Source organism: Phoca vitulina, unplaced genomic scaffold (assembly GCF_004348235.1).
Source record: "Phoca vitulina isolate PV1807 unplaced genomic scaffold, GSC_HSeal_1.0 scaffold13, whole genome shotgun sequence".
NCBI lineage: Eukaryota > Metazoa > Chordata > Mammalia > Carnivora > Phocidae > Phoca > Phoca vitulina.
Window position 1 is genome coordinate 42,076,457 of NW_022589716.1, and position 127,367 is coordinate 42,203,823.

Consider the following 127,367-nt stretch of genomic DNA (forward strand, 5'->3'; position numbering starts at 1 on the left):
TCTCTCTCTGTCAAATAAAATCTTTAAAAAAAAAAAAAAAAAAAAGAGTTGAGCTACCACATGGGGAGGGTAAGAGTTGAGCTACCACATGGGGAGGGTAAGAGTTGAGCTACACACAGAGTAGTATTGACTTTGGTATCCAAATGTCCTTATTATGGGAAAGTACAGAGAGTCCAAAGCATGGCCCAGAAGTAGCATTATTCAAAATGATATTTTGCACGCCTGGATGGCACAGTTAATTAAGCATCCAACTCTTGGTTTCGGCTCAGGTTGCGATCTCAGGGTCATGAGATGGAGCCCCACATTGGTTTTGCGGCTCAGCAGGGAGTCTGCCTAGTTTCCCTCTCTCCCTCTCTGCCCCTCCCTCCTGCACTCACACACACGTGCTCTCTCTCTCTCTCAAATTAATAAATCTTAAAAAAAAAAAATATTTTGCAGATCACATTGTTATGGGGAGGGGGGAGAAAAACCATCTTGGTCAAAAGAGGTACAAACGGTGATTTTTCCCCCAACCTAGGCCTTTCTAACCTCCCTTAAATGTTCCACTTTGCCTTTCTTTCTTTAGTTTTCTTCTTCTTTACACTTCCTCACCCCACAGGAAGCCAAATGTTAAGTAAGGAAATGGTCTTTTTGACAAACATCATTAAGTGGTAATCCTGGAGAGTCAGGGAGAATGATTACGGCTTCTCTCTACTAAATGTAAAAGTACTCTCTGGTCTAATAACATGAAAGAAAGCACCATCCATATTTCTTTATAACAGGGACAAAATAGATCATACAGACTCTGTGAGAGCAAAGTCCTGTCTGTACAACTTTGAATTTTGCACAGTTCCTTCAGTCTGTGAAACATGTTGATCCTTTTAGGGCCTGACCTTATGTCAGGTGCTGGGGATACAAAAATGAATAAGACATTGTCCCTGGCCTTCAGGATGTTCTGTAGTGAGATTAATAGACATGTCAAATAAAAAGTACAGTTTGAAATTGCTATCATTGAAGAAAGTACCAAGGGCTGTTGGAGTACACGTGAATGAATAATAAATTCTGCTTGAAGAAGTCAAGGAAAGCCTCACACATAAGGTGACATTTGAATTGGGTCTTGAGGGATGAGTAGGAGCTGGCCCTCACCTATTTTATATGTAAGTAAATACACTTTTCTCTCTTTGCTGAGCTCTTAGATTCTTTCACCTTCCCGGCAAGATCATGCATTAATATTTTTCAATTAAAGAAGTGAACAATTTAATTTTTACTAATAGCCTGTGTACTGCCATGAAATAAAAACCTGAGCAAAGTTGGAGTAGAAAAACCAGACCTTGAGCTTGGTGGAAGGGTGAGGGGGCTTTTACTGAGTGGGCACTAGGACTGGGGGAGAGCAGCAGTGATTCAGTGACGCATCCTTGTCATTTCTCTCTCTGTGTAGCCATCAGGTTCGGGCGGATGCCACAGGCCGAGAAGGAGAAGCTGTTGGCGGAGATCTCCAGTGATATCGACCAGCTGAACCCAGAGTCGGCTGATCTCCGGGCCCTGGCAAAACATTTGTACGACTCATACATAAAGTCCTTCCCGCTGACCAAAGCAAAGGCGAGGGCGATCTTGACAGGAAAGACAACAGACAAATCAGTTAGTTCTCTTCTGTCTTCATTTGGGGTGGCTGGGTTTGTTGTTGTTGTTATTGTTGTTGTTTTGTCTTTGAGAAGATCATTCACCCTGTTACACACATTGCACAGTCGTGTTTAGCTGTTGGCTGTTACATATTACAGACTGAAACACAGGAAAGGAAATGTTTTCAGATAGGATAAGTAAACCTTATTTTGAAAAGGGAAAAAGTCCTTCAGGTTCTCCTAATAAATTCTGTGAGAATAGTATAAAGCCCCCCCCCTCTTCCTGCTGCCCTCCTTCAGGATCCATATCTTTTCTTGACATCAGAATAACTGGCCACAGCTACATGCATTCCAGCAGCTCGGCTTGTCTCTGGGAGGGGCCTGACCTAGGTTTGGAAAAGGTATTCGGTCCCATTATTTTACAGTTCAGGAGAAATGCTAGAGTTACTTACGAAGTTCCATGTGGGGCATAAAAATACATCTAGATATTACATTTCCTTTCTTTCCTTGTGGCTCTGTTGATGGCTCCTGGGCAACTGGAGGCTCAATCCTTTGATTACATATGTGAATTTTATCTTCTGTGAGGCTCTGAGCTGCCTGGGCTACTCCTCCCATAGATTCTCAAACATCTGCAGGCTCATTCATTACAGTTTAGAAAACCCAGAGTAGGTTATAATTGTTACTAAGTCCGAAGCAGAACTCTTCCTAGATAGGAAGCTGAGAAAGCAATGTGAAATCCAATTAAAACAAGACACAACTACACCTGAATTTGAATTTCGGTTCTGCGGTCAGCTTGCAGTGTGACCTGGGTCACATCTCTGCCCCCGTTTTCACAGGCAGAGGTCTGACTTTGATGGTACTATCTGCAGCAGTAGGGTTGTAAGAAGTACAGGACACATTCAGAAGACACCGTCCCAGCCCTTGAAAGTCCTTTTGTGCTATCATTTGTTTTTAAATGTACACCTCCAGGAGAGGCATGCAATTACTTTATAGATATGTGTAACTTTGTCCCCACTCCATTATATTTGGGGGAAAATATCATTAGCCTTTAATGTATTTTGATGACGGTCTCAAAATGTGATTTTTTTTTTCCTTTTAGCTATAAACCATTAGAGTAGTGTCAGCTAATAGAAAAAGAAAACTGTGGGGTATTGCTGTGTAGAGAGCCAAATGCCAAGAAGGACAATGAGTTTTCTGACTGCAAGAGAGGACGCTGATACCTGAACAGTATTATACGTGTATCCCGTTCTTTACAAATTCAAAAAATCTTACACGTTCATTACGTTCAAGACACACAGCCATCTGACAGCTGCTGTTTTATTATCCTGTTTTTAAAGATGAGGAGACTAACAGCCAGAGAGGTTAAACATTTTGCCCTGAGATCACACAGTTAGCATACAGAAGAACCCTGTGATCCAGGCCTACTAACTTCTACCTCAGTGCATTCTGAGCATGATACTCCCTCCTGGAAGCTCCTCTTCCCATCGGCTAGCAATGAGCCAGGTGGACAGATGCACTAGGAAAGCTTCATCCTGGGAAAATGTGCTGCATTATGATTTATTTTTACCAATTTTTAGAATGGCAGGAATCTTCTACCTTGTTCTGCTATCCCAATATATTCACAGCCAGGAAATTTTTGTCTTTTGCTCTTTTATTCTTCCCACATTTTAACCTGTAGGACAACTATCTTCCATAGGGACGGGACTACAGACTCTAGGTCCTAGTAAAGCTGAGTCGAGTCTGTGTATTCATTAAATGCCCCCAAAAAATCGGGGTACAGCAAAACAAAAGCAAGCAAAGACCTCTGTGTAGCTGATGTGACTATGGAAAATCAACTGTGTTTATATGAAGGGAGAGAAAGAAAAGGAAAACTAGTCGCCTGGCTAAAAGGGGTTAAGAGCTGAAGGCAGATTGCTGCCGCTTGCTGAGAGCCAGTGTGGGATAGGGACCTGGAGGCTGGGAGGCCTAGAGCTGGGAAGGGAGCGTTTGACAGGGAAAGAGTCTGAATGCAAACTGTTTACTCCACAGTTTTGCCTAAGGCCATTTAGTTTCCAGGAACTGCTTTCTCACCTTCTCTTTATCTCCTAATCCAGACCTGCAATCCATGCTGGAAATCCTGTCAATTTAACCGTACCTGGAAGATAGGAGGAAGGCATTAAAAAATATTTTTTCCCCCAGTAGTCAAGAATTTAAATGTACACTACCAGTGACTGGCATATTCTCTTATGTGTCACTGAAGGACAGAGAGCCCAGTCCACTGTAAATCACTAAAACCTCATACCAATTGGCAATTTGGCTCGAAATCTTTGAGTTAAAAATAAGATAATTGTAGGCTCTTTGTGGGATAAATAGGTATTAAGGTATTTTAAGAGAAAGAGCTGCAAAATGCTTGATTATAGGCTTCTCCAGTTCAGAGGCCAAATGTTTGTCATGTTTTCCCCTACAGTAACCAAGACTGTGCTTTGCTCATAATAGTTACTCAGAGTGTATTTGTTTAATTGAATTAAAAACTGTTGCCTATGCCCCTTTGAAATTCTGGACTTTGAACGAGAGCCTCTAACTAGCCCAATATTTGCTCACCAACCTGGACATCATTAATGGTCTGAATAGAGGCAGAATTGCCCCTTGTTAGGGTCTGGAAAAGAAAGAGAGACTGGGCCAAATTAAAATAATCCATTCCCTGATTACACAAAAACTGAAATAGAATTGTTTGGCTCTCTCTTTTCTCCTTATCTTGCAAAATCAAATTAAGCACTAGTGGAAAGAAATAGTTCAGAGAGAATATGGGAGAGGGAAAAAAAAATCCAAAATGTGATTTCCAATGAGACTAGAGATTTGTTCTTTATCTGACGTGGTCATGTTATTTATTTGATAGCATCTCTCTCAGGGGTGTTATGTTATCTCTTGGCCAAGACTTATGAAAGTTAAGATTTGCATTGATAGGATAGGTCGTGCCGAAGTATGGACTCTCAAGAGGGTGGGGGATATGGAAAAGTGGCCGTGGCTGGTGCAGTAGGACAGCGTGGGTCTCATTATAGACCCTGCTTGAGATTGATGTCATTCGTGTTGGTTAGGCCAAGCCTGGGGGAGGCTGCTCAGCATAAAGGATGGCCAGTTACCCAGAATCTTTGTAAGAAGAAACAACGCTATTGAAGAGGCCATTCTTCAAATTTATCTTACTGCTCCATTTAACCATTGCCTATTCTCTCTCATTTGGGGATATACCTGCTAATCTGTCCTCTTGGGACCTGTACCAGCATTTGCCTCCAGGCCAAGCAGGGCTTCTCCCTTCTCAACTAAACTTCCGTCTCCTGTATCTTATTTCCGGGTGCCACTCGCACCTTGCAAAACAGATAAATGAGCAGATAACTTCTGCTTCCCTCCTGTCTTTTTAACTTTGACAGCATGTCTTCAGGATATGATGCCCCTACTTTTCATTGCCTTGCTTGAAAGAATAATGCTTAGGAGTTTTAGGCTCAGGGCTAGATAGGATATGGAATCACTGGGTAAAGTTAACCAGAGAAGAAGGTTCACTAGCAGTAAGCCTGTTAGCCAACCTCAAAGGAGAATGGCACTGACTCTTCCCGCACAGTCTCTTTCCCTTTCAGTGGCTTGTAGCAGCCCAGCACCTTCTTTAAGAGATCCTGCTGAACTCTGAAAACCATGAATCTAGAACCAGGGTGCTGTGTTTCATGATGGCAATTTGAGAGCGGAATGGACTTTGAAAGTTCCCAGTGTTTGAATATTACCCTGATGTGATGAACACACTGGGTATATCATTGTCACATGATCCCATGTTTGTGGATGAAAATAAACAGAAAGTGGTTTTCAAAAACCATTTTCAGTGCCATGGTTTGTCATAAAACAATAAATAGAAAAACCCTTGGTGCGCCTGCCAACTTTTCATCCCGTATCTGAGAGATGGTGAGGCCCTGGCTGCGCTCTGTCTGCAAATAAGGAATAAAACTTGTTATCTGTACTGTATTGGACTTTGGGTCCCAAAGCATCACATTGCTTTTGATGGGTACATGTGGAGTCACTGTTTTTACAAATACGAAAGCAAACTGGTGCCATCGTAAAAATGGTTTTTCTAAACAGTGTGTGAAACATGAAACTACCGAATAATAAAACCAATATGGAAATGTAAACTTTTGTGAAGACAGTTCTGTACCCATTCAGATGTTCCCATTCTAAAATTTACAGTGGCCATCAAACTTAGTAACTCTCAAAGCTATTGGAAATATATCTGTTCTTTTCTGTCCTACTTTTACAGCTGAACAAAGGGTGGTTTCTTTCCCCTTCATCTGTGGAAAAACCTGAGTGAGTCGGAATTTGCTCCCCTGAGAAGAAATATCCCAGACAAACTGTCAGAGAAGACAGACTTAGGAGCCCCTATATAAATAAAGAGCATGTTAGTCATGCTGATTTGTTTGGAGGGCTAATGAAGAAGCTGGGCTCCTGGGATCCTTAATCCAGATATTAATGTGAATAAAATAAATTCCTTTATTGTCAGGAATAGCCAAAGATATAACAGATCTGAACCAATAGTGTTCTTTCAGACAATAAATAAAAAAGATAGAATGAAGAAAAGCAAGTGAATTTCCTTTTTTTTTTTTTTTTTTTTTTTTTTGGTAATGATTAGATTCAGTTAACCAATACCCTTGTTTGCCAGCTGAGTAACACTTTGGCTGGCAATGGATGGTTTTTTAAGAGCTGTGGTTATGTGCGAGTTCATTAGAGTATGAATAATTCTTCCCATTAAGCTTTTATTTGTCTTAAATCTCTAAACCATGCGGGAGAACAGAAGTACATTTGAGAGATTGTTCGAACTTCCCTTCAGTCACATCCAGCACTTACCTAGCACTTCTAGGAAATAATAGCTCAAAAGGCACTGTCTCCAAGACCCCACCCTGGAAGAGCTTTGGTTTAAAAGCTGAAATTTCTCCCAGGATAGTCATTTTATTTAAAAAAGGAAAAGTGGAAAGTCATGTAGAAAGCAATAGAAAGGGAAAAGAACTAGTCCTGAGTCAGGAGCTCCAGTTCCAGTTCAGGGTTTGCTGTAAATAGTTATTTGACTTTGGCTTCATTCAGTGTATTCATACCTCGTCAGAGAATGATGATGTAGGTGATTTTTGAAGACCCCTTTGGTTCTGTAAATCCCATGGTTCTCAACAAGAGGAAAATAGAAATGGGCAAAACCAGAAGTTGAAGAAACCTAACCAATGCATTTTGATTAACAGTCACCCACTATAGCTAATCCAGGAGAACCATGTATCTCTAAAAGGATGAAAGCCAGTCAGAAGTATAAAAAAGGAAGAAGGAAACAAAATGAAGAAGATAGGCCCTAAGAATCCAGCTTCTCTTCCTTGAGCCTTTGCTCTAATCTGTCATGAAAACTAAGGATATCAGGAGAGCTTCGTGAGAGGAGGCACACGTTTTTTCAGGCCAGTTTTAACTCTGACGTGGTTACCAAGGGATGGTCTGTGAGGGGGTAGAGTTGTCTGTTACAATAATTCCAGTCTCCCAAATTGAAGCAATCATCAGGACAATCTGTGCTTTATAAGTTGACTTTCTCATTTATCTCCTTTAGCCTGTTACTTTATTATTCAAAAGGAGCTGTAAACTTACAGTGTTCATGCATAATCCCTTTCATAACTTGTATATATATTAAAATGCTGATGTTATGGATTACTAAGTAACACTATTGTTCTGTTTCTCCAGTTAAAAAAGTCAACTTTTATTACCCTACTGTGTTTTCATTATTAAGCCAGCTTCCCCCATGATCGTTGTGTTACACATTAGAGGCATGCAAGAGGCCTGTAACTAACCTTAATAATCTATATAAAACAGTACCTTTAATCCCATCCTGGCTTTGATAGGTGAGCCATTCTTGAAAATCGAAATATATCAGAATTAATTACATTTGATGTATTTCTCCAAAGAAAACTAATTTCCTCTTACAGAGACTGTTTTTGCTTCCCAAGAAAAACATTGTGTTGAAGTGCAGTTTCCTTCATGTCAGTCTCACCTTTTTCTGGTCTGTCCAGCATATGAGAAGTACAGGTATCATAATGGCCAGAGGCAGATTCTCCATGAAGTGAATGAAGCTTAAGTGTCAGGGCTCCTCCCTTGCACAGAGCCCCTTCCAACGCTCTGAGAAGGGTCTGAGCAATTTTGCTCTTATAAGTTGTATTATCGAACCCAACAATTGTCATAGATGTACCCAATGGTTATGTGCATTTCAGGTCCCACAAAACCTGGATCTATCCCTATAGAGTCCCAGATGTATTTAAACATTCTTTCCTGTTAAGAAGAAATGCTTATCTAGCCATTTGGTACAGTGTCTGAAGATAAATACATCGTTAGCTCCAAATTAGAAGTGTAAAATCATTAAGACCAAATTTGAGGATGATATGATTCCTCTTATAATGGTAGATCATCAGATGATACTATACAAGCTAATAGAACACAGAAGGCTTCCCTTTGATTTGTAGAAAATACAGAAATATGGAAGTGAAATTCATTTGCTGTAGAATATTTTACCAGAAGTGTAACATTAAGTTAATGATCCAAGATAAATTACACAGGCCAAATTCCACTTCGTTTTAAGAGGTCAGCTTTCTGTAAATCAGGCAAGTCACTGTCTTTTCCCTGTTCCGGGGGGAGGAGGTCCCAGTGTGAATTGTGTGAGTTAAGTGTTGGCAACCTAAGAATCGGTGAATTGGTGGCAAAGAAGGGCAGATCTCCAGGCAGATCATGTCTGGTGATCACTTTTGCAGTTTGACAGATTTACATGGAAGCCGAAAGTACCTATGCAGACTTCAAAAAAGCAAGGAAAACAGCATAATCTTGGAAAAACAAAAAAATCCACTTGGTATCCATTTGCATGTCAATACCCAGAATACTTTACCAGTTCACCATTTTTTCAAAAATGCTGAAGGGATTTAAAAAAGAAAAAAAACAAAAAACAAAACTGGAATGGTTTGGCATGATGGTGGGGGCTGCTGATTCCTTTCTCTGTCCTTGAGTGTTTACTGCCAGGAAATCCTGACCAACATCGATTGCCAAGGGGTTAAAGTCACATTGTTGTTAAATTGGGAGAGAAAATTAGCAGGATTTTGTGCCCTATGTTCAACTATCACAGAGTTTCAAAAACAGGAACCTGGGGCTTTATATGAGGGGACAGGGGAAGTCAAGGGGAAGAGTCACAGGGTGATTTATCAGGGCATAGTTCCAGATAAATTGCTTACATGGAGGTAGAAGAATTTCATGCATACATTCTGTGCCAAGAAGCCAAATGGTTGAGCAGAAGCTCGTCCCGGAGTTGAAGTGGGCAGCTCTGGGTACAGTCTTTCCATACGTGAAGAGGGGATGATTTATATTCATGTTATTTTGTACTTATGTATGTACAGCTACCTGTATGGTATCGATAGCATCAGATGCCCATGGCGGTAAAGAAAGCCAGTATTCCATTGATAGAAATACAGTATGCTACAGAACTCCTAGAGGACAGAAACCACATTTTCTGTAGGTTCTATAAAAGCAAGTCTTTCTCATGATTAGAATCTGACATTCTGGGGAAACTCAGCACATTTTTAACTGATGTGACTGATTATCTGCTCTTTTTTTCCTCTCTCGTTAATAATATCAATCCTGAAGTAGAAAAAAAGAAAAAAGAAAACAAGCAGAATGTCCAAAAACATAATAAGCATTTTTGTTCCTAATTTACTTGAAGAACTAGTTCGAGCCACCAAACACACTTACTGTTGGGTCCCCGCATCTGCCCTCCTTTGGGGCTGGCTGACCAATACAACTGAAGTGAATTTTTGTTTAGAAAAAGTAAGAATTTCTGGAATAACTCCCGTGAATGGTGTGGAAATAACATGCAAGTTTGGAAATCTCCTCAACATCTAAGAGTCCTTAGTGTTAGTGTTATTCCTTCAGTGTAGACCAGACTTAACAGGTTGGTGAAAATCATAGTCTTGTGTAGAGATTCACAGTTAGAATCTCCAAACCAGTGGGTCTTGAAGGTGCTTACTGCTGCCACTCATTATACTGCTTCCTCTTGCCTATCCAGAGGGAATTCTCAGCATCTCTGCCTAAAAGAAACTTTTGTACATCAAAGACTTCATATTCAATGTACATGCATGCTCACATATATCCACATGTACACCACACACACACACACACACATACACACACACACACACATGCATACACAGCTTCTAAGAAATGCAACTAAAATAACTTCAAGGGAAGAGATGGAAACATCCAATGTAATCCATTCCCCTCAGTTGACAAATTTGAGCCTAGGAAAGATAAATGTTTTTCCTAAAGTCACATTCTTAACCATAGAGCCAAAGCTAGAGCGCAAATACCTTCAACTCTTATTCCGTGCTTTTGGGTATACACTTACTTGAATGGGAGTGGGGTGGTTAACTTCTATAGTTAAGTATTTCCAATGTATATAAAATGATTCCCCTTCTCAGAGCAGCCTGGAGAATTTCACAGTGACCACAACCCTTTGGTCTTTCTATACAAGGAAAGAAAGAGAGAGATCACTTAATGACTAACAACTTACTTTTGAAGGCAGTCTGTTGCAGACTTGAGTAACTGATGCACGTGTTTTATTGATTATTTGACCCTTAAGGACAGATATTTTGAAAATAAGTTCAAAACCCTTTTTTAATTTTGCCACTTTATGCAGTGCTTACCCACAGGCTTTAAACATCTGGCTCTTTCTGAAACAGATTGCTTCCAGAGCATTAAGAAAAGAAATAGACATTTTCTTGGCTCAATATTTCTCATCTGCTTTCAAACCGATTTTTTATAGTTAAGTATATTTTACATGCACACTGCATTTCATTTGAGATCTGAGTAGATTTAATCTAAAACTGCAAGATTACTTTATGTTCAAGTGGGTGTGTTCAACCCTGAGTTGCCGAAATGATTTTTTTTCATTGAATGAAGGTTAAAAACACATTCTCTTGAAAGCCAAGATAAACAACAGATTTTGTATGATTTTACAAGTCAGCAACAAAGACTCTCCAAACAACCCAAACTGGTATTAGCCAGTCATAGGTAAAAGTGTTCCAGTGTAAGTTGAAAGAAAAGAAGACCAAGCTTGGTAAAATATGTTTGGTCCCAGAAGACAATTAGGAGGAATAATCAGGAGATGAGAATATTTTCTCATTACGTATTTTCAACCTTAAAGATTTTAGTTAGCAAAGCAAATGTGTATAAAGAAACTGGAATGGTATTCACCCTGAATTAGAAATCTCCAACTCAGCTTCTTTCCCCCACCCTTTTTTTTTTTTTTTTTTTGCACCCTTTGTTATCTATGACATGAATTCCTTAATGATGGGAGAAGATAAAATCAAGTTCAAACACATCACCCCCTTGCAAGAGCAGAGCAAAGAGGTGGCCATTCGCATCTTTCAGGGGTGTCAGTTCCGCTCAGTGGAAGCTGTGCAAGAGATCACAGAGTATGCCAAAAGTATCCCTGGTTTTGTAAACCTTGACTTGAATGACCAAGTAACTCTCCTAAAATATGGCGTCCATGAGATCATTTACACGATGCTGGCCTCCTTGATGAATAAAGATGGGGTTCTCATATCAGAGGGCCAAGGATTCATGACAAGGGAATTTCTAAAGAGCCTGAGAAAGCCCTTTGGTGACTTTATGGAGCCCAAGTTTGAGTTTGCTGTGAAGTTCAATGCACTGGAATTAGATGACAGCGACTTGGCAATATTTATAGCCGTCATTATTCTCAGTGGAGGTAAGATTCATCTTTCGATCTTCCGTGAAAGAGGGTGGGACGGTGGTGGCATGGCTGGAAGAATTTTTACTTTCCTCAGCATTCGTCCTTTTCTCTGTACTTACTGTACTTTCCTACAGAAAATGCCAGGGGTATGATGCCAGGAGAACGTCACTACACAGGTAAAATACCAGGAGAGAGGATCATAAATTTGCTGTTGGAAGGCTGTGGGCAACCCAGGCATTTCTTCTCTTATCCTTCATAATATTTTTTCCAGTCAAATCCAAACATGAAAAGCAAATGTCCTCTTCTTTTTTTTTTTTTCTTTTCATTTTCTTTTTCCCTATCTTTTCCCTTCCCTTCTCTCTTGCCCTTCCCTTCAGGCCAATCTATTCTTCATGTCATTTAAGGAATGACATGTACAACTTTGCTTAAGTTGGTGCTCACTTGGCATAGAGAAAGTTACTGCCCTTCCATCAGGAAGATATTACTTTGAATTGCTTTCCTAGTATCAGCAATCAAGGAATATTTATCTACTGACTTCTAACTATTCCCTCAGGTAGATTTCTCTGATGGCTTCCCTTAAGGTACCTTTGGGAGGTGGTGGCTATGATTAAGAATACAATCTGAACCAAAGAGCACAGAGCAGAGAAATAAATTGAGTTATTTAGCAATTCATTGTATTTTTGGCCTTGTAAGTACATGATCTAACTAACCGACTCCAAAAGCCAGGTTTTATACTACATGCTACTTTCATTGGCTTCTCCACACATTTCCAGCTTATGTAGAAGAAAGTTTTACTGTCGTCTCTCTTTATAAAAATTGTTTTTAAGCAATGAGTTTTCATTACTGAAATGGACTTCGGGTGAGCTTTCTGTGTGCACTTGGCAGAACATTCTCTGTTGGCGAAAGCTGGTGGGGGGAGGGATGGTGGTCCTCTAGATGTAAACTGTGTCTAACTATACAAGATATTATAAAGAACATGGTGCACTCTGCCCTCCTTTGTTGTCCAGTTACTTGAGAGCAGAATGCTTCTGAAATCAGGTGCATCATGTATTAGTAATAATAATAATAATGCTAGCAAGCACTTGTTAAGTACCTACTGTGTCCTAGGCAGGGTTCTGAGCACGTAGTACACGTTCACTTAATTCTCCAGCCCAGTGAGGGAAGTACCGTTTTGCAGGCGAGGAAACCAGAGCACTGAAGCGTTCAATCACTTGCCCAGGGCTACCCAGCGAACATAAGATGGGGAGCCAGGATGATGAGCTCGGGCACTCTGGCTCCAGGGTCTACAGTAATCCTACCCTTTACGTGACTCGGGTGCAAAGAGCTGGCATACGGGACACGGGTTAACCCTGGAGCCTCTGTGCAGCGTCAAGTTGCCACTCATTTAAAAGTGATGTTTTGGGGGGTTATGTTTAATGTAACAAAAGCTACTATCCAACATGTTTTAATATCTTGACAGACTCTACTTAGATAGATCAACCCTTGATCCTCTGGGACCCATGATTAATTCAGCAAAGAAGAATGAGATTCTAGTTTATTTGAGGTTCATTACGAGAAAAAGCTTAAATTTTGAAAAACCAGATGAGAAAACAAGTTGTTATTGCTTAGCTAATATTTTGAGGCACATTTTATTTTTAATGATGAATAGAAATAGAATTATTAACATTTGATATATTTCTAAGATTTTTCCCAAGCATACTCTAGATTCCATATTTATATTCCTTTTCTCACTTAGTCATTTTCCCCATGTCATTACATACTCTTTGTTAATATTTTTCATTAATTTTTGGAAAATAAAAGTAATACATGGTCATTTCATAATTCAAAGAGTACAGAAAAGTGTAAATGGAAATTAAAGGTCTCTGTCCTCAGAATAAAATGAGATTAACAAAGTCCTATGTCTCCTCCTGAAAAGTTTCTATGCATGTGCTACATATCTATATATACATACTTCCATTTTAAGGACTGTAAAATACTCATTTTTTAAAGGACCATTACATACTGAATTATCTCCTTATTTATGGTTGCTAACTTACTACAAAAAACCTATAGAGGAGAATATAGAAAAATTTTTTTAGAAAATTATTGAAAATGTGTTCTAAATTTGCGTTTTAGTGAACATTTTTAAGTGTAAATTTCTGTTCAAATTCCAAATTATTTTCTCATTCTAAATTACCAGAAGTGGAATGGCTATAAATATGTTTAAGTCTTTTGTTACATCATTGCCAGATTGTTCTCCACAACATTTATACCAGTTTATATTCCCACCATAGATACACTAAGGGAGGCATTTGAAATAAGCTGTTCAAAGATTAATTGCTAGCCAGGGAAGGTTTACACAAGAAACAGTCATAATAATTCTGGACTTTTTGAACTTGAGCAGTGTTGGTTTTTTGGTTTTTGGTTTTCTTTAAAGATTTATTTATTTTAGAGAGTGCGCGCATGCAAGCTGAGGGAGGGGCAGAGGAGAGGGAGAGGGGGAATCCTCAAACAGACTCCCCACTGAGCACGGAGCCCTATGTGGTGCTCTCTCCCAGGACCTGAGATCATGACCTAAGCTGAAATCAGGAGTTGGCCACTTAACTGACTAAGCCACCCAGGGCGCCCCAGTGAGCAATGTTGTTTTATGGGCACATGAGACCACAGGGTGTTTTCATCTAGGAAAAAAAGCCATTACTGCCTATAACTCACAAGCAAGTTTATTTAAAAACCAGCGATTTATTAGGCTTTAAATTTTTCATTAGTTGGTCAAAAAATAACAGTGCATAGTTTGATTCAATTTAACAGATATTGCAGGCTTTGGTTTTTAATTATGAAAATTAAAAGTGGTACATTTTAAATATAGATGCCATATAAATGAGTTCCTTTTGGTCTCATACAGACTGCTTTAACAGTAGCCAATATCCAGATCTTATTGGATCTTCACAACAATGAAAGAAATCTGAAGGTAGCAGCCAGCCATAGATTATTAAAGTCTTATCCCTGTGGTTATTATGAGAAGAAAACCCTGTGAATAATTTTAGACTTCCTTAAAAAAAATAGAATTAACCATTGACTAGTTCCCATATCACAAAAGACAAATCCTTCCTTGATCAAAGTTTGCTTTTGTAGATGAAGTCTACCTACAGGCAGTAGATAAGAATGAATAAACTGGACCCCATGTTTGCTCAACACATAGAAATTTGATTCTCTTCTTTACTCAGAGAAGCCAGTTGGGTATAGGCCAGAGAAGGAACTGCTCAAGTCTTTTCCAGTCCAAAGACTAGACTCCAGTAAAATCAGAATCCCAGTCATCTGTAGATGGTGAAGTCAGTATCCCAGATTGTGGTTTATTAGATTATGACATATAATTTCTCAATGAGTTTTAATTCTTTTCCTATCCTGGGTTTTCCAGAAGGAAAACATTCATGTAAGCAAGAGGCTTTGATCCAGTGAACAAATTTCTGATCCTACTTAATCTTGACAAAGAGTGGTCATTTTCTTTTGTGCCGTTTACATTGAAGTCTATAGATAGCTTTAGTGATTTCAGAAAAAGAGCTTTTGGCAGAGGTCCCATTGACCTCATTCTGAGCTAGGCTTAGAATCACAGAAGAGTGAAGGTACCGTGACCCTAGACTGAAGGAAGGATGGGGAGATGGGCCCCTTGTAAGTGTGGGATGGTAAGGAATTGGGGAGATTAAGGGCAAGGCATCCCCAGAAGACCTAAAGGGGATTTTTTCTTTTCTTTTTTGGATGAAAGTACCTGATTTGACCCAACTAAGTATTTGCTGAGGAAACTGGAGTTGCTTTAGTTAAGATCACTGTCATTCAACTTCAACCCTAGAAACTGCTGATCCGGTGAGATTTGGTGCTTAGATTGGCCTGGTGCTTAGCATCTTTGCTGTTTACTCAGCTCTCAAACCAAGCTAGCTGAGAAAGATGACCTAGTTCTTCTCAAGTTTTTCTCCTCTCTCTCTTTCTCTCCTGAGCTCAAGGCAAGAAAAAAAAAAAGAGAAGATGGGACTACAAAGAACAACAGTCCAGAATCAGACAAAGGACAGCACTTTGTACATTTTTAAAAAGCATTCCATATATGTTCTCTTATTAGATCCTGACAATTCTCCTATATTTTTATTCCCATTTCACAGAAGGAAAAGCGAGGTTCCTAGACTTCAGCAATTTGTCTGAGATCTAACAGCTAGTGAGCAGTGGAACTGGGGCTGAAAACCAGGTGTCCTGTCACCTCAGCGTGCCCTCTCTGCCACATACCCTGTCCCCTGCCACCTGGCTAATGGCTCGTGGTCACCCTCCTCACACTTGTGTTGGTGGCCGGAACCTGTGCTCCCTTCACCGTATCCCCTAAGGTATGGGCCCATAATTCGGAGGTAGTGCTTCCTCAGTAGTCGTGATAAGTAACAGCTTCCCTCGTTCCCTCTAGGATGGGTGGCGTCAAGAGTAATAAAACTGCCTCCAGCAAGGGCAGGTTTGCCTCCGGGGCCACAGTTCCATGCCAGCCACACTAGCAAACTCCCAGAACGACCCAGCAACCTAAGCCAAGTGTAAAGCTCAGTAAAACTGACAAGCCCCAGGACACTCCACTGGACTCTTTGCCTCCTTGAGCATTTGCTGTTCAGTGAAGAAAAGCATAGGAAGGTTCCAGCTGGAACTCTGCAACAGGAAAAAGCTCTTTTTGTTAATTCAAAACAGTTTGGAATCCATTACAGTTCTTCCCAAACTTCCAAGATATGGGGGAGGAAATTCACTGGGTTTTATAATATATTTTTTGAGGCAGATTGCCATCGCCATCTTAATGACAGAGAAGCTGTAAATATTGAAACAATGGCCACAGATGGCAAGTCATCAGCCTCCTCATTTACCCTCTTGAGTCTGGCTTGGTTATGCAAACCACCTCTATAGCAGCTCCTTCGTTTTCCAGCAATCCTAGCCATGTTCTTTTGCTGTGAAGCAGCTTCGGACAGCTGTTCTTGGAGTGATCATGTGTGTTTCTGCTGTTGAGTGGGCAGGGGGCAGGGAGAATAGGGCACAAGAAAGGGGAATTGTTCTCATAGCTGTACATTTGCAGATCCAGGAAGAGTTGATGCTCTTAAGACCATTGGGTTAGTCCTACTTCTATCGGGTCAGTAACCTGAGGCTTCTATTTCTTACCCTTGGTCATGACTCTGTGTATATAGATAGAGATTCTATAGAACAGAATGAAAGCACAGCATCCAGTCCAGAAAATATACTTAATAAATGCTTGTTGAATGCATAATAGTCAAATATTAATAGTAATACTAGCAACTGTTTATCGAATACCTCATTATATGCCAGAATATATACTTGAGCACTTTACATATGTTCATAATCTTTGTTTAACCTTTCCTGCAGCTTTGCAAAGTCTGTTGTTATCCCCCATTTTACAAATGGAGAAAATAGAAGTTTAGAGCTCTAAGATAAAGCAACTTGCCCCAGGTCACAGAGCCACTAATTGGTGAGGCCAAGGTTCAGACCCAGGTCTCTCTGCCCTTCAAACTGATGCCCTACTGTGTACTGGGATGTGGAAGAATCCCAGTTAATTACCTTGGTCCTGGAGTTCTTTGGCAGTTACCAAAAACTACGTATTTCATTTTGCCTCCAAATATTTCAGTCAAGAATTTTCAGGTTGTGGTCTAGATATTACCTAATCAATATCCAAAGGCCTTCTCGAGACACTGTTCTAACCTAACAAAATGGCACGCTAGGTTTGAAAATGGTTGTGGGAAGGAACGGAGCCCAGTATGACACTGAAGACTGGTGCTGTGTTCTTAAACTTGTTCAGGTAGCATGGCCCTCGGAAACAATGGCACTTGTGTGTAGCACTCTTGCAAAAAATAAGTTAACTAAGTGAATACATTCGCACTTCATCAGATACCATCTTACACCAGGTTCTAATAGAGGTGAGTGGTTGCAGAAGAAATTTATGAGAGAAATTTAAAATTGTTAAAATATCATCCAGTAACTTCATTTCTTCCTGCCTGTCAGAAACAACACTCATTGAGCTGTAGCGGCAAATGCGTCACGCCAGCTCTCGGGCACAGAGTGTGAGGACTCTGAGTTTGAGTATTCCATCTCTCTTCCCCATCCCTCAAGGCCCTTCACAATCTCAAGGATGTTTCCAGCTCATGCGTAGTCTTTCCATTGTCTGTGGAACTGTGTCTGCAAGTTAGAATGGACAGCATAGCACTTCTCTAGAACAGAGGGCAGAGTACAGGTGTCTGAGTGGCCTACACTTTTCTTGAGGAAACCCCAGCTTAAGGAGGCCTCTGATTCTGCAGGACCCAGCGGCCCCCACATCTTCTCTGTCTGTTAGCATCATCCGTACTCGTTGACTAGGAGGAGACAAAACCCAGAATAGTTGAAAACGCAGGTATTAAAAACACCATGAACACCAATAGGCCTACTTTCTTCTCCTCTCCTCTGTGAGTGAAATATGCAGCTCTCTTATCCATACAGTTTTTTTGGACAAGACTCAGGCTAGTGCCTAGGTGGTAAAAGTTGTTATTCTAACTTCTTTCTCATGATACTGAGAATAAACAAGGACATCTGATTTCTCATCTGACTAAGCTCTGAGCAGGACAGTGGACGAGTGTTATTACATGGTTCTTGTCCCCCATGTGGGCCGTGATGGAGTCAGAGAGTAATAGCATTCATTTATTAACTGAAAAATCTGTAATGGGCACCTACACTGTCTACATAGCGTACGACACTCTTCTCCTCTGCTCTTCCCACCATGCTGCCATGACCAGTGGGAAAACCCTTGTCAGGTGGCTAGGATGGCTTTGAATAATGACTCAATTAGTGTTATCTAGAAATGTCCCATTAGTTCACTCTTTTAATAACTTCGTGGACTTGGTTTAGACAAAGGTGAGGTCTATCTATGAGTTCTCAACTGGCACGCAAATTCTAAAAACCAGATGGCTGGCGGGGGGATGGGGGGAGAGGGAGAAAATGAAACATACTAGAATCGTCTGAGAAACTTAAAAATACACACACGCTCGGCGGCTTTTGTTGTTTGTAGAACATAGAAGCATCTTTCTCAGTGACTGCTTCAGAAGTAAAATCTCTTCTTCACCCTGGGCCTGGTAGGCCGGGATCATCTCAGTGAGTGAGCGCACGATTGTACTTGACCTCAGAGACAGACATGGGATTGAAAGCCAAACTGCTGAGTCATTCCTATCGCCACACCAGCAGTCTTGGAAAAGGTTCAGTCAGTCAGTCAGTGGGCCGCTTTTTGGAGCACTTTATCATTCTGGGTTCTCACAATGTGTGTTTAAACTCTGGGTGACCCCAGGCAGCCTTCCAGACTGGCACAATCCACCAAGACATTCAGACAGATCATCTGCGAGTGAGGAAGAATGAAACTCAGGACGGGTTCGAGTCGCTCATCACAGAGAGGCCAACACAGGTTGTGAAGGAGCCATGCACTCCCAGGGAAAGTACCTTTCAAGGGTCTTGCCAGATGCACAAAGAAGAAAACCAGAAGAGGTGGGATGGGGGCATTGGAAAGCTCTGGAATCACAGGGACAGCCCTGAGTTCAGACCCCACCCCCCACCACGACTTACTAAATGTGTGATTTCACTCAATTATTTACCTCCCTGGGCCCTAATTTCCTTATCAGTATTGTAAGTAAAAGAAATAACAGTATGTGAAGCCTCTGGCACGATGCCTGGGACATGTGAAGCACACAATAAATGCTAATTTTCCCTTTTCCCCTGTATGATAGAATTTGAAGTAGCTCTACGCAATCTTGCCAGTCAGATTGCTTACAATTCCACCAATAGTCATTCTTAAAATCCCTTATTACAATATAAATACCCCTAGGGAGATATAAGCTCATCCCTTTATCAGCTATCACTTTAAAGGGATTAGTTGTGGATTGAGGAAAAAAAACCCTAAGGGAAAGAGACATGGAGGAAGAGGGAGAGGCCTGACAAGCTAAGGGGAGAACTCTAAGCCTCCTGGCCCCTCAAGGAGATAGAGAAACCAGGAGTGTGGTGAGTTTCCACCCTCCCAAGGTTCTGATAAAGTTTGGGACATTATGTGTTGAGAGGTCATATTTGGAGATTAAGGATCACACCTATGTTTTGAGATCACAGGTTCTTCTCAAAGACATTGGAAAGGAAGACATTGAGCGAAGAGTTGCAGAGAACAAATACTTGGCTATGTTTTATGTTCGGTTATTGGCATTTCTAGAGGTTGAGGAAGCAAGGAAGAGTGTTTGGATTAGGGGGAGGAGTGTGTCAGGCTTGAGGAGAAAGAAGAAATCATTCTCTTTCCTCTCCAGCCTTCTCTACCTCCCACCCACGCCCCATTTCCAGTCCTGCTCAGAGCCAGTGTTGGACATGGAAGGAGCAGAAATTTATCTCTCTCCCTCAGCTCAAGGGAAGAACACTGCTCTCCTGGGCTGACACAGAGAACCCTCAGCAAACCACATGGCTGAGCTTCCATTGAGCAACCTTTAGAACAACAAGGGGACCCCAGCGAGCAGAGTGGCGCAGCGGAAGCGTGCTGGGCCCATAGAACAACAAGGGGACCTTAACCCCCCGGGGTGAAAAGAGACAGGAAAGACAATAACTTCCCAAGGGCAGGACAGAGAGCTTGAGGAAAATTTCCATTCTGAAAGACCTGGAAATAAAACAAGAGCCCAAGCTCATTTCACTCCATTGAGGTACCATTGAGCAATGCAAAGAGCTTTGAAGACAGAAAAGAAGAAAGCACTACTCACCTCATTACAATATCTTTGTGTCCCCTGTTGTAGTTGGGGAGGTGGCTTTTGGGGGTGGCAGTTGGGTGTTTGAGATGAGGGAAGTTGGTGTAGAATGGTTTACTCGATGGGCAGATAAAAGAAAATACTACCTGGGTTGGTTTCATTGTGGTGGTCACCTCCTTTCCCCATCCTGACCACATCCTATGTGTTATTGTTGTAAGGAGTGGTTGTCATTTGGACTTAGACAGAAAAAGCATTCAGAAGGGAAATGTTAGAATGTTAACCCACTCCAGAGTGAAGGACTCTGTCCGACTACATGTGGGTTCACAGCAGAATGTGCTCGTTACAGAAGATCTTTATCTGTTTGATAACACGTTTACAAGACCTCCTGGTTATGTTGTCCCCTTGCCCAGATAGCCACCCATCAACTGCATTTCTCCTAAAATCATCCATCATGCAGTCTTCTGATTAATTTAGGTTTGCCCTGCTAGGATTCCTAATACCAAATCTCCAGCAAGGTGCAGGCCCAGGAGTGGAAAGGGAAAAACATCTGGAAGGGGGAGTGGAGAGATGGCTGAGAAGAAAGGAACAATTACGGGAGAAAGAACAGGAAAGATAGAGACCCAGGAAGATCAGAGAAATGAGAGAAGAAAGGTAGGAAGGAAAAAGATGCGAGTGATAATATAAATAGAAATAGCTACCCACTATGCGTCAGACACTGCTCTGGCACTCACCATCTATTAACTCATTTAATCCTCCCAACAACACTATGAGTTGCATTACTCTTATGACTCCATTTTTTAAATGAGGAAACCAAGGCACAGAAAGGTTAAGGAACTTGCTCAAGGTTACCCAGCAAGTAAGTTTTAAGGCTGGGATTCCAACTGCTTCTCACTAAGCCAGTAGTGCTTACTCTTGGCTGTCCATTAGAATCACCTGGGAGCTTTTAAAAACCTTGAAGGTCATACCCCAGACCAAGTCAATCAGAATCTCTAGAGATGGGACCCAGGTATGCGTTTGCGGGGTTTTAATCTCCCCACGTGATTTCAGTGTGTAGCCAAAGTTGAGAATCACTGCACTCCATCCAGCTCCAATTGAAATTTAACTATGAGAAGAAGAACACATGTGAAACTTTCTTACATTATTTTTTTCCCAAAGGTAGGAATGTGGGAGGGAATTGCTATAGGCCATACCATAGTTTACTAAAGATAAAGTTGGCTGAATTCACAGTTTTGCCTAATGCTCACCATGATTCTGCTTGATCAGAAAAGTACTGCAGAATCCCGAACACCAGCACTTCAGGGAAGAAATGAATTGGGGCCCTGTGGCTTCCTTGTCTTATTATTGCTCTTAGACTGTCTTGCTTTTATGCACTCAACCACAAGAATGAGAACCTGCCCAAACCCCTCAAACATGAGCGTGCATCAGGAATTATTTTCTTGTGCTCCTGAGTCTGTGCTCTTACCAGGATCAGTTCAGAAATCTTCCCTTCCCCACTGTGATGTGCCAGCCCACCCCAGCTTACACTCCTGACCCCGTCCCGGTGGAAACTGCCTTTATTTGAACAAACCGAGAGAATATTAATATCTTACAGGGTTCCTTGACCTAGCTCATCCTCACTGCGACCTTATGAAACACTATTGTCTTAAAAAATTAAACCAAAACCCAGAAAGATTAGAGGACTTGTCCAAAGTCACAAAGAAACTAAGTGGAAGAGAGACAGGACTCAAATCAAGTCTTTGTTTCCAAATCCATTGCTCTTTTTAACACATCTGTGAACTTAGAAAGAATGGAATAAAGGAAATTGGAGAGGAAGTGTTAAAAGGAAGCCCTACCTCCCCTTTGGTTTTCACCGGGCACCTGAACTAAGATCTTTCATTGTCTGTGGATCAATTTACAGCTGCCCAGCTTTCAGACTTTTTTTTTTTCCTAAATCCCCTGGATACAATCCTTTTCAGGTTAGTCTGTATCAGAAAGCCAATAGACAAAGATTGGAAAAGCCTCAACATCAGCCCCTAGAATAGAGACAAAACCATCCCCTTTGGGTTTTCTGGCTCTCCTTCAGGAGACTCCCCTGGGGCCCTCTAGTCCCCCCAGATGCCTCCTGAGAAAATCTGTGCTCGGGAAATGCCTGGCCCAGGGGGCCAGATCCCAGGAGGGTCAAGAGAATTGAAATCTTTAGATACCTCTCCCCATAATGGAGCCAGATCTGGATACTATGGGAGTTTTGTAGGTTTGCTCATAATCAGCCGCCCTCTATAATCAGTTCCAGCACTGTGTGAGTGGGGACCGGAAAGGTTGCTTTCCCAATTCTTTGCAGCCTGGGAGTAAGGAACCAGTAATTGACTCCAGCTTCCTCGAGTGTTGTGTCCTGGAGTATGTGAGTCAACACTCACTTTCCCAAAAGGGCCTTCTAGGCAGCCTAGGCCAGTAAATGGGGTCCTTTGACCCTGATCCAATTCCAGACCTCAACTCTGACCCTCAGTAAGGTGCAGGAAGATCTCAGATGGATCTTCTAAAAGCAGTATCTTAGCAGGCACTGGAGAGTGGAGAGGGAAGGGTGAAGACCCAGGACGGCTCTGGGTGCTTACACAGATTGCTGCGGCACGTTTGTGGTGTCCAGCTGAGCTCAGCAAGGGTTTGAATGCGTGTGGAAGGAGAAAGAGGAGAGGGGAGAGGGAAGGCCTTCCAGCAGGGTAGAAGGTGTGGAGCAACCCGGACAAATCCCTTTTGCCTTTGATTCTAGGGATTGCTTTTAAGACTAAGGGAAGCTTTTTAGTTTTTTAAAGAAGCCAAGTGTTTTAAATTTAAAGTGTAAGCCTGTTAATATACTTTTCTAATTACATTTTGAGTGTATTTCCCCAGTTTAATTATGTGAATTATGTATTTGGAGAATAGAAAATTGAGGCCCAGAGACTTTGATCGGTTTGCCCAGGGTCACAGAGCTGGTTAAACTATGCCACTTTTTCCACTCAACTGCACTCCATTTTGCCTTGACTGAGGCTCAGTAAAGGGGACAGGGACAGATCTGTAAATGATCTAACTTTTCACTAGAGAAAATATAAATCAGTGGCCACAAAATTTCAGCCGTTCAGCCAAACTTCATCTGTCACATAATAAAAAAAATTAACTTGCCAAAGAGGGATTTGAAAATCCAAACCAGATCCTTCTCCACTCCTAAAGGAGCCAGTTCCATTATACTGCACTGAAGCCAAGTGTTTCCAGCAAGCCTGATCAGCTGCATTTTAGGGTTTGGTTGTTTGAGCTGTCACGAAAAATGAAACCTACTAGATTAATGTAATCTCTTCAGCAGAAGTTTTGACTGATGCTGCCCAAGAGGAAGGAAGAAGGAGATAGGGTTCCAAGGAGCCAGTGCCCCAGTGAGCAGAGGTTCTACACAAGGGTGTGGGGTCCCAGCCCATGGAGGAGCCACATTCAACAGTGGCCTTCACACAAAATGCTGCCACTGCAGATGCACATGCATTTGCATAGCTGCGGGCCACTGAAATCTGGAACATTCATCAGGGAGAGGAGCAGCAATCATTAAACCAAAGGCACCAGTCCAAGATCTGTCAGGAGCTAAAGCATCACAGTTTTCATGATTGTATGGCAATTGTGAGAAAGGCGCATGTCCTCCAGGGGCATGATTCTCTAAGCCAGGACTACATCATTTGTTTCATTCTTAGAATCTGAGATTTTTGCTGATGGTTCCAAACTTAAATGCGGGGCCGGGGGCGGGGGGTAGTATACTTATTCCAGTCAATGGAATAAGTAGAAGTTAGAAAAAAGAAATCAGCCCAGTTTCCTTCTGTAATTAAAAAGGAAAAAAAATGAAAAGAAACTTAATTTAAGAGAATGTTTAGAGTTCTGAAAATCCCACCGTGAGACTCTGCTAACATTTCTCTCCTATACCTCACCTCAATGGATAAAGGTTACTAGAGTTTATTACATACAGGAAAACACTGATTTACAGGAGACTTTTTCATTGTGTAGTGATCCTGCCTTTAGGCTTGTTCACCAACCAGGAGAACTGTACTTTTCAATCCAGGACTCTAAGCCAGAACAACCTTCTCGCTCATTAACTTAGCCAACTGAGTACTTCCTGTGTTTCTACCAGAGGCTCAGAGATGATCAAGACATAGTGTGCCCTCTGATACCTCATGACCTGGCAGGGGACATAAAGAAGAAAAATCAGTACTTATAATATGCTTTATAAATACAATATACTTATAATACAGCATTTGAAATTAAACAGACTTAGATTCAAATTTCAGTTCTGCCATTTACTAGGAAGTGGCAGATCTCGGGCAAGATTTAATGCCTTTCTCTAAATCTTCATTTTTCCTTCCATAGAACATTGGCCTCATGGAGTTATTGTAAAGATCAAATGTTCTATTGAGTATAAAGCCTTCAGCACATTGTTTGGAAAATGATAATCATTCAATAAATGTAATCTACTAGTATGGTGGAGATTGAAGTGTTTATAGGGAGCTACAGGGTCCAAAGAAAGGGGGTTGGGAGAACAGGGGAGAGGAATAGATAATGTCAAGGAGGGCTCCCAGAACAAAGTGACAGAGGCCATATTTTGAAGAAAAGGTTGAAGTCATTAAGATGGTTGAAAGGAAAGGAAGACTGTTTCAGGAGGGAGGAACAGAATCTGCCTAAGCACAGTCATGATAGAAAATAGGATGTTTGAGGGACTTAGTATGGTAATAGCTTAATATGGCTGTAAAAAAAGGATGATTTCAGAAAGTGAGGCTAGAGGATGAAAGGTATTAAAATTTAAGTAAGGGTACCTGGCTGGCTCCGTCAGTAGAGCTTGTGACTCTTGATCTTGGGGTCATGAGTTCAAGCCCCACGTTGGGTGTAGAGATTACTTAAAATCATAAAAAAAATTTTTTTTAAGGGAGCCTGGGTGGCTCAGTCAGTTAAGCATCTGCCTTCGGCTCAGGTCATGATCCCAGGGTCCTGGGATGGAGCCCCACATCGTCGGGCTCTCTGCTCAGCAGGGAGCCTGCTTCTCCCTCTCCCTCTGCTGCTCCCCATGCTTGTGGGTGTGGCTCTCTCTCTCTCTGTCAAATAAATAAATAAAATCTTTTAAAAATTATTTTAAATAAATAAAAGGTAAGTAAAAGCCCTTATGCAGTGCCTTAGTTTACAGGGAAGGGGAGAGAGATAAAAATAGAAAACAAGGGTGAATAGCCTTCAAGAGCAAAAATTTGGAATGGTATCAGGTGAGTATCCTGAATGGTGTACAAAAACCCTGCGCCCTAAATGAGCTAGTTAAACTGAGAAATTGGAAAAGAAAACATAGAAGTTAGAAAACAAAAACAAACACCCAGACTTTCCACTTGAAAATTTTAAAACATGATTCTATATAACTCTTAGATTAAAAATGAAATCAAAATAGACTATTTAGGAAAGAGCTATGAACGTACTATTTACCCAAGCCTGCAGGGTGAAACCAAAGTGACACTCAGAAGAAATTTTAGAGTTTTAAAGGCATCTATCAGAAAACAAGAAATACTAAAACTAAATGAATTAAGCATTCAACTCAAGAAGCTAGAAAAAGAGGGGAAAATAGACTTAAAGGAAGTTAAAAGAATAAATTAGTTAAATTGAAAACAAAATAGAATTTTTAAAAAGAGTTGATGAATAAAACCAAAGTTGTGTTTCTTTAAAAAGAAAAAAAAGCCTTCCATTTGCAACGACATGGATAGAACTGGAGGGTGTTATGCTGAGCGAAATAAGTCAATCAGAGAAAGACATGTATCATATGACCTCACTGATATGAGGAATTCTTAATCACAGGAAACAAACTGAGGGTTGCTGGAGTGGTGGGGGGTGGGAGGGATGGGGCGGCTGGGTGATAGACATTGGGGAGGGTATGTGCTATGGTGAATGCTGTGAATTGTGTAAGTCTGTTGAATCACAGATCTGTACCTCTGAAACAAATAATACATGTTAAAAAAAAAAAAAGAAAAGAAGAAGATAGCAGGAGGGGAAGAATGAAGGGGGGAAATCGGAGGGGGAGACGAACCATGAGAGATGATGGACTCTGAAAAACAAACTGAGGGTTCTAGAGGGGAGGGGAGTGGGAGGATGGGTTAGCCTGGTGCTGGGTATTAAAGAGGGCACGTTCTGCATGAAGCACTGGGTGTTATACGCAAACAATGAATCATGGAACACTACATCAAAAACTAATGATGTAATGTATGGTGATTAACATAACATAATAAAAAAAAAAAGAAGAAGCTACCGGAAAGCAGATTTTGCCTCAATAAATGGAGAGAATTTCTAAAAAAAAAAAAAAGGCTTTAGCAAATCAGATTTTTAAATGAGAGAATATACAAAATAAAAAGCATTCAGTTATAAATAAAAATAAGAGATTTCAGATTCTGAGAGAATATATATATATAATTATATATTATATATATTTTAAATATTTATATTTAAAAAATATATATTTATATATATACAATATTATTCCAATATGAATTACAAAATTTTACTTTTATAAAGAGTAAACAGTCTTTACTAAATCTTGACTAAGCTCTTTACTAAAGAGATTAAAAGCTATAGGAGAAAAATTAAAGATAGCCAAAGATTTACCATCAGGATCAGATGGTTCTGCCAATGAATTCCAAGAATCCATAAAGGAACAGATCATTACTACATAGAAACAGAAGGAAAATTTCTCAAATCAGTCTAGAAGGCTAATTAACATTTATTACCAAAACAGACAAAGGATGGCACAAAAAAGACAACTCTGGACAAATCTCACAAATTTTAAAACCCTGAATAAAATGGGAGCAAATGAGTACAATGATATAAGGAAATCTATTAATATAATTTACTAGATTAAGATAACCATTTGATCATTTCTTTAGAAAGAAAAAGCTTAAAGCATTTGATGAAATGTCACAGCATTCCTGACTAAAACAAATTAAAAACTTTATAACTCTTGGAAAGCCAGGAGTAAAATGTATCCACCATAATCTATAGTAAACATCATTCTTGTGGTGAGCCATTAGAAGCAATTTTGTCGTGGTTATGAATAAAACAAGAATACCTCCTACCACTACTACTATTTAATACCACATTCGAGGTATTGGCCAATACACTATGGTAAGAAAAAGAAATGAGAAGTGTAAACACTGGAAAAGAAGAAATAAATGAAACTATCATTATTTGCAGATGTGATAGTCTATCCAAAATAGGAAAATAAGTCCATGATAAAAACTATTTGAATTGACAAGAGTTTAGGAAATTGGAATATATTCAATATACTAAAATCAGTAAATTTTTTGTAAGCACCAGCAGAGATAGATTAGAAAAGATAATGAACACTATAGAATACTATAAAGCAAAAAAATAAAGAAGTAAAGGACACTATAAAGTATTTAGGGATGCATCTTACAAGATCTGCATGAAGAAAAACAAAGCTTAAAGGTAATTTAAGTTCTCCATTTAAGAATTCAGATAAGGAGAGTAAAAAGAAGAAAGTGAAAATTACCTCACCACTCAGAAGAAACTTCTGTTAAAATCTAGGGGCTCTATCCTTCCAAACGTACTCCAGTAAAAACGTACATGCCATGTTAAGGGAAAAAGAAGTCAGTGCTGGTTTTAAAAGCATATCAACAGCTGTGGTGAGAAAGTAAGTAGTAAGCTTATAAAACATAGACTCATGAAGAAGGGGCAGCAGTTGAAAATGAGATTTCTGGTGAGCAGGAACATACTGGCAGAAGAGTCCTCAGTCTGGGGAGGATTGTGTTGCCACTGTGTTATGTCACCTGATCAGGCAGATTTAGCCCCAGCCAGGAAACGATGCCCCTGGAAAGAGCTCCCCGAGAGTCTTGGTTTCAGTCCATCCTCCCTCCCATATGCACTTCTTGCCCACTGTCTACTTACTGTCCCTCCCCGCCTTATTTTATAACCAGAGCAAAACAAGCCAACAAAAAGACGGGTGAGTAATTTAGTTTGGCTGAAAATGCCTCCGATGTGCGGCCAGAGGTGTCTGTCACTGAACCTCCTGTTCTCCTCCTCCCCCAGACCGCCCAGGTTTGCTGAATGTGAAGCCCATTGAGGACATCCAGGACAACCTGCTTCAAGCCTTGGAGCTCCAGCTCAAGCTGAACCACCCTGAGTCCTCTCAGCTCTTTGCCAAGCTGCTCCAGAAAATGACAGACCTCAGACAGATTGTAACAGAACATGTGCAGCTATTGCAAGTCATAAAGAAAACAGAGACAGACATGAGTCTTCACCCGCTCCTACAAGAAATCTACAAGGACTTGTATTAGCAGACAAGTCCGCATTCACTGACAATGTGTTCCTTCTTCCGATTGCACTATTATTTTGAGGGGAAATCTGACACCTAAAAAATTTACTGTGAAAAAGCATTTTAAAAAGAAAAGGTTTTAGAATAATAGATCTATTTTATGCATATTGTTTATAAAGATACATTTACAATTTACTTTTAATATTAAAAATTACCACATTATGAAACTGCTGGTTGTATTTGAAGCCTGAGTCTTATGCATCCCCTACCATACCCCCACCACCAGGCTTTATTTTCTTTTATGTCCCTCCGTCCTTCCTTCCCTTCTTCCTTCCTTCACTTTTCTTCTTTCCTTCCTTTTTTTTTTTTAAGATTTATTTATTTGAGAGAGAGAGAGCATGAGTGGGGGAAGGGACAGACAGAGGGAGAGAACAGACTCTGTGCCTCAACCTACTGAGCCACCCAGGCACCCCCATTGTCTTCTTTCTTACATATTTTTAAAAATGTGAATGGAACTGCTGGTCAACTTTCATTCTCAGTAGATTAATTTTTCACTCAATTCACAACTTCTCTGAACCTTTCATCTGCCTTAACAACCACAACTAAAAAAAGAAGGGAGACCTCAGGACCAAAAACTTTTCAGAGCATGTCTTTCTTACCCTGGATGTGCAAGTCTGGGGCACAGCCTTAGGCCTACCAAGAATCCAGTCTTCTTCCCTTAGACCCAGCCAGGATTTTCGCTCGTCAGGAGCAGCCTGCTGATGGGGTACTGACCCATACGTGATACACCCCGTGGCAGGCACTGCTAGAAGCTGTGGGTAACAGAGGTGTTGGAAGATTTGGTACCAACAATTATGGTTGAATTGAGGGGAAAAGATTCATCTTTCTTAAAAACAGATTATAATACTCAGTATAATCATGTGCCCAATAAATGGCTCTAAGTACTGTAAGGAGTCAAAGGACGTAAGGATTGATGAAGATTGGAACAGTCGAGTGTGACTCTAAGTTCACTGAAGTGGGCCTCAGAGGATGTGTTGGATTTGGGATAGGTAGAGGGTAGGAGAAAAGACATTCCAAGAAAGCAAAACAGGAAGAACAAAGCAACAAGAGGAACCAAAACCAAACATGAATGAGGGAGAAGAACCACTTTCTGGTTCTGATGCACATGGACCAGTTTTGCTAGAATTATTCCTATTGTCCTCCTTGGGACCACCTTGCCCAGAGATCTTTTGCTTTTCCAACCTCAAAGGCTAATTATCTGTATCATTTAGGGGATGCATGGCTCCCTAGCATGCAGATGGTATGTTCCCTAAAAGCGGGGACTTTGTTGGCACATTAATAGGTTCCTTGATTGAAGCCACCAAATTCACTAGCAATTGCTTACCTGTGAACTCATGATACTGTGACTTTGAAGGGTACCTTATAAACACAGTCTCCTGTGTTCTTTCTCCCCAGGATGGTTATGTCCATTGACCTACATTATTTCCCTGCTGCTTCTCCCTTAGTTTATCTTTCCTTCTAATAAGGCTCTGATACTTAGGAAAACCTAACTTCACATTTGAGGCTTTCGGGCCAAAATATCAGGAGAGACCTTTTCATCCTTTACCCCAAAATAGACATCTCCAAAGGGTCAGTTACAGAAGTGAGTCCTGACCACAGCCCTAAAAATGTAAGATCCCTAACCCTTTAGGAGCCACGACTTCCTAGCTCAAAACTTTAGATAACAACCTCAGCATTTTGAGACCAGCGACTGAAGTCGATGTCGAAGTGTTATCAAAACACCAGGAAGAAGAGTAACAAACTCAGTCCATCACATGGCTATTTTTCCCTTGATCTCAAACATCAGGATATTCTGAAACATCCCCATGACTGACTAGAGGCTCCACTACTGTTCCATGTGGAGAGTTTATCATCTGGCAGATCTTGAAGAAAAAAGGAAGAAGAAAAAAAAAAAAAGAACGTGTGAGCAGTAGACGAGGTGAGGATTCCACCTCAGAGGAGATCCCTTGTTTACAAGAGTTCTCAAACAAAAAGTCTTTCAGCATGCTGCCTGCTCTCTGTTCCCACCAGCACCGCGCGCAGCCGGTCCAAACCCTTTCCACATTCTCGGAGCTGTGGCTGCCAATGCGGGGAGGAAGGGAGACGCTCTCAGCTCTTTGGCACTGATGGTTAGCATTAAATAGCTTTTAAACCCTGGCAGCTTGCAAGTTCCCATCTCTCTGACTTCTTCCCTGTGGTTTGGACTATCATTTGCTAAATATTTTACGACACATCTTCTGCAAGCCTCCAAAGCTCCTGCTCCTTTCTCCGGTCTCCCTTTCCCCACAGGATGATTCACAATTTAATCAACAAATGTATCATCAGTTATTCATAGTATTTTCTCCGGACATAAACACACTTAGGGATTTGTGTTAATAAAAATAGGAAGAAAAGTAACTTCGGTCAAGAGTCCAAAAAAGGGAGGGGAGGGGGTTTCAAGGCTCCCAAGAGAGCCCTACGCCCAGCACTGCCCTTGAATCTGGCCTGGCTCCCCCCTCCAACACCCCTCCACCCCAGGTCTCTGCTGTCTGTGGAGCACAGGAACAGTGAGGTACCCATGGGAGAGACCATATCTGCACACCGCGTTGTTCTCTAGCCACCATCAAAAACTGGGCTGATCTGAGTTTCTGACTTCTCTTTTAAAATCTGGGCGAGGAGCAAGAGGATGGGGTTCTTCAGTGGGAACTCCACAAGAGTTGGAAAGCACTAGCTGGTGCCACACTGCAAATTCTGATTGATAACCCAGGGGGCAGAAACCAGGGGGATGGCCACATAAATGCCACTGAAGACAAAAGGGATGAGGGGGAACTAGGCTTCTGTGGTAGGCCTACTTACTTGCTACTGGATTCCAGTGACTTTTCCTCATCTCCCTGGAGGCTACCAAAGGCAAACCCTTTTTGTGGGCAGGCCCTACTTGCTGGATTATCTGCTACTAACTGTGTGGTGCTGATACAGCGGGTCAAGGGGGAGAGGGGGTTGGAAATTGGCCCCCAGATACCTATTCCCTTAAAAATACCCACTGGGGAGCAGGGGTGGAGCCTTCTAAAGAAAGCCAATTTCAGTTCTAAATCCCAAAAGAACCAAAATTCGTGGCCAGCAGGATCATCCCCATTGCTTTCTCTTTCCTCTTTCCCACCCACTCACTGGAACAGTTTGGGGCTATGAGACAGACCAAGACTGTCTTCACTAGGTAGCCGCCTCCGTATTTTTCTCTCTCCTCTCCATGCCCTGGTTCCTGGCCCTGGCTCCTGTTGTCTCTGTTCACATTAGCACTGTTATTATCTGCCTATCAACCCTCACCATGTGAGTGTACATGGAAGGCCCACCATTTTAATGCTTACTGAAATGAACTAAAATAGCAGGATCTTAGCATGGAGCCTGTCAGATGTCATCTAATCCCACCTCGTTCGTTCATCTGCACTCAGCTCCTACTCCAGTCCCCATGACACCATATGAAGAGGCGTGTGACTAGGCCCTGCCCTCAAGGGGCTCATGGTCTGTGGACAAAGTCGATGCATAAATTATAGCTCAGCCAAAGGGATGAATCGCCTAGAGGTGTGAAAAAGGATTCACAGGGGCTGTGGGTGGACTCAGAAATATAAAAGCACATCATGTGTTCAGAAAAGAGCAAGAAGTGAGGCATGGCTCCCATAGCTGAGGTAGTGAGAAGTGAATGTGGCCAAGTCAGCATCAGATTGTAAGAAGCCTCACCGTCCATGGTAAGGAGCTACCTTGGACTATATTCATAAGCAATTGGGATCCAGGGGAAGGGGACAGGCAGAAGAGGGACAAGATGAAGTTTGCACATTGGGAAGTCAGCTCTCTACAGGTCAGATTCCCTCTACAAGGCTTCCAACTGCTGCCCAACCTCTGAACAACTACCTGAAGGGATGGGGAACTCCCTCCCTTTCAAGGCCCCTTGGTGATTTCCATCTGGTAGGACAAGCTCTGCTCCCAGGGTCACACATACCACATGCTTGTTCCTGCACCCGAGAGGTTCTGACTCACCGTGTCCTCTTCAGTGAGGTGGCAGTTTTTGGCTCAGTCTTCCGGCCAGCTGAAGGACCCTACCCCCTCCCTACTTGCTGTCCATTCACTACTGCTCCTAGGAGCTGGGGCCTCACGTCCCCCCAACCCACAACATTCCTCTGCCTTGACAGCAAAGTCACTTCTACCCCCATGTAACAAAACTTTCATGCCCTACACTCATTTCCAGACAAGCCCTGCATTTGTCATAGAATTCTAGAAAATTCGAGCTCAAAGCTAACCCATTCAAATGACAGATGAGAAGCCTGAGGATCAAAGAAGTTAAGTAATATGCCCAAGGCCCTAGGCATCTACTAGGATTAATTTATTCAAAGGTGTTGTATTTCACACGTACTCTTACCAACCCTGGCACAGCCGCTAGTGGGGTCAGCAGTTTTAACAAGAGAGCCTCGAAGTACGTGACAGACTTGAAGCTAGTGCGAGTCTCGGCCCTGGGGAGCAAGGAAGAAGGATGGGGCAAAGTTCTTAGGGGGATTATTGCAATGGTCAAAAGGTTATTATGTGAATCACTCGGGACTGTGTCTGGCACGTAGTGTGTAGACCTGTTATAGAAGACAATATCTTAGTTTGGACTTCAGAGATACACAGGTTTGGGTTAAAATTCTAACTCTACCACTACTTGTCCTATAACCATATGACTTTTGGTCAATCTCTTACCCTCTCTAGGCCTTAATTACCCTCATATGCAAAATGGGACAATAATACCCATCTTATAGGTAATCTTGAGGATTAAACGTAATAGTGGCTATAAAACACTTCACACTGCTCCTTGGCACATCTTTACCGTCAGTCTGTGTTGGCTACAGATAACATTATGGCCGTTGTTATTATTAGAGGGCCCTTCATTCAAGAAGCCATCCTGGGCTCATAGAACAGGCTCTTCCTGTTCAAGTATTCTAGGCCTTACCTGAATAGATTGAAAGCCAGGTAAAAGGGACTGGATTTCAACATTTGGCAGTACAGTAAAAAATACGTTCTCTTAAACGTATTTTGCTTCCAGTCCATACACACTAGGAGAAAATAATTATTTGAAAGACAACTGCCGTGTTCTGATTTAGAAAAAATGCCAGGATGAGGCTAAGAAAACATTTTCTCCAAAGTAGTGGGACTTTTCTCTTGTGACTTAGGCTCCTAATTTTAGACCAATATTACATAGTTTGCATTTCCAGAGGGGTCATAAAGAATAAGAAAATTGCTAATTTGGGTCTGTAGGGAGTGGGTTGGGATATTTCCATCCCCTCTAGAGTTTTGTAAATATGTTCCAGGCCAAAAGTTCCCAGGAGAATAGCATTCCTGGGATCTATTTAGTGCCATGGGCTGTGCTCAAGGAGGATCCAAGTGGCTTTCTGCAGGAGTTAGAAAACCATGATCCTGTGGCCACTTTTGCATAATCCTGGAGGCCATGAAGTGTATGTTAGAGTATCCACTGTCAGCTTGAGGCTTGGCTCTGCCACTTTCTAGATGTGTGGCCTTGAGCAAGTCACCTCCCTCTCTGGGGACAAAGAACCTGGCCTATAGAAAGAAGTCCTTCAGCAAATTACAACTAATTTATTCATCATGAATAAAAGAATGGGTCTCAGTTTCCCTATCTGTAAAATGGGAATAATAGCACCTACCCTGCATGTCTTATAGAATATCATGCGAAGGAAGCAGGGCCGGCTGGCTCACCATTATTCACAGATAAGAAAGTGAGCCCTGGGGCACCTGGGTGGCTCACTTGTTAAGCGTCTGCCTTCGGCTCAGGTCATGGTCCCAGGGTCCTGGGATCGAGCCCCGCATCGGGCTCCCTGCTCAGTGGGAGGCCTGCTTCTCCCTCTGCCCCTCCCCCTGCTTGTGTTCTCTCTCTCGCTGTGTCTCTCTGTCAAATAAATAAGAAAGTGAGCCCTAATGAGGTATAGGAGGTAGCCCAAGTTTGCACAAATAAAAGCTAGAGGCAAAGCCAAGGCTGGAGCTCCGGCTTGCCGAGGCCCACCCTACCGAGGGTTCTTTGCTACCACGCGCTGCTAGATGCAAAGACAGTGTTGCCCGGTTGGCAGAGCACCACCGGCTTACGGCATAAAAGACTTCAGTGGGAATTTTGGCTCGGCCACAAAGTAGCTGTGCAACCTCAGGCAAGCTGCTTCCTGTCTCTGGGCCTCAGCTTCTTCATCTAGTTTGTGATGATCCCAATTCCTACCTTTATAGGGTTGTTGTGAGGACGAGAAGTCACATGTAGGTGATGTGCCTAGAGCCCCTCAACACTTAAAATCTTCTAAAGACAACCTCACACCATCTACTGGGCACTTGATCTGACCTGGGGCCATTGGTGATCGATGTCCTCACCCAGAGAAGAAACCGTGGGACTCCAGCCTGTGAGGAATTGTCCAGTGTTAGCCTGGGTTCTGAAAGCGGTTCGAGGTGGCCCTTGGGAAATTGCTTTTTTGGGGCATCAGTTTCCTCGCCTGAGGCTCTGGCCTGTCAGGGGCTCTGGCCTGTCTTTCCAGCTCTGACACCCCAGGTCCTCGGGAGCCTCTAGGGGGGAGGCTGGAAGGGAGACAGAGTTCTCTGGCTGACCAACAGTGTTCTCTGTTGCCCGAGCGCGTTCTCCCGCAGCGCGGCGGGGGCCTGGACGAGACAACAGCCAGCACTCGTTAGAGGCCTGGAGCCGCTCCAGCCGGAGGGGGTGCTGCCTCCGAGGGGAGGGGAGGGGCCACCGGATGGCTGCTTGGTTCCCACCCAAGCCAAGCTGCTGAGAGAGGGGCGTTGTGCTGAGTCAGCGAGCTGGCGGCTCCGCGCTGGGGCTCCCTGGCCGCCCGAGGCTGCCAGATGCGCTGCAGCCAGGAGGGCCCCCCAGGAGCCCGGCGTGTTACCAATGGTGCTGCCGCGGCGGCCACAGCAGCAGGAACCGTGCCCTGAAAACGCCTGTCCCCGGCCAGGCCTCCCAGGGCTCCGGGGTAGGGAGCGGCCCTTGGTGAAGGAAGACGTTTTTAGGAGCTGCCTCCTTCCGGCAGGATTCTGCCCCGGGGCCGCCTCCACCCTCCCCAGGCTCCCCAGTGGGTCCCCAGTGACAGCCATTATTCGTCTCAAGCACCAAGTACAAGCTTTCCTTATAAACTGCTTCGCAGCCATTTATTTAATCCTCCCCAAACCCAGTGAGGTGGTTTATGGGTCAGGGTCCCACAGAAAACAATGGCACACTCAGAAGGGACCCCTGGGGAGAGCTTAGCGCAGGGGAGGGGGGGATATTTATAAACCTTGGGAGGGTTAAAGGAAACCATTACAGGGTGGCGACACCAGCCCCCAGCCCCAGGCTGGCCAGGGCCCTGAGGTCAGGGGAGGGAAGGTTTTTGGAACCCAAGAGAGCTGTAGCCACAGGAGAGGGCTAAGTAGCAAGAGCTGTGGCCCAAGGAAGTGAGGAATATTCTCACTGCTGTCCTCCAGATGGTAGAGAGCAAACTGGGGGATAAATACCCTTCCTCTCTCTCTTCCCATCCTCCCGCCTGAGTCTCCCATTGGCCAAATCCTACCGAAGGCCAGGGAACAGAGGAACCAATTGATACCATCCATATGATTCAGGCTCCCAGGGCACAGAGCAGGGTAGGGATGGGTGGAGGGCAAATCTGCAGGGCAAGCAGTATATCCAACATGGGTAGGTGCTATCATTAAGCCCCTGATACTGAAAGGAAACAGAGAATTTTAAGTCTGGGTTCCCAGAGCAGTAACTGTCCACTCTAGGATTCAAAGTCAGGTCTGTCTAGCTCCAGAGACATAGTTCTTTACATTGTATTAAACCAGCTGAAGGAGGAGACCCAAGGGACCAGGGCAAGAAGAAGGGAGGGTTGATGCAATCAGCATCTCTTTATACCCCTAGCCAGGGTGGGCCCTGGTAGCTGGGAACCCACACAATTTTATGGGGTACTTCCCACATCTTTCCATCATAGTCCCTGGAGACCTAAGGTGTGTAGCCTAAAGCAGCCCATGTAAGTTTTATCCTAAAAGTTAACATAAACTTTGTAGTTTATGCCAAAAAATTTTTTTATTTTGAATTAATGTTTAAAATATTGCTTAGAAGTTAAATTACTTAATTTATTTCTACTTCCCTGAAAATTTTAAGGAGAAAAAGGTTCTCCAAGGAAGGGTGCAATATATTTTCCATGGCTTTAATAAGTATCCCTAAGAATGGGCCATGTACCCTACTCTGAGGAGAACAGGCCCCAGTATCTTTTAGGGAAAGAATGTACTTGACCAACACCTCATAGCTAATAATCAAACTTGGAGTCCCATGACCCTGCTCCCTGCATGGTTGAAAGAAAGGGAATCTGGCCAACATAGAGCCTGAAAAGGGAAAAAAGTCACTAGTGGTCAGCCTGGGAGGGGTGAGGAGGAAAGGGTTTGAGCTCAATGTCAGCAAATGTTTACTGACATTCTCTGTCCCCAGCTCTGGGGACACTCAGATACACCTGGTATGACTCGGGTCATCTAGGAGCTCACTCTCTCCTAGAGACAGGCATCTAAGCTGGCAAGGCCAACACCACAAGTGGAAGGAAGAAGAAGTTTCGGAGGCAGGCAGGTGGGTTCAAAGCCCCTTCTCTGCCACTTCTTGGGGGTATGACCTTGGGCAAGTATGACCTTGGACTAGAAAGGTTTTCTAATTCCTCTTTTATAACTGGGCGAGGTCATACTTACATCATAAAGTTGCTGTGAAGGAAAGAGAGATGAAGTTTGAAAGCAGGCAGCACTGTGACTTAGAAAATGTGAATTCATCGTCATCTTTGTACCGTGATAAACACTGGGATAGAGGACCATGCATGTCAGGGCTTCGTGGGACCGCCATGCTCTTCCATTCAAAAACTGTACTTGCGATCCAACATCAAAATAGGTTATCACAAATTTCCCAGAGAATCTGAGCTCTGTGGTTTCTGTTGCCGTGCAAGTGCAGCAGAGATTTAACTCTGGATGGGGGTAAGGGAAGGCTTCATGGAGGAGGTGACATTTGAGATGGACTGAGATTTATAAGGGTTGACCAGGCAGACAGGGAAGGGTTGTCCAGGCAAGGAGCTCGTGGGCAAAGGCACACAGCATGTTAGGCAGGATGAGTATTTTGTTGTGGCTGGACAGAAGGGGGCTGGGGGCTGGGGGCAGAAATAATGACTGGAACAGAATGGAATCAAATTAGGCTGGGCTTATACTAATGGACGAAGGGGTTTGGACTTTATCCTAGGGGGAGTAGAGAGCCATGGAAGATTTTAAGCAGGGAGGTGGCAAATCAGATATGGTCACTCTGTCAGCCAGCAAGGAGATGGGGCTGGGTGGGAGGACCTCTGGGAGGCTCTGGCTGTCATGCGGACAAGAGGTGAAGCTGGCGTGAGCGAGGGGAAGGCATCAGCAAGGGGACGGAGGAGGGGGGCAGTGTTGAGGAATAGTCCAGGGCCTGCTTAATGTGGGGGAGAGGGGAGGGGTTGGGAGCACTCCAGGGTGACTCTCAGGGTTTGACCCGGGTGACACGGCAGGACAGGGACATGCTCTTTATTGAGATGGGGGTTTATCTGAGGGAAGGATAACAGGTTGTGTTTTAGAAATACTAAGGGTGGGAACCAAGTGGGCATCCAGGAGGGGGTCTGGTTAGCTGTTAGATAGACGGCTGTCTGCAGCTGAGAGGTGAGGTGGGCCGGAAGGGGACAGTGGGGGTAGTGCAAGAGGGTGAGGACAGTCACAGGACAGCGACAGTCAAGGAGAAGACCAAGAAATATTCAAAAAATTTGCGTTGACTCTCTAAGCCCTGTTTTCCCACCGAGGTCAAAAGGAAGTTTCACTTTCTCTGTTTTCTTTTTATCCATTGGCTGCCTCAATGTTGAGGAGTGCTTTCTACATGCTAGGGGCTGTTGGAGAAATAGGATTCCATTCAACTCCCAGTTCTGCAGAGCCTCCCACAGGCAAGGACATATGTCACCTCATTTCTCCTACACAGTGACCATGAGAGATAAATACTACTCTCTCCATTTCACTATCACCCCCAGGAATCGGGGCTTAGAGACCTGCATAAATGGGGCTCCTGTGGGTGTTTCAGTCCCATCCCTACACACACAGACACACACATACCATTGAAGATGCGTGTCTTGTTCTGACTCCTTCGTAGGACTTTATTCTCTCCCATAACTCAGCAGAAAACTCCCCGGAGCTCCTGTCTCTGCTTTTAGAGTTTTATTATCAGGAAGCAGTGGCCCAGACAGATGGCAGCGCCTGGGGCCAGAGTCCTTTCACTCTCAGATTCTTTTCTCACAGTAGGTGACTGCCTCCAGCTCCCAGCCTAGGAAACACCCCCCCTCCCCTTGCCTCACCCGAACCCCGGGTCCCTGGGCTGCAGCCAGAGCCAAAGGCTAGACTTGCTGTCATTGAAATGCAGTCCCCCAGTCTGACTCTCTGGGTAGTCTTCCTTTCTACTCCCATGTTTCTCAGGCCTGAAACCTTGGGACCTCAGTTTTCTCATCAATAAAGTGGAGGTTATAACCGTTTTTACAGACTTAGCAAGGCTGTTTGGAGGACAGATGAGGCAGTGGGAGGAGAAAGTGCTTCGCAAACACTGTGAACTAGAAAGTCATAGGGGCCGCTGCGTTATTGGTACCTTAACGGAGCTGTTGTCTGCACCTGCCTCCGTGAGTCAGGCCTCAGGGCAGGTACTCCCAAGCCTGAAGCCAAACGCTTCAGTCCCAGACGAGGAAGATAAGCCCAGGGCACTGCAGTTCCACCCTCGGGAATCGGCTTTTCTCCCTGCAGCCATTGGAGGGTCCTGAGCCAGCTCTCTGCCCAGGTTTTATGAGCTCAGAGAGGGTTTACACTATGACTAATATCCCATCCTCTCACTCCCCGGGTCGCCACTACCTGCCGGGCAGGAAGTCCACAGGACTCAACCCCCCTTAATCACCGCCACCTCCCCATGACCCGCCTCAATCAGGTCTCTTTACAGTCGGGCAGAGCCGGCTGGGCCTCCTCAAACTTCCATATCTGCGCCGGGAGATCACTGATACGGCTAATGGCGTTTGCTTGCCTCCACGCCCTGGGCCCAGCATTCCCGGAGTCACGCAACCCCACAGGCCCAGGGCGGAACTGATTCCCACAGCAGCGAGGCCTGAGCCTCGGGAGCCTCCCCACCCCATAAAATACATGAAATGAGCCTTTCTTCATGGCCACCTGGCCGGCCGGCCTCAAAGCTGCGGGGCAGTCTTCCCCCTTCCCAGTGACTGGCCCCCTCCATTCCTCCTGAACCCACCTACATTCTGTCTGGGCTCCCAGGGACCTTCTAATTTCTCCTGCCAGGGAGGAAGAAAGTTGCTAACCTGATAGCCAGTGTTTTCAATCACTCACTCACTCATTCATTCATTCATTCACTCGGTACTCACCAAGCATCTTCTCTGAGCCAGGCACTGTTGCTGACTGCTGGGGACATAAAGATGAATGGGACGGGGTCACTGCCCTCAAGGAGTGTGTCCTTGGGATTGGAAGCGGGAGTGTGGAGGTTGCAGAATACAAGGGTAGGAGTCCACGTGTTCCCCTTGCCCTTCCTGCTTGGGCTCAAGAGGCTCACTCCAGCGGCCAGTCTCTGCGCTGCTTACTGCCTGATTGGATTTGCCAGTCTTAATGCTCTCCAAGAGCAGCCCCCAGTCCAGGACTGATAGGAGTGGGGGACAAACACCCCAGCTCCCTCGCTCCCAGGTCAGATACAATTCTATACTGCCAGAGATGCCCAATGGGATTAGGATCCAGCTTATAAACACACTTCGTTTGGTTGGTGTTCTCCTCACCTCCCCAATAAACTACTTACACTCAGATCCCTGCTTAGGGTCTGCTTGTGGGGAAGCCCAAACTAAGACAGCTGGTTAGTAATGACAATAGCCAGTTAGGACAGTAGCCATTGACCCATTCATACAGCCAGTGAAGACCCCCTGAGCACCGACTGTGTACTAGACCCTGGGTGCTGAGGATGCTGGGAGTGACCCAGTCCTGGGCCCTGCATCTGAGGAACTGTCTAGCGAGGGAGGCAGGCAAGTAAACCAACAGTGACCAGTCAGAGTGATGTGGGCCGTGACAGAATATGGTTCGGGATACCACGTGAACACAGTAGAGAGCCCCTAACTCGGTGCGAAGGATGGAGGAGGCAACAGCTAAGCTGAATCTTAAAAGTGCAGGAGAGTCCATCAGGTGGAGAAAGTGTGGAAGTGTTCCAGGTAAAGGAAAGGTAGAGGTAAAGATACACACATATAACAGAGCCTGACCTGGTTCTGGAAACACTAAGTCGTCCACTGGGGATGGGACATGGCTCCTAGGAAGGAAGAGTGGGAAAAAAGGCAGAATCCAGATCCTAAAGGCCTTTCCTTTTCCGGCATTTGCATTTTTTTAAAGGGAAATCTGAACAGAACAGTGTTTAACCTCAAGAAATGCAGCTCTGATGAGGTTCGGACACCAGAGGAATAGTTGTGCTAAGCAAGGTCCTTCACCTCTCCTTGTCCTGCTTCCCTGATGTTCCAGGCCTGGCTATGACCAGATGGTTGTTTGCAGAGGGTGCTGGGGGCCTCTCTGCAGCGAGGACTCACAAGGCTTTGGAGGACAGATTAGACCAGAAGGACAGCAGCGGGCAGCACGAGCTCCCCCTCTCCAGCCAGCAAAAGCCAGCCATTAAAGCCGCTTCCTGGTGGGATGCCTCCCAGGACCCAGCTCCCTCTCTTCTCAGAGATCTCTGTCTTTTGGAAATACGGGAGAATCGGGTATGGGTTATCATTTATGTGGGTATGGGGGAGGGGTGATTCAGACATTCCTGGGCACGTCAGGTGAGCCAGTAGAAGGGAGTCCCAGAAAGCCAGTCCCTGTGAGCAAGACAAGCCTGTGAGTTGGTGTGGAGAAGCCTGAGCGGCTAACAAAGTCTTCAGTGGGGGAAGGGGCGACTCTGAGCACAGCAGCAGGCTGTCACTTAAATCTCTCCAGCTCCACTGGCCTATCCCAGGAAAGAAGTCCTAGGAAAGAAGAGGCCTCTGGGTAAAGCCTAAAAGCTGGTTTAATAAAATCTCTGTTCCAAGTTCTTTCCATGAATTTTTTTGTTGTTTTATTTAAATTCAAGTTAGTTAACGTATAGTGTATGATTAATTTCAGGGTAGAATTTAGTGATTCATCAGTTGCATATAACACCCAGTGCTCATTACAACACATACCCTCCTTAATGCCCATCACCCAGTTTCCCCATCCCCCCACCCACCTCCGCTCCAGCAGCCCTCAGTTTGTTTCCTCTAGTTAAGAGTCTCTTGTGGTTTGTCTCCCTCTCTGTTTTTGTCTTACTTTATTTTTATGAAGTCTCTGGTTTGGTCTTAAAAGAATCCACTGAGGCACTTGTTAAATTCCCATGCCCCCTTTTAAGAGGCAACTGAAGCACAGAACTGCTGAGTAATTTGCCCAAGAGCACCCAGTTTTTAAGCTGGCAGAGAAAGGAGGGAGCCAATTTCTCACACTGCGCCTCTGCCCAAGGTGAAGCTCTGACACCCCCAGAAGTCCAGTGCGCTCAGGCAGCCCCCAGATCGGGAACGGCTGGTCTTTTCAGGGAGCACCCACCAGAACTTCAGCCTGATTGGACGAGCCCAAGTCACATGACATACCACCTAACCAATCCCTGTGTCCAGAGGGATGCAAAAAGCCAATGAGCTAATCCCTGTGTCCCACCCATCCCAGAAGCAGCTGGGAGGTGAGAACTTTCCCAAACAAAGGTCACGGAAAAGGAAATGGATTCTGGAGGAGCAAACACCTTGCAGCCAACTACAGTTCCGTGAGGGAAACGTGATTTATTCCACCACAACATAAGGCGTGGTGCATAACAGAACTGTCAGGATCCCACCAGGAAATAGCCGGCACACTCAGATTGGGTAATTTGAAGAGAGTTTAATAAAGGGATTATTTACAAAGGAGTAGGCAGAATGTAAAGAAACCACAGGGATTGTGCAGAACCTGGGGCTAGGCACAGTGACAAAGAGCAATCACCAGAACCCGGAGAGAGAGCAAGCTGTGAGAAGAAGGCAGCCTGAGAGAAGCAGTGACCTTGGTCCAAAGAGGTGGCCAGCTCATGGGGACCCCACAGGGAGGGAACCAGGGGAATAAGCCAAAATCCCTCTCTCTTTCCCCTCTGGGCTCCTGCATGTGTCCCCTTGACTGAAGCCAGCCACAAACCAGAGAGTGAGGATGCCTGTTAATGCCAACCATTCAGGGTGCAAAATATCCAGGACAAAGGTGGGCATGACCTGGAGAGGCAGATGGCAGTTGTCCAGCACATCTGAAAACTCAGCAGCTCCTGGAAGCAGAGCACTTGGTCCCCACCCTGGGAAGCTCTACTTCAAACAGCACTCTCAACATGAAGGGTGCTTGAGAATCACCCAGGGAACTTTCGTAATTGCAGTTGCCTGGGACCCACTTCACAGACTCTGATCCGGTATGTCTTAAAATGGGTTCATCTGAGCCCAAGACAGGCCCATGGGTGCAAGTGGTGTCTGGGGGAGGTGACTGCAGGAAGCAGTAATGAGAATGAGGCGAACAAGACAGGGAAGGAGGAAAAGTCAACATAGGTGTGCATTGCTGAGGTCACTGCTCTCTCAGTAAATAAATACTCCAAGAGTATGTGCCAGAAGGACAGTTCCCACCCCCACTGGTCAAGGATTTCCCCCAGGGGCATCCTGACTGTGTTTATATGTGGGCTCCCACAAGCTTGGAGAAAGTCCTAGGCAGGATATGAAAAGATGTGCTGTACATACCGGGCAGGGACACTTGACAGCTCAAGGTGAGGCTGAGCATGCACCGAACCATCACCGCACCTGTGGGTGACATCAGATGGGCCTGCCATGTGGCTTGGGCGCCAGAGGCACATGCATCTGCCAAACAGGTCTCGTGTGAAGTCTGTACTGTAGGCAAACATCCTGGGTGTTCCTGAAAGAGACGGTCAGTAAACCACAGTTGGGAAAACTTCTTTGCAGGACAACACACCACGTTTCAGGCACTAGGGGCTGAGGGTAAGACAGAGTCCCTCAGAAGAGCGAATGAGTGGTTGATTATACTGACATATCATTTTATACTCTTGAGTGTATCAGTTATCTACTGCTGTCTAACAAATTATCCCAAAATCTGATGGCCCAAAACAATGATAATCATTGATTATCTCACAGTGTCTACGGGTCAGAAATTTGGAGGCCACTTAGCTGGAAGGTTTTGGCTCAGAGCGTCTCATGAGGTTGCATCAGATGTCAGCTGGGGCCACCTCATCCGAAGGCTTGATTGGGCTGTGGGATCTGCTTCCAAGATGGCCCACTCACATGATATTGGCAGGAGGCCTCAGTTCCTTGCCAAGTAACTGCCCCAGCCCCCACTTGAGAGCCCTCACGACAAGACAGCTGGTTCCTCCAGAGTGAAATGTGGAATCCACACTGCCCTTTTATGATTTAGGCTTAGAAGTCAAATTTGTCATTTCTATAAGACCCTATTGGTCATACAGCTCAGCTCTATTCACTGTGGGAAGGGACTACACAAAGGTGTGGGTACTAGGAGGCTGGAATCACTGGGGGGCTTCTTGGAGGCTGGTTACCACCCCAATGTTAGCACAGAGGCTGACATGTACAGGTAACTCGGTTAGTGATTGGTGAGTGTTGACTGTGCCCTGGCCCTGTGCCAGGCCTGCCCCTTACCTGAAGAGCTTATATTCTTTTTAGAAAGTTAAAATAGAGATTGAATAAGGAGAGGCCAGCAGAAGCTAGTGCTCAAGAGGACTATAAATTGAATCAGCTCAGAAGGCTAAGAGTGGCCCAGGGGAGTGTCCAGACACCTTAATGGCAGGCAGAGAGCCAGCTGAGTCCCTATTCTGACCCTACAAGGGAAGTTCCTTGTTGCTTGGAAGTTTGGGGCAGGAAGCTCCCACTCTCTGCAGCTTGCCCTGAGCCTCTAGCTGAATGGCTGAGTGACATTGGGCTGATTCTGCCTTCTGTTTCCTGCCGGATGGCTAACACCATCCATGACTCTTACTCCAGTCGGGGACAAGCCTGAAGACTGTGAGAGCTAGAAAGGCCCCAAGAGGCCATCAGGTCTCATGTCCGATGTGAAGAAACTGAAGTCCAGAGAGAAAAGGGGGTTATCTAAGGTCACCGGTAGACATACTCAACACCCATTTGGGGCCAGGCCTTCTGCTGGGACCTTGACACCCATCACGTCCTTTAATCTTTACAGCAACCTTGAACCATAGGAATGATGAATCCCATTTTACGGATGGGATCAGGGAAGGAAAGTGCGCTACAGACAGCCACATAACTAAGAAGCCGTGGAGCCTAGATTTGAAGCCCAGTCTCTCTGACCTTTAAGGCCGTGGTCTTGCAGGCTAGAAGGTGGGCAAACGGAAGAGATGGTGAAGCCAGACATCTGTGCCCCTACCAACAGTGGGCTCTGGGGACCGTGTCTATCTCCAGCCCCCTCCGGCCCTGGCATGAGCTCCCTGAACGGTGCCAGGGACACGGGGCCCTGTTTAGCAATCCCCAAGCAGAACACCCCGCTCTGGGATGGAGCACACAGTGGTGACACCAGCAAGATTTTGGCTGCCTTCACACTCATTGCAGGAAGGGTGGCCGCCATGTGAGCTGGTTATTGCCACAGGCACGGGGCTCAGCATCTTAGGTTAAGGCCATGGGGACTCAGGGGATCTGAGCTCTGGCGCAAAGGCTCATATGATCAGGACCAGTGTTGTGCAATGGTTTGGGTCAAGGGTTTGCCAGTCAGAAGCCCCGACAAATAATGCTGGGCTCCATAGAGACAAACACAACAAGCTTTCTTTGGGTATCTGTTGAGTGGCAGCCACAGGCCAGGGCATGGGTAGACAGTATTTCATATTTGCACAGCATTTCTGGGTCGGGGGGGCGGGTACCATCACTCCCTCGTATAAATCAGGAAACTGAGGCCCAGATAGGGGAAACGGCGCCCAAAGTCAGAGAGTTATGAAGTGCCCGTCGAAATTTGAACCCAGGGCTGTATGACTCTCCGACCCCCGGCCCAGTCTGCCACCTCCGTTCTCTGCGCCGAGGCTCATGGCCGGGTGGGAGTCCATTTCTGTGTGTTCACCACAGGACCCCTGTTGCAGCGAGTGTCTGGGTTGGCAGGGTCACCCAGGGGTTAAAGCTGGAGCTTTAGGTGCCTGACCAGACCTGCATCCAAGTCCTGATCTGCCACTTCAAGTTCTGTGGCTTCGGGGCCAATCCCTTGGCCCGTGTGAGTCTCCATTTTCCAGAACGTCTGCGCTGTTAAGTTGCTCAGGTCAAGGAGCTGATGCCTCTGGGGTGCCTGGGAAGCGCTCAGGAAATACTCATCAACCCACTGGGTGGTTTCTAATCAATTGGGGCTGCTGTCCTAAAAGGCAGATGGGGGATCAGAGACCCCATAGCCAGGACCTTGAGTTTCACAGATGCCTGGGAACCCCATTAAGGGCCAGCCCCCTTCAGGGGAGGTGGCATCATCCTTATCCTTACAGAGAAATGAGCTGAAGCCCAGAGCCGGTAAGGAACTTGCTGAAGGCTGCACAGCTGCGGAGGTGGGACTGGTACTGGGAGCTCATGTTCCTTCCACCAAACCTATCACATTCACCTCTGCTTCCCAGGGCCCGGCATGGCTGGGACCCAACAAATGCCTGCCATTCAGGAGGGGGGTATACTTTGCAGGGGTAGATAAGGGCACTTTTACCAAAGTCTGATGCAAAAGCTACTGTGGGCACGGACAAGGGTTTGATGGGCAGCCTTTGGAATCCAGTCCCTCCCTCCCTCCCTGCCTGCCCAGCCTCATTGCTCAACACAGGCTCCCATGGGGACTGGCCTCGACTCAGCCTCAGCCACCTCCACATCACGCATGTTCCCCCCACCCCAATGTCCTTCTCATTTGTCCCAGGGGGGTGGGGGATGGGGGGCGGGACTCCCTACCTCCCCTTTAAAAATATTTCATTTGTTTCTCTTTACTATACAGTTCATTTTATTACAGGAAAAGGAGTCAATAGAGAATGAAATTTTCTACTCATTTCAAATATTCATTTCAAAGTGAAAAACGAGAAGCTAAGAATCAGCTGCAACCTGACCACTGAGAGACAAGTGGACAAGGGCCGTTAACATCGCCCGAGTTCTGGTCTAAGTAGACACACACGTGCAGACATTTATGTACTTTTTTTTTTTTTTTTACCAAAATGCTGCTTGGAAACCCGCTTCATTGTCTTAAAAACAACATTATGACAAAAATGATTCCTGTTCATCACGGACAAAGTACAAATTGTGAATGGCACAAAGACAAAAGTGAACATGACCACCACGGTCAATATTCGATGGTTATTTCCTCTCGATTGATTTTTTGGTGCCTATAGAATGAGGTATGAAATTGTTTCACGGCATTTGAGTATAAAAGTAAATATATTTTCTTTCTAAATCGAAAGAGTATGTTTTCAGGGTGGGGCAACCTGGAAAGTCGAGGAAGGGCCTCTAGTCCTCAGTCTCTCGTGCCTGCTCCTGCAATCCTCCCTGGCCTCTTAGAGGCAGGCGGCTCCGTCCCTACAGGTCACGCCAGGGTCCCCGGGTCACAGCTCCAGTATCTGCCCCCATGGCCTCCCCAGTGGCACACCCATCAGTGGCTCAGCTGCCTCCAGGCCACCTCCCGGCCCTCCCGCCCAAGTCTCAGTGGACACAGCCCTTCCCTTCCCACTTCTGTTCCCTCTGACCCTTGAACCCCTCTCTGTCCAGAACCATCCAATGCCATCAATTCTGGGAGCACTGGCTTCAGCAAGGGAAAGGCTGGTAAATTCTTGGCGAGAAAGCTGATGTGGAGGGATGGAGATGCTCCCTCTCTTTCTTCCTTGAGTCTCTTACATTCTCAAGGGCAAGTCAGAAATTAATGTGCCAACGAGTTATGCTGCCCAAAGCATACACCTACACTAAACAAAAATGCAAGTGCAGGCCTTTTTGTCATCTTTTCTCTTCCCTCTCTTCATCTTATTTTCTCCGCTACTCAAGCTCTTCTCTTTCTTCTTCTCGGTTCCCTTTCCTAGTCATCCCAGCCCTCAGTGGCCTCACCCTCCTTTGAACTCCTAAGGCTTCGGGTTCATGGATCATCACCCTGGATGGGGTGACTCGGGCCACTGCTGTGTAGCCAGACAGGCCTGGTTTTGGAGCACCGCAAGGTCAGGGTCTGCATCTGCCCGTGGGGGTACCCTGGAGGAAGTGGCTGGGGGCCAAGCAGGAGTGGTTCTTGACTGAGAGTTATGAAATTGGACAGAGGACATCTGTCCCCAATTCTTATCTCCACCAGTGCAACATAGAGGCTCCTCTCGGGATGGGTTTGTAGGGCCAGAGTAGAAAGTGTCGGCCCAAGCTTAGGGGTAAACCTGGTATTTGTGGCGGCCATGGAACGATAGGGAAACCCAGCAGAAGTCTCAGGATCATCTGGAGTATAGGGAGGCCCAAGGCTGGTGGCCGCTTTCCTGGTTCATGGCAAAACATCCGTGCAAGTTGGCCCAAGACCGGGCATAAAGAGGAGGGGGTTCTCGGAGTGTCTGGAAATCAAAGTGGGCGATGGGTGGATGGAGGATGGCTAACCCAGTGACCCCAGTGGCAAAAGAGTGGTGTCCGTTGCCCCAGCCCACCTGTGGCTTCCCCCAGTTGGTCTGGCTTAGCTGGAGCATGGTTCAGGCTGCTCCGGATAGCCAAGGAGGACCCGGAGGGAGGAACTGTTTCTATCACCTTAGTTTGTGTGCGTGCTCATCCTTATTTATTTATGGTAGTGATAAAATGAGCGATTCCCTGCTTTGGCAAACAGGGTGTCCAGACCGTCGGTGAGTTGTTCTCACCGCCGGCGTCGCCAGCAGAACAGCTGCTCTGGAACTATTTGCCCCGAAACAAATGGTCCAGCTGGTGAGCTCCACTGTCCTGTGGTACTTCTCTCTTTGCTGGGGGCTGGCACCTCTCATTAACGTCAGGTTTCAGCCGTGCTCCCTGCTCACCAAAGTAGCACCTGCTCTCTGGCGGCTGAGTTACTACCTTGTTAAAGTGGTCCATATATTTAAGTCTTTTCTAAATTCAACAGGTGCCTCACACATGGCAGGCCATCAGCCCCACACGCTCACTCAGTCAGGGAGCCCAGGGAAGGGCCCCAAAGGAGAGCCCTTTTCCTGTCAACCCTAGTGCAGCCGCCAGCCGATGAGGGTCCCTGGTCCGGTCATGCCCTTGCTCAAACACCTCGAATGGCTCCCTATGACCTACATGATAAAGTTTAAAATCTCCGCCATTCAAGATCCTTACAGTCTGACTTCAGCGGGCTTTTCCAGCCTCCCCTTCTACCTCTCCTTCCCACATCCTAACTTCCAGCCTTCTCCAGCTGTCAACAGTCCATTCATCATTCAAAGCCTGGCTCCCTCCTTAGTTTCTGCCATAGCTCTTTTATTCTAATCTTCATCAAAATGGAACTTAGATGGGCACCTGGGTGGCTCAGTCGGTTAAGCATCTGACTCTTGGTTTCAGCTCAGGTTGTGATCTCCGGGTCCTAGGATTGAGCCCTGCCTCGGCTCCACGCTCAGTGTGCAGTCTGGTTGAGATTCTTTTCCCTCCCTTGCCCTCCCGTTCCCCGCTTGCGCTCACTCTCTCTCTAAAATAAGTAAATAAATAAAATATTCCCCCGAAAAATAGAACTTAGAATGCCATAGGATTTTGTCTCCTGCCACATACACTGGAACTTCTTAGGGTTGGGGATGTTGTTTAGCTCTGTGTCCCTCACACCCTGCACTCAGGAGCAGCTCAGTAAGCCATGCTAGGTGCTTTTTCCAAACAGGCTCTCTAATCACCATGGCAACCTAGCACACTAGGCAGTGTTTTCCCCCAAATGAAATCTCAGGTTAAGCAACTTGCCCGAAGTCAGATAGGCTTCGTCTCAAAGGCAGAACTCTCCTCACGGCGTCTAAAGTGGGTGTAATGTGTGTGTGCTAAAAACAAAAACAAAACAAAAAGCAAAACAGAGACCCCACCCTGCTTCATAGAGGCAGCATTACCCGGACCTAATCCCACCTCTCATGGGACGGAATGTTTTCTGGGAGCTCCCTGCCTGGGCGAACACCGCCCCCCCCCCCCCCCCCCCCCCCCCCGCCCCCCCCCCCCGCCTTCTCTGAAGTTCGGTTTCCTCGGCTGTCATGGGGTATGATGTTCATAGCTTCCTTCTTAGGCTGACAGAGATAAGACACACAAAGCAAGCAGCGCTGGGCTACGTCCCCTTCCTTCCGGGGTGCCCTGCCCCGGCTCGGGAGCAGCTCCGAGGTCTCGTCGGTGGCCGAGGGGCGGTGGCCGGGGCGGGGCAGGGGGCGGAGCCTGGCCCCTCCTGACCGCCCGCCAGAGTCACACATCTGGCCCCTCAGGGTGGGGGTGGGAAGGGAGCCAGGCTCCCTGGACGCTGAGGAAATGTGTCTGTTGTGGGCCTGTTGGGCAATGCTGAAACTGGGGAGGAAGGAACAGCGGCCGCCGCGTCTCCCGGCCGGGGCTGGGGCCCGCGCAGCTTGAGCAACGCCCCCGGCAGTTGCTCCATCGGCCAAGCCGGGCGGTGATGCCCCAGGGTGGGGTGTTGCACCACGTTCTTAGAAAGCTGCCTCTGTACATGCAGTGCCATTTGGGGCCTGGACTGGTTTTGTTTCATCACTGTCTTTTTCACTTCCAAATTTCTGAGGGGAAATTGGGAGACAGTGATGTGGTGAAATGATCATTATTAGCCAACTTTCCCCGAGAACTTACTCCGCGTCCTGCACTGTGCTGAGTGCCTTCATCTAAGTGATCTCGTGGAACGCACACACCAACCCTCTCAGATAGGTGCTCTTCTTCTGCACACGAGCCCGTGAAGAAAGTGAGGCCCAGAGTGGTTGAGCAACTTGCCCATGGTCACACAGCGGATAAATGGGGGAGCCAGGATTTGAGCTCACCCTGCCCGGTTCCGGGACCCTTAACCGCTATTAGCACTGCCTCCCAGGAGTGAAAAGAACCTGACTTTGAAGTCAGGCCTCTCTGGAGTCGAATCTCAGCAATGCTGCTGGCTCACTCCATGTCCTCAGCAGGGCCCTTTCTCTTCTCTGGGCCTCAGCTTCCCCATCGGTAGAGAAAGTGGGTTAGAATAGATGACTGGGGGGCGCCTGGGGGGCTCAGTCGTTAAGTGTCTGCCTTCGGCTCAGGTCATGATCCTGGGGTCCAGGGATCGAGCCCCGCATCCGGCTCCCTGCTCTGCGGGAAGCCTGCTTCTCCCTCTCCCACTCCCTCTGCTTGTGTTCCCTCTCTCGCTGTGTCTCTCTCTGTCAAATAAATAAATAAAATCTTAAAAAAAAAAGAAGAGATGACTGGTTCTCAAATTTTCCTTTAGCTGAATGCTTCAAGCAGGGATTGACTGCAGACAGGCATGAGAGAACCTCACAGGGTGACGGGAACATTCTAAAACTGGATTGTGGTGATGGTTGCACAACATCATAGATTCTCTAAAAAGCCTTGAATTGTACACTGCCAATGGGTGAATTTTATGGTATGTAAATTACACCTCAATAAAACTGTAAAAAACTGGAATAGTTTATAAAACCACAATACTCAGTCCCCAGTACCCCACAGGACTGTTCAAAAACAGTAGGCGGTGTGGATTCTGGATGGCCTCAGACTCTGACCTTCTGCAATCCTGAGTCATTTTTAGCACCTGCTTTGTGTGGATTGCTCTGGTGATGTGTGGACAGGGATTCTGTCCTCTACATTGTCAGCCCGGCCCCAGCACAACACCTGGCCCGCCGGAGGTGCCCAACGAGCATTATTCCATGAATGACAGACTGAGGAGTAACTTGTACATTTTCACAACGGTTGACCAGACTTCAGGCTGCTTGGAGGCAGGAACTGTGTTTTCCTTTCCAAACACCCAATTCCCAGCACAGACCTCATACAAAGTAGGAATTTGGTTGTGGTTTGTTGAATAAATAAATGAGTGAATGAATAAACGACCCAGTCCCTGCTCATGAGACAAACTGAGAAGGCAAGATGTCAATGTATATATACAGTCATCCCCCCTTATCCGCGGTTTCATTCTGCATGATTTCAGTTACCCACGGGTCAAGCGTGCTCCTGAAGCAGATGATGCTCCTTCTGACATATCATCAGATCAGAAGTGGCCTAGCGCTAGGGCACAGCACCTACGTCATTCCCCTGACTTCGTCTCATCACGTGGGCATTTTATCATCTCAAATCATCAAAAGAACAAGGGTGAGTACAGTACAGTAAGGTATTTTGAGAGACACCATCACATAACTTTAATTACAGTATATTGTTGTAATTGTTCTATTTTATTATGGTTGTTGTTAATGTCTTACTGTGCCTAATTTATAAATTAAACTTTCTCATAGGTATGTTTGTTTAGGAAAAAAAACACAGCATGTGTAGGGTTTCAGGCATCTACTGAGGGTCTTGGAACATATGCACCATGGATAAGCGGGCTACTGTGTGCACACTGTGTATGACTGAGGATGCCTCAGTTGTAAGTTACAACTGTAACTTTAGGGCGAATGAAATTGACTGGGAAGGTATGGGGATGAGAGCCCGCAGATCACACCGTGGAAAGGATGGGTCGAAAGCAGTTCCATGGGTCCATGCAGCAGACCTGGCTCATCTCTTTAGGAAACCTCTATGGGATGAGGCAATTGGAACCATCTTCAGTCCTTGTGTTATCCCCCCTTGAGATTCAGATCCCAGGAGAAGAGCATCTGATTAGCTTGGCTGGGATCAGATGCCCTCCCTTAGCCAAAAATAGTTGGGCACTTGTACTGACAGTCTATAAAGACTGTGTTTAGTGAGGGCTGGGGGAGGGGCTCAAAACCAAACCTGGGTTCTGATTCTAGAAGAAGAGGTAAATGCTGGGCAGATCAAAACAACCAATCTCCGGAGCACCTGGCTGGCTCAGTAGGTAGAATGTGCGACTCTTGATCTTGGGGTTGTGGGTTCGAGCCCCATGTTAGGTGTAGAGATTACTTAAAAATAAAATCTTTAGAAAAAAAATACCCACCAGAAAGTTCTGTAACAGCAAAAGAAGAAAATGAGAGTTGAAAGAATTAATAGAGATGCCACCAAGGCAGGTAAGCACAGAACCAAAAATGTGGGGCTGCCCCTGAATGCCATGGCAGGCAGGGGTCAGAGAAGCCAGCGGGCAGTGGGCTAAGATGTTAAGGAGAGCTGGGACAACTTACAGTTTCTTCTGTTTTTTTCTTCTACTAAAACTCTTGGCTAAGCTACTCACTACTACTGATAGCCATCTCTTAACAGCAGGGCCATTTCCTGTCTGTTCTGGAAAGCTCAGGAGTCCAGTGGCTTTGACTAAGTGGTCTGAGGAGAACTGTTGTGAGCAAGGTGCCTTGACGGCCCCTTGGTGCCTTCCCCAGAGGCATCTGCCATGTAGCCCTAGCTGCAGCCCCCAGCTCCGGCTGGCATTTCAGAGGAAATGGGGAAAGAAAGAATGCTCTCCACACTCCTTCTGGGGCACCTGCTCTGTATCTGTTCTCTGATGTAATGCTTGCAGCTGGTCTGCAAGCTGAGCATGATTAACACCATTTGTCAGTCGATTAACACCATTTGTCAGTCGAAGCGACTGAGATTGATGAAGTGACCTGCCCGGTGACAAGTGGCAGAGTTGGGATTTGAACCTAGGACCGGGGAGCTCTAAAGACCCTGCTTGACTGCTGTACCATGGGCCTCCCCAGCGGTCGGTTCAGCTTAGACACATCATGTAAATTCCCTGGGTTTCCCCATCTGCAAACCAAGGAGCTAAAAGCCAAGAGAGAGGGCCGTCTCCCGCCCTAATTCAGAAGCGTCCCAGACGGCCATGGGTGGGTGCAGCCAGCGAGGCCTGGGCCCACACTGAGTGCCACCAAGAGATGACTGATTGAAGTGGCTTTCAGCAGAGAAGCGAGCCCATGACAGGCTGGAGGCGAGACCAAAGCATGTGAGTCACCCCCACCTCTCCCTGCCACCAGAGGGGACGGGGACAACCCGTGTCTGGTCTCCTTGGGCCCCTACCCCCACCCTCAGGGGTGTCTTAGAACCAAGGCACAGACTCCACTGAGATTAGGAGTACGTGCTCAGACACACACAGACTTTGCAAACAATGCAGGGAAATAAAGTTCTCACAGGAAACATTATCATACTGACTCACGACAGACCCATCCATAAAACAGACTCCTGGTACCTGGGGCCGGCTCAGAGAGCAGCGGCCTGGGAGATAGCAGGCCCACTCTCTCCTGGACCCCGGAGGAAGTGGGTGCCACCGGGGGGGGGGGGGGGGGGGCGGGGGAGGGGGGGCAACTTCCCCTGCCTGCTCTGACGCTGGCCTGGGATCTGAATTATTTGTCAGAAAGAGAAAAATGGTTATTTTTAAAAAGAAGCACAAGTCCCAGAGCAATATAGCCTCTTCACCTTGTCACAAGAGCTCTGTTGCAGAAAAACCTCTCTTAATGCCGTGGTATTTTGCAAGTCATTTGCCATGCCAGTGCAGAAAACATGACAGTCTCCAGAGGCCTGTGTCTTCATCGGTCCTTGCTTAGCAAAGCAGGCTTGACTGTTGCCAGTGTGGAAAGACATTCCGATCCAAGTCTGTATTCAGATCGGAGAAGGTAGCTTGGTGCATCTTTGAGACATCAGGTAGACAGCTCTTACTTGTCTGGAGCCTCGGTGCTTCATCTGAAAAATGGGAATAGTCATGAGAACGAATGTAAGAAAATTTATGTTTCCTACATGGTGCAGTGTTCGTTTTCCTAACGCGCTGTGAGAAGCAGCCTGGAAAAGTGACTCGGGAACCTGAAGACCCTGGTCCAAGTCTTGACCCTGCCCTTTCTTAATCCTGGGAGCCTTGGCAAGCCTGGGCCTCGAACGTACCTTGATTTCCAACTCTGGAAAAGCAAAGGCTCTGACCAGTCCTGACCTGCCCAACTCCCAGGGTGCGACATAGCCGTGAGGAGAGCTGGGTTGTCAGCCAGGGTTAGGACACTGGGTCATGAGGGGCTTGAGTACCAAGGAGATGGAGCCTGGAGCGTTTGGGTTGTTCCAGTCCCAGCTGAGCCCTGGCTATTTTCCCATCCTAGAATAAGAATGACACGTGGTGTCCAGGATCTGCCCTGAGGGTGAGGAGGGTCGACAGCCCCCTCTGGTTGTAGAGAATGAGTTGGGTGACCACTGGGAAGGATTCGTACCCTCCTTTAGGCCCTGGCCAACCCTAGCCTCCCCTGGGAGTGCTGCCTGGGACTTCCAATCCCAGGTACACAGCATGGTGTTGGCACATCACACGTCCTCGGGCCACATGGGGCACTGAGGCCCTGGTGAAATCGCACCTAGCCCTGCTCTCGCCATCCATTCCCCCTCATGGCGACCAGGGTGTTCTCTCAAGAACATACTCTGACCAAAACCCTGTGATGGCTGAGGCCCAAGCTCCTTATTTTGGCCCTCAAGGTTCTCTGGGATCTGGCCTCCACTGAGCTCAGCAACTTCCCTCCTACCATTTCTCTTATCCACCCTATGCTCTAGACTCACTTAAGAACCCACAGTTCCCTGAATCTGTATGGTTTCACATCTTAGTGCCTTATGCATGCTCTTCCCACTGGTAGGTTGTTCCTTCTATTATCTTCTAACAAACTTCTATTCATCCTTCAAAGCCCAACTTCAATGTCCCCTTTTCTGTTGGATAGCCCTAAACCGTCTTCCAAACAGTTGCTTTCTGTGCCCTGTCCATCTCTCTGTCATAATAGCTATCACGCCATCCTATCATTTACTTCTTTATAGATCTGTCTCCTGCTTGGGATCACAAGCTTAGTAGGTTAAGAATTGATTTCTGAGTACTTTGTCCCAAACTCTTAAAATTTCCTCACCGCATTTGGGAAATGTCCCTCCCCAGCATAGCTATTGCTGTTTAAGGAATCTCTAAGGGCGCTCAGATTTACAACCAAATGTCCTTCAAGCGAGCCAGCTGTGCCTGGAAGCTTTAGTAGCTTGTTTTTCTATCAGATAGATGCCAAACAGGTGTGCAGGGCTGGTGTCCTAATGGCAGCTGGTGCATGGCTGCATTTTTAAAAGGTTTTAATGTTTAACTGTTTAATTCTTCCCAGGGAGATATTTTCTAGGCGATAGAGATATTTTGTAAATAATACACTTCCTTTGTGTTGGAAGTAAAGCAGGGAATGAAAAGTCAACCCCCCCAGAAGTACAAGCGCTCTGCCAGCCCCTAAGTCAGCTCAGAGGATGAGAAATAGGATGCATTTCAGCCCTCAGGAATGAACGCCCAGCAATGTAGGTCTCTCAGGCAGTTGTCTGGAGCACTTCCTAGAAATCTTGACCTGTCGCTGTCACTAGGGAAGGCTAATTAAAGGAAATCAAAGACCAGTAGCCAGGAGATTCCAATGTGCTAGGAAAACAAAGGCAGCCAACCTGCAAACTGCTAAGTCAGCTCTCTGCTCTGCCCCTGTCCGGCTGCCCTCCCACCCACCCAAACACTCTTTCTTTTCTGCACCCGATTTTCTACTACCAACACCTATTTGTCTTTGTTCACCTTAAAGGAGAACATGCCAGGCCAGAGAGCTAACCGCAGCAGTTCAGAGCGAGGACAGGGGGATGCAAATTAAAACTACGAGATACCTCTATTCCTCCATGAGAATGACTAAAACTAAACAGACTGACCTTAGCAAATGTAGGTGAGGATGTGGAGCAACTAGAACTCTCTACACTTCTTCTTCTTCTTTTTTTTTTTAAGATTTATTTATTTATTTGACAGAGAGAGGCACAGTGAGGGAGGGGACACAAGCAGGGGGAGTGCGAGAGGGAGAAGCAGGCTTCCCGCCAAGCAGGGAGCCCAATGCGGGACTCGATCCCAGGACCCTGGGACCATGACCTGAGCGGAAGGCAGATGCTTAACGACTGAGCCACCCAGGCGCCCCTAGAACTCTCCTACACTTCTGATGGGAATGCAAAAGGATGCGGTACAGCACTTATTATAAGGTTAAATATACACTTTACCATATGAGCCAACCATCCACTCCTAGGTACTTTCTTTTTTTTTTTAAGATTTTATTTATTTATTGAGAGAGAAAGAAAGAGAGAGAGAGCCTGTGTGAGCAGGGGGAGGGGCAGAGGGAGAGGGAGAGGGAGACTCTCAAGCAGACTCTGCACTGAGCACAGAGCCCAACTCGGGGCTCGCCCAATGCAGGACTTGATCTCAGGACCCTGAGGTCATGACCCAAGCCAAAATCAAGGGTTGGTCACTTAAGTGATGGAGCCACCTAGGCTCCCCATAGGTACTTTCAAAAGTGAAATTAAAAGATATATCTACTCAAACACCTGTACATGAATGTTCAGAGGAGCATTATTCATGTAAGCCAAAAAGTGGAAACCACTGAATAGTCCATCAACAGGTAAATGGATCAATAAAATGTGCTCTGTCCATATGATAGAATATTATTTGGCCATTAAAAAAAAAAGAGATGAAGTACTGATGTTATAACATGGATCAACCTTGAAAACATAATGCCAAAACAAAACAAAACAAAACAAAACATAATGCCAAGTGAAAGAAGGGAGTGATAGAAGACCACATATTGTATGATTTCATTTACATGAAATGTCCAGAATAGGCAAATCTATAGAGACAGAAAGTAGATTAGTGGTGGCCAGGGGCTAGACGGAGGAAGAAAAGAGGAACAACTACTAATGGGTAGGGCTTTTGTTTTTGGGGTGCTGAAGATGCTCTAAAATTGACTGTGGTGATGGACGTACAACTCTGCAAATATAGTAGGAAAAAAAAGAACAATCGCACACTTTAAAAGGGCAAATTGCATGGTATGAGCATTATATCTCCGTAAAGCTGTTCCATGTGCTCCTACATACACATGGCGACGAGGATCATGACTCAAGCCCAAAGCAAGCACTCACGCAGTGTGAGGAGTCCCATAATTAGACCTGCAGATTGGATCCAGCCGTGGGATCTTGCTTGGCCGGCAGCACTGAAAACCTCACTGGATCTCTTTGCCTGTAGGCTGGGCACATGCTTGCCAGTCCTCTGTTAGGCGCACAGGATTTACCAATTACCAGGTCTGTTTGGCTTGATGTGTCCATCCCTGCACCAGGTCGGGAGACCCTTGGGTACCCAGGGCGGGAGGGACGTGGCCCTGACCTAGACTGAGCTCCTCTAGAAGCCACTGTACCTCACTCTGTCACTAGTTTTACATCGTGAGATGCCACAGTGCTGGCACATGGGGTGCGGCATTTATGAACTCAGAGACAGACTGGGACAGCGCCCCACTGTCAGTGTGAGATGGGTCTGATGTGCCGTTGTTCCTTCTTTGGCACAACAGCAATAGGAGAAAGCATTCATGAAGTGCTTACTATGTGCTGGCACAAGTGTAAATCTTTGGTATGTAACATCCTTAATCCTCACCCGAAAGGGGGCGTCCAGTACTAGCCCCCTGTGGAGCCACTGGTGATTGTGCACCTTGCTCAAGGCCACCCAGCAGTAAGTGGCGGAGTGGGGAGTAAAACCCCAGTGGGTCAGGCCCCAGGCCCACAGGTGGCCTCCTTGAGGTTACAGTGGCAGAGCCGGAAGGGGCCTGAAGTGTTACCTGCTCCTACTGCACCTGCATCCGGAGAAGGCAGAGGGTGGGGAGGACCCAGGGCTTTCCCGAGGGTCAGGCAGCCAGAGCCAGGCTATTCAGCCCCGTGACACTGGGGCCCGCCACACTGACGGCAGGTCAGGGGTACAGAGGCGCAGGGTATTCACCCTGTGACAGGCAGCAAGAAGGGCAGAGAAACACCACAGGCGTTTCTGTCCTGAAGAGTTAGATGGGGGAAATTACCAGGCAGATAGGGGGCTTCACATTGATGGAGAGGATGTGAGGGAGGGAGGGAAGGAGGGAAGAAGGAAGGAAGAAAGGAAGAAAGGAAGAAAGGAAAGTCTTCTCAGCTCAGTGAATATTGAGAAGATAAATGGTTTTATTTCTTGGTTCGTTGGTTGGTTGGTTGGTTGGTTTTCAGGGTCATCAGTAATGGGCAAAGCATAGGTTCAGTTGCCTGGTCGAAGTAATTCCTGAACTTTCTTACTGAAGAAAACCCTGGCAGCCAGGCATTTAGCTCCTGGAGATCCTGCCCTGCCCGATTCTTCTTTGACCTCCCACTGCATCTTCCGCTCTATGCCCATTGAACAGAGACTGAAGATCAAAATCCTGATTTTGAAAGGTTTATCCAGTTAAGAAGTATTGGGCTGGGCTCACTCTTAGTGATGGATACAGTTCATTTTCTTATGTACAACTCATTTTAACTGTCAGGTAAGAAGCCCCAAAAATAAGTTCATGTCATTGCCAAGTAGTAAGAGTAAGAGTAGCGGGCATCATTGAGTGCCCACCACCTGCCAGGTACTGAGCAAGGCTCTGTGCACATTATCATCAAACCTCTCCATGTCCTTGCAAGGTAAGCTCTGCTTCCCCCATCTTACAAGTGAGCAACCTACGGCTTGGGGAGGGCCATGTCCCACGAGGGGCACATGAGTGCCAGCTCTTGAATTCTCCAATCTCTGAGAGTGGGTGCTTTTTCTTTTTATCTCTTTTGGCCTTTGCTGATGCCCGGCAGTAGGGCTTTCTACAACTGGGCCAAGTTTCCCTGTCTGACTGGTTAACAAACATCCCAAGTGGACTTATCAACCACTTATGCAGGTGGGTTACATGGCAAGTTCTCATTCATTTCATCTGTATCGGGGCCTAAACACAAAACAAACAGGAAACTGTATTCATTAAAAAAAAGTATGAATTCAATTGTATCAATCAAAAGAAGTCTGTAGAATTGTTAAAAAATGTATTTACAAATTCCTTTCTCCTCTGTACTTCATTAGTGCAAATGACATACTGTGTTCTGGTATCAGGGGCTGGGGCAGTTGCCTCCCAGCTGCTGTCTCTGCTTGCTGGCCATCCCACCACTGAGGGATGCCTCTCTGGGCAGGGTGGGGGCTGTGGGCTGGCACGGTGAGCAGGGACGAGGAAGACCCGAGCCACTGGGGTTCATCAGGCATGCTCATTCAGTAGCCGTTTATGTGGGGCCTACTGCGAGAAGTGCTGTGAGGAAGGCTTCGATAAAAAGTCAGGAGCATGTAGAGAAGGGACAGGGCCTTTCTGTCTCAGGGAATCTTCAAGGCCGGAAGGTACGTAGGAATCGGAGAGGAGGACATTGTGAGGAAGGACACCCCAGGCCGAGGGCCCAACTTCTTTCTCACCATCACTGCGGCTACCCTGGATGGCCACATGCCAGGCTCTTTGCCAGACATTATCCACATTCGGTCATTGGATCCTCAGAGCAACCTACTGAGGCAGCTACTACTCCCAGCCCCTCCTTTCGGATGAGCAAACTGAAGCTCCAAGGGGTTAAGCCACTTGCCCAAGGTCACAGGTAAGTTCCAGAAGCAGGCTCTGAATCCAGGTCTATTTGAAGCCAGAGCCCCTGCTCTTAGGTTGGTTTACCATTTTCAAAGAACTTTCAAATTCGCTATCCCATCTGATCTTCCTGTACCCGGAGTTTCTCTATGTCTCACCAACCTGTTGGCACAAATGAGTCACCGTACCCGTAACAGTGTGACTTTTACTTGCTCGGCCCTTCCCCCTCCCCTTGGTGGCCTGGGGTTCTCTGGCCACCTGCAAAGCCTCACCAACCTCTGGCGAGAGTCCCCAGGGGGTGTCTACGGTCACCTTTTCCTCCACGGCTCCTCCGTTCAAGTTCACTGCCCAGTAAGGTTGTGGAAGGTCCCAAGCCCTCTGCCCAGATGTGCCCCCTTTGAGAATCCTTCCCCAGTGAGGCGAGCCTCAGGACCCTGCAGCCAGCGTGTGACCTCAGCTACCCCTGGCCTCCCCCCATCCCCACCCCCATGAGCCTTGGTTTTCTTATCTGGGAAAACAGAGAGGTTAGTTCAGTTCCACACATGTTCCCTGAGCAGTGGCTCAATGTAATGGTGAACCATGGAACCGAAGGAAGAGGGTGAAATCAGGCCAGGCCCTCGATAAGACACACACATAAGCAATTATACCCCCCAGCCCCATGCGCGGGGTATGGGGGGGTAAGGGCCACAAGGGAATCAGACTGTTGTGGGAAGGGCTGTTGCTGGCTGGGGAGAGGCCCATATGGCGGCCATTCACCGAGGCCTTAACATACACCAGATCCCAGGCTCAGAGTTTTGCCCGCATTAACCCATCTCATCCTCCCTCATAGCCAGTTCGGGCAAAGACCAGAAATTACCCCAGAATTCGAGAGGAAACTGAGGCACAAGATGAAGTCGTTCACCCAAGGTAACAGAGCTAGTAAGTGGTGGCAAAATGAGGTCTACCAGCCCCGGGATCTTAATTTCTATCTTCATAGAAGTGGGGCCAGCAAACTTGGCTTTGTAAAATGAGCTCAGTCCTGACGCTGCTGGGCTCCATCCTTCCTATGGTATGATTCTTGGGCTAGAATGGCACATTGTTTCCCCATCTGCACTGGCAGCTGGAAGGAGAATTCCTGGAGCTCAAGTAAAGCCATGGGGATCGTCTCCCAAATCACGAGACAAAACTCAAGTGGACAGTCAGTTGAAAGTTTTCCTCCTGTGCAGTTTTCAGAAACCTTGGGAGCCCTGTGTCCTTATTCCTGCTAGCTCTGAGCCTATGCTGATATTTGGCTGATCACTAATGATCACGACCATGAATTTCAGTGAACACTGGCAAGCACTTCACACGCACTGTTTCATTTCATCCTCATGGCAACATGTGGCAGATATATGCTCTCGGTTTTACAGAGAAGAGAACCAAGGCTCAGAGAGGAAGTGTCTTTCTGGACATGACCCAGGCCGTCAGTGGCCGGCCCTTGAAGCAGGCCCTAAAACCTGCCCTCCTAACCAGGATGTGTGTGCGTTTCCCAATTTCCCTTTTCTCAGTGGTTCTCAACCAGGGCTGCTCATTTGAAATACCTGGGATACTTTTTAGAAGACTGTGGCTAGGCCCATCCCAGACCAATCAAATCAGGCTCTGGGAATGGACACAGATTGAAAACCTTCACTCTAGGACGTGCCTGGTGTTCCCCAAGAGCCTCAGTCTCAGCCTGAACTTCAGAGAGAATTGGATGGTGGGAAGGGGAGAAGTGAAGGTTAGCTGATTCTTCTTCCTCTCACCTTCCCTTCCATCTCCTCCTTTTCCAGCCCACCCAGCGACTGGCCTCCAGCCTCTCTCTTGATTTAAGATCATTTGGCATTTGGGATAAGATTTCTATGTGGCCCCTACCGCACACAGTGCCTCATAAGCCTGGCACATGATAGGTGCTCAGTAAACATGTGGTGAACAGATCATGAAGAGACCCCTCTGGCCGGTCCTTCCAGGCAGATGAGATTGCATGGATCTGTTCTGTGGAAGTTTAAAGAACAGACACAATGGGAAGAAGACTTGCCCGCCCCAGCAGGTAGCACATGAGGGTGCCCCTTGCACCACCTCTTTCCCAGCAATATGTATTCACTTAAAAAAAGAAATCCTTTCTAATTTAATGGGTAGAAAACAATCTCGGTTTTGGTTTGAATTTACATTTCTTTGAATACTGGTGAGGATGAACATTTTTTTCAAGTGCTTATTAGTCATTTGTATTGCTTCTTCTGTGAATTGTCTGTTCCCAATTTACTAATTGACAACGAGAAATGTAACTGCCAAGGGGACCGGATACACGTGTCCTCTAGCCAACACACCAGTTCCCTGTAAGCACGCTCCTCGGGATGCCAAATTCTAATCCGAAGATGCTTGGTGAGCACAGAATGAGAAAAGGGAGGGGCTGGTTATGAGATTCCAGGATTTAAGACATCAGGGCAAGCTAGACCTACCGCTGGGGTCCACAGAATCCTTGACCTTGGCATTCTCCCTCTTTCTCTTCCCTCTGCCTCCCTGGCTGCCCAGCTCTTCTGCAGATGGACATTTCTTTCTTTAGTGACACTTACTACATTCATTTAGGGCTTCTTCTGGCTCAGGATCCCTCCTTGGTTGTACGCTTGAACCGTCAAGGCAATCTTCATCCCTAATCCCTTTGCCACCTTGGACCACCTTCCCATTTCCTGGGGATTTACAAAGTGTAGCTGATAGCTTCTGGGGTGCCTGCCCCCCTTGTTGTTTTGGAATTGCGCCCCTTCCATAAGTGAAAGCAGCTTCAGGGGTCTGCACCTTCCACGTGAGGAACATTTACGTACTTGTGCCTTTTTCAATCCCTTCCTTAGACTCTCCTGGGGGTCTCGGACTTCCCCAAGGTTAAGATCCACTGCTATCGAGGACTCAGGCGTGGAAGGGAAGGGGTGAATAGCATCACCCAAAGAATAAGAACTCGAAGAACTAGAGAGGGGCTCCAGCTGGGTGTGTGATCTGGAGAGTGCCCAGAGCAGGAAGGACAGATGAGATGTTGTTTAAGGGTGGAAGGAGATAGAGAATTTTAGGTGGGCAAGGCCTGAGTTTCTCTGACCTCAGAGGTGCAGCAGTCTCCTTCCAGGTGGCCCTCAGCCCTCTTTACCCTCCTCTACCCCAGGCCTCTAGAGTGACCCTCCTAAAACAAATCTGACAGAGCCACTCCACTCCTTTACCCCTTCCTGTGTGTCCACCACACGTGGGATAAACTCCAAATTCCCAAGGATGGCATTCAAAGTCTTTCACAGCCTGAACCCAACTTTCCCTTCCAGGCTTGCTGCTTTTCCCCAGCAGACTGCTAGATGGTTCCTGAATATGCCACGTGTGTTCACACCTCCAGGCCTTTGCTTGGGCAGAGCTTTCTGCCTGGAATGCCCTCCCCGACTTGGCCAACTCCTCCTTAGTTTTTAAGACCCAGCACAAATGTCCACTACTCCCTAGTCTTTCCTGAGCCCCCGTCCTTCTTGAAACCCTTAATTGTGGCATTTACCACATTTATGAGATTGTAACTTCTCCAAACATCCTCCCTTGCTAGACCATGAGGACCCTGCCATCAAATATCATGTCTGGTTTATCTGGGTGTCCTAACCTCCAGCACGGTGCCCCATGTGTAGGGCTGAATGAAGGAGAAGGTCTCTGTTGTAGACTTACTCGTGCTCTGTTGTAGACCATGTGGAGAGAATCAGGAGGTCCCAGCTCAGGTTCCTACCCTGTGGGGCCTTGGGCAAATTCTTTCTTCTCTTTAGTCCTCACTTTCCTTCTCTGCAGAAGGAAAACACTGGAACTTGACTATCTATCTACAAGTTTTTTATTAAGACTACCTCTGTACGGGCACTATTCTAGAAATAAACATAATTATATAATGTATTAGATGTAATATAATATATATAATGTATATAAATATTTCTGGTAGAATGAAAAGATAAAAACAAAGTCCTTAAAGTCACGTGCAGTCTAGTTCTGGAACCCAGGAAGGCAGGACCAAGGCCCCTAAGGGGGAGGGAGTTTTAACTTTGGGGGAGCATTGTATTTCATGACAAGAAACATTATGCTGCCTTGGCCCCAAAGAAGCGATGTGGTTAAGTGAAATAAACATGGATGTGAGAGTCTGGCAGAGCACATCTCAAATCTCAGCTCTGCAACCCTCCAGCTGTGTGACCTTTCACAAGTCACGTCACCTCTCTGAGCTTTGAAAGTTGGAGATTATCCAGCTATCCCAGAGGGTTGCTGTGAGGACTCAGTTGGATGTAAGGACTCCATGAATACTAGAAGTCCTTTCCTTTTACTCCCAAGGAATGTAAGCTACGAGGAAAGGGATCTTGGACAAGAGACTCAATCCTTCTTAGCCTCAGTTTCCTCATCTGCCAACTAAGGGCTGCCAGGAGGGCTGACCTGAGGTGAAGTGAGACTGTGGGTGCAGACAACTGTACTGGGGGATATTCAGTGAGTGTTAGCTTCCCTCCCAGCCTGGCAGTGGGGCGTAAACCCCAGCTCCATCTTCTTGGGCAGAAAGCTTGAAACAAGGGATTCAGAGCTCTGGAGACAGCTGAGAAGGAAGTACAGTCAGGAAAAAGATTCACAGGAAGGCTGTGGAACACGTGACGATCTGCCTTCTCCCATCAGAAAGTGCTCTTAAACAAACAGCAAGTTTCCTCCATTAATAAGGCCTGTGGAATGCAGATGAGACTTTTTTCCTCCTCCTTTTTTGCTGATTAAGTTCCCCCAAAACCCCCTTAAGAATTTTAATAAGAAATGCAAAAATCAACAAAAGTCCTGCAAACCCTTTCCTGTTATTAAATAAAGGGAAAGTAAATATTGCAAATTGGACATATTTCATAAGAGGATGTTTTGTTTGGGCAAAAAAAAAAAAATGAGAAAGAAAAGAAAAAGCGATTTGCTTTCTGGCAGCAAATACATGTCTTTGCTGAATTTTGGTTTCAAATTTGATGACTGGGGCATTATTCCTGGTTCGCCTGGAATTCAGGCCTTTTGACATCTGAGGCTGACATACGCAGGAGAGCAGGAAGGCCAGGTTTGGGTAATGGTGGGCCTCTTCTCCCCTGTCTCCTGTGAGTAGAGTAGAGAGTTTTTCGGCCACCAGCCACCAAGGAAATTATGATCCTGAGCTCAGAGGTGGGCACCTGTAAGGGGTCGCACACAAGACAACTTGGAACAAAGAATTTTATGAAAAAGAAGAAAACCACCAAATGTTCTCTGTACCTCCTTTTTAGGATAAGAGACCTTTTATGAGACCATAAAACATATTGTATCAATACAGCACATAGCCCTGCAGTCAGGTGGACCTGCATTTAAATCCTACCTTTGTCACTTCTTAGCTGGGTTACCTTGGATAAATTACTTAACCTCTGTGACTCACTTTCCTCATCTTCAAAAGGGGAGAATAGAGGGCCCCCTGGGTGGCTCAGTCGGTTAAGCAGCTGCCTTTGGCTCAGGTCATGATCCCAGAATCCTGGGATAGAGTCCCACATCGGGCTCCCTGCTCCGCGGGGAACCTGCTTCTCCCTCTGCCTGCCGCTCCCCCTGCTTATGCTCTCTCTCTCTCTTTCTCTTTGACAAATAAACAAATAAAATCTTTAAAAACAAAACAAAACAAAAAGGGAGAATAGAAGTGTTCACTCAGAGGTATGTTAAGAGGAATAAATGAGTGGGGAAATGAGCCAATACAAGGAAGGTGCTAGGCTCTCTATATATCATTATTTTGTGTAATATGCAAATGTAAAGGAAGAGGAACAAGAAGAATTCTATTTGTTTGTAGAGATTGATAGTTTGCAAAGAACGTTAGCAGTCATAACTCTACATGCCTGTCCCCTCAGCCCCAGCAGATGGGCAAAGTGAGCACTACCCTCCATTTGTGGTTGGAGCACCTGTGCTGCCAAGTGGGTGTGACCCCCTCAAGGACACACATTAAGAAATGGTCTGTAAACTTGAGGTCACAGAAAATAACCAAAAGAAAGGGAAGAAGGGAGAGAAGCCAGAGGGTGTGGCCATTTCCAGCCAAGGCCCCTGCACCCCCTCCTGCTCCTCTCTGTCCTCCTTGTGTGATTCCCACTGCCTCACGTAGCACTAGCCTCCCCCTGGCAGGGACGGCAGTCACAGCGTGGTGGGGCCACGTGGAGGATGCTGGGATGGGCTCTTATGCTGAAAATGCTGGTGCATTGGACTCCACCAGCCACATTCTCATCACAGAGCCTAGGCCTGTTCATCCTAGGGTCAGAACCTGTCTGCCACTTCCTCTGATCCCCTTCTCCCAGGTTCCTCTCAGACCCAGAGGACTGGCAACTGCCATCATCAAATTGTTGATGCTAAGTAGGAAAATTATTTTGGCTTTGTGGTTTTCTATCTTTGTGTGTATTTGTTTCTGGGGAAAAATTAAAATCGATGAAGAAATACAACAAATAATTGAAAAATTACCTATATATTCCCACCCCATATTTGCTTCTAGTTGTGTGTTTTTTTTTTAAGAAACAAAACATAAAGCTAATGTCCCTTTATCTACTACCCAAGTCCCACAGACAACTAATGAATTTGGTGCACATCCTCCCTGTTATTTTAAAGATTTTATTTATTTATTTATTTATTTATTTGAGAGAGAGAGAGAGAGAGAACACAATGGGGGGTGGTGAGGGGCAGAGGGAGAGCAAGAGGGACAAGCTGACTTCCTGCTGAGTACGGAGGCCAACGCATGGGACTCAATCCCCAGACCCCAAGATCATGACCTGAGCCAAAGTCAGACACTTAACCCAGTAAGCCACCCAGGCGCCCCCTCCCTGTTATTTTAAAATAGTTCAGTGTACCTATAGGTACATTCAGTATTTGATATTGTTTGGGATTTTTCTTAATTTAAGTAAATGGTACCATAGGATTCATATTGTTCTGCATCTTGCTTTTTATCACCAAACATATTTTTGAAATCTATCCATGTTGATATGTATATAAGAGCTAGTTCATTCCTTTGAACTGCTGCATAGTATTCCACCATATGAACCTTTTATACCACATTTTATATGTCCTTTTCTCTAGGGATGGTCATTTAGGTTATTCCCCCTGCCTTTTTTTTTAATTGCAAACGATCATGCCTTGATAAAACAACAACAACAACAACAAAAACTCTGTATGTGTCTCGTTGAACATCTGTGCCCCAGATTCTCTAAGGAATTTCCCCAGGAGTTGAATGTGCTTGACTGCTAAGAAGAGAACAGGAGTGGCCACACCTGGGATCCAGATCCCCCTATGGTGCGTCTTCCTGCATGACCTTGGAAAAGTCATTTCATCTCTCTGAATCTGTTTTCTGTGTGATAATCCCTAACTCAGTGGGTTGTTGTGAGAGAATTAAGTAAGACTATCTTGAAAAAGCCGCTGGAATAGTGCAAATGGTAGGGGCCGCGTAGCTCTCATCGTTCTTGTTACAGATTTTTCTAGCAACCAAAGAAAAATCAAAAGGCAATGCCCAACCCTTTGCACAAGGAACCCTGGGCCCAGCAAAACAATGCCTCAGGGGCTGGCCCAAACCACCTTACCATATGCTGTCAACTCTATCCCTGGGCCTGGCCTGGGGTCAGCTTGCTCGGGAATTGAGCAAGTGTCCCTCTCAGCATCTCAGTTTCTTTGCCTGTAAAATAGCGTAACACCTGCCTCAAAGGGCTGGTGTGAGGCTTAAAGGCTAGCTAATAAATGGAGGGCAGAGTTATACCGTGCCCTCTCCTGTTCATCCACGACCCTCTCTCCTTCAAAGCTGCAAGATGACGCAAGCTCTCATCTGGACAGGCAGGACTGGCAGGACTTCAGAGCTGGACTGTCCCTGGTTTGACTTTTGTTTCACAGCTCTTGCATTTTACCTTGCGGATGCTTGTGAGTCAACACGCGGAGGTTTTGCGGGGTCCCCGTATTTGTCTTTCTCTCGGGAAATTGGTGTCCAGGAAAGGCTGGGCGGTTGAAATTTGCTAAAATATCTCCATCTAGTGGGCTCGCTGAAATACTGCAGAGTTCGGCGCTGTATGGGAAAAACAATGGGGCGACAGCTGGGGCCGCCCTGCCCTGCTCAGAAACGCCAGTGGCTCCCCATTGTCTGCGGGGTAAAGTCCAAATGCCAAGCCTGGAATTCGAGCGCCGGCACAATCGGGCCCCGCCCTGCCTATCGGACCTTATCGTTGGCGGCGACCTCCTGCCCAGCCAGGCCCAGCTCCTCCCCGCCAGAACCTCAAACCCACACCTGCCTGGTACACGGGCCTGCCCTGTGCCCCAGCCCACTGTCTCCCTCCTCCTCGCCACTCTCCCGAAGCTAAACTTCCTTCCAGGCTCAGCTCAAAGGCCACCTCTTCCCGGAAGACCATTCAACGCATCCTGACCTGACACCAACACTTGCTGTTAGTTATTTTTGTATTTCCATATTTAAAGCTGTGTTTTGTCAATGCACTGCCCTCCCGTGTCCAACATGATTGATTTAAATGATCGCCAGCCCTGCAGTCCCGTGGATCTGGATCCTTATCTGGCCTCCACTACTTCCCAGCTCTGAGAAGTTGGAGAAGAGAGGGAACTCAAAGGTGAAATAGAGGTGAGAGCACTTACCTCACAGGGCTGTGGTGAGAATTAAATAAAACTGGATACAAACTGGCCAGCACATATAAACCCCCAATAAATCATCGGTAGATTGGTCCAATTACATATAGGACACGTAATTGAACTTGAATTTCAGATAAGTGATTTTATATCCCAAATATCCCAAATATTACATGGGGGTTCTGTGTAACATTTCACAGCTAAATATGTTAAGGATTATTGTTCATTTTGTTAGATGTGCTAATGATATTGGGGATATATATATATATACACGCACACACACACAAATTGGCAGATTCTGCATTTGCAAATGCACCTACTAGCTAACATTTATTTGTCATGCCAAAATCAATATTCACAGCACTTATTCATTCACAGACATGCACATGCATAGAGTGGAGAAAAATTCGAGTCTCCCAGTATGCAAGTTCCCAGCTAAAGTCAACAGTCAACACACTCTTCCTATCCCAGCTCTCATACTATATAAACAAGTTTGCTTTTGGCGATTTCCTTAGTACCACATTTTCCTCATTTTTGTGCTTTCTGTTGATTTCACTGCTTAAAATGGACACCAAGCAGAGTGAAGTGCTGTCTAGTGTTCCTAAGCCAAGAAGGCTGTGATGTGACTTACAGAGAAAATACCTGTGTTAGATAAGCTTCGTTCAGGCATGAGTTACAGTGCTGTTGGCCGTGAGTTCAATGTTAATGAATCAACAGTAGATATTAAATACAGTGTCTTTAAACAGAAAGTAAGGTTATGTACTGATCAGTTGATAGAAATATTGTGGCCCGAGTCTGGCAGGAACCTAACCCTGTATTTCCCCATGAGCAATGGTTCAGTATTCACTGATTTGGTGTTCATGATGACTCTATAGAACTACTGTGAATAATGAGAATCAACTACATATCATATCATATACATGTATATATAAACATCAACTGTGCATATGCATATGAAAATATATAATATGCAATAAAATTTAAATATATATCAGAGATACATACTGAAATATTATGTATGAGTGAAACTAAACAATGTCTAGAATTGTTTTAAAATATTCCAAAAGAGGGATAAAGGTATATATATGGAGAGTATAAAAGAAACAAGATAGCAAAGGTTGAAGATTGTGGAAGTGATGATTTATTAGAAGATTCTCTCTACTTTTGTGTTTGAAAATGACCATAACAAATGGTTTAAAAAAAAAACAGATTGAGGAGAAAATCTTGGGGGAAGAATCTCTTACCCAGTAGCTTTCACTCTGGACACTCTGTGGAGACAGGGCTCCCAGTGATGCCACCTGAGATCTCATTATGGATGAATCCCAAGCCCTTGAACGCAGAGTACCAGGCTGAGAGGTTCAGGAGACCTGGCTGTAGTCTCGGCCCCACCTCAGACTTGCTCTGCCACCTCTGTCAAGTCACAGTGCCTCTGGACCTTTTTTCTTACCTGTTAAATAAGGAAATTGAATTGGACAACTTCTGGGTTCCCCTTCATTGTTAAAACCCTCTCATTCTAAAACCAGTATTTCCTAAATTGCTATGTTCTGGTATAATATTACAGCCTCCGGCGGGCTCTCTCTCTTCCCTGCCCCCATTCATCCTGATGCCACTATTCTGTGAACCTTGCTGAAGTTCTCTTTTTTTTTGCAACACTCTAACCAGGAAGCTATTCTAATTTTGATTTATCTAAATCAAAGTCGAAACTCAAAGCCGAGCAGTTAAGGCCTGTGCAGGCAGACCATCCACTGAAGCCCTCTGGTTAAGCAGGACCAGGAAACAGGAACAACACAGGGTGCACCAGACGATTGCAGAAACAGAGGAAAGTCACCCAAGCCAGTCGAGGGAAGCAAGAGGAAGTCTCCTGGAGGAAGATGTAGGAGCTGAGGCCCCGGGGGGGGGGAGGGGGGGCAGGAATTACAGCTGCAAACAGAAGGGAGAAGGATGTTCCAGGCCAAGGCAAGTGTGTGTGAAGCCCCGGAGACAAGAGCAGTTTGGGAAAGGCTTGGATTTCAAAGCCCATCACACCAGCCCCATGAGTCCCTCGGGCATTATTTGCCACCCCTTCCTGTCACCACCTTCCCCACCTGCCCAGCATGTGTGGTATGTGTGCTGGGGACCCTGGGGTTCATATCTGGAAAAGTATATTTGGGACTCCCTACTAGACCTCCTTTAAAATAAGTAGGTCAGGATTAACTTTTACACTTCCCCCGCACCTTTTTGTTTTGCTCATCCGGCATAATTCTAACGACCCACTTTTCAATAGAGGAAACTGAGGCTCAAAAAGATTAAGTCACTCAAGACCACCCACCCGGGGAGGGGGACGGCGGGGATTCAAACGCAGTTCTGACTCCTGGCTATTTTGCCCTTCATAATGCACAGGGCAGCCAGGGCACACAGGGGCTTTTAGTCAGGCGTCTGCGAGAGGGCGCTTCCTTACAGGTTCCGGGCATGCTGCAGCTTATACATCTACACTGAGAAAGCTGAGGTCAGCGTCAGGGCTAAGCTTACAGACCCATTTTTTTCAGGACGAGGTCATACAATAAAATCTGGTCGCCTCAACTCTCCCACCCCCGCCCCGGGACAGACTCCCAAGTCTTCATGCCTGGGTTAGAGTCTCGTTTCCACTACCTCCTAGCTATGTGACATCCGACAAGTAACTTAGGATCTCATATGTAAAATGAATCTTGTGAGGATTAAACGAAAGCGGCATCTGTGCAGGAGGCTGTCCGTACAATTACGGGGAGAGCAGGAAGGAGAACTCGCTTACACCCGGTTCAGGGCCAGCAGTAGACACAGAAAACACAACTTCAGGCTCTGCGCAGGCGCTCTCCGCAAAGACCCGGGAGGCGCTCCCGAGAACTCTGCGGCTGCGCATTCGCCCGGCTTTGCGGCCGCACTGCTTGACGGCGGCAGTGACCGCCCTCCGGCCGGCGTTGCCGGGGTAACGACGAGCGCGTGAGGCTGAGGAAGGTAAGGCGCCGGGGCGGGCAGTGCGAGGCGTCCCGTGGCGCTGAGCGTGGTGGCCGCGTGTCGCGGTGCGAGAGGAGACATCGCCTTCTCCGAAAGCTCTCAGGAGCGGGAGCAGAAAGGGCGTAGAGACTTTACCCCGGTTGCACAGCCACCCCAGAGTAGGCCGGGCAGGGGGAGCCAGGCTTCCTGGTTCCGCCGGAATTTGCTCCTCTCCCCTTCTCCGAGCATCTGTAGCCCTTTGCACTTCTCTTCGTTCTTTCCGAACAGGATGCCACGTTCTGTGCTGCGGGCTGGGGACGTCGAGGTGTACCGGATACCGTCTCTGCCCGAGGGGAGCCTCAGCCGCTAGTGCGGTTGTTTCGGTGCGGGGGGCGCTCAAGGAAATCCACAGAGGGATGAGTTAAGACAGGGAGTTATGAATTTGGTGGGTCCTTAACACTTTCTGGCTTGTGTGCAGTCATTTATTGCAGTTGCAGCCCCCGTCTGGCTAGCATTTTGCACATGACAGGCCCAGTACGAGGCTCCTTCGCCTTCGCACAGTTACCCACTTAATCCTCACAAACAGCCTTCAAAGGGTTATCGTTTGTTTATGTGGCTTGTGTCAGGTTCTAACTTGAAAGCTCCCCTGGGGCTGGATTGTTTGCCTTGTCCCTTTCATGCTTGCCTCCCTAAGCCCAGGAGGTACACCGCTGGAGCTTCAAACATTTTTTAATTGGGAGAAGGCGAGCTTTACTGGGTGGGAGGTTTTAACCAGATTTTGGCAAGGTGTTTCCAGGGGGTTGGAAAATTAAATGGAGTTACCTTCCTCATTTTTGTTTTGCTTTGTTTTGTTTGGAATAAACATTTACTGAATACCTAAACAGTGTTAGCTTGTCTGCTCAAGGGAAGAATAAGGAACAAGCGCTGCTTTTGATAGTAAATGTACTTAACGCTCCTTGTGTCTGGAGTCAAGTATGCCCTGGTTTGGGAAAGGAAAAGCAACAATCCCTTACAGGTGCATAGTACTCAGCCCCTCTGAGTCCCTTTCCTGCTCTGAACAATGGGAACAGTAACAGTACTTACTTAGGGAGCTGTTGGGATTAAGTGAGTTTGAATAGTCTATCCTGTCACCAGTGGTTGGCAACTTTGGATACATGTTGAAATCACCTGGGTCCCACCCCAGAATTTCTGATGTAATTGCAGGTAAGTTCTGAGAATTAGGAGTTTTAAGATTTCCCCAGGTGATTGTAAGGGCAACCAAGCTTGAGAGCCACTGTTGTATACCACCCCAGGTTAATTAATCTCTTTTCAGTTCTCATTCCCTGCTTAAGCGTCTGCACTGACTCCAAGTCTAAACCAGCCTTCATATTCCAAACCCCTTGACAATTGGCCCAGTCATTCCTATACATACGTGTGTGCTTCAGACATCGGTCCTCTTTAAGGCCAGTCTTCTTACAGTGCTATGTCTTCATGCAGTGGGGCTTTGGGCAAATGATTGGCCCTCTCTAGGCCTCAGTTTCCTTGTCTTTGGAAGAGGATAGTAGTACCCGTGTGTGTAGCATATGGTACAGTCCATGCCTGGAGTGTCGTACCTACCGATGATGATTACCTCTTCGAATTTTATTCACATTTCACATCTTATGTTATGCTGTTCTCCTATCATGGCACAAAGAAACATATCTTAAATGCCTGTTAACAGATGTGGAGAACAGTGAATTCAGTCCTGTCTCCCCTGCTTTGCCTTTCAAGTTCAGCACAAGACAACTCCTTCAAAAAACCATGAAACTAGAGATCATTTGGTTTGTCCTATTGAATTTTTTAAATAACATCTTTATTGAGAGACCGACCACTCCCATACCGTAAAACTCACCCTTGTAAAACGTACAATTCGGTGATTTTAGTATATTCACAGTTGGGCAGCCATCACCACCACTGCAATCCAGTTTTAAAACATTTTCATCACCCTCAAAATTAATCTGTACCTACTAGCAGTCGCTCTCCATTTCTCCCTTCCCTCAGCACCTGGCAATCACTAATCCACTTTGTGTCTGTATGCATTTGCTGTTGTGGACATTTCATATTAATGGTCTTATAAAATATGTGGTCTTTCGTGACTGCTTTCACTTAGGGTAATGCTTTCAAGCTTCATACACACTGTAGCATGTATCAGCACTTCGTTCCTTTATAGCTGGTAATCCATTATTTATGGATACACCACATTTTGTTAATCCATTCATCTGTTGATGGACATTTGGGTTGTTACCACTTTTTTTTTTGGCTATTATGAATCACTGTAAACATTCAGGTATAGATTTTTGCATGAACATGTTTTTAGTTTTTTTATATCTGTACCAAGAAATGGAATTGCTGGATCATATGGGTATTCTGTGTTTAACAATTGAGTGACTTCCAAACTCTTTTCCAGTCCTGTTCAATTTGAAGATGAAGAAACAGGGCTCAGAGAGCTTATGTGGGTTGTGCATGGTCACATGATAATAACAGCGGGTTTGCATATGTAGGAGGTCCATGAGCCAGATTCTTGAAGCCTTTTCTGCCACATGGGCAGAGGTAACACCAGATCACAGACTTGGAGGTTTTGTGGAAAACAGGGAATGTTTTGTGGCAGGAACCTTTTTGTCACACACACTTGCGTTGGAATACAGAGTGCCTTCAAGTGTCCTAGCTCATTCTTGCTTTTTTTTAAAAGAGTATAGCAGTAATCTGAGGGAAAATTCCAAACCAGGCAAATTAAAATATAACTTCAGTGTCACTTGTTCGAGAGAATTTAATCGGAAGTTCTTGAAGTTAGCCATTTAACATTTTCTCTTTTTTAAAAAATTCCAAATGTAGCATATACAAGTTAAATACTAACCAGAAGTTAAGTTATAAAAGTGAAAAATCTCTATTAAAGTCCAACTTTTTCCTGGAAATGCCTAGAAAGTTTCTCACTAGATTCCAACATCCTGCCTCCAAAAAGCCAACACAGCATTGTTTAAATTTTAGAATAAATTGCTGTTTCTTCTTCTTCTTTTTTATTGCTGTTTCTTCTGTTGAATACCAAATGTGATCATTGGCTTGGATTAAGGGATAGGTCGGCAAGTGAAAATTTAGTTCAAATGCTCTTGGAAGAAAATCTAATTGTCCATTAACATGCGACATACATGGTTTTGTTGTGAATGCTTTACAGCAATGTGTGTGTGTGTATAGAATCATGCTCGGTATGTAATTCCATTGAGGGATCTTATTTAAAAATTAAATTATTCTAGTGTTTTGCTGCTTAGCCTACTTGGTTAATTCTATGAAGGTTCCAACTTGCTGATTCTTATTTTTCATAGTTATCTTTGTAATTGATTTACCACTTTCTGTAACTCTCCCTTGGTCTGTGTTTTCCTTTGTCCTCATCTAATTCCTCAATTTCTTTGAGAGGGCGGATAAAGGTATCATCACACACTGGACAAGGCATTCAGTTTCTTTTTAATGGTCACGAACCCATAAAACCACTTACCTTCCACAGTTTCGGCCACCGTCACTGTCTGTTTCAGACTTGGTTGCATCCATTGCCCAATGGATGCTCGTATTAAGTGCAGGAGGCATTATAATAAGCAGTCTTACTTTTTTCTCTGGATCCATGTAGATGAAACATGTGATAGTGCTCCACTGTCTTTCCAAGCACCAGATCTGCTCTCCGCTTAAATCAAGCCGGGTCCAGGACGAAGGGAGCAGCAGGTTCAAGTCTCCCCTCTCATTCCAGGGCGTCTGTTGGGAGAGTGGAGTGCCTGGCCCAGACTCTTGCACTGTTTACATTTTCCCCCCTTGCATGTGGTTAAGTTAGTCCTAAGTTAGATATGTGTGCGTGGCTCTGTGTCTTTATCACACAGTGCACTCAACTTCATTTCCTTCCTTTAGCCATTATGGAATTGCAGCCTGTTGTGTTACCTTCAATTTGCTTTCGTGTGTGTTATATGCTTGTTTTGTCTCCTCAGATTGAGTATAAGGCCTGGAAGGGAGAGGTACTGACTTTGGCTTCCTTTACTTCCTCAGAATGCTGAGTGCACACTGGCTCAGGACTGAGACAAGGACAGTTTTGTCTAAGTAATTCCATAATTATCTGGAACCCTTTAGCTCCTAACCTTGAGAAATAGTGGGCCTTCAGACAAAGGGGGACAGATGCTGCCTATGCTTACAGCAGAACCCAGCGAGAAGAGTGTAACAGGCTTTGGAATTCAGCAGACCTGGGATCATCCGAATGGGCCTTTCACAGAATCTCTCTGACCTGAACCTGTTTTCCTCATCTGTAAACCAGAGTTGGTAGTGCTCACCCCATAATAATAATTAAAGCAAATACACACATGATGCTCATTATGTACCTGGTACTCTTCTAGGTCCTTTATGGGGTCTTAACTCTAAGATAGAGTCTGTTTTTAATCCTTACTTTGCAAATGAGGAAACCAAAGCACTGAGAGATTAAGCAACTTTTGCCCTAAATCACACAGCTAGGACATAGTAAAGCCAATTCAGTCCTGGCCCTCTGGCTTTAGAGTTCCTGTTCTTTGCCACTCACATTTGGTGGAACATAACAGACCCTGAAATGATAACTGTTTCTGTCATTGTTGTTATTACCTATTAATTTACCTTAAAAATTAGAAGATGATTGACCTAATGTTTAGGATGTATTTTAAGGTCCTTTTTTGGAAAAAAAAAAAATACTGACTAGATTTAATTCTTTGAGAAACAGTGTCTCTTTTGGCTTTATCTTTATATCACCAGCACTTCTGATTATCACGAGGCCCTGGTAGGTACTCAGTAAATGTCTGTTGTCTGAGTGAAAGAATAGGAATAATCCTAATAAACAGGAATCCTATTGTGCTTGCTATCAGTAGACTTTTGCATGTTATGACTTTGGACATGCTGCTAGGCCTCAGTCTTGTCCACTATAATTAGAAATATTGCCACAGACTTCTTGGGCATGGTTTGGGGAATTGAGATATTTTAGGTGATTGGGATTTGTAGTGCTTGTACAAAATGTTCTCGTTAGTTTTTCTTTTAGTCCACTCCTTTTAAATATTTTATTTTTCCCACAGATCGCAAAATTTTCTGAGCCTAGAGATAAATGCACCCCCATTTTTTATCAACATAGTTATGGATTGGCTATCTGTTTCTTTCTCCTTATTATACTCTTTTAAAAAACAGCTATCCTTGAGAAATGGCAGAAGCAGTTTTCCGTGCCCCAAAGCGGAAAAGAAGAGTGTATGAGAGTTATGAATCTCCACTGCCCATCCCTTTTGGTCAGGACTATGGGCCTAAGCAAGACTTCAAAGTGTTCACAGCAGAGATGATAAACAACAATGTAATTGTGAGGAATGCAGAAGATATGGAGCAGCTCTATGGGAAAGTAAGTGCTGGTGGCTTTGGCATGGCTACTTCTGACAGAACTGAGCCAGCTATCCTTTTTGCTTCCCCCCATCCACTCCCAAAAGCAAACCATCATTGACCCATATTCTTTCCTTGCCATTCAGTCCAGTGTAGGAGAGGAACTGCCCAATTGGAATCAGGTGCCCTGAAGCCATATGTTAATGAGGAAGACTCCCCCACCATTGAACCCACGTTGCAACAATAAAGTAGGGTCAGTGCATTGGCCTTTCTTGTCTTTCAGTTATAAAAGCCATGCATGTTCATAAAAAATGTCAAGCAATTTACAGAAATGTAATGGGTAAAAAGTAAAAATTCCCCACTCCCATTCCATCTCCAGAGGTAAACACAGAGTGGCATATTGTTCTGGCTCATGGACAGATGAGGCTTAGGCATGTCCTTATCTGTGATCTCTTGTTTGGGAACCTCTTCTTAGATGAGGACAGGTTCTAGTTCTTGCTGTTTTCCGCCTATGATAGGTTCAGGTTGAGATTGGTAACTTGCTTGCTTTTTTTTTTTTCTATCCATAACCAGTTTATTACTGGAGGCATTTTTTTTTTTTTTTAAAGTAATCTCTGCTCCCAGCGTGGGGCTCGAACTCACAACCCTGAGATCAAGAGTCACATGCTGTACCAACTGAGCCAGCCAGGTGCCCCAACTTGGGGGCATTTTTTAAATAGCTTTATTGAGGTATAATTTAGTGTCATAAAATTCACCCATTGTAAATGTGCAATTCAATGATTGTAGTAAATACACAAGAGTTGTGCAACCACCATCACATTCCAGTTGTGGAGCATTCCCATCACCACAAAAAGTTCCCTTGTGCCATTGCAGTTAATTGCTGCTCCTACTCCCAGCCCATATCACCCACTGATGTACTTCCTCTCTAAATTGGGCCTTTCTAAACATTTTATGTAAAATAGATATGTTGTAGCCAGCTTCCCAAAGTGGGATTCCCACAGCAGGTGGCATTGATCCTGGTGAGATGGAGTCTAGGCCAAGGTCCTGCCTCTGCCTATTCCATTGCCTTGAGCTTACCAACCCCAGACTGAAGTCATTAGGTATAAGACACATAAGGTGTACTGAAAACTTACTAGAACTCTTCATACAATCAGATACAATGCTAAGATCTTCATTAGTAATCATTGGGTAATCAGAGGGAAAATGTAAAGCTAAGGAAAATAGAATGAATCTCTTGTTAACTCAAATAGTTGTTTTCCCCCAGCTAAAAAAAATTGGTAACTAAACATGAACTTTGTTTTCTCTTTTCCTGGAAGGGTTATTTTGGAAAAGGTATCCTGTCTAGAAGCCGTCCAAACTTCACAATTTCAGATCCTAAGCTTGTTGCTAAGTGGAAAGGTAAATTTGTGCCTCATTCAGTTAACTTTTGGCAAATTATTTTCTTTCATCTTTGATCTTTTTTTTTTTTAAACATTTCATGAGGGCAGCTTTATCCTAACACCAAAACCAAAAACATTCCCAATTCATCTTTGATCTTAAACTTCGGATTACATAGGAAAATTCTCTGGAGAAGACGTAACATGCACAGTGGCAATTTTACTGCTAAAACTAGCAACTAGAATAATTCTAATCAAGGTGAAAGGGTTTTGATGGTTGGTGAAAATGTGTTTTATCTAATTTCTGGAGTTATCAAAAGTGTTATTCAGGTTTTTCTGTTAAACATTGACTAGCAGGGTACTATGCACTCGGAAGGTACTAGTAATTAAGTACCTTTTCACCTGTATGCAAAATGAGTTTTATATTTTTTATTTCTAGGATTAGAATTTACAGCAATAACCATAACATTAATGAATTTGTTAAAACATTAACTAATGTGTGTAGTTCTTACTTGCTTGACTTGCCTTCTTTAACTTAAAAATCTTTTACTTTGTTTGTCTAGGGAAGTCTCATGGTGATTACATAACCAATGCCAGCAGATGAGAACATAATTAGGATTTTTTGTAAGAAAAAATACAAATTAAACCTACACTAAGATACCATTTTAGCAATCAGATTGGCAAAAATCCGAAAGTTTGACAATATTCTCCTTGGGGAGGCCCAGAAAAATACCCTTCATGTATTGCTGGTGGGAATGTAGGTGGTACTACTGTTACAGGGGGGAGTTTAGCAATGTCTGGTAAAATTATATATACATTTGCTTTTTCCGCCCCCAATCCTCCTCTCCCCCTAACCCCTGGCCACCTTAATATGTTTGCTGTGTCTGTGAGGTTGCCCATCCTAGATATTTCATGTAAGTGGAATCATACCTTGTGAAGCCTTTTGTGTCTTCCACTCAGGATGTTTTCAAGGTTCATCCATGTTGTAGCATGTACCAGAACTTCATCCTGGGGCGCCTGGGTGGCTCAGTCGTTGGGCATCTGCCTTCGGCTCGGGTCGTGATCCCAGGGTACTGGGATCGAGCCCTGCATCAGGCTCCCTGCTCAGCGGGAAGCCTGCTTCTCCCTCTCCCACTCGCCCTGCTTGTGTTCCCTCTCTCGCTGTCTCTCTCTCTGTCAAATAAATAAAATCTTTAAAAGAAAAAACAAAAAACTTCATCCTGAATAATAATTCCATTTTGTTTATCCATTCATCCAAAGATGGACATTTGGGTTCCCACTTTGGGGCTGTTATGAATAGTGCTGCTGTGAATGTTCATATACAAGTCTCTGTGTGAACATATATTTTCATTTCTCCTAGATACATACCTAGGAGTGGACTTGCTGCATCTTATAGATACAGATAGATATAGATATATCTATTCTGTTTTAATTTTTTTAGGAAATGCCAAACTATGTTCCACAACACCTGCCCCCTGTTACATTCCCACCAGCAGTGCACAAAGTTTCCAATTTTTCCACTTGCTGTTTTCTGGTTTTGGATTTGTTTGTTTGTTTGTTTTTTATGATAGCCATCTTCGTGAGTGTGAAGCGGTGAAAGTTTTTAATATTAATGAAGTCCAGTTTATCTGTTTTTTTCTTTCATTACCTATGGTTTTGGTGTCATATTTAGGAAACCTTGCCAAATCCAAACTGATGTAGATTTTCCCCTGTGTTTTCTTCTAAGAGTTTTACAGTTTCAGCTCTTAAATTTAGATCTCTGATCCACTTTGAGTTAATTTTCATATGTGATGTAAAGTAGGGGTCAAGCTTCAGTGTTTTGCCCATGGATATCCAGTTGTACCAGTATAAGCATTTACTTTTAACCCAGCAATTCCATTTCTAGGAATTTATCTGAAAGATACACTGGCAAAAATATGAGAAGAAATCGCATAAGGCTATTCATCGCAACACTGTTTCTTATATTAAAGACTGGAAACAACCCAAATGTCCATTATGAGGGGACTGGTCAACTACACTGTACTGCATTCACAAAGTAAAGTACCATGGAGCTGAGCTAAGAATGAGAGATCACTGGGATGTATTCCTAAGCGAAGAAAGCACCTAGAAAGGGGGTCTGCATAGTGTGCCGTGGTTTTTCTGAAGGTGGGGGGATATAAATATATTTTTGAAATTTAAGGAAGGATAAATCATAGATTCTTTTTCATGCCTATGGGGGAGATACGGAACAGGATGGAGAAAGAGGTGAGACTTTATAGATTTGACTTTGGAACCTTGTAAATGTGTTACATGATTACAAAACAAAGTTAAATTTTAAAAAGTAATTAAAAAAAAAAAAAGCTGAAGCTATATATCAAGTTGGTGGTATAGCCACTGAGGAAAACTATTTTCAGTGGCTGTAAAACGTGGTAACTTGAGGTTCAATCCTAATAGGATAGACTTTGTGTCAGTTATCTCTTGGCACAGTGTTGTTTAACCAGTGGCTTTCAGCAGCATCCAAATTGCTCACAAGTCTACAGGTTTGCTAGGTAGGTGTGCTGATCTTGGCTGGATGTATTCATCCATCTGGTTAGTTATGGAGATCAGCTAGCTGCTCTAATGGATTTAGTCCAATAACGGATCTAGCTGGACTTACTAGTGTCTGGTTGTCTGTTGGTTGGCTGTCAGCTGGTCTAGGATGGTCTCAACTGAGATGAGGGGCAGGGGGCACCATGTGTGTCATCCCTTGGCAGGCTAGCCCAGGCATGTTCTCATGGTTATGGCAGAGGGTCACGAGCAAGCCCCAGTGTGCCAGTGCTTTTCGGGCCTCTGCTCACAGCACGTTTGCTGTTATTCCAGCTGGTCTAGAGTCAAGGTGTTTGGCAGGTGGAAGACCTGAAGAATTTGGGCCATCAGTGCAATTAACCTACCCTATACTCTAAAGAAAGGAAGAGTGGCAAAATAATCTTCACATTGCTTTCAGCAATTATTTTATAGGTGATAGCTTGGTACAACTGTTGTATGTATATTGTGTGAAAAAGCAAATGATTAATTATGTTGGTATGGTTGAGAGCCAGGATTTTCACATGAAACATCTATACCAGGAAGCAAGGACGCTTATCAAGAACTGCTAGGCTTGTTTCAAAAGTGGCTCCCCAGACCAAAGAGGGAAACATTTGAGCATCAATGAGAATAATACTATAGCGGCCCCTGGGTGGCTCAGTCGGTTAAGCATCCGACTCTTGATTTCTGTTCAGGTCATGATCTTAGGATCGTGAGATTGAACCCCACATCAGGCTCCGCGCTGAGCATGGAGCCTGCTTAAGATTCTCTCTCTCCCTCTCTCTCTTGTTAAAAAAACCAAACAAAAAGGATCAATCCTACAATTTGTTTTAAAATCCAGTCATTGGTAATAATGTCCCAAAAAATGCTTGAATCTTTTAATTTATGCTGGTACAATATGTACCTTCACCTGTGAAGGATTCACCATTTTGGAAATTAGTAAACATGAATTGGTTCTCAGGGTCACTGAGTAGTGAGGGATTTCTCTCTATGGAAGATTCCTGCTAATAAACAAGGAATAATGGGATGAGAATAGCACCATTTTGCATCCTCTAATAACGCACTGATTGTCAGTGGTGTTGATGACATACAAAAAGACAACACATTTTTTGTCTTGTAAGAGAAACACACAGCACCACCCATGAAGTAGGCTGCCCAAAATACTGAGCCTGAATGTGATCAAGCCTCTAGTTCCACCAATTTACAGGAAACAGGGTGAAAGAATGTATTAAGCCAGTGCTGCTCAAAGTGTCACAAGTGTCACTGAAGTGTCACAAGATAAGTCCTTTGCACCAGAATGGAAATAGATCCCATACTATTTAGCTGTTTACCTGCAGCTTCCCTCTCCGTGAAAATCTGGCTATGAAAACAAGGTGAGCTGAACTAAGCAATGTGCTGAGTGAGACAGTTGCTTAAAGGTTGGTGCAGGCCCTTCTTGGACCATCCATGAGCAGTTCAAGGACAGCACGGTGCTTGTGACCTCCTTTGATGAGCACCATGTTTAGAGCACAATAGGGACGTGATCCTCTGAAGCCAGACCGGGGGGGGGTGTATAGGACAGAAAAGCCATTGCTTCAGTAAGTGAATTACAGGGAAGAAAATCATGATGGGGTAACATATATTGGAATCAACTTCAGATGTATCAGTCAGTTGTAATGTATATAGGCCTTATATGGATTTTGAGTCCGACTTTTAAAAATTGAGACAATCCATAGATTTTCATGAGGCTAAGGAATTAATATTAATTTTTAAAGTAATAATGGTATTGCAATTTTGGGGGGTTTTTTTGTTTAATTTTTATAATTTTTTTAAGTAAGCTCTATGCTCAGTGTGGACTTGAACTCACAACCCCAAGATCAAGAGTCACGTGCTCTACCAACTGAGCCAGCCAGGCCCCCTTTTTTTATGCAAGTTTTTTCTTCATTTTTTAAGTCTTCATAGAAATACATAATGAGCTACTTAGAGATGCTGTGATAGAATGTGAAGGATCTTTTTCAAAATAATCTGGGGACGGGGAAATGAACAGAAGAGCAAATGAAGCAAGATTGGCCATGAGTTAATTGTTAAAGCTGACGGATGGCAACATGGGAATTTATTATACTGTTCCCTTTACTTTTGTATGTCTCAAAACTTTTTCATAATGAGTGTTTCAAAAAGAGAGGGGAAAAAAGTGGAAAAAAAAAATAGCATAATGACCCTCACCATCCAGCTTCAGCAGTTACCAATATTTGGCCAGAAACATAAAAAGCTTTCAAATAGTATAATGATCTTAACAATTGAGAATCTTTTCCTGATCTGTGTAGTAACTAAATTTTAGACAGTAATAGAAATTTGAAGGAAAGGAATTTATGCCAAGGAAACAGAAATTAAGCTTGTGGATTGCCCTGAAGAAGTAAGTCTCAAATGTCCATTTTAGGAGGTTCTTCAAGTCCTGGCTTCAGCCTCATCTTCCACCCTCTCTGTGCACTCTCTTCTACTCATCGGCACTGGAGCCACCTTGGGCTGCTTGCCGTTCCATGAACCTGTCACGCATTTACTCTCTCTCAGCCTCACAGGGCTTCCCCTGCCTGTTTCCGCCTGGTCTGCCTGGTGAACTCTTACTCATTCTTCAGGGCCCAGCTCAGTTACTCCTCCTCCTTGGTGTTTTTTACTAAGCCTTTCAGGCAAAGTGAGCACTCCTTTTATACTCCTTTACTTGGTCATATATCAGCTTGGGTTAGAATCAGTCATTTCTGGTCTGTCTCCCCAACCAGACTGTGAGTATCTCAAGAAGAGGGGATTTTACTTTATTACTTCTGTATCTCAAGTGCTTGGCACATGGATGGCTGTCAGTAAAACTCGCTAAATTTTCATTTTTGTTAAATTACCAGAGGAGGGAGGTCATGACACAGAGAAAACTGACAAATTCCTAAGGAGGTAGGAGTCTGTGAACTCCTAGGGTTTTTAAAGCTGATGATCATCTATTCCAGGCCTTTAATGCGCTGGGGAGAAGGCTGAGTTTGGGTAAGGAGAAACGACTTGCCCAAAGGCAGAGTGGAGGAGGATGAGGACTAAAACCCACACCATCAGGTGATCAATAAATAACATTGAAGGTAGAAAGGCTCAACCAGCCAGATGCCCAGAACTAGAACTAGAGCCCAGAACTCCCAGGTCCACACCCAGAAGCAACACTGCCATGAAATTCCACAATCTTTTCTGTAGGTACATGTGGGGCGCTTTGACTGAAGATGCCTTATAGAGCATGGGAAAACGGGGGTCAAGGGCATAACTTTAGGGCCTCGATACTCTCATCTGAAAGTTCAGAGGTTGCAGGGGGGTTTCCTCTTGCCTGCCATTGCTGCCAAGCTGCAGTGTTGAGTTGAGAAGGATTTCAGGGTCACATCTGGGCACAGCAAGAGCACCGTGAACAGGCAACATTGCCTTCCAATGGGTTCAGGGGGTGGGTTCCGGGAATGATGGCAGAGAAAGCATGCCATTGCTGGTTGGGCAAGATTAGCCTTCTAGATGTGTGATTTTGTGATTCTTGAAATTCTCTTTGTTTTTCTGGATTTTCAGTGTGTTTTTTCCCTTAAGGAAAATTTGTCTGAACAGAACTTTTTTGTTGTTACAGATATGAAGACACAAATGCCTATAATCACGTCAAAGAAGTAAGTCATGGTGACCTTGGCCAGAATTATGGCTTAAATCAGATCTGTTTGTAGATAACCTTTTCCAATGTGGTAGGTCACGCCTTTTTTTTTTTTTTTTTGGTAGTAGGTGTATCCTTGAAAATTATGTCTGAACTTAATGTGGATCAAATCATATTTGAAATGCACTAAGTTAATTTTTTTGAATAATCCTAGGCCAAATCCTTTGCCACTTGAATTCTTTCCAAAATATGAACAATTAACCTCTAATGTGTATGTCTTTAAGTGCTAAGATGCTTACACTTAGGTCTAGAACTGGCCTCCTCCCCTGTCCTCTTTCCTCACTCTACACTTGCAGGGTGAGAAAAAGGCTTCCATGGAGACTCTTCTTTATCCACTCATACACTCACAATTCCTTCCTCTGGCTTTTTTTTTTTTTTTAAAGATTTTTTATTTATTTATTTGACAGAGAGATAGAGAGCACAAGTAGGCAGAGGGAGAAGGAGAAGCGGGCTCTTGGCCAAGCAGGGAGCCGGATGCGGGGCTAGATCCCAGGACCCCAGGATCATGACCTGAGCCGAAGGCAGCTGCTTAACTGACTGAGCCACCCAGGCGCCCCTCCTCTGGCTTTTCTTTACGCTCTTCCCATTTCCCAGGATTTTTCCCCTGACCGCCCCCAAGCATGCACACTGCCTGGCTGTCGCTGCCCATTCCATGATCCAGCTTACATGTCACTCTCCTGGAGGTTTTCTCATCACCACCACCCTCCGTTGGTTGGGGTTGTTCTTCCAGCTCCCACGCAGTCTGCCTTGGTGCCCCTCGATGTGCCATCCGTCACACACCCGGATTTAGACTGTCAGTTCCTGGAGCAGGGACCATGCCTGCTTCCTCTCTGCAGCCCCTACACTTAGTGGTCCCTTGGTGGGATTTTGTGGACTAAACATTCATGCATTTAAATCCTCATTGTCCCTGAGAGGCAGCTCAAGTTGCGTCTCTTCTGTAAGCCTTCCAAAAATATTGAAACCGCGGATGGTTTTTCATCTTGCTTCTAGCACATACTGGCAGAATCTGACAGCTCCTATTCGGTTATGTGCTCGGTAGTGCCATAGCCAGAGGAGTGGCTGGGGGCAGTGACACCAGGGTAATCTCAGGGGCTGCTAGGGCTATACCTGCAGGCTGGGTGTGGGGGTAGGTTCTAGTCTGTGGGAGGGGCCTGCTGAGAACCTGGCAGGGCCCCCACCCGAGGAGTAGCTGCAGTAAAGCTGCAGTCAACACTAGGACTCAGCAACAGAGCAGAAGCCTGCCCCTCAGAACTGCATCCTGATAGGGCTGCCAGTGGGCATGACATGGCGTCAAGCTAGTTTGAGGATGTGAGGTTCTGGATGGGCGAGATTGTCACCTGCCTGAAGTTATCCCTTTGTAAGCTCTACAGTAATAACATTGCAAGCATTTTAATCTTTGTATTAGTTCCCTAGGGCTGCCATAGCTTAAAAGAGCCGAAATTTAGTCACATACCTCTGGAGACCAGAAGTCCAAAATCAAGGTGTCAGCAGGGCTGTGCTCCCTCAGAAGGCTCTAGGGGAGGATCCTTCCATCTTCCATGCCTGGTTGGAGCCTCTGGTGGTAGCCAGCAATCTTTGGCATTCCTTGGCTTATAGATGCATCTCTCCAGGCTCTTCCTCCATTATCACATGGAGGTCTCCGTTGTGTATGTCTGTGTGTCTCTGTCCAAATTTCCCTCTTCTTTCTACAAGGAAACCCGTCAAGTATGACTTCATCTTAACTTGGTTACATCTGCGAAGACCCTGCTTCCAGAGAAGGTCACATTCACAGATGCCAGGGGTTAGGACTTAACCATATCTGACAGTTCTGTCAGAAAATTATGTGCCCCCCACCCCCTCAATACTTGATTAGTTATTTGGCCATAATAATTGCAATCACAATCTAAATTGTTAAATATTAAAAGAAATGGGCTCATTTTTATATTTTTAGGTTAATTTTCCAGCTTACGTGCTTGTTATAACTGTTTCTTTACTATTCCCTCTGAAAGTCTGATCCCTTTCTCAAGTGAATTCACTCTGATTGGCAGTTTTCCAACAATAGTTGTCCTTGGGTGATGAGAACCTTCCATCTAATCCTCTCTGGAGGTAAGCATCCAGACCCTTGGGTGATGCCCTAGGGGACTGAAGTATGTAGGTTGTGTCCTTGGAGGGCCAGCCGTGAGGGGGGTGCTGGTCCCCTCTCCTCATTTGTAGTCCTCTGTTCAGCCAGCATTTACTGCAGGTGCTTGAGTGTCAGGCATTGGGTAGGTGCTGCAGATACAAGAGGAGGAAGAGATTTCGCCCCTGTTCTCGAGGGATTTACGGTCTGGTGGGAGAGGAAGAGAAGTAAACAATTGCACTCTTCTGTGATGTTACGGGGAGCTATTACTGCGATCACCGTCCTAGCCCACGGGTACTGGTTGCTCCTGAAGTGCTAGTTCCCAGCTGGATGCTTTACCTGACCATCTCAGTTCATCTCAGGGAGCCTTTGCGGTAGGCGTAGTCATTTCCATCTCATTTTATCAGCTCAGATGAGGCAGTTCAGTTTCAGAGCCTCCAAGGAATTGACACATAGTGAGAACAACAACGTGGTTGCACATGCTGGCGTTTCTTGGGCATATTCCATGTACAAGGTTCTGTGCTGATAACACATTTGTGGACTATCTCCTGAAGTCCTCCCATCACCCCTAGAGGTAGGTCCTGTTATTATCTGACAGGTGAGGAAACGCAACCAGAGGAGGTTATATAACTTGCGTAAGGGCAGTACCTGGACCTAAGCAGACTGCCTCAAAACTGTTTTGCTGTGAACTTCTAATGATAGGTAGGCATTAATCAGTAGGTGAGGGAGAGGGGTGTTCACCATGCCAGTGGAAGAGTGTCTTCGAGGCCATAGAGACAGAAGCAGAGGCGTATTCAGATGCTCCACCGTTCTGTAGTCTGGTGGCCCCGAAACGGGTCTGCTTTTCACCAGTCTCATTACTGCTGCTAATCATAGCTGCCACCTTTTTCCCCTGCCACTCTCTCCCTTATGTTTCCTGACTTTTACTTTCCACTTTTCTCTTCCTGCTGCTTCTCCAGCAGTGTCTGGGGTTAATCGCAGCAGGACTTGGCTTTTTAAGACGTTGTCAGCCAATGAGAGGACACCTGCTCTGTGACTCATATGCCATATGTCTTAGTCATTTGTGTATCTGGCTGTTTTCATCACCAGTCTTGCTCAGAGGCTTTCTTCCACATGCTTTTGCAGCCACTGTCTCATTTGAGCTTCCATAAAATGAGCATCTGAGGTCATTACGAGGCAGGAATGCAGGTGTGATTCTGGCCTTTTGCAGAAGAGCAAAAAGGTGTAGGGATGCTAAGTCACTTAGCTCAGAATCACGAAAGAGCCAACTCCAGAACCCAGATCTGGTGCAGCGCCTGTCCCCACGGGGCTGCCCCTGCTCTCGAAGAGCAGTTAATTAAGGTGTACATTTCCATTCATTAAAAATGTTATTTGTATTTTGTAATGTAATATGTATGAGTCAAAATGATTTTGTTAATTCTCACCCTAAAAAGCCCACAATCAGAGTAACAGATATTTATAGAACACTTACTATGTGCTGAGCCTTATCCACGTCTTATCTCCTTAAATCCTTGCAACAACTCCATCATGTCAGTATGGTTACTCCTGGTTTACAGATGAGGAGCTGAGCCTCACAAGGGTCGTGTAGCTAATACAAGAACATGATGGAATGAGAGTTTGAACTCATATCTCCCTTGACCCTATGGCAGAGAGCAGAGCAGTAGCCTGTGTGTGCTCTTTCTCTCAGTTCTGCTCAAAGGGGCAATAGTTGAACCTTTCATTCAGTGGTTCCCTCACATATTTTGAGTCAAGGAATGTGATGAAAGTTGGGGATCCCTTCCCCAGAAAGATACATATTGACACAAAAATTTGTGTTCAAATAAAGGAGATTTGTAGATCCATGAGGCCTATAAAGCCAGTTCTGTAGGTGGTATGAAGAGCGAAGATTCTTTTTAGATCTCTCAAACGGAAGTTCTTTTAACTGTATGCAACAGTGGCCATACTTTTCATACAGGCGAGAAGACACCCTGCCATTGTATGAGCAGCTACGTTTTTTATTCTATTAAAAGTAATACATAACCCCTTCATACAATAGTAGTCCCATTACCCTATCTTATGGGTGGAGGAACAAGCACAAAGAAGTTAAGTAATTGGTTTTGTCACATTGTTACAAGGGACAGAGTCAGGCTGAACATGAAACGTGCAATATGTGTTCATGCATACAATCATGGTGTCTGCCTCTTAGTTGTGCAAGTAGCCTTGCTAGGTTTTAGTCTCTAAAGCTAAGATACAGTTCCCAATAAACAGGAAGGCATGCTCATCCCTACGTAAGATAAACAGGGTATGGACAGCTTGGAGATTCTTCTGAGGAATCAGGATTAAGCAGCTACAAATCTTAAATACAGCAGAGGCCAGCTTCCTTGTTCAGTTGCGTGTGAGATGTCACAGTTTATAAACTATGAAATATTCAGCCATCCACACACAAAGCAAAATACTCAAGGTGAAGAGTAAAATGACCTCTGTCTTCCCACAAACAGTGCCATCGTAGGTGCTTTCCAGGCTAACAGCTGTAGGTAGAGGCCAGAAGTGCTTGAGTTTCGCATTGCCTTTAGCTCTCCCGCTGAAATGGGATTTCCCGTATGGCAGCCTGATGCCACATGGACGTGTCCCAGCAGTGTCATCAGGCCGGAGGTCTCACTTGCGCAGAACCCTGTTGTCTTACCTGTGACTTTTTGTAACTTGGGAAGTGTTCGGGGGTTGCCTTTACATTTGAGGAACAAAGCAGATATTCCTCATCAAACTGCACTTCGAAAATTATTATGAGAAAAAGGGCCCTTTCTGCTAGGATGCTTGGCCATACGTGTGGCATGTAATCCTTTCTTGCCATACGCAGTGGGGACCTCAGTAGGTACTGTGAAAAATATCTATCGAAATTCTCATTTTCCATTCCAGTACTGAACAAAGACTCTTTTACTATGAGTGGGATATTTTTCTGAAAATGTCGTGATATCCAAAATTAAGAATAATGTAGAAATCCTGACAGAGGATGACCATATTCTCTTTGTATTTACCTAAATCATTTGGCCCACCAGTTTTCAATTACATAAATATTCATACTTTGTCAAACTGGGGTCAAGTTATTTTTCAAAATAAGAAAATTAAATGAAGCTCTAATAATAAAAGCAAAAGTAACACATGCTTATTGCAGAACAGTTAGAAAACACAGAAAAGTATAAAGAAAACATTCACCTATAGCCCGCTACTGAGAAAAACTGCTATGAGCTGTTAATGTGTTTCTGACAGTATCTCCATCTTGCAGGTATCAGCACAGTGTAGAGTGGGCCGCAGAGCTCATGCAAAGACAGGGGCAGGAGGAGAGTACAGCGCAGAGAATCCTCCAGGACTACACAAAGCCACTCGAGCATCCTGGTATAGAAAGGAATAAAGAAGTTCAATGGCATGATGAGCGGAACTCTGAAACGGTTTCCAAAATGGAAGGTGCCGCAGATAGAGAGGCACTTTCTGTGATGAATGGGGACGTGGGAAAGTCAGTTGACACCGACGGTCCCAGCAAGCCCTCAGAACGCCTGCAGGAGGGCCCTGGGCCTGCCCTGCCTGCTCCAAACGGCTTGGATGAACCTGTGGTGGAGGTTCCCAGGCTGCAACACCACCCCCTGCCCCAAGTTTCTTGTGGCAAAGAAGATGTTCTCCTCCCCCTGCCTGACACTCAGCCTGGGGACAGGAGCCAGCAAGCGGGTCTCCTCTGTGCTAGAGAGAAGGGGCCTGGTGATGAGTTCGTGCTGGTGGAGGAAGACGTGTATGATGTGAGCGAGAAGGAATGTGCCCCAAGTGAAGAAGTAAGTATAGCCAACCCTTGAACAACAGGGGTTCAGACTGCACGGATCCACTTACACACAGATTGGTGTTTTGGGGTTTTTTGATAAATACAGTACAATACTGTAAATGTGTTTTCTCTGCCATATGATTTTCTTAATATTTTTTTCTCTAGCTTACTTTATTGTAAGAATGTAGCATATAATACTTATATAAAATATGTGATGATCAGCTGTTTATGTTGTTGGCTTCCAGTTAACAGTAGGCTATTAGTAGTTAAGTTTTGAAGGAATCAGAAGTTATACACGGATTTTTTGTGGCGGGAAATCAGCGCCTCTAACCCCTGCGTTGTTCAAGGATCAACTGAAGAAGAAAATAACTCACTTCCTCCAGAGCCATCTGTTTCTGGCCCATGGCAGATGTGGGCTAACCAGGATGCCCCTTACTCAGAACTGGTAGCAGGCCCACATTAAGTGCCCAGTGTATGTGAGAGGTGGTGAGACCCGCGGGGCGGGGGGAGGAGCCAGCAGGCACTGGGTCCCAGCCCTGGTGGCTCAGTAGCTGTGAGAGCTATTTCTACTAAAACCTCAAAGTTTGTGAATAACTTAACTTTAAAAAAATGTGTAAATCAAAGCAGGTACAATAATCTTTCCCTTGGGTGGGAGAAAAAGAAGTGCTGTGGTAATTACACATAGTCTTGAGTGTGGCTGTGGTGCGGGGAGTCCTGGGTGTGGAGGCCAGCCGGCACAGGAGAAGCACTGGGAAGATCAGGAGCCATTCCCTTGAGGGATGCCCAGTCAGAGGCAGTTGCCCTAGAATTATCTGTAATACCTAAAAATGAGCAAGTCTAATGGCTAAGTAGTATGTGAAACACCTGTTTGAAGAAATATTATCTAGCCTTTAGAATGGGGTTTATGAAGCCTGATAAAGAAGCTAGGCCCACACTTGTGAGGTGCATGTGGGTGAAAAGAAGTACATAAATTCAACTAACGAAAGGATCATAACTGGGAAAAATTCATGGGGAACATAGAAAGGAAGTAAACCGAAATGTTAATAGTAGAAACCTAAAACTTCTTTTTCCACATAAAAATAAAAAAAATATTTTTAACGTATTAGTCCAATAAATGTGAATCTGTGAAATTTGTAAGAAAAATGTTTGTTTTAAAATGCAATGTGCTCTGTGTAATATGTAGTGCTTCCATTTGTTCTGTATGTATTTTCTTTCTTTTCAGTTGGCACCAAAAAAGAGATTAGTATGCAGAAGAAATCCATATAGGATCTTGGAGTATTTGCAACTTAGCCTAGAAGAGGTATGTTTCCTGCATGTTACTTTTTCAGCTCTTGGTCTCAGGGCCAAGGCAACCTGTAATGCAGTCCACTTGTAAATGCAATTCTGTATGTGATTCAGTAATTACTGAGTATTCAGTAATTGAACATTACAAATGGGTATTGAAATGACCATAGGCAGCTTCCAAAGTAGGCCAGCCTAAATTTCACTCCTTAGCCTTCATTTCATCAAGTCTAAGATTATGAGGGGTCTTCCTATATCATGAGATACAGTTTATATACCATACCATTCACCCATTTTAAGTGTACCGTTCATGGTTTTTAGTATATTCATGGAGTTTCACCAGCTTTTAATAAGCTATGATGCATGCTTCAAGTCATGTCATGGCTGCTAATTACATAAATGGATTCTAGATATTTCCTTCTGCAGAATTACTAACACATGTTCTCTTAATGCGATAGCTGCATTCCCAAAAGTTAACTGAAAGTGACTTTCTAAAAACTGCATCATAAATTTTCCCTCTGATTTAGAGTTCCTCCATCCTGTGTTCATGTGTTCAGGCCCTCCTTCTTTGCTTCTGTTTATACTGTGCACAGAAATGTCCTTTCTGCCCTGGAGGATCACACTCCTCCCTCAGTCTCGTGTTCTTCCTCTCCCGGAGTGCTCCTGCTTGTCTTTGATAGCTCCTGCAGGGGCTAGCACTGTTCTCGGTGTAGACGTGGGTCTCAGGGAGTGCTTGTTGACTGCATCCACATTGGTAACTTCGTGGGCCCATCTACAGAGGAGTAGTTGTGTCTCCATGCTCTGTGGATTTCCTTGTCTGTACTTCCGTCCTTGCAGTGAGGCCAAACGTACAAAGAACAGACTGTGGGACCAGGAAAGGGTGTTTGGAATTATTTACTACATCTCCTCGTTCTACAAATGAGACAGCTGAGTCTGTTGTCGAAGACAGTAACCACTAGCCACATGTGACTATTTAAACTAATTAAAATTGAGCAAAATTCAGAATTCTGCTTCTCAGTTGTGCCAGCTACATTTCAAACATTGAGCAGCTGCAGGTGGATAGTGGTGACGTATTGGACAGCACAGGTGTAGAACATCGTCATCATGGGAAGTTTTCTGCTGGACAACACTGTAGATACCCCTTCTCTAGGTGCTGGAGCTCTCTGGGCCTTGATTTCTTCTCTGTATAATGAGGGTTACGTAATACCTTGTTCATAAGATCTTCTGGGAATTAACTACCCCATGTAATGGGCTCAGCACAGTGCCAGATACATAATAAACGCTCAGTAAGTGTTAGTGCCTGCTTTTCTTGTTGTTATCATTATTAAATTACTTGTAAATGCTATTAAGTAGCTAGTTGGAACCTTTTCTTCTGCAATCAATATTTTGCAAAAATGTTCACTGAGTACTTACTCTGTGCCAGGCACTGGGCTAAGTACTAACAATACAGAAGTAAACAGAATATGGCTCTGGTCCTAAAGATAGCCCAGGAAACAATTACGTTCCATGTGGTCTTGTGCCAGTGTTGCTCCTCTGGTATCCTTGTACCCAGTGTCTGACGTCTGTCACGTGCTTAATAATTATTTGTTAAATGGGTGCATACAAGGTGTGGAATTTGCACAGAAACTGGTAGAGTCCAAAGGGACGTGAGCTAGCTGGAAAGACTTCACAGAGTCAGTGATATCTGTAGATGTTAAAAGATAAATAAGGGATTGCCAGTTGGACACTGGACAGCATAGGCTCTTTCGTGCAGCTCAGCCCTGGATGGCAACACGGGAGGGCTAGCTCGGGAGGGCATATCTACAGGTATGTACCAGGGGTCTGACCTAGTCCCGGAGGCCCTGGGGCACCGCGGGCGCTACATCAGAGAAGGGCAGGTACTGGAGCTAGCATCAGTAGGAGGCTGGGCTGGAGGGCTGAGGCCAGGAGGGGCTGGCCAGTATCTCAGCTCTGGGAGGCGGCAGCCGTAGGCAGAGAGAGAGCATTAGGTGCCAACCTCACTGTTCCAGTAGGTCCAGTTGTGTTCCATGCAATGCTTTTTACCGACAGAAAAAAGGTGTTGCTGTCTGGTGCTCTCTCCCAAACACTCCCTGAAGAAAGACAAGAGTAATGGGAGGTAGATGAGGTTGCTCTGCATTCTTGGAAGCTGTTTCGTTTCTGAGGACATTCCAGAGAGGTGTTGCAGTTTTCAGGGAATGTGCAATTAAACCTAGCTCTGCCTCTCAGGTCTGTTTTGGCAGATTTCCTCTGAATGAATCACCTGTGTTTGGTGCACCACTTGTACAGTTTAATGTGTTTCCATAAATATCCATCAGGAACACGGGCAGCCCTTCTGTGGTGATTCAGAGCAGTTCTTTCTGGGCCTGGGGAATGATAATACCACAGCTGACTTAAAGATCTGTCTCTTAGAAATCTGTTACTGAGAACTGTTTTTCCATTATAGTGCTTTGGGACCTAACTAGATTTAGTGATGACATTAAAACCATCGTTAAACTCATCCCTCCATTTTGCTTTGATAGTAAAAACTTACTGATGAGATCTCAAGGGACATAATCACCTACCTCTACAAGTATGTACCAGGGGTCTGACCTGGTCCTGGAGGCACTGGGGCACCGGTGCAGAAAGGCCCCAGTCTTCTGATTATTTAATTCTAAATAAAGCCAACTCAGTTGAATTAAGATCCACTCCATCTGTAATAAGTGCCTACGAGCAGTTTGTATGTATTCATAAAAGCCATTTATTTTAGGCCAGTAAATATTAATGAGGCATTGGTTTCATCAGTTCTTAGAGAAACATGTGTTTACTGATAATGGAAAGTTTCTGAAGAACTTAAATTCTAACAGACACCAGGAAGGAGTCTCTTGCTTGGCAAGGAGAGGATTGAACTTTTGCAGGCTACAATATCTGAATGGTGTTTTAAAAGGAGGGGAAACTAAAATGAATTGAGCAGTTAGGTACTTTGCATAGCCTTTAAAATTTTTATGAGACTTAATCCCATTAGATCTTTAAAAAGGCATTTTCATCCCCATTTTGTAGATGAGGTAGGAGAGCTTAAGTGACACTTCCAAGGGCATAGCTGTTAATGAAGATTTCAGCCCAGCTCTGCCACATCCCAGAGTCCATCCTACCTGTCGCCCCGTTCAGAACCAAGAAGTGACAGCTGGGAGAAGTCGAAAGGGGAAGCACTTGGCTGTTTGAGGACCCAAGTTTGTCTCCTCCGTGGCACCTTCTGGCCACCGTCTGTGTGCATCCGAGAAACAGTGGTACTCTGCATTAGTGAGTAGTGTGCCACAGGAAGACAGAAGGTCAAAATAATAATGTAGGACTCCTGGGAAGGCTGCCACCAGTAGCTGCAAGGGACTGTGGGGCATATAGCATCCACCTGAGGAGAAAGGAGCTGGCGAGCCAGGCCTGCAGAGACCTGCTCTCGGTGACTCTGGCAGTGTCCTAAACTCAGGGTCGATTCTGTCCGCACAAGCACTGAGCAGATGCCATGTGCTAGACCCCCTCCCGGGCCAGGGGAGTGGCAGGCAGAGTTTCTGCTCTCATAGAGTTCACATTCAAGTTGGAGAAATGCATGTAAGAAAGATGTTTTCAGACAAAAGTGTTTTGAAGAAGATGATCAGGATGAGGGTTGCTTAACAAGGGTGGAGGTTCGGAAGACCTCTCCAAAAAGTGACTTTTGAGTCTGGGGCAGAATGTGCGAGATACTGGAGTAGCACTTACAAAGATGAAGGCAGGAATGAGCTTAGTGTGTTCAGGGGCAGACATAGAGCCAACATGGCCAGAAAGAGTGGTGGTCAGATTTCGCAGGGACTGGAGGCAGTGGGAAGCAAAGTGCTGTGAAGCCTTCTGGAGGGTTTTAGTCGTTGGAGCCACGTGGTCTTCACGTGGGAAAAAGATGGCTCTGGCTGCCATGGAGAATGCACGGAGCAGAAAGGCCTCTGAGAAGTCCAGGTGGGGAGTGGTGGCTAGGACCCAGAGAAGTGGGGTCACCTGCATCTTCAGAGAAGCTCTAGGTTTAGATCTGAGTGAAACTAAAGTGGTAGTTCTCAAGCCACTTTACTCTCTTAAAAATTATTGAAGATCCCAGGAACATCTTTATGTGAATTATATCTGTCACTGTTTACCAAATTGTAAATTAAAACAAAATTTTAAATATTTGTTCTTTAATTCATTTTAAGATGATGATAAATCCATTATATATTAACATAAATAAAATTTTATGAAAAGTAACTATATTCTTTCAAAACAGAACAAATTCAGTGAGAAGAATGGCAGTTTTTCGCTTCTGCCAGTCACTGTAAGGTCTGGCTTTATAGAAGTCAGCTGGATGCCCACATCTGCTTCTGTATTCAGTCCGTTGTGATACCACATGTCTTGGAGCCTCTGGAGACAATGAGCAGGAACAAGGCAAATAATGTGTTATTACCATGAAATAGTTTTGACCCGGAGACCTCCAGAAGGGGTCTCGGGGTCTCCAAAATCCCCAGACCACACTTGGAGAACCGCTGCTGTAAAGAGAAGTGCCATGAGATATAGCCAGGAGAAAATGACGGGGTGGATTCAGGCAATTCCTGGGGATCACAGAGGTATTTCTCATTGCTGCTTGAAACCCCTACACCTCCATAGCCTGCGCTCTCTTAAATCCTCTTGTGGTTTGTTCCTGTGCGTGCTGGGGCAGTGAGGAAGCAAGCTAAGTAAGCACTGGTCATCGGTACCATGCTGTTGAACAAAAATGTGCAGGCTCAGGGCTGAGGACCGCATCTCTGTCGCCACACTACGTAAGAGGGCCCTCGTCTGTGCCACGTGGTGGCAGCAGCAGAATGGCTTTCGTTTGGTTATAATCATCTGTCCTCATGTTTATAAAGAAAATACCCCAATTTTACTGATACCACCATTTAGCCACTACGACACACCAGTGTCGCATATAAGTCTGTTTAAGTGTAAACGTGGATCCTATCCCCCTCTACAAGTAGAGTGAACAGCAGGGTCTGTTTGGTGGTATCAATGCTTGGCGTTGTCTTACTTTTATCAGAAAGCAGTTTGGGCGCCTGGGTGGCTCAGTTGGTGTCAAGTATATGACTCTTGATCTTGGGGTTGGGAGTTCAAACACCACGTTGAGTGTAGAGATTACTAAAAAAATAAATTAAAAAAAAAAAAGCTATTTTGGGGCTCCTGGGTGGCTCTTTGGGGGCTCCTGGGTGGCTCAGTCAGTTAAGAGTCTGCCTTCAGCTCAGGTCGTGGCCCCAGGGTCCTGGGATCGAGCCCCGCATTGGGCTCCCTGCTCAGTGGGGAGTCTGCTTCTCCCTCTGCCTCTCCCCCTGCTGTGCTCCCTCGTTCGCTCTGTCAAATAAATAAATAAGATCTTAAAAAAAAAAAAAGCTATTTTTATTTCCATCTAAGTGTGATTTTACTCAACTACAACTGATTTCCTTTGCTTTTCCTCCTGCCTTCCCATGCAAGTAAAACACATTACTGTATAATGAAATTCATGGAAAGATAGGGATTAATAGGAGATCACTTTACAGCAAGGATTGTAACTCATGTTTTGTTATGCAAGCCAAATCTACACTGCCCACTTTTCACAAATTTCTATATATTTCTTTCTATAAATTTTTTTCTCAGTTTGATATGGTTATTTAATTTTACAGAGGAAAAGATTTCTGTTATTACAACTGTTTACATCATTTTTCAGTTTAGCTATGTGGTTTTTAAGAGGAAAATACATGGAAAATATCATACAAATACTTTGTTTTTTACTGATTTTTAATCAATTTGTGACTTTCATATTTTCTTAGATTTTTTTTAATCCTTAAAATTTGCATGAGCCATTTATGTTAAAAATATGTGACCATTTTTTGAAGATGATTTAAGGACATTAATTTGTACTTAAGGCAAAGAGAAATCAATCTGTAAAATAATTTCTCAAGAATGTGGGACTGTTTCTAATGAACATTTTCTGCTTGCTCTGTTTTTAGGCCTTTTTCCTGGTCTATGCTCTGGGATGTCTGAGTATTTACTATGAGAAGGTAAGATGTCATATTTAAATAAAATCCACTTAAAATTTTCCTGGTGTTAAAAGCAGGCTGTAGTGATTTTTATATTGCTGTAATACAAACGCACCTACTTTCACTGAATAAAATTGGAATTGAATTTTTTCTCTAGGGTTAGGCTTTGGGCCCTGAATTGGGATTTTTTTTGGGGGGGGGTAAGATTTTATTTATTTGTTTATTTGAGAGAGAGAGAGAGCACGTGCAAGCGGGGGGGAGGGGAGAGGGAAAGGGGAGAGAGAATCCCAGGCAGACTCCGTGCTGAGTGTGCAGCCTGATGTGGGGCTCGATCTCACCACCCTGAGGTCATGACCTGAGCCAAAATCAAGAGTGACATGTTTAACCAACTCAGCCACCCAGGCACCCCCTGAATTGGGATTATTAAGGCAGAAGCCAGCCTTGACTCTTTCAGATTGAACTTCATTCCCAGAGCCTAGGAGAAGAGCAATATCTTAAATGATGATCAGGAAATTGGTGTCAGAACAGTACTAAAAATTAAAACTGCCAGTGTTCAATGCCTACTTCGGTAAAGGCTGTGTGTTGTTGGGTACCTTTCAGGCGGTACTTCTCATCCTTGCCTCTGCCTGGTAGGAATTCTACAGATAAGGTAACTGAGGCTCAGAGGAAGTAAGTAATTCACCCAAGGTCACACAGCTAGTCTGGTTAGAATTAGTACTTGAAACTGTATGAAGGTATCTCCAAAGCCTGTGATTCTGTACTGTAGCCTGCTGCCCTTAGAAGAAAGTTCCACGAGAAGCTGATACCATTGCTTACCTTCTGGTAGAGGCTTTGGGGGACTGGGCACACAGGTAGAAAGGGAGACTTCACTGTACATTTTTATACTTTGTGAATTTGGACCATGTGAATATAATACCTATTCCAAATAATTCAAATGAATTAAAAAGAGAAAGGTAAGCAGAACAATAAATAGAACAGAGAAAGCATATTTTGTTCTGTTCTTGGAAGTACATAATTTTATCATTCATCAAATTCTAATTATATAAATTCTTTTCGAGAGTATTCCAGTGGTTTGAAAATAGCTATCAGCTGATGGGTGACTCATTTTCCCAGATGGTGGCCATTCTTAGCCCACCTTGCCTCCCCTCCTGGGTCTTAGCTGAAATTCTCGAGAATATTCCACTGCTACCTAGAATCCTCAGCCTCTGAAACATGATGGGCTCTCCATATTGGAAGTTCAGCCTTCCCTACAAGACTGTTGCTTAATACAAGGGGGCTGAATGTATCCTTGCTTTGGGATTTAAAGGCCACACATGTATGGAGTTTCTACCTTAGGAACAATTTTAAAAAGAAGAAGAAAAGAAGAAAAAAACTCTAGCTCATTTTTATGGATTTAAAGTCTCAGGCTGAGACGAACTGAGCAGGTCTCATTGACTGAGCCCTAAACCAGCTGGAGAATCGAATGTTCTCTGAACCAAGCCATTCTCTGTGTCTTCATATCCTCTGTTAGGAACAAAATTCTCTTTGAAGCAGTTAGATTATTCATTTAAGCCGTGAGATAAATTCTCTAGTTTCCAAGACTAAATGGGGCATCTTTTTTTTTTTTAAGCTTTTACAAAATTATGTTTTGGTTTTTCTGAATGTGGCCTGACATACAGTAGCTACTCGCCTGGGTCACTGCAATGTTTGGAACGTGCTGCCCTCCGGCTATGGTGGACTTGTCACACTTGAGCACCCGGCACATGCTCGTTCCTCCGCCCGGAGTGTTCTTGTGCAGCCCCCCCCCACTGCCCCCAGGTTCCCCCCCACCGCCCCTGGTCCCCCCACTGCCCCCTTCCACTTGGCTGCTTCCTCCTCATCTCAGACATTGCTGTTGCAGGGAGGCCTTCCCCAGAGCAGTGCTGCCTCATAGACGTGAATATAAGCCTCAGACAAGAGCCACGTGCGTCGTCTTAAATTTTCTGGTAGCGCATTGAAGGGGTTAAAAGAAAAAAGTCGTATTATTTACAGAGTTTCTTTAACTCAACATATCATTCTTGTTTTCCTACCAAGTCTTTGAAATTCGGTGTGTATTTTCCACCTGAGGCACATCTCCCTTCCGGACGGTGTCTGGTGCTGCCACACTGGACAGCACAGGCCTAGGTCCTCTGTGAAGTCCCTCCGTCATGGGCACTGTGTGTGGTGACTGCTTCGGCGCCACACCTGGTGTAGATGTCAGTTCACTGGCTGAAGGAAGAGCGAATACATACATAATAATGCCCTTTTTTTCTCTCACCAACATTAGGAGCCTTTAACAATCATGAAGCTCTGGAAAGCTTTCACTGTAGTTCAGCCCACATTTAGGACTACGTACATGGCATACCATTACTTCCGGAGCAAGGGCTGGGTGCCCAAAGTGGGACTTAAGTATGGGACAGATTTACGTAAGTACTTCTTGACTCTGTAGAACGCTGGTTCTCACACCAGCGTTTGCAGCAGATCCCAAGGTGAAAACTGAATTGGTAATATATGCTGTTGCTGATTTTTTTCTAAGATGATACCTTCATTTTGGCTTAGATAAAAATATTTGAGTTGGGGTGGAGGGTTTGTCCAGAAAGAGTGAAAAGGAAGTCTAAGTGGAAAGCCTGGAGATAGAGGCCTGTAGCCCCAAGTATTCAGGTTTTCCTCTCACCTGCTCTATAATCTGAGAGTTTTACAGCCCCCACTCCCCTCATCTCATTAGCCATGTGATCGTGTGATATATGGCAGTCCCTTATCCTCTAGGCCTCAGTTGTCTCATCTGGCAAATGAGAATAATCATACTATTGTAATAATCCCAGCTGTCCTTTGTTGAGCACTTACTATGTGTCAAGCATTTTAAAATTCATTATCTCATTTCATCCCTAAAGCAATCCTATGCAATGGATACTCTTATTATTCTTTTTTTTTTTTTCTGATGTGGAGATTGCAGTTGTGTCACTGCTAAGTCCCTCAAACTCATTTTCCACATCTGCTAAGTCAGGGTGCTTCCTGGATGTTCAGAATTGTGGGGCTCAAACAAAAATATCAAGCTATTTGAGAAGTCATGGCCCTTGAGGTCTTGTGAGCTGTGTTATATGCTTGGTTCATGTGTTTTGAGCCTTTTTTTAATACATAAAGCCAATTCAATCTTTTAAATCTTTAAATGCTCTAAAATTGTGCTTAACCTGAAATCATAGGATAGTCTTCAGGAGACCCCAGCATAAAATAATTGTGTTTGTAGATTGGTATGTTTTTCTGGGTCAAGAGTCCACCGCTTTCGTTAAATTCTCAAGTGGGGAGGGAGGGTGTCAGCAGTCCAAAATAAAGGTTAAGGATTTCCTAACCCTCTAAGATAAATGGTTTCTTTTATTTCTTCCATGCCTGGATTTCAGGTACAGATATGCTAACTCAGGGTTAGCACACAAATGATCAGGATTAGCTCGAGATTAGCTTGCTAGGTTTCCACATAATTGTGTTGGCCACAGTTCACGACGTTTAAATAAGTTATGTGCCTGTTTCATTTTCCTTCATTGGCTTCCCACCCTCTTCTCCTTTTCATACTCCTGTAAGAATAGCCGTTTGGTACAAATGCTTGGCAGGTCTTCCTCAGCTTTCTCATTGTATGGGTGAAACTTGAGTTAGAATTTTCCATCGACAAGGCTGCAGGGATACTTCCAGAGGTGGCTGGGGCTAGTAAAGAGAGCTCTTTGGGTTCACAGCCAGCTCTACCTCTTTACTGTGTGACCTCAGGCAAGTTACTTCATCTCTCTGAGTGTCCATTTGCTTATCATATAACACGGATAACACCATCTTCTTTACAAAAAATAAAAATTGGAGGGGAAAAGGGCCTTTGTTGAGTGCCTTCTAAGTATACCACATCTCATGTATTTTCAATGCTAAGCCATATTTGTGGATGAGGAGTCATTTTTAAAACAAACCGCCTTATAGGGATGGTTGAAAGGACAGACAGATTTTTTTAAAGAAATAAAACAACTGTTATTTCCCAGCTCCCTGGAGGCCTTTGCCACAGCTGGGTCATATCATGTACTTCGAGCTGCTTGTATAATTAATGTGAGACCAGGTCTCTGGCCCAGCAGCAACATGAGGGGTGTCCTCACATTTCCTGCTTTAGCAGGAGTTCACAAGCAGTGCTAGACCGGGGTAAGAGGAACAGCGAGCGTCCTGGGGCGCCTGGCTGGCTCAGCCAGTGGAGCATGCAACTCTTGATCTCGAGGTTGTAAGTTGAAACCCCACGTTGGGTGTAGAGATTACTTAAAAATAAAATCTTTAAAATAAAAAAAAAGAGGAACAGCTTCCTAAGCTTTTCCTCTTCTCTAGGCACAGCTGGTTGGTGCCTGCTGTTTTTTAACAATAATATTATTTTAATTTTGAGGTTCAGTGACCAAATCACACATACCCTAGAACTGTCAACACAGGTTAAGCCCAGGACATCCCCTCTTAACTATTGTTTCTGCGTATAGAGGTAATGACCCAGGACAAAGGGCCATTATGAAATTCACATCTTATCAGGAAAACTCTTCCCCTTGAATAAATCTTGTCAGTCACTTTTCATTCCAGGAGCCGTACTCGGAACAAATGATATGGATCTCAAATTGAGTGCAACTGCTGAGCTACTTTGATCACCCACTGGTGAAAACCAGATTAGAAACCCAAGTGGGAGCCTTTTCTTACATTCCCCATCCAAAAGCTCCTGCAGCTGCTGGCTCTCACGGTGACCCGGCACCTTGCCTTAGTGTTTCTTCCCTCGTCTTATTTCATCTTAATACTCCTGTGAGCATGTGGCATTCGCCTCCTTTTATAAGACGCTGAGGAAATTATGGTTTAGAAGGGTCAAGGAAGTTGCCGAGGGTCCCACGACAAGTAAGTGCGGAAATTTGCTCTGTCTGGGTCCACGCTCCTTGTACTTCCACCACACTAAACTGCTGTTGCCAGCCAGAAAGCTGAAAACCAGCTCAACGTGTCTATTTTTTTCCGACACGTGCAGCTACTGGTTGATGTGACTTAAGATCTAGTTACTCCTAAGCCTCCCTCCCACGCACTCCAATTTTGGATTCGCATTGACTGAGTTTGGTCATGTAATTTCACAGCAGCCTGTGAATTAGAAGTCGCAAGACAGGTGCAGTGATGGGAACCATTGGAAGCCAGCAGCATACAGGGTTCCCAGAGCCCAAAGGAACACTCCCTAGTCATGGCGCCCAGCTCAGAGGCTGATGACTGGTTCTGCTCCAGGGAGGGGCATCAGAGCAGCTCCTCTGTACTCATCACAAACAAAGAGCTATGCCTTCTTCTCATGTCTTGGTTCTTTCCTAAACCACTCTCTTGGCTTATTTTTCCAGTCAAACTTTTTATTTTCGTTAACATTTTCCACATCTGCACACATGATCCATAGTATTTCTGTGTGCAACTCATAAGAATAGGGACATTCTCCTACATAAGTATAATACCATGCAATACCTGGGAGAAATCAGAACTTTGAATATCATCAGAATACCAGAAAATTTAAATTCCTCTGTTATCCCCAAAATGTCTTTTGCAGCTATGGGGGTTTTGCTGTTTTTGTTTTAATACAGGCTCTAGTCACTGTTCATGTATCACATCTGGTGTTGTAGGTTTCTCTTTTATTTTGCTAGGGCTGCCATGAGAAATTACCACAATCTGGGGCGGGTGGGGGGGAGCTTAAAACAACAGAAATTCATTCTCTCACAGCTGTGGAGGCTGGAAGTCTGCTGGGTGGTAGGGGACGCCGATCCCTTGCCTCTGCAGCTGCTGGTGGCACCGGGCGTCCCTTGGATTATGGTTACATCACTCCAGTCTCTGCAAAGAGCCTTTTCCAAAGAAGGCCACCTTCACAGATTCTGTGGATGTATCTTTTGGGGGCTACCATTCACCCCACCACAGCCTCTTTGGCTTTTTTTTTTAATCTGTGACAGTTTCTCTACCTTGTTTGTTTTTCATGACATTGAATTTTTTGAAGAGTCCTAGAGGATATCCCACATTTGTTTCCTCATGATTAGACTCCAGTTCACATTCTTTGGCATGCATAGGTGTTATGTGTATTATGCCCCATCAGGAGGTACTTAATGTCACGCTGTCCCACTGTTGATGATACTAAGTTTGATTACTTGGCTAAAGTGGCCATTATCAGATGTCTGTTGTAAAATTGCATATTTCCTTTTGTAATTAACAGGTAATATGTAGGATGAGACTGTGCATATCTGTGTCCCCAGTAATTGTAACAGTTGCCCAAATTAATTACTGCCCTAATCATTTTCTAATTCTGTCATTCCTTCCACATGCCGTGTGTGGCTTTCATTTATAAGAAGGAGCTTTCTCTTTTCCCTGTTCTTTCAGACTTTATTTTTGAATGCCCAGGATTTCTTAGACTTCGGAAGTTTTCATCTTTCTGCTTCAGAGGCATTTTTGTAAAACGATTTTATTTTTCCCTCTGAATACACTATCATCATTATGATTATTATTCTAGGTAACATTTTGAACCCTCACTTTATGCCAGCCACTGTGCCAACACCTCTACCTTCACTTACTACCCCCAGATTTCATAATAAGGAGATTGAAACACAAGGCGTCGTCATGTGGTCTTGACACTGGTAAGACTTGACTTGGGTCTGTCTCATGCCAGTGTTCATGCTTTTACCTTCTAACGCTACACCACCATCATCATCAGTCATCTGAAACGACCCCTGCTTTCCAGCTGTGTAATGTTCCAGGGTTCCAGATGCACGTTAGAGATGTGTGCCTGGTCATAAATAATAGTATTTGAATGCTAGAAAAGATCTCAATTTCCCCTTGTTCCTCATTTTCTAATTTTGGAAACTGAGGCTCAGAGGTGTTAGTAACTTGCTTGAAGTCACACAACCATGAGTGGCAGAACCGGGCAGGAAACAAAACTCCTGAATTCAAGTTCATTCCAGTACACGGTTTCCTTCCACTACACCACATCTCAAAAAGTTGAGGATTGTATGTTGGGGTATTTACTTAAATTTGTACCCTTACACAGTGAATTTGAGCTGACTTGCCAAATCCTTTAAATATAATTTCAGTAGGAAATATAATAATAAAAAGGAAACATGACCCTAGAAAATGTAGTCTGGGTGAAGGGTTGCTGTCTTGTCCATGGGCCTACAGGGTTACTATTCATGCTCTCAAGTTGGCTCTGAGCTTGCTGAGCCTAAGGGAAATTAGCTACAGTACTGGTATGGCCAAAAAGGAAAATTCTATCAATTCCTCAAAGGATAAAAAGCTTTTCTGCATTTTTGATTTTACACTGGGGACAGCCACAAGCTTACAGATGTAATTGTATATTAGTAAAGGTATTTCTTATACCTGTAGTTACTATAAACCCCACATCTCAGAGGCTTAACAACAGAAGTTAATTTTTCATGTGAAATCCAAAAACTGGTGTCTCTGAATGGTGAGCAGATCAGCTCCCAAAGGTGCTTCAGGAGCCCAGGCTTCTTCTTTGTGTCTCCATGGTCTTCACCACATGGCTTTCAAGGTCATCTTCAAAAAGGAATAAGTACAGGCTTGGTACATGGCAGGGTTTTATGGGCCAGCCTGGCTGCTTGGGAGACTGAGAGACATGATCTAGCCATGTGCCTAGAAAGAGAGGGAATGAGTTTGATAAACAGATAGCCACTCCCTGCCACAGACGTCGTGCCTCTGAAGGGTTCCCTGTGCAGTTCCAGAGTCCACGGGGCAGAGTCCTTGCCCAGGCTCCTGTGGGCACTGGCTTTTGATCTCCACAGATTGAATGAGTAGGGCAGACTGATCTCCAAATGGCCTGTATGGTTATGTGACTATTCCCCCAACCTGACTGAATTTCTTAAAAATAGTGATGATTCTTACTCATCTCTAGCACCAAGACTCAAGTCAGCTTGTACCTGGCCAGAGTAGCTCAGACATTTTGAATTACTTTGATTTGAAATTAATAACAAAATACCAGTCCACATTATATACACTTCACATGTTTGACATAATTTCACATTCTCACTCTGGAAGAGTATAAGACAAAAGGCAAGACCAAAATCACTTGTATTTGAATTTGGATTTCATTTGTGGGGTGAGGGTGAGATAAGATTGTTAGGATCTTGGCCACAGATTTGCTTTACTAATTGCATTTTGTTCTGAGGGAAGAAAACAGTTTGGGTTTTAAAAATAGACCACAGGGCATATTGCAGATTACCCATATACAGATAATTGGGTATTTATGTCTCTTTGGAGAAGAGAAAATGTCAGTAATAAGGATTTTGATTTCAAGTGGTTATACATTTTCTTTCTTTTTCTTTGCAGTGTTGTATCGAAAAGGCCCTCCATTTTACCATGCAAGGTTTGGAGTGATTTTTAAATAAGTTAATGGCTTAAAGGGACAGGAGGAAATTTCTGACCTCCAGTGTAATTTTCAGTGCCGCAGAAACTATTACAATCATGTTTCTCTTGACCTACTAGGAATAGATACTCTAAATCTGTGCCTTATGCACTAACATTATTGTACTATATGTAAAATAATAAATAGGTTATGGTAAACGTGTTGTAGTGTTACATACTGAGTTAATCTATGCAGTAATTGTTCATCGTAATATCAGTGAGTGTTAGTATCTAAACAGTTGAGTGAATTCATGGCTTTCTTATTGGGAGAAATATTTTTGTTCTCTCCTTGTCAGTGTTGAGATGAGCCTGAAAGTTTGTAATGTAAAGTAAGTGTTTTTCATTAATACTTTTCCAATAACGTTGCAGGGGCATTTAGGATTAGATGATGTATATGTTATTTTCTGTATCTCTGTTCTTGGTAGAACAAGCGTTATTCTTTTTAAAGAGGTTGATTTCATGCCTTTTATTTTTACAATGCCCTCTATCTGTCTTCCAGTTACTCCGTCATTATTGAGTTAGTCGATGACCATTTTGAGGGCTCTCTTCGCAGACCTTTCAGTTGGAGGTCACTGGCTGCCTTGAGCAGAGTTTCGGTTAATGTCTCCAAGGTAACAGCATCAGCTTTGGCATTCACGTGTCACTTAAAATGGTTGGATTTTTTTTTTTCTTAAATGTAATGGAACCCTAAAAGTCATCTGTAGGAACTTCACACCTGCCAGCAAGATTCTAAAAGATGGGGCTAGAAGCTGACCTCCTCTCGCATTCCCTGCCATCACCCACTGGTGCTGAGCTCCAAGAACTGAGCTTCAAAGTTTCCTGTAATGATTGATGTAGGTGGGCCTTGCCTTCCTTTCCAGGGGTGCTGTCAGCACATGCTCAGAATTCACTCACACACATTCACAAGGGAGTCAAAACATTGATAAATTTCTTTTCAGAGCTAGCAGATCTCTTGAGGAGAGAGGAAGGATATTAATATTTATGGCTAAGCACTGTACATGTTTTCTCTCACCACCCTGTTGTTATTCTCATCCCTAAGGGTGAGGAATCAATCAGAGTCAGATGTTGAGTGGCAAAGCCGATATCATGCAACTTATATGCAGAATTGGAATTCAAACCCAGAGTCATCTGACTTCCTGGCTTGTGTTCTGCTGGATTTTGCTGCCATCAAGATAGGAGGGAAATTTCATCTTACACCAGGACTACTAAGGATGAAAGCTTTGGGTGTTCTCTGTTATTCAATAGTTTGCTAACTGGACACAGACTGTGAACCCCCTCTGACTCTGTCCCAATGCTGCTGGAGGCGCAGTGGGGGGAGGAGGGCGCAAAAGGTCCAGCAGAGGCCAGGTGGCAAGTGCCTTGAGTATGGGTTAAGTTCCTTACGCGTGGCCTATAAAAAGTAGCTTTGTCTTTTAGAAATAGGGAGTCTATACTGTTTCTAGTATTTTTATACCCATTTTATGGGGCTTGTAGCATATATTTAATATTTTAAATGCTGTGTTTATAATCCATATATTTGCTTTATTTGCATTCTCTTGCCATGTCAACAATGACTAAATGGCAGGTCCTTAGTCTAGATCCCGGGCCCAGTCACGTTCCTAGGAGGAAACCAGTGTGCTTTGTGAATTTCCAAGAGCACAGTGTGGGAGGGAATGGAGCCTGCCTGCATTTCCTGCACCCAAATTTATATTATTATTGTGTGGGATGTGGATGTTTTTCTTCATTTCTCAATAGGAACTGATGCTATGCTATTTGATTAAACCCTCTACCATGACTGACAAAGAGATGGAGTCCCCAGAATGTATGAAACGAATTAAAGTTCAGGTAGGTAAACTAGGAGACAAACTCATGGTATCCCAAAGATTCTGTCCACCATACTGTGTCCTCTGGAACATGGGGTCCCAAGAAAAGAAATGAAAACCATCTTGCCTTGATAACAGGAAGCCCCCTCAGGCCTGCTCCCTGCTGAGCCCACTCTCACTTCCCCGTAATTCCTGCTGCCGCTTTATCTGCCATGTCATCTGGCTTCCGTCCCCACCATTCAGCTGACCCTGCTGTCACAGATGGCCTGGGAACTCCTGACCAGGCCTCTCCCAGGTCTCATTCCCAGAAACTAAAGTGGCGCTGCTAACTCACTCCCCCCTTGAACTTCTTGTCTGGCTTCTGGGGTTCTGGCTTCTGAGTCTTCCTGGCGGGTGTTTCTCTGGCAGGGCTGCCATCCTGTCACCCAGTATTAGTTACTATTTCTGCCCCTCGCCCCGTCTGGGACTCCTCCCCCACATCCAGCACATCGTCGATTTTCTTTGTCTCTGAGGTTGCACCCTTCCTCCTTTTTCGCACTGCTCTGTCCCACCGCAGCCTCCCCGGCCCCTGCGCCTCCTCCATGCAGTTTGCCCAGCTTGTGCCCCCTCGGTCAGCTGCTCATCGAATGCCAGCCCAGACCCACTTGGTATGCCAGCACCATCTCAGAGCTGGTTCTAATGTGAAATGTTAGCTCTCGTCCTGGCACTCTTGTTCCTGAAATGTGCTAGTAGAATACCACTGCCAAGGCAAGTTTAGCTTTGAAGATCTTGGTGTGATTATGATAGATAGTATTTTCGTGGAAGGTGTGTAGTGCTGCCTTCACCTTTCCCCCAGGTGTTTCAGTGACAAGGAATGGGAACAGGTGTCCTCATTATATAGACAGTTCTTTGTGAAATGTTGCTTGGATCTCACACACCTAGCATGTTCTTTCATTTCCGTTTTTGAAATTCTTAGTCACCTTTTTATTTTTATTGGCTACAGGAGGTGATTCTAAGCCGTTGGGTTTCTTCACGAGAGAGGAGTGACCAAGACGAACTTTAACAATTCAACCTCAGAATTCTGATTTACCAACAAATACTATTGAGTCTCCTACAGTAAGCCAAGTTCAGTGGAGGCAAAGAGTCCTCTTATTATAACCGCCCAATAATTGAAAAGTTTTAAAGGGCATAGCAGTCCCAGCACCAAAAAGCGGTTAGTATTTTACAAAATAAAATTACACAGGGGAGAAAAAAGAGCTCTGTGCTGGCCTTCAGATTCTGTCCTTGGGTCAGTCACTGACTCCCGACTGATGCTGAGCTTCTCTTCTGTGGGCCTCTTTCCTCATCCATTCAGTAAACAGGTCGGACTAGATGAGTCCCAAGAGGACTCTTCCAGCAACAGGGAAATTCTGTTACTCTCTGATTTTACCTGAAAATGACAGTAGTGTACATTTATGTGGCACAGTACTGTTTCCCAAAGGCTTGTGTACACATGCGTCTCTTGTTACTCACCTCCAGTCTGTTCCTGAAAGAGTGCCGGAGAGGAGATTTGGGGATTGTAAGACCCTGTATTCCATTATGTTAAATGGAACAAATAATGTGTCTCACCTTATCTAAGAACTTGAACCAATTACTCGAACGCTTAAAAATCCATTTAATATCTGTCAAGGATTTCCGAGTCATAAAGCCTTTAAAACCTAATCTCTGACTCTCAGTGAACTCACTGATGGACATGTTTGTGTATAGTACACAGCAATATTGTACAGTATTAGATAAAAATTGCATCGTGCTTCAGTGAACTTGTTATAAAATTAAAAAATGTAGTGAAATAATGTATGGAGATACATAATGAATGCAATTAGCATTTGGCAAAACACAATAAACCAAGCCTTTTTCAAATTGGTTAGACAGTCTTCTCCTTAGCACTAAACACCCCAGAAGTGGACGGTAAGAGCCAGAAGCTGCGAAATGACTAAGACGGGCATCTGTGTGCATTCCTCTTACGCATGGTCCTGGAGCTCCCGGCAGCCCGAGATTCTGCTTGTGGTTGTGTGTGTTAACGCGGTGCTTCTGTTCGCGGCATGATCCTGCTCTCTCGCAACAGAATCATTATATCTGCACGGTCTACATTTTAAAGATTTGTCATTCAAATGAGGGAGGTTGTCCTCTTTTTCCCCCACTGCAGACCAATAATGACCATCAACTTGAAAGAGCTTCTTAGTATTAAGTCCTTTTGCTCTTCATTAGTGATGCTAATAGTTCAACATTTTTACTACCTGCTTTGCTTTCTCCAGGCTCCTTAGCAAAGTAAAAGACTTGGCTTTGAAGCGTCACTTTCTCAAAACCCTGAAAGTCAGCAAAAATTTCTGGAGCCATATTTTTCCCTATTTCATTTGTCATTGGTGGTGACATTTCTCTCCAAGCCTGATCAGTGCATCATGTGCTTTTCTGGTAAAAACTCTTCTGTGACTCCTTCATCAAAATACTATCCTCCAAAAAAAAAAAAAAAACAAAATACTATCCTCCTGTGAGCACTCCACATCACATATCTTATCATCAGCTAATGTGCCTTCAACGTTTTGGGGACTCCCTTCATGTAACGGCTACCCATGAGATTGCACAGGTATTATTTCTAACTGAAAGCTCTGGAAGGATGTCCAAAAGCATCATCTTTAGACAAGCCTTGTAGGAAAGATATTCCTTCTTCACGTACACAGTCTGAACGTCATGTAGCAGGCCGCGCACTCTTGAGCATTACCCAAGGGCCCTGGGGTTCTGGAATGATGTACCAGCAAAGGTTTTGGTTTACAGTTACCAGCTAAAACCAGGATTAGTTTATCTTTAGATGCATTATGTCCTGGAACTTTTTTCTTATCTTCTGAAATAGATGTAACAGATGGCGTGTTTTCTTTAAAAAAAAAAAAAGCTTAGGTTCAGCAAGATTGGAAATTTGCTCTGTGATAAAAACACCTTCAGGAGTGGCTCTGGTTCACTGGGGGGGATGCTGCCCCCTCACTGAGAACAGAAGTTGCTTCACCTGCTCTCTTCAAAGTGTGTTTACGTGGTTCTTAAATCTCAAACCTTCCAGTCTTGCTTTAAAACGAATTCTTCCCCAAATCCTCCCTATGCTCCATCACTCTCCAGCTCTCCCAAGGCATCTCAGCTGCCCACTGGAGCCACATGTGCTCAGTGGCATCGCGCTGACTGGCCATGCACCCTCCAGAGAAGAATTTCACTGGCTTAAAAAAAAAAAAAAAAAAAAAAATAGAATTTCACTGGCTTTATAAGTGTAGCATGCCACACGCAAGAACACCATGAAACTTTGTGGAACCAACACTTTTTGCAAGTTCTATTTTGTCACCCAATGCAAAAAACCATACACAAATAAAGGGAGAACACGTGTTTGGCCAAGATTCTTTTATAGGATCACCTTTCTCAATACCTTATCACTTCTTTTTTTTTTTCTTCTTCTTCTAAGAAAGGGGATTTCCTAGGTCTTTTAAACTCACCTACTTTCTTCATAGGTTTTTCCACTTCCATAGCAGACATTTTTACTTAATAAAGCGGAGGAAATGATGTGACCATCCACCACACATCTAAACAGCACAAGCATTGGGCAGTCAGTCAGCTAAGACCAGCACATGCTGTGTGCTCCAGACACTACTTGAGTGATTTTACTGCAGACTCACAGACTCATTGTTTTATTTATTTATTTATTTATTTTTTTTTTTTTTTGGATAGCCAATATGGTATACCATTTTTTTGCAAAATTGTTACAGCAAATATTCAGATAGTGGGGGTTAAGATGGGGCAGACACCTGTGTTCTTGCTTCTCCCACAACAGACTTTTGAGTTCAAATGGGGGGACCCTCCCTAGGATGAAGGTTTGGGTCTCAGAGAGGTGGCCACCACACACCACCACCACAAAGTGCAAGTAGAGGAATTGACCCGAGAGCTCTCGGTCCTGGGTTTAGTGCCTTTACAAGATCTCCACAGCTGAAGTGACACCAGCCTAGAAAAGCATGTGAAATCAGAAATACAGCACAGATGACTTCCAGTCACTTCCAGCCACGTGGATTCGTTTTGGGGGGCGAGAGGAAGCACCGTGTCGTAAGAACCACCGTACCTACCATCTGTTAAAGCAGTTCTTTGTGCAGTTGATTACTTTATGATGATTCTCTTAGCTTCCATTCTAGAGGCTGACATTTTCTGGCTCCATTCCCAAACTGAGGGGAAGCAGTGACGTCTGTGCCCCAAAGTCCTAAGTTATCCTGTAAGGAGATTCAGTTCTAGAAAGTAATTAGTTCATAACATTATGCTTGGCAGGGATTAAACCAACATGAATGGGGCATGGTTTTAGGCAGGTTTGCCAGGGTGGAGTTGGTTAGGTTTCTCTTCCTTTTTGAACATAGTCTACAAGTCTGAAAAGGCACTGTTCCTTGTGGAATAAAATTTTGCCTTTTTTTACCCTTATCGTTAAAGCATTTTTGGTGTTTTTTAAGTTACTATTTACTTGAATGTGATTTTTAACTTAGTTTTCCCTTTGTTGGGGAGTACATGGGTTAAAAAGAAATGAGGTGTCTTCTCCCCACCACCCACCTTTCATTTACGATTTTACCAACTGAATTGAATTTTTAAAAATCTGATTACAGACTCCAGTAGTTAAACCATGGACGTTAACTTCCTTAAAACTGAGGTCCGGGGCACCTGGGTGGCTCAGTCGGTTAAGCGTCTGCCTTCAGCTCAGGTCATGATCCCAGGGTCCTGGGATCGAGCCCCACATCGGGCTCCCTGCTCAGCAGGAAGCCTGCTTCTCCCTCTCCCGCTCCCCCCTGCTTCTGTTCCCTCTCTCACTGTCTCTCTCTCTGTCAAATAAATAAATACAATCTTAAAAAAAAAAAAAACTGAGGTCCATTTCTGAAATTGAGAGATATTTAAACCCCTCAATTTGGGGCAACTGGGTGGCTTAGTCGGTTAAGCGTCCGACTCTTGATTTCAGCTCAGGTTGTGATCTCATGGGTCATGGGGTCGAGCCCCGTGTTGGGCTCTGCACTTAGCAGGGAGTCTGCTTGAGTTTCTGCCCCTCCCCCCATTCTTGCTCTCACTGTGTGTGTGTGTCTCTCTCTCGAAAACAAATAAATAAAATCTTTGAAAAATAAAAATAAACCTCCCAATTTATCTTAAATCTTTGCTTTCTTATATAGAAGCTGAAAAAACTTAGTCTTTCTGCCATTTTGTGAAATACAGGGATGACTTAAGAATACATAATATGAAAACACATCTGTGAAACTGTTTAACTAAGAGGTAGTATTTTTTATTTCAAAGTAAGTCACTGTTTAAGTGAAAGGTTGCATTTAAGATTTTTTAGAATCTTTACATTTTCAGAAATAATATTACACAGGTAGATAGTCTTCTTCCTAACTTTTATTTTTTAAAGATTTATTTATTTATTTTAGAGAGAGTGGGGGTTGTTGAGAGAGAATCTCAAGCAGACTCCCTGCTGAACACAGAGCCCGACACGGGGCTCGATCACAGGACCCTGAGATCATGACCTGAGCCAAAATCAAGAGTCAGATGCTTAACTGACTCCGCCACTTAGGCGCCCCCTCTTCCTAACTTTTAAATGTCACATTCTGATAAAGTAGAAAAAGTGGAATCAGAAAAACCTGGGTCCAAATTCCAAGTCTACACTAGGGAAACTGGTGACCTTGGGAGCCTTGCCTCTGAACCTTATTTGCTCACCTGTGAAATGGGGATAATCACTACCTGCTGAGTGTGTTTTGCAAACTAAATGAAATGACCTATGAAAGGGTCTAGCACATCTCGGGTATACTTTTTTCCCTTTCGGAGAAACCAAAAGTGTAAGCACTGCCATAATTGTTTTCACTAGGAGATGCATAGCCAATTTTTATGCCCTGGTAGGTGACCCAGTGGAGAAGGAGGTGCCAGAAGAAGAGTTTGAGGTAAAGTAAAGAGAGCTCTGGAGATGGAGAGAGTTGTAGTAAGCACCTCTACAAAGCAAGCCAGATACAGCCTGTGTGTGTGTGTGTGTGTGTGTGTGTGTGTGTGTGTGTGTGTTTAAATAATGTTTATCGGGTTTTCTTGGTAATAGGAGTAATTCATGAAAGCTCTCAAGGCTTTGGGAAGATGCCTTTGGGTGGATCATTTTAGACTTTCAAGTCAGTAACACTGAGGCAAACTTTATGACCTTGCTGTGAAGAGCGGTCGGTCATTGTGTGAGTGTTGGTGAGGACTAGACGTGTGCCCAGGGCCGCACCAGGGGATGAGATGAAGAGGCACGTTGTGGGGGGGTACCAGGGAGAACTCTTCTGGGAAGCAGAGTTGGTGCCAATGCTGAATTGCCTGGTCCTTCAGTTAGCATTTCGCTGGTATGATAAAAGAAACTTAATGGAAGGAGTCTTGGGTCATAATTCTGCAAAACTGAGCAACATTGCCATCTATTGGTGTTATTTCAATGCTTAATTTCCTTTATTAGGGGTAAAGCTTATTGGGTGGTACTGTGATTTTTACCAGAGGGAATTTGTGGCCTCCTGAAGTGAAAGAAGAAATAGGCTGACTACTGCTGTGGTCACCCCCAGGTTGGAGAGCAGCCCCTAAAACAGGGGCTGGGGACCATGAAAGCTTTGTTTGAAAATCAAGGAGTGAAGCACTAAGAGAAAGCATGAACTTGGCATTTCTAACATTAACCATCCTTATTTTATGTTACCTGAATTGTTTTATGACATATTATTTATTTCCTTTCCATATTTGAATGTCAATGAAAGCAAAATCTTTATTTTCTCCTTTATCTTCTCTAATGACGGCAAATCGGCGACCCAGTTGCCACACATCCTAGGTACCATTGGTTGCTTTTAGGTTGCGGGGTGGCCCAGGGAGTTAAGCGCACAGCCTTTGCAGTCAAACCTAGGTCTGATCTCTGGTTTTCCCACTGTGGGACTTTGGGCAAGTCATTTCCTCAGTTTCCCTCTTCATTTGTAAAATAAGCATATTGTTAGTACCTACCTCACAAGGTGGTCTTAAGGATTAAAAGGGAAGAAAGATTAAGAAGTTTATGCAGGTGTGGAATCTTTAATGATACTCATTAAATGCAGCTGCTTTGATTATCAATAATTGGTAAACAACTAGACCAGAGAAGTAGAGTCCTAAAATAGTGTGTTAAGAGAATAGGGACAAATTGGAATATTTCCCAAACTCAACACTTTTTTCATCTTTACCCAGTGAAGTCTTTATGACTTCTTGAACACCACAGAATAGTAGTCATGATTCTGTTTAAAGTGGTATCATATTTTGGGTGGGAAGTTTTGTTTTTCTTAAAAATACCTGAACGTATAGATAGATGCAAACGGTGTGCTATGCATTTTTTTTCCCACTGAAGTTACCAAGTGCTAAATCATTACCCAAATACGTTTTTGGAAACGGGCCTTAAGGATCTATAGCAAGTTTTCTAAATATCTTTTTTTTTTAATATTTTATATATTTGACAGAGAGAGAGAGCCAGAGAGCACAAGAAGAGGGATGGGCAGAGGGAGAGGGAGAAGCAGGCTCTGCACTGAGCAGGGAGCCTGACTCAGGGCTCAATCCCAGGACCCTGGGATCATGACCTGAACCAAAGGCAGACGCTTAACCATCTGAGCCACCCAGGCGCCCCTCTAAATATCTTTATTACGAGTAAATTATTGGTTCCTTGAAGATGGATTTGGTTTTTGGAAATTAGACATTTATTTGGTGCCATAGCTGGGGAGTAAGTTTAGGTGTGTTAGTATATCACATTTGGTCAAAAACAAAGTGAATTCTGGAAGCAGTTTCCAGAGAGGAATGCTGAAATGTTTTGCTCCTTGGCTATTTAAAGTTCAGTGATCTTTTAGGTATACAAATTCTGATGTGGTTGTTAAAAATCACCCCATTTCTTTATAATTACTCATCCCAGTTATCCCCTTCCTCCCCCTGAAGGTATTAAAGAAAGAAGTCGACCTTTCATTGTGTCTTTCCTGAATTCTGCTTTTAAAGTAGACAGGGGAGGGGCACCTGGCTGGCTCAGTCAGAAGCACATGCGACTCCTAATCTCAGGGTTGTGAGTTTGAGCCCCATGTTGGGTATAGAGATTACTTTAAATAAATAAAGTTTAAAAATAAATAAATACAGTAGACAGGGGATATACTTTGCCTTGGTCAACTCATGTCAGGTCAAGTAATACGAGAGGGAAACTGACTTGAGGAATTGCCATCCACTTTGCATATAGGCTCAGAAAAGCTAGTTGAGAAGTAGAGCCCATTTCCTAACTTAGATTCAGAAAACCTTGCTTGCTTCCTTGCTCCTCTTTCTTTCTTTCTTTCTTTTTTTCTTTCTTTTACTGACTGTCAAAAGGTTACCATATGCTTTTTAAATAAAAACAGGAGAATTTACTTCATAAATTGTGTCTCGCTCACCTTTCTAAAATCCTCACTTTTTTTTTTTAAGACTTTATTTATTTGACAGAGAGAGACACCACAAGACAGGGAACACAAGCAGGGAGAGTGGAAGAGGGAGAAGCAGGCTTCCCCGCCAAGCAGAGAGCCCGATGTGGGGCTCGATCCCAGGACCCCAGGATCATGACCTGAGCCGAAGGCAGATGCTTAACGACTGAGCCACCCAGGCGCCCCAAATCTCCACTTTCTGGGTTCACATGGAAAAGTGAATTTGTTCAGCTTTAATTATAGGAATAACTTTCATTGTTCTGCAAATAAAAGATGCTGCCACTTTATGCTGTAACATGGAGCCTCAGTTTAAAAACCGAACCATTATGAGAATAATTTAGTTGTAATGCATACAACTTTTAAAACCCAGGGCAATTTTTATTAATTTCATAAACACTTATACTGCAATAGGTAGAAATATGCTACCAAGAAAGCCTTAACACCTTGTTATTAACCACAGTTGAACACACGTAGAAATCCCTCATACCGACTAACGGTGCTGTCCTTCTGCTCTTAGTGCGCTCAGCACGCAGCGCTCCCCTCAGGAGGGTTTGTCTCGTCATCCGGGTGGTCAGTCACGTAGAAGCCACGCTCTTCTATCACCCGGTACAGTGTGATGTACTTGGAGGCCTTCCTCGTCCTTGGAACCACATACTTCTCAATGAACTCGTCTTTGCCCAGTTGCTCCTTGCCTTCTGTGGTCAGAATGCAGTTAATGAATGTGAGGGTGTAAGTGTAGCAGTTGTGACGGTCTTCTTCATACCTTACAAAACAAGCACGGGGAGAAAGGGAGGCTGAGGTTTCAAAGCGGCTCAGGCACAGGCCGTGAAGCCGCCGAGGGACTTGCAGGGTTGAGGTTGGGCTCCCCGCGCACTGGGTCTACTGGTGCCCTGGACGACTGAGCTCCCAGAGTGCAGTTCTGAGGGACACTGGGCAGCTCAGGCTAATTCTGCTCGCAACTTAAGTAAGATAGGAGTGGACGCGCCTAGAGGTTCCGAGTGCTGACTTAAGTTGTACAGAAACTGCCAACGTGGGGAACTGACATTTTAGAAAGGGAGTTCCATTTCTAAGTTTTAGGGTATCCCAGTGTCTATACCTATTTTAAGGGAAGCCTCAGAACAGTTAGGTCCACAGGTATGCTATATATCTAAAGTGTTGAGGGAGCAAGAAATTGAGAAATAAATTTCAAAATTGCTAAATCATAAAAAGGAGTGTTAGGTATTTTTTACATTTTAAACATTTTTTAAAAATTTTAAGGGACTGTAATATGGCTTTTGCTGTATATATTAAATGTTAAGTATGTAAAAATGTCTAATCAAATAACCGGAGTACTAGGTTGTAGTCCTTTCGGTTCTTAAGACGGTGATTCTGTTGTGTAAATGTACACTGGCTCACCTCTGCGGAAAACCCCAGATCATTCAACCCCTGCTTACACTTTGTTACAGGCGCTACTGTCTCGGTACGGGCTCCACACAAAGTAGACACAGCTTAAGAGTCCTGTGAGCTGGGGTCACACCTGCGTGGGGAACGAGGGCCAGGGAGCTGGTGGTCCCTGCCGGCCTGTACCTCTGGGGCAGCCAGGCCCCCGTGGTGGAGAAGTCGTCCAGGTACTTGTCCCACTGATCCATCAGTCCAAACATGCCAGGCTGCAGTAACGGGATGCTTACACTCTGCTCCCACCCTGCTTCGTCTCGCTGGACGCCGTGCGTGGTGTAATTATACACAACTCCTGCAAGTGAAACTGGAGTCACGCGGAGGGGAGGCTTAAGGGAAGATGCACCTCTGTGAGAAGAGGTTGTCCGGAAACGGCAGCCACCACCATGGTCACTTTACATGAAGTTAGCCAGAGCGTACTTTCTGATGACTGTCAGAGAGCAGGAGACCAGGAGAGGCCCTAGAGGGTCTCTAGGGTCAGGCTGGAGAGGCAGCCACCACCTAGAGTCAGGGAGGATCGGGGGTGTTGGAGCCCCTGCCTCTCCTGCCCTCTGCTCATCATTTCTTTCAGGGAAACCCAGGTCTTGCTCCACCTGCTCTTCAGCTCTGAGAAGTTGCCCGCAGCAGATGGAGACAATAATAGAGCCAGGATAATCCTCTCCAAATATTCTTGTTGAAGTTTTCTATGTACAAGGGGGTCTATCTGGTTTCCTTAAATCAGCACTAAATTTCCACTGAGACAGTGGGTCGTACATTTGACGGCTCATGTGGGTAAATCTGAGTCCAAAAACCCAGTACTGGGTTTCTGTTCACAGATCAGTTTCTGCTGCCTCAAGCAGTGCACTCACCATTTGTATTGGTTATTCCGACATGAAGATCGGACCTTCCGTCATACTCCCTGAAAGAAACATGAAGAGTTGGTATTTAAAGTAGGAGCGTGATCTTGGCTGGTGCCAGAACTTGCCATCAGTGACCAGGTGAGTGGAAGCACTGTTTCAAAACTGGTTGAGCCAAGAGTACATTTGAGGTAGAAAATACTCCCCTGGCCCCCCACCTGGCTTTTCTAGCCCCCCCATTACTATTACTAAAGCCCCCCGTATAAAGTGTGCTGGAAGGCCAGCCCTGCTGGAGCATAAAATCAGCTTAACTCCTGGCTCCCCAGCAGAGGGGTGCATCTGGAGGTCAGTTGTTGAATCTTCCCTCCTTGTAGGTGAGGTTACAGCCTGTTCATCAGGCTGACCAGGGAAGGGATCCTGGGTGCATCTCAGTGGACCTCTATCATCAAAACTGAAATAGTGTCTTTTGGTCTTTGTAGCCCATGGCCACACTCACTTTTCCTGGACAGCCCTTGCTTCCTGAAATTACTCTTTACCTGAGACTGTTCATTAAATCTCTGACTCCATATGATAAACCTTCGTGTACAATCCCAAACCATCACTTACTAGCCCTGGGACATTAGCAAGTCACTTTCTCTGATCTCAGTTTCCTCATCTATAAAATGGGAATATCATAAACCTCCAGCAAGCTGGTTGTAAGAATAAAATGCCTGTCGAGTACCTGCCACATACAGGTGTCAAATAAATCAGAGGTAATTGTTAGATGATAAAGCTTCTTCACGAGACTGCAGGTTCCTCATGAAAGCAAGCAGTCCCAGGCTTTAAAATGACCAAGAACACAAACAGCTGCCCCACCTTCAGAGTGATCCTGCAGGTCATCTTGTTGCAGCCACTCTGAGTGTTTTGAGACCCTGTGGGTTCAGAGGCTGAGAATGAAGCTGGGCAAAATAGTACCAGTCTGACTAGAGTGCTGCACTTACAGTGTGATCTACCTTGAGATCACTGCCCCAGCGTGTCACTGCACTTTGTCTCCTGCCTAAATCCCAGCTGTTCCTTCCCTCCCCCCGTCCTTCGGTGGTTTCTCAGTCCTGCACAGATGTTTACCATGGGAACTGTGGGCCTGTCACTTGAAGTAAAGGGCTAGTGGCACCACAGGAAATAAGACTGACAAGGTCTCTGCCCTCTTGGAGTTTGCTCGCTTCCAGAGAAGACTTTTAGTTTAACAAGCCTTTAATAGTTAACTGCTCTTAAGGGGGAAAAATACAGAATGTTACAAAAGCATGTCATAGTGGCAGGGCCATTCCTCTCCCATACCACACCTTTGTATAAATTAAGAAACTTCCTCCTGCAGATGCAGCTCTGCCCAGAGTGTTTGGCTTGGCAAGTGTGGTGCAGACTGAGTTTCAGGACCCAAAACCACTTTGGCAAGGCAGTTTTGTGCAGTCCACAACCTGCACAACCATATGTGGCAGACCTGAGAGTTTGATGAGAACCTCGGTGAATCCTTTGGGTTATTGCGGGTTCTCTTTTACAAAGTAGGTGAAACTGTCTCAAGGTGAGTTGTGGGAGGTCAGTCCTGAGGTTTTGGAAATTAGATGAGAGGGAAAGGAATAGTTTGGAAATTGTCCTTAGAAGGTCTGGTGGGCAAGGGACTACTTAGGTTTCTGCAGATCCTGGTCTTTGGGGATGGGAGGATGCCAAAGCATATAACCTGTTTCAACATTACCACCTCCCTTCTGCTGATGCCAAGCAAGGCTAGGCTCATCAGTATTGCTACCACATCGTAGAATAAATAAATGCTTATTAGGGGCCCACCTGAAAGCCTATCATGTTCTAGAGAGCAGGGCCGTGGCTCCTTCACTGTGACATCCCTAGCGTTTCCCACACACAGCTGCTCAGTAAGGATTTGTTGAATGAACCAATGTTATGGCAAATAAATTCTGAATTTTAATCACTTTATTCAAAAGCTTTTGGGATCCAGCCAGTAGCATGAATGAGGGGATCTTATGAAACATTTTGGGCTTCATGATTCAGATAAGGGAAATGAAGGTTCTGCCAGTTATATTCAGAACTGAGTATAAGAATAGGACGGAAAGGAGTATGTTGGCTCAACATCGTGACTGGTGCCTGGGCCAGGTTTATCTGCCTTATTGCTGAACCTCACCACCCTGCAAGGTCAGCAGGACCCTCAATTTGCAGATGAGGAACAGAGACTGGAGGGTCTGGAGCTGGTCTGAATGGGGATAGGAATTGGGGGCTTTGTGGCAGCACAGGTCGCGCTGTGCTCTCTGCACCCTGCAGCCTCCAGGAGGGGCAGGGGTGCAGCACTCTGCACACTTTGGTTCATTTCATCCACATAAAGGCAGGAAGGAAATCGATTAAGGAAGTTAGTAAGCAGGGAAGTGAATACACCACTCCAGCTGCCCAAACCAGAGCTCTCGAGGGCACATGGGAGTTGGGAGGGTAGATTTCAAGGAGGCCAGGAGGTCTCAGCATTGGGTCACAATGATGTTCATGACCATGCTCATTCTGTAGTGTCCATGCTCTCATACCTGGCTCATGCTGGGCCGCTTCTAATTCCATTTGTAAACTCCGCAGGGACACTAAGGAGGCACAGCCCTTTCTTTTGATTTCTGAAATCTTAAAGTCAGGTGGTATCCACAATTGAGGTAGACCACCTCTGGTCTTCAATTTAATTCATCTCTATTGCAGAAGAGTCTGGATGTGGCCTTTCTTCAGGCTTTGTACATTGTTCCTGTTTGTCACAGAAATTACAGACTAACTCGCAGTAAAGAAATTATTTTGATTAGAGTAGCTGCTGGGTCATTTTCCCAGTTAGCCTCTTAGCACAAAATCTATGAGTAAAAAAAAGCTCCAAGCTATCAGTTTTCCTCTCTTAAGATTGTATAAGCAGGTTTGACCTTCCCTTATTCTTCATATAGTCTTGCACTAATCACTCTAGGAAAGTACATACACCATCTATCTTTATGAAATGAATAGACCTACATTTTAGGATTGGATGCCAAAACACTGGCAAGATTACCCCCTAAACCTCATACTGTATAGTACATGTTAGAAAAAGAAAGTTTTCGAGGCACCTGGGTAGCTCGATTGGTTAACTGTCCAACTCTTGGTTTCGGCTCAGGTCATGATCTCAGGCTCATGGGATCTGGTTGGACTGCGTCTGTCCCCAAAACCAAACCCGGCTTTGTGCTCAGGCGGGAAGTCTGCTGGAAATTCTCTCTTCCTTTTCTTCTCCCTCTGCCCTTCCACCACCACCACCACCACCACCACCCCCCCCACCCCCCGCGCACACACTCTCTCTCTCTCTCTAAAATAAATCTTTATAGGAAAAGTTTTAGTGATTACAACACAGAAGGAAAAGTTTACAGAATCACTTAATATAACACTCAAAAAACACTGTACCTAAGGAACGTCCCTTGAGTTGGTCTGAGGAGGAATGAACATTTTTCTTGATGCCCGTTGGTAAATGGATTGGAGATGCTAACAGGTGCTTCCTCCAGCTTCCTTGAGCCCATGACTTGCTGGCAGAGGGGGCAGCTTTGGGGCACACTGAAGCTGTAGATGTATTTCTTACAGTGGCTGAATTTAATTAAAGGCTTTCCAGCCTCTGTATACTGCATGGCTTTCCTGTCCTGGGCAACCAGTGGCAGTTTCCCAAGACTTCCTTTTCCTCATTACCTGGCTAGCAAACGTATGCCTCCGGAGTAACCCGAACAACAGTGATGTCATTCTGATTGACGGCTTCAGAAGCCAAACCAAGTAGGATTAACCAGTAACCAGACCTCCCCATAAACTGGTGTCTTAAAGAGCTAGTTTTCATTTGTGCTCACTTACAAAGTTTCTTTCCAGCCTTGTACGCTTTACAACGGTCAACACGCAGCTCCTACTCATCTTTTAAAGCCCTACTTTTCTGTGAAATCTTCCTTCGCTTCCTTGAGCGTTCCCTTGCACTGGCAGAAGTGGATTCATATTTCTACTAGCGTTCTGATATTTGATTAGCCATTAGTCTGTGAGCTTCTTGCAGTTAGGGACCCCCATTTATTTCTGTGTTTCTAGAATAGGTGATGTTGTTTTGTTGTTGGATAAATATGTGAAATCCTTGGAGGCTATTTTCTTTTGATGTTTTATCTTGCTCATAAAAAATTAACAGCAGTTAGAAATAAGGATAGTGGTTGCCCTAGGTGGGGACGGGAGGGGTACTGAGTAGGAGAAGGCAGGAGGGAGTTTCTGTGGCCTGGGGCCTCTCTGCTTCATTATCAAGGGGTTGGTTGTATTAAGTATTCAGTTTGTGAAAATTCATCAAGCTGGACATTTTACTACATGCACTGTATGATTCTCCAAGTTTAAAATAAGTTTGAGAAACCGCAAAAAAAGAAAGGTAATGTCCCCTGTTCGTCCATAACATTTTTCCACTCACCAAATCCTGTTCCCTGAGAAAACTAATAGTAAGGTAAATGAGTATTGCCCCATAATTTTTTTTAAATCCCGGTGTTGTGATAACAGTATGCTGTTTTGAAATGTGTGTATTTCTCTCATCTCAGAAATTTAGCTACAGTATTAGGACTATAGGTCCAGCTCATCCTTTCGGATGACTGCATAGGAATCCATAGTTTGATTGCACCACACTTTTTTTTTTTTTTTAAGTAATCTCTACACCCAACATGGAGCTTGAACTCACAACCCCGAGATCAAGAGTCGCATGTGCTTCTGAGTGAGCCAGCCAGGGGCCCCTGCACCATACTTCATTTAACCAATCCCCTATCAGTGCCTATAGTTCCAGAGAAAAGCAATGGTAAAGGGAAGATCTGTGGGTATCATGGCGGGTATAGTCGCTTCAGAAAAGTGTTTCACAGCATGCCTTTAAATAAATTACACTATGCCAGGCGCCTGGGTGGCTCAGTCGTTAAGCATCTGCCTTCGGCTCAGGTCATGATCCCAGGGTCCTGGGATTGAGCCCTGCATCAGGCTCTCTGCTCAGCAGGAAGCCTGCTTCTCCCTCTCCCGCTCCCCCTGCTTGTGTTCCCTCTCTCGCTGTGTCTCTCTCTGTCAAATAAATAAATAAAATCTTTTTTAAAATAAATAAATAAATAAATTACACTATGCTGAGATGCAGAAAAGTGCATATTAAGTATTAATAATATGAAAATGATCATCAGACTCACAGAACTAGAAAAAACCCTTAGAAATCCTTTCAAGCATCTTCTCTTCTTACAGTGAAGGCAGACAGGCTCTATAGCTAGATGCCCAGCTCGGGTGACCAAGGTCTGAGGTGGTTCATTATTAATATAAATCATGCAGCTATTGTTTGATTATTTGAGTGACCCAAGTTATTTTCTTTTTTTTTTTAATTTTTTAGAATTTTTTAAAAGATTTTATTTATTCATCTGAGAGAGAGAGAGACCATGAGAGAGAGCACGAGCGGGGAGGAGAGGGAGAAGCAGGCTCCCAGCTGAGCAGGACCCTGGACTAATGACCTGAGCCAAAGGCAGATGCTTAACCGACTGAGCCACCCAGGTGCCCCCCAAATTATTTTCAACTGAGAATATATTCATCTTCATGACACCAGTACCAAGAGGAATTTTTAATCTTATGAAAAGGAACTGAGGCATCATGCCTTGATAAACGTTTTTAATACACTAGCATTCTCCTTTCCAAAAACACAGGCATCTAGGGGCACCTGGCTGGCTCAGTTGGTGGAGCATGTGACCCTTGATCTCGGGGTTGTGAGTTTGAGCCCCACACTGGGTGTACAGGTTACTTAAAAATAAATTTAAAAACTCTTAAAAACACAGACATCTTAAATCCTTTTTTACCTTATTTTCTCTGTTTCTAAAAATCTTTTTATGGTAAAAATAAAACATAGATACAGATGATAACACAAAACAAATGTATAGTTTAATGAATTATTTTATTGTGAACCCCTTGTAAGTATCACTCAAGTCCAGAACTAGAACTTTTCCAGCCATCTCAGAGGCCTCTGTCATTCCATCCCCACCCCCGGCTTCTTCCAAAAGTGACCCCCACCCCCACTTTTATAGTAATCACTCCGTGTGCTTCATTTTGGTTTCATCATCCAAGTGTGCATCCATAGACACTATGGTTGAGTCTTAGCCATTTAAACATTTTTGTTCTGTGTTTTAAGTTTTGGTTCCTTTTCCTTCCTCTGATTTTTCTTATCATGTATCTGTGAAGCATCCAGATCATTGGACCTGTAGCGTCTCCCACAGTCTGTTGCCGACTGCTTACTCAAGGTCTAGTTCAACACACTGCTGGGCCCTCCGCACAGCCTTCAAAGTTCCAGCTGGTTCCAGAGACTGGGTCAGACTCAGGTCCTATGCTCTTGGCAAGACCATGGCTGGTAATGTGTTCTCTCATCAGAAGCACATCAAGTCTGGTCTTACTCTTTTTTTATGTTAGTCCCCATTATTCTCAGTGCTTAGAGATCCATTCATTCACTGGCAGTGGTACACTGATGATATTCTAAGTCCATCATGTTGTTTTCATACATTAGTTGGAATAATAGTATGAGGAGACACTTCCCCTGAGCTATTACTTACTTACACAGTGGTGCAGGCATACTGGAAGGATTGGATACGTGTCTGATTCTTTATTCACATTTCAAGAGAATGAGGACATCTCTGACATACTCAGAAAGTGCCCAGTTGGTTTCATATCTGTTTTACTCTAATGCCACTTAATGAACTCCTAGGTGTGAACATATTAGCTGGATTTCAACCCAATGTGGTTTTTATTCTTGTCAAAGCTCAGATTGTCCCATTTTGACCTCTTCAATTGGCTCCTGAGTCCTTTTCACATGAACCTACTAGTCACTGTTGATTTCCTTGTTATCTAGTCCTTCGAGATGTTCCAGGTTCATCTCAGACCTTTCCCAAACCCAGACCTGGAATCGGCCATTTCTCCAAAAAGCCCTGCTTTCTTTTTTTCAGTGGGAAATGGTATTTCAAGAGTACAGTCTGCCCACTAAGGATATTTATTGGTTATTTCTCCACCTTTTCAGTAAGCAGAGCAGGGTAAAAAAAAGTGCACACTTGCATGCCCACACATGAAGATAAAACACTTCATGGGTTCATATGGCTATTTCTAATTCAAATTCAGGACTACAGGGTTTTTACGTATGGTCTTCTACATTACATTTGCATCTCTTTTCTTCCACACTGAAAATTTTCGTTCTCAACGATACAGGGGATTATGGAATTAGAATGTTCCATAATTAATCATTTGCTTAATCCCACTTTACACATACAGTAGTCTCAGGGTAAGAATAGTAATACCACGCCTCCAATTATGATTACTAAATAGAGTTAAACATTGTTTTTGCATGTACTCTCCTCACCTTCTCTATTTAAAGGGTTGTTCTATATCTTCATTGTCAGAGCATCTACCATTGTAAATAATTATCCCTTCAATCCTCACTGAGGCTTAGCTTTACACACAAACTTATATTTAATGGTCACTACTTGTCTTTCCCTCACTGTCTAGTAATTATGGTTGTCTGAAGTTCATCCTCTAGAAAATTCCTTAGGGCTTATAGGAAGAATATTCCCTGAGTTGTTGCATGTTGATAACAGTTTCTCTCTGTTCTTTATACTTGGAAGGTCAGTTTTGCTGGATGTAAAATCCTTGGCTGCCATTTTCTTTAATGTGTCATTCCATTTTCTTCTGGCATAAAGAACTGCTGTCCAGAAGCCTGATGACAAACTAATATTCTTTCTCTCATAAGTCATGTGTTCTTTTTTTTTTTTTTAAGATTTTATTTATTTACTTGAGAGAGAGAGAGACGGAGGGAGAGTGCACAAGTAGGGGGGAGGGCAGAAAGAGGGAGAAGCAGACTCCCTGCTGAGCAGGGAGCCTGATGCGGGGCTGGATCCCAGGACCCCAGGACCATGAACTGAACCAAAAGCAGACACCCAACTGACTGAGCCACCCAAGCGCCCCCCATGTGTTCTTTTTTGCTAATATGGCCAGATGATTTGTTTCTTTCTTAAGATTCTATTTATTTGAGGGCGCCTGGGTGGCTCAGTTGGTTAAGCGACTGCCTTCGGCTCAGGTCATGATCCTGGAGTCCCTGGATCGAGTCCCGCATCCGGCTCCCTGCTCGGCAGGGAGTCTGCTTCTCCCTCTGACCCTCCCCCCTCTCATGTACTCGCTCTCTCTCATTCTCTCTCTCTCAAATAAATAAATAAAATCTTTAAAAAAAAAAAAAAAGATTCTATTTATTTGAGAGAGTGAGAGAGAAAGAGAGCGCAAGTGGGGGGAGGGGCAGAGGGAGAGGCAGAAGCAGACTCCCTGCTGAGCAGGGAGCCCGATGTGGGGCTCGATCCCAGGACCCTGAGATCATGACCTGAGCCAAAGCCAGAGACACTTACTACTGAGCCACCCAGGTGCCCCAATTTTTTCTTTCTTTTTAAGATCAATACTTTTATCACAGTATGTCTTGATGTTGGTTATTTGACATTGATTTACTCAGGTTTGTGATGTGTGCTTTGAATATGTAGTTTCACATCATTTTTATTTCAGGAAATTTTTCATAAATTGTCTTTTTGAGTATTTTTTCTGTTTTCTTTGTTCTGGCTTTCTTCAAGAAATTCTGTTATCTATGTGTTGGATCCTTTGCCTAGCTTTGGTATTTCTCACTTCTTCTAAAAATGGAGATAAAATATACACATCATAAAACACCTATTTAAAGTGTACAGTTCAGTGATTTGTATCTAATCTAAGTTTAGAACACTTGCATCACCACCAAAAATAAAGCTCCTGCCTATTTGCAGTCATTCTCCATCCCTCACTCCCCACAGC

At 44.6% G+C, this 127,367-nt stretch overlaps 3 protein-coding genes across 8 annotated transcripts in view; 2 read left to right on the plus strand and 1 right to left on the minus strand.

Moving 5' to 3' along the window:
- Positions 1 to 28,588, plus strand: part of PPARG (peroxisome proliferator activated receptor gamma) — a 70,575-nt gene extending 41,987 nt beyond the window's left edge. The window contains exons 5-7 of one of the 2 annotated variants that reach the window (XM_032412229.1): positions 1,418 to 1,615; positions 10,924 to 11,376; positions 28,140 to 28,588. In XM_032412229.1, the coding sequence (XP_032268120.1) occupies positions 1,418 to 1,615; positions 10,924 to 11,376; positions 28,140 to 28,387 (899 nt within the window). In that variant the 3' untranslated portion in view covers positions 28,388 to 28,588. The remainder of the gene's footprint in view (positions 1 to 1,417; positions 1,616 to 10,923; positions 11,377 to 28,139) is intronic. The other variant, XM_032412230.1, reaches the window with a different exon arrangement.
- A 42,798-nt stretch (positions 28,589 to 71,386) lies between these two features.
- Positions 71,387 to 112,166, plus strand: TSEN2 (tRNA splicing endonuclease subunit 2). Of its 4 annotated transcripts, none has more exons than XM_032411963.1 (12): positions 71,387 to 71,470; positions 76,640 to 76,841; positions 78,136 to 78,217; positions 84,347 to 84,383; positions 89,782 to 90,319; positions 91,529 to 91,606; positions 97,569 to 97,619; positions 99,883 to 100,021; positions 105,927 to 105,963; positions 106,501 to 106,612; positions 107,736 to 107,825; positions 108,786 to 112,166. In XM_032411963.1, exons 2-12 carry the CDS (start codon positions 76,653 to 76,655, stop codon positions 108,843 to 108,845), a joined length of 1,413 nt encoding a protein of 470 aa, XP_032267854.1. In that variant the 5' UTR covers positions 71,387 to 71,470; positions 76,640 to 76,652; the 3' UTR covers positions 108,846 to 112,166. The 4 variants fall into 4 exon arrangements, with proteins under 4 accessions (XP_032267854.1, XP_032267857.1, XP_032267858.1 ...); XM_032411964.1 differs by lacking the exon at positions 71,387 to 71,470 and adding an exon at positions 71,479 to 72,652; XM_032411966.1 differs by lacking the exon at positions 91,529 to 91,606.
- Positions 112,167 to 116,747: 4,581 nt separating this feature from the next.
- On the minus strand, positions 116,748 to 122,170 carry MKRN2OS (MKRN2 opposite strand). Of its 2 annotated transcripts, XM_032411969.1 has the most exons (4): positions 121,953 to 122,170; positions 118,539 to 118,588; positions 117,823 to 117,985; positions 116,748 to 117,019 (listed from the first exon to the last, which is right to left on the minus strand). In XM_032411969.1, exons 1-4 carry the CDS (start codon positions 122,168 to 122,170, stop codon positions 116,779 to 116,781), a joined length of 672 nt encoding a protein of 223 aa, XP_032267860.1. In that variant the 3' UTR covers positions 116,748 to 116,778. The 2 variants fall into 2 exon arrangements, with proteins under 2 accessions (XP_032267860.1, XP_032267861.1); XM_032411970.1 differs by lacking the exon at positions 118,539 to 118,588 and having other exon boundaries at positions 117,823 to 117,966.
- Positions 122,171 to 127,367: the final 5,197 nt, after the last annotated feature.

Coding starts and splice junctions, on each gene's coding strand:
- TSEN2 (XM_032411963.1), top strand. CDS start 76,653: ATGGCAGAAGCAGTTTTCCGTGCCCCAAAGCGGAAAAGAAGAGTGTAT. Junction 91,607..97,568: donor TGCAACTTAGCCTAGAAGAG/GTATGTTTCCTG, acceptor CTCTGTTTTTAG/GCCTTTTTCCTGGTCTATGC. Junction 106,613..107,735: donor TTTCGGTTAATGTCTCCAAG/GTAACAGCATCA, acceptor ATTTCTCAATAG/GAACTGATGCTATGCTATTT.
- MKRN2OS (XM_032411969.1), bottom strand. CDS start 122,170: ATGCAGTATACAGAGGCTGGAAAGCCTTTAATTAAATTCAGCCACTGT. Junction 118,589..121,952: donor ACTCAAGGGACGTTCCTTAG/GTACAGTGTTTT, acceptor TGTTTCTTTCAG/GGAGTATGACGGAAGGTCCG. Junction 117,020..117,822: donor GGGGCCTGGCTGCCCCAGAG/GTACAGGCCGGC, acceptor TTGTTTTGTAAG/GTATGAAGAAGACCGTCACA.